This window comes from Mirounga leonina, unplaced genomic scaffold, assembly GCF_011800145.1.
Source record: "Mirounga leonina isolate KUSES-001 unplaced genomic scaffold, KU_Mleo_1.0 Mir_127, whole genome shotgun sequence".
NCBI classification, from domain to species: domain Eukaryota; kingdom Metazoa; phylum Chordata; class Mammalia; order Carnivora; family Phocidae; genus Mirounga; species Mirounga leonina.
In genome coordinates, this window is record NW_023270316.1 from 43656969 (window position 1) to 43801147 (window position 144179).

Sequence of the window (144179 nt, forward strand, 5' to 3'; positions counted from 1 at the left end):
TATACAAACTCTGCTTTTCTCTTTGTGTAACAAAATCAAGTTCTGCATTCCAAAATGAGCACTTGTCAGGTCAGGCAGAATAATTGGTGTTGTTCCCCATTTTTGATCTTTGTTACCAGAGTGAATCCAGAAATAGTTGGTTTAACACTGTACCATATATACCACAGGGCTCTTTCCATGAGTCATCATGATTTGGGAATAATTTGCACGGAAAACACAAAAAGTAGTATGTAGAGGGTAACCGATTTATCATTTAGCGTATTGTCACACAAAATGACTAGATTGAATGTGGAGTGGGGAAGAAATCTAGCCCAACACTAAGCCAACGCATAATAGCGAGGCCTAGTTTTTGTGTGTGGAATGGGTTCATTTCTTTAAGAGTCAATATGCTCCCTCTCCATCCGGGAAGGAATTTGTAAGATCTTTAAAATAAGTTTCTTCAAGAACTGTACTGGAAAACCCAAGAAATTGTCACACTCCCAAGTCAGGTTGACTATGGTATTAATGTTTATAGAAAAATACTTGAGAGTGACACAATAAAACCTAGAGCAGTGAAAACATAGACATGGTACCTAATTAGTTGAATAAATCAGAAATAGGTGATGGATAAATTAGGTAATAAGTGAATTCATGATTGGGAATGTGAATGGATAATGTGGTCTATTTAGTAACTCACCTAGTAAGGAGGTGGCAGCATCTCAAAATGACTTTTCTGAGCAAGCAAGAGATGCCTGAATAAAAGGGAAGAATTACTTCACTCTTCCCTAAGTCATCCATGTTGTTTAACCAAACTGAGTTAGTTTTAACACTCATTCAGCATTAAAAATAAAAAATGGAGAGAGTCCAGTTTAAATGGAAGCAGAACACAAAAGAGAAGCAGCTTAAACTATGAGTGGCCAACTCCTCTGAGTGCTTTTTACAAGGCAACCCAGTTAATTGCCTTCAGTGAAAACAGTGCAGGGGACTTAATGTTATATACCTTGGCTGGACCATAACTTTCTGCTGATGTACCTTCCATTTGCAATTGCTTTTATTTTTAAGGGGTAAGAGATGGAGTGGAACTCCATCTCAAGACAATATGTGAACAGATAAAATGAGCACAAAAGCAGCCCCATGCCCAGGCAAAGGTTTGGTACTTTTAGAAAGATTTTTGACAACCACATTACTGCCTATTTGGGCAGAGCTTGAGCCTTCTAGTTGCTTTTGCCTACAGTGGAGCTTGCTTCCTATTGGTTTATGCAAAGCTAAAACTAGTTCTTAGAAGGAGGATTCTTAATTAATATTGGCTATATGCTTTACCTTACTTAAAGAGGATAAGATAATAATATTTAAAATTGTTCTTTGTATGCCAGTCTCATGATCCAGAAAATAATTATGTCTTAATTTCTTATATATACTAAATTCTTCGCCAAGACATGCTTGATTTAACTTCTGATTCCTCCTTCTCAGGGTGAAAACAATCACGGTAACAGGATTTTAGGATATACACAAACTAACAGATGTTTTTTTACCTCATCTCTCAAGCAAGGTGTCATAAACACGACTCTTTAAAATATTCTAGCACAGATTTGATAAAATTATTGTTATTTATAAGTAAATTAGTTGTGCCCCTTATAAGATCCCTCAATTTGCTTACATTTTAAACTACAGTCTCACTATACTGATTCTTTATAATTTAGAGAGGACTGAACCTCAGATTTTTGTAAACATTTTCTATGCCAAGACAAACCCCTCACATAGGATTTCTTATTGAACAAACTACAGGTTCACAGATTTTTTTCAGGAGCAAGTATTTACTGGACCAAGAAGCTAAGATTTTGATGCCTTGTAACATGGGAGAAGAACTGTCCTAGTATCAGGCAATACAGAAAGAGGAAAATGTTTGGCCTAAGTTCTCAGTCATCGGTCCAAAGTCAAATACTAGTGAATGAAACAATAAAGTCAGGATGTTTTCTTTCCCAAACTGACCATGCACTAAGTGAAACATTCATGAAAATAAGAAAATGTTGCACTCGAAAACAATATATTTGTATATCTACATGTGTACCTGTATTCACGGGAAAAAAAGAACCTCCATACACATTTATAAGAACTAATTTTCAAGTTCATTTATCTTTAAAATACAATCTTTGTAAAACTCCATCAGTACATTCTCTATTTACACACATACTGTACAATGCATGCACTGACAATACTAAAACCAAGTAAGAAACAAAACGAAAGTTACGCATTGCTTTCCAAAAGTCGTACATTTTTTCCGTTCTTAAGGACAAAACATACCTTTGACAGGTCCCATATAAACATCACCACAACTTAAAGACAAGTAAACCTGGAAATGGCTTTATACTGCTTCTGCAAGCCAAACCCAATTTGCTAATGAGTTTTGTGTAGCCAAAGCAACATTTCTGTGTTTTTGTGGTTCAGCTGGGTTTGTTATTATTGAATTGAATGTTTTTGGTGGAGCTGGAGAAGGTCCCTGTTCTTTCATGTTTGCTGAGGGCAACACCATTCCATTCTCAAAAACCAGGCCCCATTACCTGTCTGAATTGGAAGATACTTGATTTTGTTACTGCTGTTTTGTATTAAGGTAATCAGACCTATAAGGCACAGCCTTTCAAACGCAGAACAGAAAATAGGTGAGCAGAGGAGTCAAGGATGTTTCAGTTGAAGAACATGGCACAATAATGACTAGAGTTCTGATGTGTAGAATTGCTAAATCAAAAAATGTAAGTTAAAGTCAGATTACAGAATATTTTAAAGCATAACTACATCATTGGGATTAATGCCCAGTATCAGTAGAAATTTATCAACCAATCTTATACAACTTGATTAAAGTCTTGCTTTAGAAAATTAGTTCTTAACTAGTTAGGACATAGGATTAATTGAAACGGAGAGTGGAAAGGTAAGGAGAGTATGTAACACTGTTATTAATAAAAAGATATGAATATGAAAAATAGTTCTAAGGATATTTTGGCCAAGAAAGAAGAAAATTTAAAAAAAGGAAAAGTTCTGGGATGCCCGGGTGTCTGCCTTCTGCTCACATCATGATCCCAGGGTCCTGCTGAGCGGAGAGCCTGCTTCTCCCTCTCCCTCTGCCTGCTGCTCCCCCTGCTTGTGCTCTGTCAAATATATAAATAAAATCTTTAAAAAAATAAAATAAACTTAAAAAAAAGGAAAAAAGTCGATAAGATATAGAACATATATGACTAGGAGAATGTTCTTAATTGTAATAGAGCAGGTAGGACTAGAGATCATTATTATAAAATATGAATTTTGGTTTTTTTTTTCTGATGCTTTTCATTATCACAGAACACACCACTTGCAATGTGTGCGAAGAGGAAATGAGGGGTGGAGGGAGAGAGGTCAAAATGGGAAAGGCTGCGTGGTCATTTCACTTCTTCTCTTTCTTCTTGTCCTTCTCATTCATAGCCAGGATCATCATGAGCTTTCTGAAGAGAGTAATGAAATCTAAGAAGAGGTCAACGCAGTGCCAGATATAATCCTTATCTCCATTTTCAGCCTTTTCAATAATGAGTTGAGTATCAAAAAGGACAAAGCCACACATGACCACCAGCCCCACATACAGGTTTGCCTGGAAAAGCCAAATGGATCCAAAGAAAAGTTTCCCCAGGGAAGACAAGAACATCAGGCTCATGGCTGACATCAAGACACATCCCAGAAAGAGGTAGCTCCGGCGCCTGGCATACAGGGCGCTCAGGGTGAAGCAGGTGAAGATCATTGCTGTGCCCATGAAGGCTGTGCAAAGAATGCTGGGGTTGATGGCAATGCACAGCTCCAGAGCAGGGCCTAGGCCAACTCCTGTAAGGAAAGCAAATCCAGCAAGAAGTCCCAGTCTTTTTTGCTCAGTTTCATGGCTATGAGGTGTTGTCATCAGCCAAATCATCAACCCCAGGGAGCCCAAGGCAGAGAGCAGGCCAGCCTGAAGGAAATGAGTGACCACGTGGACACAGGCCCCCGCGGCCGCCACAAACATACAGAGGGCAAAATTGGCATAGACCTTCTTCAGGTGCTGCTGTGTCAAGGGGGTTATGTGGGAAAATTTTAAGAGTGCATCGAAGTTGATCTTCCGATCAAATATGTTCATGATGCCAGAGTCTGTGGGACACAGCCTCCGCTCGGCCTCCCAGGAGCCTACACAGCTCTCCTAACACCGGATGTGCTTCTCTGAATTTTGTTTTAAATGTGTTAAGTATGATCTCACTATTTAATATCTGAGAAGAAATGCTTAATATGCAGGTGGAAATAAAAAATTCATTATTTATATAATCCTAAAAAGTTATGTAAAAATTGAGTAAGTTAACATGTCTATTTTTACACCACAGAGTCATAGCCATGGATGTTCAAAAAAAGAGAGAAAGAAATCAATGAAATTCTTAAAAATAAAAACATGAAATTGTAGGTTTGATGAAAATACCTCCATGCAAAAAAAAGTATGGCTATTTCTCTATTTCACTGACCCCATATTTCCCACCCTGAGTTTAACAACATAACATACCCTGGAAAATATTTTTATGATACGCTGGAAAAATGTATAAACCATCAAAAATCATTATGAAAGTAGTTCTTAAACAATCTGATCATATGAATTTGAATAGTTCATACTTATCTTTACCACCAAAGCATATTGACCCAAGATGTGGCCTAATGCTATGGTTTCTAGTTTTTCACCCAAAAATTCCTCAGAGATTTTTGAGAGGGTATGGTTCTGAGAAACACATGCAACATGTTCATATCCAGCTTCCATGTTGTCTGTAAATTTCCTGAAGTTTATTCATGGACCCAAGTTTTACAATCTCTAACTTAAGGTAAGCTTCCCAATATGCAAACCCTCTTTTCCCTTTCCATTGAAATTTGAATTGCTAAGCATCACCAACCTCCTGCTCATTTTTCTGCAAACTCAACTCTACACATTAAATTTTCAAAACTTTTAAGAAGTTTAAAATTTTGAATTATGAGGGAAATTCAAAACAAATTTCCCTCTCACTGTAACATCCCAAACTAGGCCGTTTATTGTTTACAAGTAGCTAAATAACCTTTAAAAAAAGAAACTGAGTGCCCTGATCTCCAAAAATTACTACTTTTCAATTATTTTTTAAAAACAAAATTTTCAGGGCGCCTGGGTGGCTCAGTCGTTAAGCATCTGCCTTCGGTCCCACATCGGGCTCCCTGCTCGGCGGGAAGCCTGCTTCTCCCTCTCCCATTACCCCGCTTGTGTTCCTGCTCTCACTGTCTCTCTCTCTGTCAAATAAATAAATAAAATCTTTAAAAAAAAAATAAAAAATAAAAAAAAATAAATAAAAACAAAATTTTCATAACTTTGATACAATATTCAAACACCATTTAACATTTCTTGGAGACTGCCAGTGACGTCAGGGAGGTCAGTGAAACGGGGGCGTAGAAATTGATATGGCCCACCCCCCTCCCCGACCCCAAACATCAATTTGAACAACTCTCTGTGCAAGAATGCAGGAAAACAGTTTCACAAGGGCCAAGGGTTACAGGTAGGGATTACAGCACCTGGTGAAGCACAGAACTAAGAAAAGAGGCTGTGGAGAGGATAGGAAAGACCGATTCACACTGCCCCCTTCACCCCTCCCCCAAGCCCGGGCAGCCCAGCGCTGAGACAGAGACACTTCTCCCGTGGGAGAAGACTAGTGTGAACACCTGACTGCAACACGGAACCCGTCTGCCTCAGTGGGCCCTCGAGGCTTCCGTGCACTCAGGCCCCTGGCTCCGGAGTCCAGCACCTGCCGCACCAGCCACCCCCAAGCGGCGCCTTTGCAGCTCCCTGCAGGCTCCCATGAGCCTTGAGCGCCTGTCTACCCCAGAGGCTCCCAAGGCTCCAGGAGGCTTCCACGGGAGGGCTCAGGAGGTTCCCTGAACGGGCCGCAGACTTACCCGTACTTGGAAGCGCCAGCAACTTCAGACGCAGCCAGTGTCACCAAGCTCCTGGCTAGCTCCGGTGACCCTGGGCCCCCAGCACATCCCCCTGCCAGCTCGCTCCTCCAGCCCCACGAGCCTCCTGGCACACCTGGCAGCCACCTCTACCAGAGGTTGCTGGCCGGAAGCTGTGGGTCCTGGCCCGCCCCCTCCGCCCGCCCCCTACTGCCCCAGCCCCCAGGCGGCCCACCACCTGTCCTCAGGCAGCGCAGGAGGCGCCGAGCTGTTTCTGAGGCCTCCAGCTCTCAGCAGCCTCCGTCAGACGGAGGCCCCAGGCTCACCCCAGTGCCTGCAGGCCGCTGAGACCCTCGTGCACTAATGGTGGTAAAGTAAACTGGTGCAGCCACTATATAAAACAGTACGGAGGTTCCTCAAAAAATTAAAAATAACTACCATATGGTCTGGAATTCCATTTTTGGGTATTTTTCCAAAGCCAATGAAGTCGCTGTATGGAAAGGTACCTGCACCCTCCCACCTTGTTCACTTCAGCATAATTTACAAAAGCCAAGACAGGGAAAGAGCCTAAGTGTCCATGAGGGATGAATGAATAAAGACGTGATATATACATACAATGGAATATTATTCAGCAATAAAAAAAAATGAAATGTGCCGTTTGCAACAATGTGGATGAAACTTGATGGGATTATGCTAAGTGAAAATTAGGTCAGACAGAAAAAGACAAATACTGAATGTTTTCACTCATATGTGGAATCTAAAAAAAAGCTGAACTCAAAGAAATAAAGAGTAGAATGACGACTGTCAGGGGCGCTGGGTCATGGGGGAGATACTGGTCAAAGGGTACAAACTTCCACTTACTAGATGAATAAGTTGTGGGGATCTAATGTACAGCATGGTGACTGTAATTACCAATCTGTATTATGTACTTGAAAGTTGTTGAGAGGAACAACTTGACAGTAAAAGTTATCATGACAAAAAATGGTAATTATGTGAGGGAATGCAAGTACTAACTAAGCGATTATGGTAATCATTTCACAATATATACATGTATCGAGTCATCACTTTGTGCACTTTATTTTTTTTGAGAGGGTGGGGGAGGAGGAAGCGGGAGAGAGAGAATCTTAAGCAGACACCCCGCTGAGCGCAGAGCCCCATGTGGGACGAGATCTCATGACCCTGAGATCATGTCGTCGTGAGCCGAAATCGAGTCAGACCCTTAACCCTCCAAGCCACACAAGTGCCCCTACTTTGTATACTTTACACTTACATGTTATTTGTCAATAATATCTTCATGATGGTGGGGAAATAATTTTAAAAAAATAAGGGCACGTACTGAATGGAGCACTGGGTATTATACACAAACAATGAATCGTGGAACATTACAACAAAAACTAATGATGTAATGTATGGTGATTAACATAACATAATAAAAAATTAATTAATTAATTAAGAAAAGCATGGCCCTCATTAATGTTTGCAACGTATTTGCGTTTTTTTAACTAATTTGCCTTTATAACAGCAATGTATACAAGAGACTGCTTCCTCACAGGTATAACAGCTGTGTGTATCAGTAAGCTTTTACACAGCATAACCTGATAAACACTTCTTGGGGATATCTGCATATGTTTTAATAACAAATACTTGAAACTGAATTATTTTTTACATCTGCTAGCGAAGAGTGTTACAATTGGCTAACAAGTGATAAGGTATCAAATTTATTTTCCTTCTTTCATTACATTGCTAAATCTTTCTACTTGTATTTCAAAATATTAATCTTTCATGTCTAGAATCTGTTGGAATTTTTGGTGTACTTTAATTGAAATAGTTGTACTCAATCTTTACCTGCATATTCAGCCTTCCATTGTAACTGCCTGTTTTGAAATTCAAAATGATGCTGTTAAAATAAATAGGAATTTGATTTTCTATTTTTCCTTTTTTTCAAAATTGTCAATTAATTTAAAAAATTAACCATAAATTTAATAATCAGCCTTATGTTGATTGTACTATGAATTATCATCTTCTGTTTTCTAAAGTTGAAGCATTTCTGCCTAGGCTTGGTTTCCAAAACAGGACCACCTCAACCACATGATTCTATTTTCCTCTCTTAACTTTCTTCTATTTTTATATACAGGAAATTTATGCTTAAGACAAAAACGATTAACAAAAAATTTGTTTTAATTATCTACACTAGAGAGTGATTACATCTTATTCGATTGCGTTCATGCTTGAGGATGAAAGGATCGAGTATTAAGCTCAGTCTTTTCCTGAAATGCTGCTCTGGGAGTAATTATCCCACCTGTTTAGGAAGTGAACTGAGGTAACTTTGATTGTTTTGGTCTTTTATTTCTGTTCCAGTTTTGCCCCACCCAATTCAATATAGCTTTAAGTTGTACTCTTATTTCTAATGGAGCCATTGTTCCTTAATACCCTAGAATCTGTCTGATTTCATTTCCCTGCACATACAAAACTGCAATTCTTTAATTTTACCTTATTTCTTCACTTATACCTGTATCTATATTTTAACTCAAAACTATACTAATGGACTTTCTGAGTAAGGTCATCATTGCACACTATTTATCCTATCTTTTTTCTATAATAAGTTCAAATACAAGTAGGACCAATAGTAGTGATTTTAAGATTGCTTCTATGTGAAATTGTTTAAATGTTATGGATAAAAAGCTTGTACCTGCCTTTCCACATGCTCCTGCGATAGATTTTCCATACTCTAATTACTAAATAATGAGACTTCAGTTTCCCCAGAATTCCCAAATTAGTCCAGAATGCTCTAGAGAACTCTCTGTGCAGGAGATCACCACATCGTTTGTCTCTGGACTTGGGTCAGATCATAGTGAATGGTGTAGAAAAGGACCTTGCTGCCTTAAACAGAGCAGCTGACTGATACTTGTGGCTGATTGTTTTAAAAGCCTAGAAACATCAAGAAAAAGATAAACAGAAACATGTCCCTTAGAAATTCTCACTTGCTTGTATCTTTCTAGCATACCTTCACAGTAAATTTAAATTGTGTAAAATTAAAAATAAAGCAAACTGTTGACCATGCTAATTTCGTATGAAGATCAAATGTTAAAACAATATTCTTTTTAGGGGCGCCTGGGTGGCCTCATTTGGTTAACTGGCTGCCTTTGGCTCAGGTCATGATCTCAGGGTCCTGGGATTGAGCCCCATATCAGGCTCTCTGCTCAGTGGGAGTTTACTTCTTCCTCTCCCTCTGCTGCTCCCCCTGCTTGTGCTCTCTCATTCGAGCTCCCTCTCTCAAATAAATGAATAAAATCTTAAAAAAAATTCTTTTTAAATTTTAGGTAAAAGGAATGAAAGAGGAATAATAAAACTCTAAAGCTATATTGTCTAACATGGTAGATACATTTCACATGTGAATATCTCAATATAAAATTTTAATTAATTAAAATCAAATAAATTTTAAAAATCACTTTGGCCGCACTAGCCATATTTCAAGTGTTCAACAGACACATGTATTTCCATTTTCACATAAATTTATATTGGGCAGTGCTGTTAAAGGATAAAGAATTACGTTCTAATTTAAAGTTTACTTTATATTGGAAAAAAATTCCATATATATTTACTTTATATATGGAAAAATTCTATGCGCCTTTAAATGCATAGAAACACCTTGGTTAGGGCGCCTGGGTGGCTCAGTTGGTTAGGCGACTGCCTTCAGCTCAGGTCATGATCCCAGGGTCCTGGGATCGAGTCCTGCATCGGGCTCCCTGCTCTGCGGGGAGCCTGCTTCTCCCTCTCCCACTCCCCCTGCTTGTGTTCCCTCTCTCGCTGTGTCTCTCTCTGTCAAATAAATAAATAAAATCTTTAAAAAATAAAAAAATAAAAAAATAAAAAGAAACACCTTGGTTATATATTTGCTCCCAAACTTGGAAACCTGCATGAATGCCTTTGAACAATCAAGGACAGAGATAATGATCAGATACATCAAGATAAACCTGTTACAAAACCTGGCTAATTTTGCACTAATAAATTTCCACTTTTATGTAATATTTGATTTAACGATGATAAATTACTTCTCCCACAGTACCTCTGCAAAAATCCCTATCTGCAAAACTGTAAGTTGCAAATTTCCTCTTTCCTTTTTGAAAACATGGAGGAAAAATAACAAATGATATGTCAAAACCAAATGTCATATCCACAAACTAAACTTTTTTTTCATAACTACTAAGAAAAGTATAATTACTTTGTTCTGCTACAGTTCTCTATAGAAAAACGTAGGAGAGAAAGACATTTCCTTCTCCAGACCCCACACCCACCCCAGGGTTCTTCTAGCTCATTTAGGAATTAAAGTGTTCTGAGACACATGAAGAAGGAAAAAAAAAGTTTCATTACATGCACACAGGGGCCCAATAATGAAATTGAGACCCAAAGAAATGACCAAAGCAGGCAGTTTTTATACATTTTTAGACAAAGAGACAATAAATTTGTGGTGAATTGGCAGGATAAAGAAAACAAGTGTTTGGGAGCTTTAATTAGTAAGGAATTCTAAGCAGAACAGAGGCTGTAGTAATGGATTAAAAAAAAATTGGTTTGTTTCTACAGCTTTCTCCACTTTATTTTTAAAGATTTTATTTATTTGAGAGAGAATGAGATAGAAAGAGAACATGAGAGGGGGGAGGGTCAGAGGGAGAAGCAGACTCCCCGCTGAGCAGGGAGCCCCAGCGGGACTCGATCCTGGGACTCCAGGATCATGACCTGAGCCGAAGGCAGTTTGCTTAACCAACTGAGCCACCCAGGTGCCCCAGCTTTCTCCCCTTTAAAGTCCCTATCTCTACTGATAAGGATGTCTTTTTACTTTTTAGTACAGGGAAGGTATTTTTCATATGGGGGATTTTTTTCCTGCTTTTAGGGGAATAGAGGAAGGTCTGAGTGTCCTTGTACCAGTTGTTTCCCAAGTAGATTCAATTCACAATAATTAATATGCCATTGTGGTACTTTTGGGGGCAGCCTGCCCTGGGTCCCTACAAATAGAAAGACAGAAAGAAATTTCACTTTTTAGTTTTATATTTAGAAATGTAAATCCACATTAAATTGCAAGTAAATTACTTTAAAACCTAGCTATCTTTGAGACCATAAATTACAGTTTACTTTTTAAACCTACAGAAAAGAATTTGTAAACTGCAACAAATAGAGTAGAACATGGTACCGATAAGCAGCAGTTAATATAAACCTTAAAAAAGAGAGCATTTAGACTGAACTATTTAACTATCATTCTCCACAATAAAGCAAGAAAATAATCCGTGTCCTCAATACCACTACACGCATGCATGTGTGCACACACATATTTAATAAACTATTATAATTTCAAATTATTAAATGGGGTATGGGACTGAGCTTTGTCCTTAAACCAGATTTTCATGAAAAATTAATAAGTAGTTGTTAAAATACATAAATTTGCATTTCTTCTTAAACATAATTTTCCTTTCTGTTGGTAGTGAAATTTTTCAGAAATTATGGGTTGGTTTCTTCTCTCTTCTTGTGTTGTTTTGTTAGGTTTTTTTTTTGCCTTCTTCTACTTTTAAATACCTAAGATCATATTACATTATAATATCTAGGAATAAAACTAAAACTTAGAAATAATAGAAAGTATAGCACATTTATGCAAATAGAATTACCTCACTAGTATTTTGAAAATATACCATTACTTTTTAATAACATATTATAAATTTACATTTTCTAAATTAATGTGATTAATATTATTTTAAGTAATAGAATGAAATCTAGCATTTCTAGCAATTTTAATAATTATATATACAAATAATAACGAGTATACATGATGGAGGGAATGAAGTACAGGACCAGACATGATTTTCATCAAATATAATTGTTGCATGCCAAATTGTGGTAACAAATTTGTGAGAGTCACATAGTGCCAACTACTATGAAAGAATATAATGTAATGTCATTTGCTTTGTAAATTAATCAATTTCATCATTCTTAAAGTTATTTTCCAGACAACAGCATCCCTTCCACTTAAAAATTTAGTTACTCAATAGGTCTTTCTTCCATTTGTGAATATAACTATTTGCAATCCTTTAGATATCCACATGTGTCCCATTCTTAGCAATGTTTCTAATTTAATGTATTTAAATCTATATTTTAATGAATAGCCTTATTATTTTTATTTTCAAATTAAGTAACTATAATTAGTGTTAATCTTTTTAACTCAGAAAAGTAGATTAGCTATTTGTAGCTCACAAAACAAACGATGATCACAAGTAAAAGTACAAAAGTCCCTTTTTATTCTGGATATGATGCAATAAAATGCATATTCATCCATATATAAATAACATCAGTGGTTTCTATTTCTATAGACAACTTACACTCCAATTATCTACTGAAGTGCTATTTATCCTCATTGGGTGAATGAGTATTTAGATTTGGTTTTGGATACTCAATACAATTTGAACTCTTGGCAAATTTAAGCAATATTTTTGAAAATATGAATTATATGTGCATATTGAATTGTACTATTGATTGAATAATCTTGAGTTTTCCTTTTTTTAAAGATTTTATTTATTTATTTGAGAGAGAGGAGTGAGCAAGAGAAAGAGAGAAACTGAGAGAGAAGGAGCAGGAGGAGGGGCAAAGGGAGAGGGCAAAGCAGACTCCCGGCTGAGCAGGGAGCCAGATGTGAGGCTCCATCCCAGGACTCCAGGATCATGACCTGAGCTGAAGGCAGACGCTTAACCAACTGAGCCACTCAGGTGCCCCTTGAGTTTTCTAAAATATTATAATTTTCAAAAGTCATAAAGTGTCAGTTGTCTCCTTTAAGACACCTATCACATATTTACTATTTCTAGTAGTATTTTAACTAAAATATTATAGGTGTCAAATTTGAAATTCTTACAGTTAGGTGTTTAGGAAGCAAAATAATGTAGTTTTTCCTTTACATGAAAAATGTTCCTTGTAAGATACTTAACTAACTAAATAAAACATGCTATTTTCTACATATGTTTTGTCCTTATATTCACTCAATTTAGTAATAAGATAAGTAATTACTGAGGATGCATGACCCTATAAAATGATAAAAATAATCCATCTTTTAAATTTGTGAAATTTGTCTTTATTTTTGGTTTACAAAAGAACTATAAAATATGCCTTTTTTGCATTATATGAGTTAATTGGAGAAATATACATTATATTGCTGGATAAATACTCAAATCATTCCAAAAACCTAGAATACAGCAATGTTAATGCTTAATCTAATAAAGGTATGTATCAGATAAACACAGAAGTCTGATTTATTCTTAAATCAAAAAGTTTAGTAGGCCAATAAGGCTGACATTAATTGAGGGCATATTGTGTGCAGTGTCCAGTACTTCTTTATGTTTTAACTCACAGTGAGTCTTCTCTTACTTTATAGAAAAAGATACTGAGGCTTAGAAAGGTTTAGCAACATATCCAAATTCACACTGCAAATAAGTGGCGGGGCAGGGGATAGAATTCATTAAGTCTAACACAAGGGACCACACTTGTCATTACTATAATACTGCTTTTTAAAAGAGCTTTTAGCATCTTTGTAGTTGTTTTACAATCAACACAAATTAATCCATCAGTTCTCTTGGACAGAAGCCAGTTTGGGACAAGGAATCAGGCAAAATGGGCAAATGTGACATAAGAGGTAGAAAAGGGGGGCAAATTTCAAGTGGAAAGGACATGGGAATTGGAATTTCAGAGTACAGATTATATGTATATCCTATTTTTTCTAAGGAGAGTCATAAATTTCAGAACTCAAAATTTAGTTTCATTACATTAGGAGAGAACAGAGTTCTCATGATTGGTCCTCACCATTCTCTTTTCTCCAAAATGTGACCTATCTTATCACTAAAGTGGTTGCTTGTGTTGTAACCATTATTTTCTGGTTTCTGTTCTGGGAACATGGTAGGAGTGTACTTCCCTGTTCCTTTGAAGTTACAGGACATGAGATCAGAAACAACACATACAACTTTGTTTGTTACAGCAGCCGAACTCAGCCTATCCTGAGTGATATACTCTCAAAGTGCCATAGGATGTCTGAGAAATGAATGTCTATCTTATGCAGAAATTTGGTTGTAAAATTTTAAGGAGGATTTTATTATTAATAAATCTAAAATGAATTTCATAACAATTACAAGAGGCAGTTTTTCCAAAAATTGACTTTAAAAGTGGGTTGTAAAATAACAAGAACAGTAAAAACTTATTTCTAATTAACTTCATATTTCTACAGCTGAAAATGTCTGTAGATATAAATCTTGATAGATCTCCTAATCAGAAGGTATATCCCAAAACAAATTTAGGAGGGAGAAAAGATGTTATCCTCCATTAGTAATGATACTTATATTATAGATCTCCTCTTAATTCTAAGTAATTCTAGAGTGACCATCTCCCATTGTTAGTTAAAACAGTCTCTTTTTAAAAAAAAAATATCTATGTGTTTCCCCATTTGACTGATGTTAACTAGGCAGAAAAGACAAAGAGGAGAAGGGGATGAATCTTCTATGACGATTAAATGAATGGGTGAGAGTGGGAACCAGGTTTCTTATTATTGGAGTGGTAGACAGCAAGGAGAGGAAGCTATATTGATCCAGTTGGAAATGAATTATACTTGAAGACGTCAGTAAGAACTTTTGTTTAACTTAACATAAATATAGATGACTACATACAGAAATAGGAAGGAAGTCACTACTTCCTTCCAAATAATACAATATGGAAGGGATGGGTGAGTGTAACTTTACAGTGGAGAACCTGGTAGGTGATCAAGGTCAACATCAATCATCATAAATCATGTTAATAGAATGATATAATGTGATGGAAATGGCACATTATGCCTGTGTTCTTCCTCCAAAAAACCTGTAAACACCTGAGAAATCCCAGTAGATGGATATCCTGCAAGGTATCTCAAGATCATCAAAACTCTCAAGGTCATCAAAAACGAAGAAAGTCTGAAAAACTGTCAGACCTATGAGGACCCTAATGGAACATGATGACTAAATATAATGTAGTATCCCGGATGGGATTCTGCAATAGAAAAAGGAAAAAATGGATATAAAGCAAGAGAATCTCAATAAAGTATAGATTTTAGTTAATGATAATTTATCAAAATTGGTTCATTAATTATAATAAAGGTATCATATTAATGTAAGATGTTAATAATAGGAGCGATGGGGCACTGGGTATATGAGAACATTCAACAAAATATGCTTAATTTTTCTAGAAAGCTAAAACTCTTCTTAGAAATAAAGTGTATTCATACTTAAAAGGGAAACCTTGTGCTCTAATGAAACCATGAAACCATCTAACCCAGGATAAGAGATTGATTGTTAGCATTTTATATTTTAACTGGTCTTGCATTTTTGTTTCATAAGAAGCAAAATTATGACCATATTGACTACCTACAGTTGAAACTATTTTTGATTCTCTACTTCTGATACATACAAGCTTTCCCTGACTAATCTGAGAACTACACTGCTATATAGAGTAATGGTCATATGATGAAATAAACCCCATGTGCCAAAAAAACTGATTGTTAAAAATTAACTTTCGGAAAACTATCCCTTTTCTGGGAGTTGTTGACTATCCATACCCTAAGTATCACTTGGCAAACTCATATTTTCTCATTTATATGGCAAGGTGAAATTCCTTTATGTAATCAAAAAATTTCACTGCACTTTGAAGACCACATTGTATTTTTAATCTCTTAAAAATTTTCTAGAATAAATGCAGTCATATTTTCAGTTTGAATTTTAAATTATTCTTTGTGAAGGATGCATGAACCTCTTTTTGAAGTGTTAATGATAATCTGATAAGTAAATGTAATGGGCTCCACCAATTTCCTAGGAATTGAATTTTAAAATGTCAACCAATTAAAAAATGGGAGTGTGAATAATCCTGTTTAAAGAAATTCTCTTACAGTGTAAGTACCCTAACTCTTTGTGTCATCCTATTAAAATAATTCACCTTGTTATTAAAACAGAAAGAGCCTGATCCTATAGCAAGTAAACTATCTCAATTACCATGTGCATATTGGATCAACTTTCAAGGCCTCAGGATCTCATGTCATATTGCAGGATGAGTTAATTCATTTCACTTAAGTAAATATTTTATTCAAAAAATCCAGGTTATTTCTTGGAAAATTGTGTCTAACATTTTATTTGTTTTCTCCTTTGATTTCTATCTCTCACCTGAATAAATGTCTCAGTTTCACTATTTTATTTTTACAGTATTACTATGATTAGTCATTATTCCGTTGAATGAAACAAATATATTAAAGGATAGCCTAGAATAAGTCCATAGTCTCCACCTGGAGGTTTTGTTGTATAAGCCTTTGAATTTGCTTTTCCTATTTTTAAATAGTCTTAATACACAAGATTCTTCATTTTGTAAATACCCACAATTTTATCCTTACTGTATTCTGTTTAATCTTGTATGCATATTATTCCTTTTGGCTCCATTAATTTTTTAAATTAAAAAACACCAAATTTAGTATTGAATATTCTATAAGAAGAATGCTTTTACAGTCCTGTCCTCCTTCTTCACTCTTTTGCTTCTCAGGATCCTCCCTGCCTCTTGTTTGCTTCCTTTCTGCCGAAATGCTCATTATAGGGGCAGGAATGGGAGTAATAAATTATAGAAATACAAAGGATATAAAAAAGTGGTTTTTTAAATTCCTTAATTCCTCTTTTCAAAAAACTAAATGGCAGAATAGAAATGTGTTAGAAAGATAAGCCAAAACCCTAAAAGCAATCAGAAGACATTTTTAGCTTCTTTTTTTTTTTAAGATTTTATTTATTTATTTGACAGAGAGGGACACAGCGAGAGAGGGAACACAAGCAGGGGGAGTGGGAGAAGGAGAAGCAGGCTTCCAGCCGAGCGGGGAGCCCGATGTGGGGCTCGATCCCAGGACCCTGGGACCATGACCTGAGCCAAAGGCAGACGCTTAACGACTGAGCCACCCAGGCACCCCTTAGCTTCTTGATATTAAGAAAAGAAAAAGGATAAATGAACATAAAGGAAAGCAACTTGTGAATTATATGTCTATAACATTCAATAGATTATATAAAAATATAAAAATTAAGGTATTAGCCTCATATATGTTTAGTTCCCGTCAGGAACAAAATGTCAAAGAATTGTAACCGGGCAAAAGAGATTGCTGCATCCTTTAGGTGGCATCTGGGGATTGTTCAGTGCATCGTGCATCCTCTGGGCATTTTCTAATTCTGTAGGGGTATTTTTTTTTTAAAGATTTTATTTATTTGACAGAGAGAGACACAACGAGAGAGGGAACAGAAGCAGGGGCAGTGGGAGAGGGAGAAGCAGGCTTCCCTCTGAGCAAGGAGCCTGATGCGGGGACTTGGGGCTCGATCCCAGGATCCTGGGATCATGACCTGAGCCGAAGGCAGACACTTAACGACTGAGCCACCCAGGTGCCCCTATTTCTGATTGATTTGGATCGACTAGTCCATTCTATAACTCTGTAAGAATAGAAATTAATTTATGGAAAACTGATTGTCATGCAAAGGTTTTCACCAATGGCAATGCAAATTAATTTTGCCCAGTAGAGAAGATAAACCTTTGAAGGCCAAATTCTCTTGGAATTGCTTTTAACCCTTTACTATAATACTTCATTAAAAAATGCAGTCAGTAAAATATTTTGACACATGTTCACTTAACATGTGTATGAGTCACGTCTTTACATGTTTGGTAAGATGAAATTCCTAACTGAAAGAGATTGACAATAAAGGATACTATTCTCCCTTAAACAGAAGAAGAGAAGATGAAGTAGAATTTGTGATCTCTTATCGTATATGACTATTTGGCATTCAAATTCCCTATATCACCGTCAAACCTTCTAGAGCAATGTTTTTGATTTTGTATATGCTCTGCGAAACTCGTCTTCAAAAATATGGAAGCCCAAACACTGCTCTGCCTGGAGCTGGTGAGGATCCCTCTGAGCCACTTCTCAGTGGGGACTCCCTGAGGGACTTCTTATGTAGCTTAAAGGAAAAGCCACAATAGACACTGTGCTTCAGCCCAGGGCAGGTGAGGAGGAAAGTTAAAATCTTAGCAAGTTCTGAAGCGATTGAAAAGTGAGAGCATATATACAACTGGAGAATGAGAGGGTCGCTGCTATCAGACCCATCTAAGAATTTTCTTCAAAGATGCTATCATCTCAATTGCAATATTTATCATATGATAAAATAAATACCTCTTTTTAATATTTCTCCCTCACATTTTAAACACATACTCAACTGGGAGACAACATCAAATTTGTTTCCAGAGGATCAATGTTGTTCAAACTATTAGAGCATAATGTTTATTTTATCTTCAAAAACTTTTTGAGAATTGTTTAAAACCTTAAACTCTCTTGACAGTAATATAATACTTTAGAGCTGTGCTTTCATTTAGAAAGTGTGGCAAAAAATGCAATTTGTCACTTCAATCAAGACATTTCTTTCACTGTGATGTGTAAATATTTCTGAATAGGCATCACTGAAAGCCTTTGCAAATAAAGCTGTCTTGTGTTTTTGGTGACATATTTAAAGCTTTGAATATGATCAAAAAGACTACAAAACTGACTCAAATAAAATACACATAAAACTTTAAAAGAATCCTGAATCAGAAGGCATGATCTAAAATAAGGAAACTAGTAATAAGTATAAGCTAATGGAAAACATAAAGTATCCAAAAGTCAGATTAATTGTCTGTATAGATTGCATTGAGAAGTAGAGTGGAAATATGCTAATACAGATATTGGCATTTAAAATAAAGAGTCATTTTCTTAATATCTGAAACGTTTTATCTAAATAGGTGAAGTAATGGAAACTTACAGTAGATTCAGAGTCCAAGACAGAATATAAGTAACCTTTAGCATAATGGGCTTACACACATCTCTTTCCGTAAGTATCAATGGCATTTTTTTCTTTATCTATAAATTTTCATTTGATTCTGCCTCTTTTTCTGATATATGCTGTTAATACTTGCAAAAGAACTTACCTACGCAGGTTTTAGACAACTTCAGTTTAACTCTATCACATCTTCAGAATGATAACATGCCCACTTACAAGTAGACAGCACTTTTTTTTTGGAAAGGCACATTCTTATTTTTCACTAACAGAAAAAAAAAAAATGTTGCATTTTCTCCATCATGCACAAGGGCAATATTACCACAGCAAAGGAAATGGCTCCTAATGTTCACATAATTTCTCTCTATCCAGGTGCAAGAGTATCCCATTCTCCTCAGAGTTTCTGATTGGCTTAAACAAAGTGGAAAAAAATCAAGGTGATGCATTACTTGGACAGAAAATTTCATATATATTGTGAGGACAGAGAAATAGAGTCAGGCCACATTTTGAGTAACATAAAGAGAAATGTCACCTCCTAATTCTACACAATTTCGTTTATTTCTGAGGAATAAATTCTCATTTTAACTTTTTGGAGGCTCCCATTTAAAAAGTATCTGGCTATTAATTCCTCAAATAACCTCTTCCACCGTCCCTTTAAAATGTTTATAATGAATAGGTAAGGTTTAAACCATGCAGTAACACAGATAATTAAAGTAAAAGTCAACTGGAGCCATTTCCCGGTTTATAGTCCTCCAGTGACTTCCCACTATACATGAATAGAACTCAGCTTCAAATATGGACGACAGTGTTGATTAAAATCTGCTCCCCATTCCAACCTTGATTCTCATCTCGTGAAACTCTCTCCTTCATCCACTAGTTCATAAGCTCTTTCTAATCCCCTAGCCCTTGGCAATCCCTTCCTCTGCCTGAGGAACTGATTTCCTATTCCTTTACAATATTTGGCTTTTTTTTTTTTTTCACTTTGAGTCTCAGAATAATAGCTTCTTAAGAACCATTCTATAACCGCTCTGGTTTTTTTATTTATTTATTTTAAAGATTTCATTTATTTATTTGACAGAGAGAGAGTTAGCGAGAGCAGGAACACAAGCAGGGGGAGTGGGAGAGGGAGAAGCAGGCTTCCTGCGGAGCAGGGAGCCCAATGTGGGGCTCGATCCCAGGGCCCTGGGATCATGACCTGAGCCGAAGGCAGACGCCTAACGGCTGAGCCACCCAGGCGCCCAACCGCTCTGTTTTAATTAGGTATGCCTGGTATGCATTCTGTTTCTCTATTTGGAGATATGTATCTTGATTTGCTATGGCTGTTAAAAGCTTGTGTGTTGTTTCAAAGGCTGCAGTCACATCGTGACAAATACGGCCATACAATGAGTGTTCTTAGGCCACAATGTTACCTAGCACAGCATTGTTTTTGAAATCACATTTACGGGTAATATTTCAAAGTTGGGAAATTTCACATAATAATCTTGATTTCTGACTTTACTTAAACGCCAGAAAATCTCACACCAGTGGTCTGGCTCTTCTCATAAACTAACTCCATAGAATTGAGTAGCAGCTGTATCGATGAAGAAGCAAGTGCTTTCCAATCCATGAAAGAGTCTCCACTCTTTTCTTCTATCTCTGAAATTGTTGACTTTACTCCTCTGTGGCCTCTTTATCTACAAGGACTCGTACTTTTTTTTTTTTTTTAAAGATTTTCTTTATTTATCTGAGAGAGAGAGAATGAGAGACAGAGAGCATGAGAGGGAGGAGGGTCAGAGGGAGAAGCAGACTCCCTGCCGAGCAGGGAGCCCGATGCGGGACTCGATCCCGGGACTCCAGGATCATGACCTGAGCCGAAGGCAGTCGCTTAACCAACTGAGCCACCCAGGCGCCCAGGACTCGTACTTTTTACCTTTGGTTTCTTCAAGTATTATTTGTGTCACTACAGATCCTCCAAGGCAGAAAAGGTGTGTATTTCACCATCGTAATGCTACATTTTATTCAGTGACTTGCATACAGTGGTTTGCTTGCACTCTATAAATATGTATTCGGTGAGCAAATGAATGGTGGAATTAATATTCCGCCAGAATCTAAGAATAATTTGCACCAAATTCTAAGATGGTAGTACATGAATGAAAAACTCATGATTGAAATGTGCTATGCTGATAAAAACTAATCAAACTTGCCCTTCCAAAGTTATCAAGGATGATTACTGATCCCTTCCCCAGCTATCATCTTCCTCTTCCCTTGTCTATATACGGCTTTTTTTTTTTTAAACAAACAAAACATTGCCTACCCATTCCTTTACTTTAAAATCTGTTTATTTTTTTGAAACAAATGGAATTCCTTCATGCTACTTTCATCTTCACTGCCAGAATTATTTCTCTTCCTATATCCTGAGCCTAAAATTCACAAAAACAAATGGACAAGAAAGGAAAATAACCACACTGTTAGGAGGGTAGAGTACACAAGACTTTTATTTTCTTACATCCTCAATCTCTTTAAATTGTTAGAAAGTTAGAACAACAACAACAAAAAGATTGAGTTCAGTATTAGGCAAAGCCTGTGAAGGGAGAAAGAGAAAGAGAATTTGGTAGAAATATTCCACTTAAATTATTCTACATGGTAGTACTGAATATGAAGTTGCCTACACAAAAATTGGTACCAACAATCAACCTACAAGGGCTGCCTCTTGATAAAACCAATTTGGAACTTCTTAAGCGTTTTTCTTCATTCAAGGATGATAAGATAGAAAAAATAAAATATTTTATCCATGCAACAAATATTTGGTTAACATCTACGGTGTACCATGCACTGTCATATGCATTTAGGAAGCAAAGGTGAAAAGGGAATACAGGTTCTTTGCTCTTATGAATCTTAAACGGTAATAAGTGCTTTATGAAAAATGTTCTCATAACAAGAGATGTGAAAAGTTATCCTTAAGCCTTATTTCAGCAAGAGCATGAGTGTGGACATGATTATGAACATGATTAAAGTAGATGACCCAGAAAAAATATTACTGATGTATTTTGTATTTTCAATATGGTACTGGAAGACACAGATGTCTCTAACGATAATAGCAAAAACTAATAAGGAGGTGAAAAGGCAGTACATAATTCTGTGAAAACAGAAATAAGAGGCAAAAGCATAATAAAATAATCATAATAAGGTAACTAATTGGAAAGTAATTTAAAGATAGTAAGTAACACATTTGGAATTATAGATACAATGGAGCATCAACCTGGAAAATGAAATAAAATTGAAGAGACTGGAGTTGTGCATACCAATTAAGGTGTCATTTGTGTTATCTGAGTTAGGATTAATGAAGGTATAGAAGATAGCGATGGGAAATCAGAGGAGGACATCAATTCATAAGTCAAGAAGAAAATGGGTAGGACAGGTGAAAAGGTATTGAGACACAATGAATTTAAGATTTCTTGTTTAGAGATGAGTTGACTAGAGATGCCGTGAACTAAGATGGAGCTCAGCACAGAGGAGGGTGGTAGGCAGAGAATTATTGGCATTCCTCCCATAAGATGTACATTTGGAGGTCAATTTTCTAGCTATCTGGCTGAAAAATAAAGTATTAGAGCTCAGGAGAGAAATACAAGTTATAGATTAAAATTTTAATTATTCTTTATAAAGTAAGATTGGAAAATTGGGGGAACACATGCTGAGAAGCACTAAAATGAGAATCTCTGCTTCTAAAATGTTGTTTTCCGTAACAGACTATATTTCCATTTTTTTGCATATGTTAAGTCACTATCACCTTAACTTTAGGTATCTCCCCAGTCTTACTACCCATCAGTCACTGCTTCCCTGCTTTCAATTTTTAATAAGAAACTTCTCATATTTCTACAATGCCCTCGGTTTTGTGGCTCCTTGTCTGCCTTTATGCTTTTCTTTCAGCTTCAAATGATTTATCTCTACTATATCCCTGTGAACTATGATTGAACCTTTAAATTTTAACCCCGATATCATTCCTGCAGTAATATTTTCCTGAACTCCTGGGTTAGATAAGGCCTGCTTATTGGTGTTTCAATACTACCTGTGATCAGTTTTCTTTTAGCACCTACCATGATATATTTATAGTACATAAATATAAGAACTATGTCTTATTCCTTGTTTTGTCATCAATAATTACTATGGTCCCTGGTACAGATAAGGTACTCAAATGTTTCTTAAACTTTACTTCAGAGAAAATATGAAAAGGAAATCCTAAGAATGACAATGCTTAATATCCATGGATACATTTTAGCGGATTACTAATTGGTTCATGTTCATTAGAGAGAATTTGAAGTATACAGATAAGCACAAAGAAGAAAGTGCAACTCATCTGTTACTCCCCCTCCCAGAGAAGATGATTGCTAATAATTCCATGTATGCAGGCATTTTGTCCTCTGCACACTTATGTACATATACATGTTGCTAAATTAAGATAATACTGTACCTTTTGCTTTAAAAATGCTTCTCTCATGTTGTAATACATCATAAATATTTCTTCTACAAAATAAATTGCAACTAATATATTGCATTACACTATGATATGATGCCATATTTTATTTAACCAATCACTGGCTTGGGAACATTAGATTTGTTTAATTTTTATTATTAAGAATTCTGGAGAAGAAGCCTCAAAATTAAATTTCATTATATAACTGTGATAATTTAATAATAATAAAATGATTGACAAGTAATTTGTCCAATTAGAATGCATATTTTATTTTTTTTAAGATTTTTAAATTTCTTTGACAGAGAGCACAAGCAGGGGGAACATCAGGCAGAGGGAGAGGGAGAAGCAGGCTTCCCACTGAGCAGGGAGCCCGATGTGGGGCTCGATCCCAGGACGCTGGGATCATGACTTGAGCCGAAGGCAGACACTCAACTGACTGAGCCGCCCAGGCTCGCCTAGAATGCATATTTTAAAGCTTAATGTATCTTTAAAATTACTCATCTGAAGAGAGGTACCAATTTAGACTCTGAAGCACTGCATGAAACTTGTATCTAAGTATTCCTATTCTCTACAAATATGGATACCATAGATTTTGTTTTATTTATTTTTTCTCACCTGATAGGCAAAATATGACATCTAATAGCATCAGTTTAATAATAATGTTGGTTACTAGAACAATGGAATATTTTTAAATATTATATTTTATTTGGGAAATTTGTACACTTTTTTACCATTTTCAACTAGAGTTTATAAATGTATACTTTTATAGGATAACTACATGAAGTAACTTATATTGACTTATTATTTGAAGTATACTGAACTTCTCTCAGCTTATTATTTTACTTAGAAGTACATCTTTTGATGATTCAAAATGTCAAAGCCTCTTAGAAGCCCTACAATAGAAAATCTCATGTATCTTGAGTTAAATATATTTTTTCTAAGTTTATTTTGCTATTGGACTCTTAATTTTTTATATTAACACATATAGTATTTGACAGAACTTGCATTATATAAGAAATACCTTGTGATATAATTTTTAATACATGGAGAAATTTTATGTGTAAAAAAAATCAGAAATTTTAAGAATACTCATAAAAATAATTGTCAGAAATATAGAAAAAGTAGAAGAAAGTAGTCTCTGGAAATAAACAGGGGAGATAATTTCCAGCAAAATGTGTGGTCAGAGAATTAAACACTGTAGAGTGGTAATATAGGATGAAAATGGAACGAGGTCACCCAATTGGGCACAGAGAGAGTTCTCATTTTATATTCATTAACAACAAATTATAAATACCTCTGAAGGTCTTGCTCTCATTAAAATGTCTACTAATAAAATAAATGTAGTAGAGATTTCAAATCCACATATATCATTTTTTATTTCCATTCAAAATATGTATCAAAATATATTTGAAAAGTTTCCCTGAAGATATCTTGATGACCGTGGTAAATACTTCACAGTGTGAATAATATCATATCTCTCCTGAAAAGGATGTTTTTCTATCATCTACTCCTGACAGGCTTTTTTTTTCCCCCTTAATTCTTTGGGTAGTTCCTCAGGGTAATATATTGCTATATATGTAGAATGCAACTCAACTGAAGTTTGAATAAATCATAGATTTCCAAAGCTGTATCTTTTAAATGAAAATTCAACTGAACAGCACAAAGCTAATCAAGAATTTTCCTAAAGTATTTTGCACTTTAGAAGGTTATTGTTGCTTTCTTACTTGAGAGAGAGATTGGATTAATCATATTAGCATAAAAAGTTCAAAATGTAGGTTTAAAAAAATGCACATTTTAAAACATATTTCTTTAGATATCTATATTGAATAATAATCAGATATTATAGCACCACAGGAAAACTTTCTTGGTGTCTTTGAAAAATGAAAGTTGGACTTGGAGACAAGAAGCAATAGGAAACACAGTCTTGCATATTTGAGTATTGTAGGGCAGGTGAATACAAGGCAATAGTCAGGTTTTTCATATTTCAAGATCTTTTTAATCATGGCTACTAATACACCTAGATATAAATGTTTCAGTGCATTTTATTTTTTTTTTTAAGATTTTATTTGTTTGAGAGAGAGAGAACAAGCAGGGAGAGGGACAGAGAGAGAGGGAGAAGCAGGCTCCCCGCTGAACAGGGAGCCCAGCACAAGGCTTGATTCCAGGACCCCAGGATCATGACCTGAGCTGAAGGCAGATGCTCAACCAACTGAGGCATCCAGGCACCCCAGTTTCAGTGCATTTTAAAAACAAAGGACATTTAGAACTTTCTGCATGATCTTAAATCAGTGGAATAATACCAGTGTTGATCTGTTTTGTCATCTGGTTGATTTTCTAAGAACAACATTCCCCTTAATACTAGAGTAATTTAAATGTTATATTACACCACAGTATATAAGTAACCAAACCAGTAGATACACGGTGGTTAGCATGTGGGTGTTCATGTGTATGTGTGCTTATGTGAGTGTGTGTGAGAGAGACAGAAACAGAGAAAAGAGAGAGAGAGAGAGAGAGAGATACAAATGCTACTAAAAAGGAAGACCTTGATATGCCTATGGCAAACTTTATTATTTAGAATATAATAAAAACTTGTATTTCTCATAATTGCATTTGAAGTCTTCACTTATTTTCAGTAAATTCTAAAATAAAAACCAAGCATTAAAAGTTGAATACAGTTTTGCAATCTTACTCAAGAATCCAACTGACAATAGAAGACAAACATATTGACATTAGTTCCATGTCTCTCTGGTATGTCAAGAACATACCTCATCTTAATTTCTAGAATATTTTCTCTGTGCTCTAGGAGGGCAGGGCACTCTAAAATGTATGATTCCCTGTTACGCTGTTCCATTTTCTTTTTAATTTTAATTTTATCTAATTAAAGAACAAATTAAGCTAAGAAGCCTGGTTGAAAGGCCTGTTAAGAGAAATGGAGCTTCTCAGTTCCAATCCTTTTCACTCCTGATTTCCACTCCTCAGAGGCAGATTCTTTCCATTATTTCAAGTTTTTCCCCCTAGTATATATATTTCCATATATTTAAATGATATGCTTATATTGATATTGCTTAATTTTTTGGTTGTTCATATTATGCCCTGACATTTATGCTAAGCCATGTACAGATACATACTTCTCAATTGTTTGATCTTGTTTCTTTACTCAATTTGAACTAAGTTATTATCATGAGCCGGTTTTTTATAATATGTTCTAATCCCACTTCCTATTTTCTTCTTAGCTTCTATTTAATTATTCACAAATTATTATTCATCATTCCTCTATGAATTCATTATTATTAAGTCATCACAATTATGTGATGAGATTTAATTTTGAGGCTGTTTACCCAGCATTCTTAACAATAATAAAATTAAACAAATCTAATGTCCAAAAACGAGTAACTGGTAAAAGAAATGATGGCATAACATTTTATTAGAATATAATACATTTGTTGAGATTTATTTTCAGAAAAATATCTTTAATATATTTTAACAGGAAAGGAGCATTTTAAGTGAAAGTTATAGTATTAAGTTAACAACATTCTCTGTTCTACTATCAATTAAGAAATAGAAAAACATATTTCATCTGATTTCTATAAATCTTACCCCAGAAGTTGAATGCACACTTAGTTGGACTAGACACCTTGGGAAAGAAGAGAAGATTAAATGAAGTAATTGAGGACACAAGGTAAGCATTTTTAATTTTTAACCGCCCCCCCCCCAACCTGATACTTACAGATATCCAATCACCCTACAGTTAGTGTAGGTGGGAGGTTTTTCTGCTTTTTCTTTGATTTGCATTCATTATATAATAAATTTATTCCTGGGCCATAAGTTTTTTTTCTTCAGTTTCTTCTGGGATATCCTTTTCTTCTATGCAACCTCCTCTTCTGGGTTAGGACCAATCTGCACTTTTTCAGTAAAGATCATTTCAATGTGACAGGGATGGCTCCCGAGTGAGTTAATCCAACCCTGAGCCTGTTAAATTCTGCACCACGTCTTTGGGACTGTTCACCTGGATGTGGTCAATGACCAAAGAATCTACATCTGTTTGTTGAGGTATCAGGTATCAAATTTGTTTTGTTTGTGTTCTATCCCTTCTGTATTGTTCTGTTTTTTAACTTAGCTGTTTCTTTTTTTCTTATTATGTTATGTTAGTCACCATACAGTATATCATTAGTTTTTGATGTAGTGTTCCATGATTCGTTTGCGTATAACACCCGATGCTCCATGCAATACGTGCCCTCCTCAATACCCATCATTGGGCTAACCCATCTCCTCTAAAACTTAGCTGTTTCTAACAGGAAACTTTATTTTTTTATGCTGCTTGGTACTTGCTGCACTATCACCACAAATATTGCATTTTTCTAATATTAGAAAGCTCTTAATGATTATATGTTTGTCACTTTTTTCTTTTATTATTATTTTTCAAAATGTGTTTTAGAACTACTTGAGGCCTCTTGATTTAGCCTTGTTGTCTTCATATTCTTCATGTTTATCTCTGTTCAGCTTTCATCACCAAATATTCAATACCAACTCCACAGTCACCCATTTTTTTACTGATTCTGTTCAGTAGAAAATGCACCACATACTAATTAAGTTTTGTAAATCAATTAATATGAAAAAATACACACACATATAATTTGCAATGATTTTGTTTTCACATCTTCATGTTCTTGATACACGCATTTTCGTAAGTCCTTGTTTTTTACATATTTACAAAACAGGATACATATATTGAATATAGTGTCCTTTCAGGGTTGTTCTACTTTTATTGGGAGTGTATCAACCTCCTTATAATTAATTTTTAAAAAATCTTTCTTGCTAAAAATTTTCCTCATGTCCCTCGATTTGTTAGTTTTCAGGCTCACCTTGATGAGAGGTTGTTTTTCTTTCCTCTGTATCTTCATCTCCTCCACTAGTGGTCTTGTAGAAACTCTACCTGGAGTCTTAAGTTGTCCATGCAGGAACTGTTCCAAAGGGGTGGGTCAGAGTTCCTGCCCCACAGTAAATTGGGATACACTGAGCATTAAAGCAGATGCCGAAAAGGCTGTTTTCTCTCTCCTTTGACCATTGCGGATACGCAGCTTAACAGATATGGTAGTTCCTTATTGTCAGTAATTGCTTGATACACTCTCATTTCACAGGTGAATGAGCCCCACACCAGTCCCTAGTTCTATGAAGTTGAATATATCTCCGGCCCTGCCCATGCATGGACATCTTTTGGTTTCCATTATCCTCACAAATCACAGGTCTGCCTTTCTGTCCTGCAGGCTCCCAACACTAGTTTCTGCCTATTGTTATAGGTTTCTGCCCATTAAAGTTCTATAATTTTCTATTCCTACATGTTAAGACAAGTGATTAAAATTTAAAGCATGGCTCTACCATGCATCTTAATGTAAAGTTACAAGTATTTTTCTCTATTTATGTCATTAATAGGCTCAAATTTTGCATTTTCCTATTTTACCTATAAGTAGCATCTCTCTCCTGAAGTATTGCACATAGATGTACATACAGAAGAAGGAGAATTTTTAAGTGTCCTATATCATATATTTTGTTTTAAAATAACTAGGTTTACACTCAAAAGAAGCGAATGCTCAATGATTACCAGAGGCTAGTACAAGAACGTCCATGTGAGCTTTATTCATGAAAGCTAAAACTTGGAAATACAACCCCCCCCCCCAATAGTCATCAATTTTGAATTCAGTACCTTTGTATGACAGTCTTTTAAAGTTATATCATGCTTGTATTGTGCGTTCTACTTCATATTTACTGCAAAATAATTGAAAAACACTCTTCTTTAGTGAAAGAAACCATTATAGGATCTTCAATCCCTTCTTTGAAGAAATGCTAAAATTTTAAGAAAATTAGAAAAATAAATCTCTCAGTTCTATGATAGTTAGAATTCAATAAAAATGCATTGTGTTTGAATTCTAAAAAGGAGAATTGAAAAAATGATTGTGTTTGTTAGTCATTTGTTTATTCACAAATGTTCTGCCCCTGTGGTCACAACTATAGGAGTAATAACCTATTGGTCCTATTGTCACTAATGAATAAATCTGTATATTTATTACTAGCTTTTATATATATTTATTAGAAAAGAATATTTATCAACCACAAATTTGATAATAGTGGAATAATTTAAAAATCTGCTCAATCACAAATTTGATAATAGTGGAATAATTTAAAAATCTGCTCATATAAACAGTCTCTTTTTGCACAAAGTAACATCTCGTGTATTTGAAGAAGTTTGTGACATATACAAATAGAAATTGTTTTGTCTTTGCTATTTCTTCCCATTTTCTTCCTCTGCACAAACTTGAAAACTAAGAGAACAGCTTTGCTTCCTCAACTACATATGATTTCTACATGAATTATTATAACAAACATATCAAATACGGTGCCATAGCATTGATTATCCTCTTGACTTTCAGATTTGCCTTCTGTATTTGCTGCTTTTATAGAACATTGTATGTAAGGTGCAAAATTACCCTTTGTCATGAACTTTTTATAGAAGTTTGGGACTTAACTGTGCCTGTATTAATCTGGAGTTTGTATACTTAAGTACTGAAAAACAGAAATAATTTTCTCAATTATTTCAGACAATTATTGAAGATGAATTTAATATTTAAATATCACTAGAATCAGCTACATAATCTGTATGCTACTGTCATTCCTGCAAAATAAACGAATTGAAGTTTGCTTGTCTTTTACACTGAAGAAAATAAGATAATAATGTTAAAAAAAACCCAAGCTTTTAATATCTTAAAGGTTCCAGGCAGTCAGAAGAACGCTGAAGAAAGGCTAGCATTGTTTCATGGTCCTTGAAGTGTACTACCAGCACTCCACTCCCCTCACCCCACAGTGGAATAGCTTCTTGTTCAATGTCTTAAATCCTTATAGAAATAAGAGTATAACTCCCATCAGTGAGGTAGATGCAATTTCTCCAAAAGAATTCTAGTGGAAACGCACTGATTCAAATTCATTTCCTCCCACTTAGTTTTTGGAACTTTGGCAGTGCTGATGCTCATTAGAACATATATTCCACTGACTCTGGTAGAGAGTACTGTGGAAGAAATAGCAGATTTTGCAGTCATACCAAGCTACTTGAGTAGTAATTCTCATCAACACCACCACACTCGGTGATATAGGAAAATACCTGTATACTCTGTATCCCACAGTAAATTGCTTTAGAGAAAGAAAGGGAAAATAATTACTTCAGAAAATCTAGTGATACTCAATTTTTGCTAATTCTGATTTGGTGACAGTTGGCTTGCCCCATGTCTTGAAATTTATGTCTGTTTAAGTTTCTCTTTTATTTACAGGGTGAATTTGTAGTGTAAATGAGTTTGCCATGGAAATAATTGTTACTTAAAATGAAACAAAATTAAAATAACCTTTTTACAACACTGTCAACTTTTAAAGACACTCACAGACATGTAATTGGAAAGATACTAAAGATATATTATTAATATGTCATTAACTCAGATTCACTCAGGACTTCTACATAGCCATGCTTTAAAAAAAAATACAGTTCTCTATTTCTAGATAAGGTAATTAATAAAGATTAGGGGTTTGGCTACATATAAGAGAAAACCCAAATAATTGGCTTCAACAAGAGAAAGGCTTACTTAGTTCTCCCATTAATTATGTTTGGAGGTTGGGCAGTCTATAATTTGCTAGGCAACTCCCAAACCGTTAGGGACACAAGCTACTTTCACTTCCCTGCCATGTCACTTGAGGCATGGCCCTTTCCTTTAGAGTCCAAGATGGCTGTCACTCCTCCAAAATCACATCCAATTCTGAGCCATGGAATGAGGGGAAGAAGAGCATGTCTGCTCCCTTTTACAGAGAACTTTCCGAATCCCCACACTGCCTGAGTACTCATAAGTGATGCCATCCAGGTTTTAGGTACACTGAAAATGATAAAGGATGTTGAAGTAGTCTCTTTTTACTTTTTATGGTAGTGGCATAATAGAATCACATTTTTAATAGCTTAGTAGGTCATGTAAACTACTGTTTTGTACCCAAAATACAAGCTTATTACACTCGTAGAATACCCTAACGTTGAGGGCTTATTTTTCTTTTAAATAAAGCTTCTAATACTGAACGTTGGCAATCATAACATTTCTCTCAAAATTTTTTTGCGAAGGGTTCAGAAAGAATGAAAATATTGCTAGTTTGATTCCATCTATTATTCTGTATTTTATTATGTATTTCTGTGGGAGGGAGAAGGATGACGGGAAGGAGTCTATTCTGTGTTGAAGTTGGGAGTGTGCCTGACGGCAGCTCTCTTGCTCTGATTTTCCACCTCCTCGGTGCCTGGCATTTTCCTCCCATTACCCAGCTCCAAGAATCCGTGTCTACCAGAGAATAATCCTCTGCCTCTTCACATGGGGAAATCCTCAGTCTAACTCTGGTATATCAAACCTAAAGCAGATATTAGTGGAAAGGTTATTTTTCCCAGAATTCATTAAAAACAATGTGGAATGGAGAAAACTGATCCAATAAGAAGTGGAGAGATGGTGAAAACTGTGTCTCATTTCCTTATGAAATCCTGAAGAATCAAAAACACTCATAAATGTATTGATTTTTCTCCAAATTCTACCCAGTGTCATCACACAGGAAGAAATATGTATTTTGCTGACCAAAAATACTTTGACCCCACTCCAAAATGACTATTACAGCTTTTCTGTGTTTAGGACCATTTGACTACTTCCTGAGACTGATCTCAATCTTAAGGAAGAGCGCATGGTCTGGGCTATCAGGAGACGTAGCACCAACATGAATACATTCTTTGTGATCCCATAATGTCTTCCACGATTCAAAGAAAAAAAAAAGGTATATGGTTTGATTGCTCAAAAAATAGTATTCCTTATGAGATATTATACATTTAAAAAATGTACTGGTAGTTTGAAGGAAAATATTAAAGCAATATCTTTTAAAAGTAGTGTTATTTGCTTATTTGCTAGAGTTGATAAAGTATTGAATCATGAAGGTCTCAAAGTAGACTTTGAATTACTTTATGTAAGTAAAGCTTGTGATAGAGTTTTCCAGTGCTTCTCTACTGTGCTATTCTAGAATTGAAATTAGTTTTTTAAAAAACTTAATATTTCAGAAATTCTTTGTGAACAATTTGGAATGTTGAGTCAGATAGAGGCTCATGCTTTATTTAGTTTACTTCTTCAACTGCATTTGTAAGCATCCTAGATATGACTGTTCCAAAACTGCATTTAGGAATGCCATTTGCATTCCCTCAGGGTAATTATAAGTATTAAATGAGGGAAATAAAAAGAGAAAGTTCTTTGTAAAGTACTTTATACAAATTAACTTATTGTATAAATTCTTAGTAATATATTTAACACTGTTTTAAGAAAGATAGCAAACTTCTTATAACTCTAATCTTCAAAAGTATGTTTTTTGATCAAAAATTGTGTTTTTTGGTGTTAGGCAGAAAATATCTAATTAAAGACAGTAAAATATACATGAAATGTCAAGTGTTATTTAAATTCCAAATAATACCTAATTTTTGTTCTTTGTACTTCAAGGATCAAAAATGCTCTATCATTAGATACCATAAATGGATTTTATGGATAACTTTATGATGTAATGCATAATCAAATCAATCATAAGTATGTGATTTAATAAAAAAGGAAGTTCCAAGAGTAGATAGATGTATTACATATATGTACACATATCTTAAAATTTCCTATTTGATCAACTTAATTTAAGATCATTTCATTTAAATGTACTAATGATATTTCATTGTAATGTAAGAAATTTTAAAATGAACAAAATGTATAAGCCTGGGAAATGAATATTATAGAATTTCTCAAGGTGTGGGGTTGGCATTTTTTGTTTTGACATCATATTCATTCCCACTTCTGCAGTAATAGTACTTGAATATCCCTACAGAACAGTCTTTTGCTATGCAGAATGTTGCTGACCCAACTCACAGAGGTGAGAGTATAACTCAGAGCTAGCTTGTCACAGCATAGCTACAGTGACTGGATCATAGATGGACATATGACCCCATCTGTGGTACATTGGCACTTTTATATTCAATAAATTAGAAAACAGAAAAAACAATATTGGGGAAATTCAAGTACCAAATTCCAGCTGTGATGCATCAGGAAGGCCTGGACAAGAGTAAATGGCAATGCATAGGTAAAGGATAGTACAGGTGGGCTCACATAGCCTTATAGATTGAACAGACAATCTAAAGTTGTATCTAATGAAGTCATACAAAAATATAGCACATTTTTGCTTTTGCCATTTTTCCTTTAGTAACTCATGTTCCTTTAATTAGAAGCAATATATAGAAATATGTAAAATAGAGATACTTGTAGAGTCTGTAAGTTTCCTGGATACCTGCACAGTCAGTTTTGTTCATATACATTTGCTACAATTGTGTCATTGAATCAAGCATCAACAACAATTTGCTATCTCAACTGGAGCTTTGACTCAATGACTCAAGGTTTCTTGTAGGGAATTGAACAAAGCAGACTTTGATTTTACTGTGACAATTAAATATTTGTGGAATGATAAAAGTTCCTCATTTTAATTATAAGATGTGTACTTATTAGCATAAAGCAAAAGGCTTCACTGTGAAGCTTTTTTGAATGCTCTGTACTGATCTCATCCCAGGCTAAAAAAAGTAGATACTGGTCAACCTGCTTTAATAATAGAAAACAAACATCATTTCTTTGGATTACACTTCTCAAATGAACTGATTTTATGAAACCTTTCATTAGCTTCATCAAGACATGTTGTAATCAAACCACAGTCCCAGAGATCAAGGGAGAATGTCAGCTTTAAGTGGAACATGTGTACCACAAGCAATTTTTAACAAATACTTCATAGTGCAAATGCTTAATATCCACATACATTTTCTGTAAAAGGGCATCTTTGTGTCTAATTATAACTTAATTTATTTCTCTTTTAAACACATTATAATCAAAAGATCAATGCTGCTTTTTGAATAATCCAGGACACTTTGGTTATTTTTACAGCATGAGTTTTATGATGGATCCAACTTGTTAGGAGATTGAGAAAATTTTAAATATAAACTTTAAAATATTATACCTTTTGAGTGATTTTTAACAACTTTGTATGATCAAATTAGGACACAGTTATGCTATTTACCCTGAAGGATGTATTTTTTCCACAATCATTTTGCTTTTATTGACTTTTACTCACTCACTTATTGAAGTCAACTTGTTAAATGTTCATACAGTCCTTAATATGTGAACTGCTAAAGGAGACAAAAAGGCTGAACCAGACATGTTCGTCCTAATTTTCTTCTAATGCTGAGTGAAGGAAATATGTTACTCATGAGATATAAACAGCATGTTGTAGGTAAGCAAAAAAAAAAAAAAAAGAGAGAGAGAGAGATTAATTCTTTCTGGTAATATTAGGGAAGATTACATAGAGAAGTGGAAGAGGGATCACTTCTTGACATTGAAAGATTTCAAGTCTTGTCCATCTCTAAATATATTCAGTGAGAAATATTTGGTGCTATCTTCAAAAATGGTAAAAGTTATTTTTCGTGAATAATAAACTTGCATCTAGAAGTTAATTTCTAGGAAAGTTTGGTATTTATAAGATTGCCTCACTGAATATATCATTAAAAAAATATCTACCATTAAAGATTTGGTTATAGAATGACTGCTATAGCCAGATGATAGCACATTATTCATCTATCAAAAGGAATTCAGGAAACCTATCTATACTGGTATAAAATGGTATCCAGCATATACTAATTAGAAAGAAGCAAATTGTCAAAGATTATGGTTATCCTTACATGAATAAGCATATACATAACCACAAGAGGAATTTATACCCACTCTTTTTTTTTTTTTTTAAGATTTTTATTTATTTATTTGACAGAGATCGAGAGCACAAGTAGGCAGAGAGGCAGGCAGAGGGAGAGGGAGAAGCAGACTCTCCACTGAGCAGGGGGCCTGATGCGGGGCTCGATCCCAGGACCCCAGGATCATGACCTGAGCCGAAGGCAGACGCTTAACCGACTGAGCCACCCAGGCGCCCCAATTTATACCCACTCTTAATAATTGCATTTTTAGTGGTGTAATCTGGCAGAGTATCACTTTATATAACATATATTTTAGCAGTCATTGAATTTTTGAAGGTATATGTACCACTTCTGAGATCAGAAACTTATAAAGATAGTCACTGATTTCCCTAAGCCCCTCAATAGCCTTTCTAGCTACCACCTGATTTCTCTTTTCCTTCTGAGTGAAACTGAAAGAATATTTTTCACTCTTCTTTGGTTCTTCATCTCCATTCCTTCCTCAAACGAGGCTCTCCCTTTTTACTTTATCTCACCATAATTTTTCAAGAAAAAAAAAAGAGTCAGAAAGCAAAGAGAAAAGAAGGGAAAAGAAAAGAAAAATATATCATCTTTTTGGTGTAAATTAAAATGAATTCTTTTTTCAGGCTTTATGCGAGAGTATTCTTTTCCCTTGAACCAGTACATTCTATCATTTTCTTTTTACCTCTCCTGTCTTCTTACGGACTCCTTTTTTGTTGTTTATCTGCTCTTCGGCAATAGAAAAAACATTCATTGCTTACTGAACAGTCAATCCCACTCTTTACACCTGTTAATTAAATTTCAACTTTGTCAAAATATTCACCCCTCCCCATCATTTCTCAAGAGAGATTTACCACATCTTTGACAGGGAAGTAGACATTGAGTGGACTGAGCCAGAGTGGTTCCATTTTTGGCTAACAAGAGGCTTAAGGGTGGCCATGTGTTGTGGTCATAGTCAATGGCATTTTAAAACCTATCTGAGGTCACAAATATGAATGTCTTTCTTTCCCTGATTTTGCCTTATTTTAATATGATACCTACAAGTGCTGTAGTACTTTGTAATCATCCATAGTAGAGACACTCTGAGGGCAAAGACAAAAATGAGGATGGTGGAGCACAGACATAAAAGAAAACCCAAGCCCTTAATGGCAGTGTTGAAATGTTACAACAATCTAGAGAACTGCTATCAAGTTGTTATTTGAGGAAGTCTGTTTTCTTGTTGTTAAGCCAATTTGAGGCTTCCAGATACAGCTCAAAGCATCCTAAACAAGAGAATGGCTACCTGTTCTAGAATGCCACATTCATTATGGGTCATTCTCAGACTATTAATCGTCTGAATGGCCACACACAAAGCCATGGCCTTGGGAATCATAATTTCTAGATCCCTAGCTGAGACTTCTCTGCTACACACATACTGATAAATCACATTGCCTACTATCTTCATGTTGGTGGCTCATGTGCACTTTATAGTCAACCTGTTCTCAGTGAAATTAATCTTCTACTCTGTAACCTCCACCCCAAGTCAGAAACTTAGGTATCATCTTAAATTTCTCTTTCCCCCTCAAGTATTTATCCTTTTAATCAGCAAATAATGTTGATTCTACCTCATTAGTATATTTTATCTCTCTAGGGGCATGATCATATAGTGGTTAAGAAGAGGGATTCTAGAGTCAGACTAACCAGGTTTAAATTCCATCTTGACCACTTCCTCAGTATGTACTAATTGTGACATTCAGTGAATCACTTACTTTCTGAGATCTCTCATCTGTAAAATGGGGACAGACACAATTACACATATCATATGGGGTTGTTATTTAAATTAAAAGGGTTGATAAGTATACAACAGTGTACAGAAAAGTACTCAGTAAGTATCAGCCGTGATAATTTATTTACTTCTTGATGTTATCCTCCTCACTTCACTCCAACTGCTCCTACTTAGTTCAGGCCCTCACTCACCATTTCTCATCTGAAAACAGAACTATACCTTCCTCATCTCCTTTCTCATCTATATTCAACCCATTCTCATGTTCTAAGAGGTCTCATCTAGTTCTTTCTTCTGTCGGTGACCTTTCTCAGAAAAATCTGCTCACATAACCACTGGCATGGAATCTTACCATGATTCCTGTTGCCAATGGCATAAAATCTTAGCTCTGTAGCTCAGCAGGCAATGCCCTGCCATTCCTCCACAGTATCTTCCTTACTTTTACTTTCCCAGAAACACTAGCTCTCTCAAACCCCAAGGCATTTGCAGGCACCATTTCTGATGACTAGAAAGTATTTCTCTCTTTTCCTTACTTTTGTTACACATTAGTCTTTCAGGACCATCCAAGTTTCCACTTCCTCCAAACATTCTTTATACCTTCAGGGCTCACTAGATAGACACTTATGCCCTGTGTATGCTTGTATCTCAACCATATCCTTTTCCTGTATTGCAAACAGTTGTCTGTGTGTATTGACTGTTGTTTTTTTTTCTTGTTTTTCTTAGGATATAGGCTATGTGAAGCCAGATATTGTGCCTTTTATCTCTGTATCCATAGGACCTACTATATTGATGGTCACATGACAATTATTCAATAAATGTGCTAACACAAGAAATTAATGAGTTATGCCTAACCCTTCATATCTAGCTATCTGAAAGTCTATTAGCCTAAAATCTACCAACTCATCTAAAATACCACCACATTTCCCCAAGGTAATCTCTCTCTCCTTTGAAACCACTGACTCTATGTAACTAAGTAAGCAATTAATTTAATGTATCAGTGGAAAACTCTTATTTATTATATGAACTTCTCCATTAAATTCATTCAAGAAATACTTCTTGAATAGCTATTATGTGCCAGACTCTGTCGTAGGAAGTCAGAACACTTCAATGAACAAAAATGATAAAAATTTCTTCTTGAAGCTGCTTACCTTCTAGCATGTGTTGACAGAAAATCTTTTACTATCTGTTAGTTCCAATTTTCCTCTTGTCTTCCCAAGAATATTATAATCTCCATAATACCCATGACTTTTTCCTCACACTTCATAGTTTTCAAAATGCTGATATTGTCTCTTGAATTTAAATGTTCTCTTTCTCAACCTTTCTCCTTCTTCTCTTTTTGTTTCCTGCCTTTTTCTCACTTTCTCTCCTTTTTGCTCAAAAGTAGACATGCATTTAATTATATATCATTAAACTGTATAGTTTCTCTCAAATTTCACATATATTTCAACTATTCCATTCTGCCTTTCAGGCATTCGAGAATTTTGTATTTTAATACTGAGAAGCTGGGACTAAGCACTGATAATGAGCATATAAAATTTCATCACAGTAGTCTGTTTTCTTGAATCATGTGCTGCTTTCTCCTGAAATGTGATCCGAAGAGGTTCCTTTGAGACTAATACTGATGACTCCTAGATCACATATGCTGCTTAGGTGTGGTTGGTAAAGTAGACAAATGTGCTTACCTGAGTTTTTCCTTTTGAGTCAAAAATAAAAATGAAGTACTCACTGCCTATCTCATCATGGATGCATACTTAAACCACAAAATTCATGTACAGGATCAAGATGGCACTTCCTCATTTTGTTGGGGAGTGTGACAGTCAGAAACAAGTTCTTCAACTTGTTGGCTTTAACTTTAAATAATCCTTTAATGTGAAGACTACCATGATCCCTCCATTTTACAGTTTTGTTTCTAACTGCATCTTACTCTTAAGTGTATGCTTGCGTGTGTGTGTGTGTTTGTATGTGTATATGTGTATGTGCTGTATGACACTCATTTCTCCTTAAATGAATCCCTTAGGAAAACCTATAATTCTTATTCTCTAACTTCGTAACGCCCAGATTAAAATCAGATAGGAAGGATCACAATATGGGAATGTTTTAAGGAACTCCTTAATGGTTATATGACTAACACTGAACCACTCTTCTTATTTAATAAGTTACATTTATCCAGATAATCCCAAGAAGAAACTAGAATTTTAATTAATATATAAAGTTACTTGGAAGTTACTGGACATAAGGTTACTAGATTCTATTTTTGACATGAACCTACTTGGGAATATTTTACTTTGGCTCCTAAATAAAGCACAGTTAAGGACAATCGTGATAATAAAAATTATGCCAGATTTCCCTAGGAAGTGTTGCATGAATTCACATAGGATCAGAAGCTCAAGTATCAAAACAAAATAAGGATAGTAGGCCTAGTCCCTCCAAAAGGATCTTATTTAAAAAAACCCTTTATTAAATAATAAAGGTAAGCGTCAACATTATATTTAAGTAATTAATTTTCTCTTATCACATAACCTCACTGAATAATCAGTAAAATATAGGATGAGAATAGCCAAATCATTTTTGAAGAATTATTCAAATACACTTGAAGTAACATACTGTAGAACATATATATAAAGAGGGATCATAAGCTTCTAATTTGCCCATGTAATTAAAATCATTTAAATATTTTATCATCGTTGGAATAAATATCATTAATGACAGAAGCCAAAAAATGAAGTACTTTGTGATGTATTTTTTGTTGATTTTTAAACCAACCTTCCTTAGTCTAATATCTTGGAATGTTTATTGACTTTTATTTAAAAAATCAGCAAATATTTATGGAGTAACATCAGGTACCATGATAGGCTCAGGGGAATCAGTAATGACTAAAACAGACAGTCTCCTCCTCACTTGTAGACTTTACATCCTATAGAAAAAGAAAGATAGTGAACAAATACATATGGTATTTCTGAGTGTTGTAGAGAAAAATGATGATTAAGAGAAAGGATTTTCATATTAAAAATATACTCTCTTTGTTCTATGATTATATGTCCAATTTTTATAGCAAGCGTCCATTTTTAGATCATTGAACACCTTCCAAGTTACTTGAAGGCAATGGAGTTGAGAGAAAGAAAACTAATGACTACCAGGGCTCCATGAGCATGCTGGAAAACACAATGAGGTTAAAAGACATACATGGTCAGAGATGCCTTGCAGCAGAAGTGGGAGGCCAGATGGACTGTGAATAAAAATAGAATATAAATAAGAGTATATCATGAATGTACACCTGAGTCAACATGCTTAGTGTGTGCAAGGTACAAGCCTGAGTGGAAGAGGGCATATCTTGAGATAATTAGGTAGGCTAGAGAAGATTTTACTGACTTACAGAAACTTTGGATTATATAATACTAAATTCAAAAATTTTGATCTATTAATTGTTGATTTATACTGTTATAAATTGAAGATTGTGTTATCTCCCCTTAAAAAGCTAAAGCTGGAGCTACAATTGGAGATTTCTAGACAAATCTTTTTTTTTTTTTTTTTTTAATATTAAAGAGGGGGCAGGAGAGGGGAGAGAGTCAGAGGGAAAAGCAGGCGCCCCGCTGAGCAGGGAGCCCGATGCGGGACTCGATCCCCGGACTCCAGGATCATGACCTGAGCCGAAGGCAGTTGCTTAAACAACTGAGCCACCCAGGCACCCCGATTTCTAGACAAATCTTAATGTGTCCTGGATCATGACATTAATTTTATTTAACTGGGAGAGACAGGATGCTCTGTAAAACAAATATGGGAGAATGACCTAGTTTATATTTTGGATTTTTTCACTGCAATAATTCAGCATAAATTATTGGGCTTCTTTCTGCTTTACTATACGTGGCTTAATAGGAATTTATATCAAAGCTCAGGTGCTATACTATCCTAAAGAAACAACCTGTGAAGCTCAATATAAATGAAAATGCTTTTATTACTTTAAAAAAAGCCTTAGAAAATTTTGCTTAACTCATCTCTCCAGGACATAGTCAAATGCTTTATCTAGTTTATTCTAAATTCTTTCCTACATTAATTGATGTTCTGGTATAGGCTGTTATGCGTCTATATGAAGAGATGTCATTTGAGAAATAATGTGACTTCTTTGAATGAAGATTGGAGCACTGGGTATTATACGAAAACAATGAATCATGGATCACTACATCAAAAACTAATAATGTATGGTGACCAACATATCATAATAAAATAAAATTAAATAAAAGAAATAAAACACCTCATCTTCTAAAAGAAAAAGAAAATTTAAACACTAAATATAGAAAAACAGTGAAGCTGATTACACCATAGAGTTGAACTTACATGCCCTTCAAAGAGAGAAGAATTGACCCCATTGTTCAGCAGCTTATAAACAGTCCCAATGAACAAAAATTGCATTGTGTTGAGTCTTCATTTGTAAATGACAAATTTTCAGATTTTAAGTTTTGGCCCTGATGTATACTCCAGTTGAAGTCATTTTAATCAAATAATTGTGGTTCTGGAAAACAGAACACAATTTGTAAAGTGAGAGGGAACACTATGAAATTTCCCACATTTAAAGCCTCTATTAAATCCATGTCTAGACTAAACAAGAGAACTTGTTACTAAGGTAATGAGCGACATAGTACTGCTTCCTACACTTGTAACACTTATTTATTATTTAATAAAGCTGAAGTCATTATTTAAAGCTCACTGGCATAATTGATAGATTCTAAAACTTTCTTTCTTTTGAAATATATCAGTATAGATATGGGTGGTATACTGATTTAATAAATTACTATGATCAACCAAAAATCCTGTATCACAACTTATTTATTTACATCATAAATGGAAGCACTTGAGCATTTCCTTATGAATAGCAATTTATTCACTTACATCTCAAAAAAATCAACAAGTGCCACACTATACAGGGAATGACAGTGGAAAAATATGCCATCAAAGGAGAACTAATTATAATGGGGGAAACTTCAAATTGCCCACATCTCTGTAATCATTGGTGCTAAGAAATAACCAACACTCCTAGAAATATAATCAGCAGTGATAGAAATACAGAAATGTAAGAGAAAAAGAAAGAAAGAAATATAATCATCAATGACAAAAATATAAAAACATTGTCACCAGTAGTTCAGAACAATCATGTAACTCTTTAATAGAATGTTGATACAGTTTATATGTATTTTAAGTCCATAAAGGGATTCGGAAAGCTGGCTATCTAATTCACATATAGCTGTTAATCCAGAATAGTCATGATTATTATAAAAATCCCATGATTCTAAGTACTGGGATTGGAAGTGAGGTTTGTAAATCCTCATAAAAGTTGAATATTATCTTAGGCAAATCCTTTCACTTGATAAATCTTTCTCTCTCTTTTTTAGTATGGAGAAAGACCACAGCCATTGCATTTCTGTGTGACACCTGAGTATCTGTGTCTCACAACTCTCTTAGGCCCTGCAAGTGGCTCTTTTCTGAGTTCTGGCCAGTTTTTGAAGTAACAGCTGGAAATTATCTAATTTAATCCATTCAGCTGCTCTCAACTTCTACAATAAACATCGTTAGTTCTTCATTACAACCATGTGTAGAAATATCTGAACTAAAGAAGATAATTATCCTACTTGTCCCAAGAAGGTATCAGTTAATCCTGATTATATAAGCATAATAGTTTGTTCAATTTACATTTCCTTCTGCCTACAGATCACGAGGGTGTCTGTCTAGTGATGAACTAACACTTATGTGAGCATTTTATAGAATTCTATAATCCCATAAAGATTCTAGGCTGACCGTATAATTTATCGATCCAACTATATCTCTTTTGATAATGAGAATGAACTTTATTAATAATTACATGAAGACATTAGGCACATCCTATAGATAAAACCCCCACATTTCAAATTCCTAGTTATCAAAAAGTACAAGATTTATGGAAAGGAATTAAGAACTTAAGAAACGGAATATCTTAACTCCTCATGTCCTTATCAGCACAGAGGTGAGAAAAACCGTATCCTCAAAGTTTGATGGGCCTAATGTTTTTGGGTGTGTGAGCTTTCAAGTGCCTGAGAATTTGGAAGAAATCATCAAAAGCTCCTTTCAACTCTATTCTTCATGGTTGAGGGGCCTTTTAAATCTAGAGTAAGACTTTCCTCTTGGAACTAAACAAATTTTCTTTCCCGGGAATAACAAGACAAATGTTCCTGTTTCCTCTAAGGAGGAGGTAAAGAACTGGTAAGGAGAGGATATCAGACTCCATTTTTATGTACCTGAGAGCTCAGCATTAATAAAATAAGCATAAAGGCATCATTGTAATAGCATTTTTTGTGGGGGGAAAGAAAAGCATAGAACAGGGTGGGAGGTATACCAATAATTTGATGATCAGCGACAATGACCAAACAATCCTGTGTTGCTTTTGCTTTCTCTTACTCTCCCTTTCATCCCAACTGCTATTTAAAATATTCTACACTTTCCTCAAAACCTACCCACTCCTGTCCCCCATTATTATTTCTCAGAGAAAATAAAAGAAAGAAAAATCCCTCAGACTTCTACTCATTTGAGAAAATTCATTTGGGATGGCATTATATTTGGGATAGCATTATATGAAGACTAGTAAAATACAATCAATATCATCCTCATTATTAGAATCTGAGTGCTGCTATGGATCTCTGCATTTATCTCATGATTGTGAACTTTCTTCTTTTGTAATTTTTAAAAATTTTTTCTCATTGATATCATGAGCAGAAAATTTTTAAAAATATGAATTCTCAACAGTTTAATAAAAGTAAGAAAAGTTTTTAAAACTTACAAACACGGTGTCTCCACATATCATTTGTATCTTCGTGAAAGATAATGCAATACTTCGATAGAACAATAACAAAATTTACAGATGATATACAGTACTGATTTATTTTACTATTGCATGACCCTTCTGGATGATTCCATTCTGTGTCTATTTCCTTATTATTCTGGTCATTTATTTAGCATGGGATAATAATTGATGAGTGATGCTGAAATAATTTCTAGAATAAAAAATTGCAAAATATTTCAAAATTCTTTGTTTAAAAATTCTTACTTGTTTTTGGAAAACTTCCAATAAATTAAAAAAGTTGGAAAAGATCAATCTTTATAAGTTGTTAGAATTGTTCAATAAAAAAAACTTCAACATTACATTGGGTCCAGTGAACCTCGATGATACAACAAGAATTAAAGATGAAAGTCTGAGGTTACCCTGCTTGCAAAAGAAACATACCAACTGAAAATATAACTGAATATTAAAGACATAGTAATAATACTTATAGTAGAGGAATGAAGCCATAAACAACTCTATACTTATAGCTGTTATATGAAATATAACTGGAGCTTCTTCTTGCATTTCCCAGATTACTGTATCACATACCTTATTTTTATTTTTACCTTTCTACTTCACTTCTCTACTATATATGTACATTATACAGTGGTTGTTGCATTTTCTATTTCATTCACATAATGGGAAATACCAGTGTAGCAATTCTATAGAACTAAAAAGAATACACATCAACTTAAACTCTAGTCTTGAGGCTTATTCAGTAACTGGATGTGATTTTAGGTTGTCTTCATTGGAAACAAGATTAAATACTCTTAATTGTTTGTGAGAGGGAAAGAAGAAGCAGAGGTTAATACTGGGAATAAGTTTCTCATGAAGAAATGTCCTGATGTGAGAGAAGCCACAACCTTGATTAACCATAGATTCGACTGTTAAGCCCAACAAGGTTAAGAAAACAAACAGCAAGAGAATGGCAGTGAAGAAGAACACTTCTACCCAACTTCTGAATGTTATATTCCACAAGACAAGATGGAAGGATGAGGGGGATTGAAAGGGAATAAATATTCCAGTTAGAACACATCTGAAAGGCCTACAGAGCTTAGAACATTCAAGGACTTTAAAGAATATTTTTAAATGACTGGAGTCAAGTCTGAGGAGAGGTGACAACACGTTGAGACTGAGGAAGTTTAAGGATGGGCTTTATGAGCCATAACAAGGAACTTAAACTTGGAAGATAATAGAAATAATATACTTGAAAGATGTTTAGAAAATCAAAGTTAGGGGGCGCCTGGGTGGCTCAGTCGTTAAGCGTCTGCCTTCGGCTCAGGTCATGATCCCAGGGTCCTGGGATCGAGCCCCACATCGGGCTCCCTGCTCGGCAGGAAGCCTGCTTCTTCTTCTCCCACTCCCCCTGCCTGTGTTCCCTCTCTCGCTGTGTCTCTCTCTGTCAAATAAATAAATAAAATCTTAAAAAAAAAAAAAAAAGAAAATCAAAGTTAGTTTACTTGGTGACTGACCAAATACGAGAAATTTATTGAAAAAAAGGAAATTAACAAGAATAATTTCTAGGTTTCTGGGTTGGCTGATTGGATGGAGAGCAGTACCATCAACTGTGAAAGAAAACTAAAGAAAGATTTGGGGACAAAGAGGATAAGTTCTCTTTTAGACATATTCAAATGTGCTTCCATTCGAAAACATTCAACTAAAGATGCTAATAGTTGGATATACATATTTAGAAATCAGGAGAGAAATATAAACTCCATGTATTCATTTGGGAATACATTAATTAGTACATAATACATTAATACTATTAGTACTATTAGTACTAACACTATTAGTACTATAATACATTAATAGTAATTAATAATAAGTAATTACTATAATCAGTATAATTATTACTATAATTAGTTTGAGTGTTGTTCACACTCAAAAACCTATGCCCCAAAGTCACAAAATTCTAACTCATGTATGCGAATAATTGCCTTAGTAATTAATATCGTGGGGGCTATGTAACATCACACAGGATTTATACGTGACTGGAGAAGAGAAGAAGGGAAAAACTAAAACAAAAATGAAAATCCCTGAAGTCATAAGAACGTAGAGGAGAGTAAGAACAAAATCTGGAAAAGAATGGTAAGAAAAAATCAAGATAGTATGGCTTTGGAGAAGGCAAGGGAAGAGTGTTTATTGGAAGAAGAAGTGATTAGTTATGTTTTTAAAAAGTGAGGAAGGAAAGCAAAATAAAGGGCAGAATAGTGTTCACTGGATTTGATGAGAAGGAGCTCACTGGGGAAATTAGTAAGGGCAATTTTAATGGTGCGGTGGTGTTGGAACGTATCATAGCTGGATCTGAGGAAGGGCAGGTAGTAGTAAATGCAGGCAATTTTCAAGAAGTTGGACCATGCTGAAAGCCAAATGACAGTGTAATAGCCTGGAGTAGGGCTATTTTTGTGGGATTTCAAGTTTATACAGTAGGTCATGTGGACATATTAGGCAGTAGGCTTTAGAAGAGGCTGTGCATGTGAAAGACCCCAAACTTAACACCTTTACAGTAACTCAGCCTGTGGTAATAGATGAGGCCAAGGATAGAGGAGGGATTTATTAGGTTCCAGAGATTAAATCTACTTACCAGAATCAGCAGAAAGGAAGAATTTCTTCATCTGGATTGCCTAGAAAGCTCATCATGAGGCTAAGGCTTATATGCTATTATTTTAGAGACTTAAGGACTAAAGTCTCAGGGAAGGAAAGGGAGAAAAAAGGGAAGTCTATCAGTCAAACCAATGAAGTCTCTATGACTGGACTGACCACTGCTTGCCATCAAGTATGACTGCTCACTCATTCTCAAAGGTCCAACCTAGTACATCTCAGGGAGTCCTAAGACAACAAGGGCAGTGATCCCATTGGTGAACCGCTCATTCCACAGAATGAACTCCAGGCTGTACATGAAAGATGCCCCTGGTGTCTTAAGCCTCATCATTAATAAGAAGTGCTGGGGCATGACATAAGAAATGCACTTTCTATACAACTATAATTAGCTTGAGTGTTGTTCACACTCAAAAACCTATGCCCCAAAGTCACAAAATTCTAACTCATGTATGCGAATAATTGCCTTAGTAATTAATATCGTGGGGGCTATGTAAAACTTTTTAAAAACATAACTAATCACTTCTTCTTCCAAGAAACTCAGGAATAGCTGCCCTCATGGAAGTGGATCGAGTTCAAACAGTTGATTAGCTCAATGTGCACTTGGTGTGGAAAAAATGGGAAAAAGTCCTGGAGACAAGTCAGATTTAGAGGATCTGATGTGATGCATTAAAGGAGTCTGATACACAGTGGTTAAAATTATAGAAGTGATTAAGCATAATCAATAGAACATTTAAGGTAAGTAATCCAGGACAGAAATGAAAGAATATAGTCTAGATTCTGTTGTTCACACTCAAAAACCTACGCCACAAAGTCACAAAATTCTAACTTGTGTATGCGAATAATTACCTTCATCTAGCCCAGGAGACATCTGGGCCTGCATTAGCATCCATGTGCATGAGATCATATTAGGGGTTGAGAAGAAGAGAACAGTCACCAGCACAGGTATCTTCTTCATATAATATCCTAATGTTTGGCAGAGTGCCTGGAATACAGTTGGTCTCCAATAAGTGATTCTGAAAGAATAAAGGCAAACAGCAGAAAAAATGTATAATTCACTTTTATATTTACTTAAAACTGGAATAATAAAATCTTCCATCTCCTTTTCCCACAACACAAGTTTATCCTATAGGCTGAATCTATTGTTGATTGATATAATCATTCATAGGCAGTGATAGAGAAATATGTCTATTTACTACAACATCTGTCTATATTTGTAAAAATTTTAAATTTCTTTCATTCTTTCAAATGTGTGCTTTAGAAAAATGCTCTTGTTTTGTGGGAGAACATCTTCCAAAACCATAAAAATACTTTCCACTCAGAAAAGCAAAGCTGTTTATGGCATTTTCCATTTGAAAATAAAATAAACCATTGGCTAATAGTATGACAATTGGTATTGTTTTGTCACTGAATATCTATCTAATTCATGATTCAACAGATCAGACATACAGTTTTAGGTCATATTTTAAGATTCTTGAATATATCATCCATTAATCTTTAATTCTCCATATTATGTAGTTATGCTTTATTCTTTGCCTTTCTCCCTTTAATAATCTGTAAAGCCAAATGGACTCTATCTTATCAGTCTTCTCAAGGAAACAAATGTGACTTAGGTGATATATCCCTTTTTATTGCTTTTTTTTTTTCTATTACATGTACTTATTCTCTTAAGTTTATCACACCTACATATATTTACCTAGATTTCTCTTCTTTCCATTTCCTTTGAGTTTCTAGATCATCAGTAAAACAAACAAGCAAACAAACTACACCAAACCTCATGTTTAACACAAATACAAGTGTATTTCTTGCATACATCACAGCTTGATATGTATAACCAGCATTCTTCTCTATGGAACAATTGAGGCACCTGGTTCTTTTCTTCTGTCATATTCTAGGTCTTCTAGCACTCTTTAATGGCTGTCACATTTAGATAGCAGATAAGGAAGAAGAAAAAAAACTAGAAAGAGTTGGAAGCAAGCATACTTACTCACAACTACATTGTCTTGGACACAAGACATATCACATTCCAATGGCAAGAGCTAGTTATATGCCCCATTTAGATGAAATACGTGGGGAAATGTGATCTAGCTGTGTGTCCAGGAAAAGGCAAGGACATCAATGGTGGGTGAATCCCAGCAATATTTGTCAGTCTGGTTTTGTGGTCATCAGATAGCCCATTGCTCTCTTCACATATAGAACATACGAATTCTATCCTCAAGGGAAAAAAAAATCCGCAGTCTCATCACTGAATCCAACTCAATATCTGTACTCTCTGGAAGATGGGTAGTCTTCCTCATCAGATTCATAGCATTCATGTTCTCAAGACCTATGAAGAAAAATTATCTAACTCTTTAATGGTATAGTAGGATCACGATAACTGTAATAGACATTTCTGCTTGGTAGAGGAAAGATTAGAGACACACCATTTAGCATGTTTGGAATCCTGATGGGCAGGTGGTATAAGAATTCACTGTCATGGACATGAAAGAAGTTCCTTGATTAAACTGTGGTTCTTTCTGGAAAATATTCTTGAGAAAATTTTGGTCATCTATATGGCCCCTTGTTCTACTATCTGGGAAAGTTTTCTTTAGGCATTATTCTCAGTGGCAATATCTGAAGTGGGTTTTGTTGAATGTGATGTCATTGGGACTGTACAGTCCTCACAGTTTCTTATGCAAGTTTGGAGGCCCACCATATGAGTTTAGGCTTGCACCATAAAGGCTTTTCTCCCAAATACATAGCTTTTTTGCCAACACAATTTTCTCAAATTCTTAATAGACTTCTGACCTATTCAATTACAATCATTTCTCTGGGAATCCCCCCCCCGCATTTCTAAACTTTAAGCAGTAAGAACTATGTACAGAGGTATATACATTGGGCTGCTATAAAGACCACATAAGCCATTTCCCCACTTCAGAGACATTGTGCCTCCAAATGATGGCATGACAGATGAATGCAAATTCAGGAGATGGAGAAAGGCAAACAAAGCCCTGATGAATTGTTTTATCCACTGGACCAAGCCTTGCCTGAAGCCATAATAAACCATGAGACATTATTGTTATATAAGTCCTTGATTGCTTGCTATTTCAAGTGGATTTCTTGCATTTGTAAAACAAAAACAAGAAAACAAAAAAAGATCCCAACTAATGCAAGATAAAAGTTGTATTTCATCTGTATAGCTTCCATTTTGTAGAGAAATTTAGGAATAATTATTATTTGAGTAGGGTGGCTTTGATAGAAAATAACAAAAACAGAATGTATTGGTTGATGATGCATTCAATTTCCTTCCTTTTTCTACTTTCTAGTTTAGACTGATTATAAGAATTAGTAGTTTATGTGGAGTAAGAATTGGCCAAAGGGAAATGAGACACAGAGAAATGTTCCACAGCAGAAGGAGAGCAGTGGAAACTGTCAAAAATTATGAACAAATATTAATGACAGTATAATTTATCATTAAAGAAACTAATAAACTAAATCAAGCAAGTGAATATTTTTCCCATAAGGGGATCTATTTGCATTTATACTTACTGAATGTTTGCTTGATATGTTTTGGAAAAATACTGTAAAATAAGATTTAGAGTAAGAAGAACAAAATTTTATAATCATTTTGCATGCCAAATATCAAACACCAGAAATAGTTCTCTTTACAAGTGAGCCTACAGATGGTGACTACACTTATGGTGGTGAGCACTGAGTAAAATATAGAATTGTTCAATCACTGTGTTGCATACCTAAAACTAATGTAACATTCTATGTCAACTATATTTCAATGAAGAAAAGATGTAATAAGCATGCTACACAAATGTGTTTTACCTTTCACAGGATTTACTCACATTTAAAAAATTTCACATAACATAAAAATTAATGGAATTTCAATAGCTAAGTTTTGTGTGTCTACCTGAACATTTAGAAGATAATTGCCAATTATCATTAATTATATCACTAAACTTTTATGATAAAAAAATTGAAGTAATTTACTCTGAAAGGTACTTTCCTCAAAAAAGATACAAAATTTGAGATAGTTGAAAATTATAAGAACATGTATCAAACAACAAAATTATTGAAGAAATAATCAAGTTATCACATTCTTTTCTGTCAAAACAAAGACAAAACAACCTGAAATCTTTTATTAACTTTGAAAAAATACTGTATAGCCTATTTATTTATTTATTCATACATTTTTTAAAATCAAAGGAAGATTAGCATACAGTGTTATATTAGCTTCAGGTGTACAATATAGTGATTCAACAAGTCTATACATTACTCAGTGCTCATAATGATAAGTGAACTCTTTAATCCCCTTCACTTATTTCACTCAACCCCTACTCACCTTCCCTTTGGCAACTACTAGTTTGTTCTCTATATTTAAGAGTCTTGTTTTTTGGGGGCGCCTGGGTGGCTCAGTTGGTTAAGCAACTGCCTTCGGCTCAGGTCATGATCCTGGAGTCCCAGGATGGAGTCCCGCATCGGGCTCCCTGCTCGGCAGGGAGTCTGCTTCTCCCTCTGACCCTCCCCCCTCTCATGTGCTCTCTCTCATTCTCTCGCTCTCAAATAAATAAATAAAATCTTTAAAAAAAAAAAAAGCTGTAATTCTGATTTGATTTGTCAGATTTAAAAAAAAAAAGTCTTGTTTTTTTGTCTCTTTTTGTTTGTTTTGTTTCTTAAAATCCACATTGAGTGAAATCATATGGTATTTGCCTTTCTCTGTCTGACTTATTTTACTTAGCATTATACCCTCTAAGTTCATCCATGTTGGTGCAAATTGTAAGATCTCATTCTTTTTTGATCCAGTAATTTCACTACTGGGTATTTACCCAAAGAAAATGAAAACACTAATTCAAATAGATATACACACCCCTATGTTTATTGCAGCATTATTTACAATAGCCATGATATGGAAGCAACCCAAGTGTCCATTGATAGATGAAAGGATAAAGAAAAATAGTATAAATATATAGTGTGTATATATATATATGGAATATTATATATGGAATATGGAATATTACTCAGTCATAAAAAAGAATGAGATCTTGCCATTTGTAACATATACAGCCCATTTAAATCAACTGTAAAATTGACTGTGGTGATCTGCAAAGCTGGATTGCAGTCTGTAAACAGAAAGCAAAAGTTTTAGCTTAGAAATCATGGACTTAATGGAAAATAAGAATAATATCAAATATGACTTTTTGCAAGAGAAATTCACTTGTCTATACTCTAAAATGTGTAGGTATTTGAGCCCTTCCCATCTTCAATTTACAAGTGCCAAAGGAGATTCTTATTATGTAGCTGTGATAGCTAAGGATAATATCAAACAAGCAAAAAGGAGTGTGAGAATGTTTCAAGTTAGGCTAACATTTGGGAATACCACCAGCTGCTCTCTTTTACAATGAAGGAAAAAAATAGCTCAAAGGCAAAACTGTAAATAAAGTAATTTCAATCTTATTTTACAGGTTGGAAAATATTCACAATGAAGTCCTTTAATGAGTTTGCCCTTTTTCAAGCTGCCTCACAGTATAACTAAAATTAGGTAACACCCTAAGGGGAAATTTGAATAATACTGTTATTTATGTCCTATTAAAAGGTATTACCATATTTTACCATAGAGGCTTTGCAGTATTTTAACATAATGCCCACAAACTCAATTTTATGAATTAGTGAATAGAAGAACAGGCATTAAGCAAAACAAGAAAGATTTGAATTTTTATTCATTTTAACTGTTATGAATTTTAATTAATGCTTTGTTGACTGAATATTTATACATATTTATATTCATTTGTAATTATATATATCACACATATATGTATATGTATGTCTATACCTATATGTATACGTTTATTTATAGATAGATGGGTGGAGAGAGAGAAAGACCTAACATATGACCACAAATACAAGTGATGCTGTTCAATAGTTAGGGATAATTCATTTGTTAGTTAAAATTCCAAACCACGATATAAGTCTAGCTAATGGCAGAAATTCATAATAAACCAACATTTCTTCTAGGTTCTTTCTATAAATTACAATGTCTTTAAGAAATGTGAATTAATGTGTAGGTGTTTATTTAACAAACTATAAAAGTTGTATTTTATTTCTTTGTTTTCTGAGAAAATTTCTCAGGAAAATTAACTTACCGAGGGCTAAAAATATTTTCTCTCAATTTATAAATCATGATGAGTATTTGACCTATTATTATGACTTTGTGGGTGGATCATTAGACATAAGTGAAAGAAAAAAACAATTTAAAAGGAGCCAAGAAAGTAGATGCTAAGTTTCATTCAGTACTAACTCCACTTTACCATTACTTTTCAAAAGCAATCTAAATGTCAAATTTCTGACGCCAAAATTGGTAGCAAGTAAATCACATAGCACTAAACTGCAAAGTGGCATGCAAAATTTAGAACAGTAGGTTGTATATAATTAGGAAAGAGTTTGTGCTTCTAAATATAAAAGTCCTACATTCAACATGAGGAAATAAAACTCTTAGGAAGAAGGCAGTCTGGTTGCACTCTTTAAAGACTCTTAATACAAACATAAGGGCAACAGATAAAACATGAATGCTCACTTAGGAGAAGCAGGCTTTTCACAGGCAAATGTGTAAGACCATTAGTGGAACTAATCAGAGAATGCTGTTATGTTTTGCCTTTCTTTATCCTTAAATATTTTGCCTATATTCCTTCCAATGGAATCGTAAAGGTTTAAGGCAGAGTCATGTCAAACATAAAAGACTTGCATTTTTAAATCCCTTGAATATTCCATTCATTTGCTAAACAAATAATTCTGAATATTAATAGTCAGGTAGTATTTTAAGTTCTTGGGATACAGAAGTGGAGAAGGAAAAGTCCCTGCCTTCATAGCACTTAATAGTGAAGGAGGCAGATGGCAAACAAATATAAATATAGATATATAATAAAATGTCAATACTCTCATGAAAAATAAAGCAGAGACATCAGATAAAAAGTGATGAGGGTGGGGGATAATTTACAAAGGACAGTCATTCTACCTCTTTCAGAAGTGGTCTCATTTCGGGGCGCCTGGGTGGCTCAGTTGGTTAAGCGACTGCCTTCGGCTCAGGTCATGATCCTGGAGTCCCGGAATCGAGTCCCACATCAGGCTCCCTGCTCGGCAGGGAGTCTGCTTCTCCCTCTGACCCTCCCCCATCTCATGCTCTCTGTCTCTCATTCTCTCTCTCTCAAATAAATAAATAAAATCTTTAAAAAAAAAAAAGTGGTCTCATTTGAGCAGAGACTTGAATTAAATAAGGGAACGAGCCATGCAAAGATATAACGGAGAAAAATGTTATGCAGATAGACCTGCAAGTTCAAAGGCCCTGACGAGGAAATGAACTGGGTTATGTTGACCCCATATCCCTACCCAGGAGGTAGGTAGGAGGCAGATGAGGTGACACCTGTTAGAAGACTATTCCCAATTCTTTGCAAGAGATGAAGCATTAAGGCTGTAGCAGCCGCAATGGTATTAGATTGAGGCTATAATTTGAATGTTGAGGCACCAGCAAAGGTTGAGCAGGTTGCTGTGGGTTAACAGGAAAAGAGAAAAATCAAGGATTCTGTCAGTATGTTGGCTTGAGCTACAGGTAAATGATGGCGCTCTTACTGGTATTGGGAAAATTGGGTGGGGGCAGTAAAATCAAGAGTTAGTTATTGGATGTATGCAACCAAGATGCCTACCAGGATATTCATTATCAATATCACAGTGACATTAAGAAAGAGATAGGCTATAGGAGTCCAAACTTGAGGAATAGTATGTGGTAAAGAGAGGTGGCAGAAGCATGGGCTATTCATTTGGAAGTCATCACCATATAGAGTTTATTTAAAGCCAGGGGGATACAGAATATCATGTAGGGAGAGGGTACCCATAGCCATAGGAGAGGAATACCATTCAGGAAGAGGAAAGGGAACCAGCCACAGTTACTGAGATGGTGTGGCCAGTGAGGTGGGAGGGAATCTGAAAGAAGGGGTGAGTGATCTGAGTGAAGGAAAAAGAGCAATAAAGGAGAATAAAGTACCAACCATATTCAATCATAGTACTATTCTCTGCCTTCATTACAGTTGTACAGGTGGTTAAGGCTGGAATATTTTCTGACACTTAGCAGAACAGGTTATGTTGCCTGGCAGAGGAGCCAGATTCTATCATACATAATTTGAGAGGTGTTAACAGGAATTATAAACAGAGTTCTCCTCTTTGCCCTTCCTCCAGGGAATGGAATGCCCAACAGTAGACATTTGTTAGTGCATAATTAATTGGATTGAAACATTTCTGTTACCTGGGAAGAGTCACATAAATTAGTAGACAGCTTAGTAAGGACTAGTCGAAGCAGTCCCATGTCATCTGTTGGTCTTTGGGGGAACATGAGAGGTTTGTGCTTGTAAATGAAAGACAGGAGGTGAATCACTTAGTGCCGATAAAGCAATATTATACTGACACTGTGTATCCTGGGGGAGAAGGTGTGCATCCTGGAGGAGAAGGTGTACCTGGGAAGAAATAACAACTGACAGAGAGAGAGAATGGGAAGAAAAGGTCCTAACTGTGTTTAGTTTGGGGGCATCCCAACCAGGCTCTCCTGCCTTCTCCTATCAGCCATTTTTCCTTTGCATTCACATCTATTCTTGCCACTTCAAATGTCATCTATATGCTAATGATGTGTGCCCCTATATTTCAAGCCCAACTTTTTTCCCTTACCTTGACTATTTCTGTTTACTGACTATCCAGAGATCCCTCGCTGTCAGCATGTCAGAGAGCAGAGTCCGCATCTCCCTGCCTCTGTCCTGCTTCTTTCACTACTTCCAGGGGGCACCAGCTTCGACCCAGCTTCTGAAACTCAAGCCCAAAAGTTACCTATGACCTCTGCTTTCCTACTTGTTTATCCTCATACACTCATAACTTATATTCCCTGTACTTCCTATGTATATTCTGTCCTGTTATCTCTGTCTTTCCTACCCCATCTCTTACCTGACAGCATTATCCTATTTGGTCTCCCTGCTCTAAATATCATCCACTCGCACAGCGCATTAACTTTAGATTTTTAAACTGAATTATACAACCCTGCATGTCTGATCTCTATTTCCCACGCCACCTTTACTTTGCACTGCTATGTCACATATAAACTGAAATGAAACTGTAGAGACTTTTTCGTGTGCTTGGAGACCATGAGAAAGCAAAGAGAAATAAATTTACTAACCACACTACAACACAAAGTACATGCTGATGTGATGGAATACTAAACTCAGAAGTGTCTACTTTTAGAAATTATTATAATTATTATGATTTTACTATGAGCTAACTTAAGAAATGGCATGTATTCTAAAAATTAAAGTACAGAGGCTATGACAATTTATCTGAATTTACTCTCATGCATTATGACCAGATTATGATAAACTATGATCTCACATTTTTATTGAAAGCTTGTAGAAAACAAAATGCATTATCAGAAATTAAATTTAATTGACTGTAAGAAAGAATATGTTGCCTGAAACTGCATCTTGATACCTTTATCCTTTATTTATGGAAATCTTCCTAATTCCTCAAAACCTAGCCCAAAAGTCATCTTATTTTTTTTTTGAAAGATTTGTTTATTTATTTGACAGAGAGAGACACAGCGAGAGAAGGAACACAAGCGGGGGGAGTGCGAGAGGGAGAAGCAGGCTCTCTGCTGAGCAGGGAGCCCGATGCGGGACTCAATCCCAGGACCCTGGGATCATGACCTGAGCCGAAGGCAGACGCTTAATGACTGAGCCACTCAGGCAGCCCCCAAAAGTCATCTTCTTAATGATGATTGTTTTCAACCCAATCAGATATAATTACTCCATCTTACTGTATTTTACTTCCAACTCTGACTTGTGTTAAAATAGTAGTTGTTGACAATATACTGCAACAAATTATATCTTCCTTGAAGGCAGGTAATATGGATTAAACATGTTTGTTTTCACTGAAGTAAAACTATCCTTCATTCAATGAAGATCTGGGTTTTTATAATAGTATCTTAAAATAATTACTATGTTTTCTTCTTTTAGTTAAAATGTATGAATCAACAAACAAAAATGTAACTCAATATATACCACAAAGCTACTTCCCTGATAATTCAGAATATGGTTTCCCATAAAGAAATAAATAACTGTGACACAAATGTTCAGCGTCCCTCATTGTATACTTATTCTTTAGGTAGATTAAAGCTTATATTTATAAATATTTATATTTATAGCCATTTTAAGGATATATATGTGTGTGTATATATGCAGAAGTGGGTATATATACATATATACACACACACATCAAATATATATCAGACATATATATGCATGGTCCAAGATACACACATATATAAATGACACTTTATGAGACATTCTTCACAGAAATAGATCTAAAAGGGAATTTAAAATGTTACTAGAGCCACATTTAATAAACTGATTAAGAAACTGATTATAAATATACTGAGAGTGAGATGCAGAACATATTTTTTACTCCAGATAGAACATAATTTGCAATGGACTTTAACAGAGCAACTTTTCTGGAGTTCACACACAATACTTTGGTGTCATGGCAACAAATCATTTAGTTTAATACCTTTCATCCCACATCATATTTTGAGAACAAATTAAGGATGTCAGTGATCCTGGTTTACTTTGCACTATACACTGCCTCAATCATTTCAATTGAGTTGAACTGGATGCTAAAGAAGGCTGGAAGTATTTTTTCTAAGGATAACTTTTTTTTTGGTCTACATAGCATTAGTTAGTTAGAATGTTGCCTAGAGAGGTCAGAGGGTCTAGATTAGCTCCCACATTCTATTCTTCTGGTTTCACAAAATGCTTTTCAGGAAAGAGTGGATTACAATATACAATCTCTGGGTCCTCTCTGGAAACCTGTCCCGCTGAACACTGACATGCCTAATTTATTTTGCTATGCATCTGTCATGGTCCTGAACAAAAGGACCTGATCCCAATGTAAAGAATTATTAAAATATGATTATATGCCCCAAATCAACAAATTTAGAAAGAAACAAAAAATATCATTACTTGAGTGGAGGTTTTGAAAATTGTTGTTTTTTTTTTAATGAGTTTGAAATACAAAATAAGAGAAATTGATTCTACTTAATGCTATTTAGGTCACACAGGAATTTGGGCTACTTCTTTTAATGATCTTCAGTGTTTCTCTAAATGTAGGGACTGAACACAACTTGCTTAAAGCATGGTTTCTCAGCCTTGGCAATATTAACATTTTGGGTCAAATGTGGGAGGTTCTGTGTGTTGTGGAATGTTTAACAGCACCCCGGGCTTTAGCCCACCAGATGTCAGCAGCACCCACTCCCCAAACTGTGACATCAAAACAGACATTGTTATAGGTCTGCTTGAGCGTAAAACAACCTTCTTTTAGAAACTACTGGTTTAAATAATATTGAAAATGTTTTGCATAATTAGCTCAAAGCAATTTTATGCTATTGGTCAAAATAGAAGTTATTTACATTGACTTTCAAAATGTGAACCTTAGAAAAATATCTAGATATTGAAGAGGAATGTTTGGATTAAAACAAAGAGACAGTATCATACCTGACAATAGCTACAAACTCTGTTATAAATATCTTTAAGACCTTAGTAACATTTTAACAACATGGTGAATTTTAACATGTGAAAATAATGAAAAAGTATTAGGTATATTTATGACAAATTATATCTATCTATCTGCGTTTCTATTTCCACAATCTATTAAGCACTGCCTCTGTTATGGTTCAATTAGCTTATCAATTTTCACATTTATAGTCCATGCTATTTATTATATCCTGAATATTTTTATAGCTTATTAATTTGAATATATCTAGTCCTCATAAATTCATTGGAGAGACAAGTATATGTAAACATAATAATCATTTATATACATATATTATACATACATATATGTTTTTTGTGTGATATGATGTGTGTATACTCTATGTGTCTGATATGTATACATATTACATATACATAATATTTATGTACATATAACACATATAAATTTTATATAACATGTATTATGTATACATATTTATGATCATATCATTCTATTTCTTCTGACTTCTTGAATTTGAGCTTAAATACACAATTGTCAGCAAAGTGGAAGGAATATTTACATATTTGAAAATTTATAAGCTTGAAAATATAAATATGAGGCTATAGGGCCAATCTAAAGAGAGTCTTCCTACATGTAGGGGATTAAAAAGAGGTGTAAACAAACATCCTATATGCTAAATTAATCATGTCCAAATTTACCAGTAGCAATTGTTTTGCAAGATAAATACTTAATTTACCCCAATGTCAGTCGTTCTATCTTTTTACACTGCCTGAGTACAGCATTGTTCTAAGGAGATGCAAAGATTTAGAGGCATTCCCAGTCAGGTATGGATCAGAAATATACACCACTAATAAAACAAAGATGGATTGATGGCAACTAGGCTAGACACACAGACATGTATAGAATAGAGGAAGAAAGCAAGTAACAGCATTCTGAGTTGCATCTTGAAGAGTATAAGTTTTCTAAGTTTACAAGGGGCAAGGCATGGAAACGTGAAATTGCACAGCTTAATGAGAACCCACAAATAGCCCAAGTGCAAAGCATCTGATCAACAAAAGTTGAGAGATAAGGCTAGAAAGACAGGCAGGACCAGACTAAAGAGAGCCTTTTTTTTTTAAGAGTTCATTTATTTAGAGAGAAAGAGTTGGGTGAGGGTGGGCAGAGAGAGAGAGGGAGAGAGAATTTCAAGCAGATTCCCCACTGAATGCAGAGCCCGATTCGGGGGCTTGATCTCACAACCCTGAGATCACCACCTGAGTCAACATCGAATCCGAGGCTTACCAACTGAGCCATCCAGGCACCCCTGGAGAGAGTCTTTTATCCCAGTTAGCCCTCTTAGCCCTGAGGTACCACTGAGGGATTCTAAACAGTGGGGTCACATGGTTTGGTTTGGTTTGGTTTGAAGAAAAATAAATTACAATAAAATATGACAGCATGCAGACACTTGGTAGGTTCACATGGAAAAGAATGCAGAAAAAAAGAAGATGCTAAACAAGAGCACGGATGCCCAAAGTCTACCAATACCTAAAGACACAGAAAAGAAAAAAAGGAAGAGAAGAAAGTTTTCTTTGAATGAACATTCACACCAAGCTGTACTCTTTCCAACAACTCCTTGAGAATAGACTGTTTTAATGTTAAGTGGAATATATTGTTGTCATTGTAGTCACAGACTTTGTAAGTATATACAAATGTCATGATACATAGGTGTTGCTCAAAAATTATTGCTCAAAAATTATGAGCATGAGCAATATACAATCTGCGATTAGAGGCAAAACTGTAGATACAAAATCATTCTTTATATAATATTTCCTTATACTGAAAATATATTTTCTGTCATCAAAAATCCAACAAATTGTGGATATTTGAGTGTTGAATGATAATGTATATATACAACTTGGGTGATGATTTATATATATATATAAATATAAATACTATATGCACACACACACACATACACACACAACTTATAAGGACATGAGTATCTGCTATAAATTAAAAAAGAAAAATTAGAGGGGAAAATTAATTTTCTAGAAGATAACTGATAAGGTGCATGAATTATTTCTAGAACCATACATGTTTGAATATTCACTTAACAAACTGCTGTATCTTACTCATTACTGGCGTTTCAGGGTTGTTTATAGGCTAACAATCTAAAAACAAATTTTATGTGTACCTGTCTGTGTGTTTACGCATGTGCTAAGAACTTTCCTGATTTGCTCACATTCAATTATGTGAGTTTGTAAAAACTTTAGTCTCTTTTTTGGAAAACATTTTAAACTTCTAGACATGTATATTCAATTGGAAATAAATATTCCTACTTCAAAAAATCATGTTATTTTAACTGAAGAATATCTCTATTGATTTCTATAGTAAAATAAACTCTTCTTGTATTTCAATGAAAAATATGTATTTTTTATAATGAAAAAAATCATTGTAATTTTTTAAAGGTATTACTTAATATCATTCCAATCAATGTAGTAGTCTGTTCTAAGTCACTCATGTAGTATCAGCAAGATTGATGTGATTAGACATAGAAGATCTCTAATATTTATTAAGCAAATAAATATATTAGAACAAACAAAAGGAAAAAGAGAAAAATGATGGCATCAACTCTCCTTTGTCTTTGATACCTTAATTGACTTTAAATTAAAAATTTGACAGTCATTCCTTCAAAAAGAAAACTGAGTTGGATATGCAACTTTGATTTTGCTTTTAAATTACACATTAACAAATCTTTGGGGCACCTGGGTGGCTTGGTTGATTGGACGTCTGACTCTTGATTTCGGTTCAGGGTCGTGGGATCGGGCTCCAAGTTGGGCTCCACACTGGGCACGGAACCTGCTTAAGAATCTCGCCCTCAGGGGGCGGAGCAAGATGGCGGAGGAGTAGGAGACCTGGATTTCGTCTCCTCTCAGGAATTCAGCTGGATAGGGATCAAACCATTCTGAACACCTACAATCTCAACAGGAGATCGAAGAAAAGAAGAGCAACAACTCTCTGAACAGAAAAGCGACCACTTTCTGGAAGGTAGGACGTGCGGAGAAGTGAATCCGAGGCGATATTCGGGAGGATAGATGGCGGGGGAGGGGCCTCCGTCGGCGGCTTCTGGCAAGTGATAGAACCACGGAGCACAAAATCAGAACTTTTAGAAGTCTGCTCCTCCGAGGGACGTCACTCTGGTGGCTAAACGAGGGGTGGAACCCTCCGGGACAGTGTGGTCTCAGGACCCTCGGGGTCACAGAAAGACCGGGGGTGCCTGAGCGCGGCAGAGCTCCCAGGTATCGGAGCAGGGAAGCCGGCTGCAGAGGCGGAGCCCAGGCGCGGGCTCTCAGCTCGGGGTCGCCATAAACCGTGATCCGTGGCCCAGTCGGGCCCCTGCTCCTCCAGCAGGGACCCAACAAGCGGCAGATCCGGGGAGACTCACCTTCCTCCCCCGGGAGGAGCCGCGCGGGAGTGCACCGCAGGGATCTGCTGGGTTTGGAGACTCCACCCGGGGTCGGGTGCCAGAGATAGAAACCTGCGGTCACAGGCCAGGTGAGTGAAGAGTGCGGCCGGAGACCGGGGAGACAGGGGTGACTGACTGCTTTTCTCTGGGGGCTCACTGAGGAGCGGGCCCCGAGTTCTCGGCTCCTCTGGGGCGGAGATTGGGAGGCCGCCATTTTCACTCTCTGCCTCCAAAGCTGTAGGGAAAGCTCGCAGGGAACAAAAGCCCCGGAGAGCAAACCCGAGCAGATTACTTAGCCGGGAGGGGGCAAGGGCGGGGCAATTCCGCCTCCAGCAGAGACCTTTGGAAACCACGGCAACAGGCCCCTCCCCAGAAGATCAGCGAGAACAGCCAGCCAAGACCAAGTTTACCGATCAATGAGAACGGCAGAACTCCAGCGCTAGGGGAATACTGCACATAGAATTCATGGCTTTTTTACCATGATTCTTTAGTCTTTCAAAGTTAATTTTTTTTTAACTGTCTTTTTTTCTTTTTTTTTCTTTTTGAATTATTCTTTTTCCCTTTTTCAACCAACATCTTATCAATCCCTTTTTTTTTAAAAAAAATTTTATTTTTCATTTTTAGAGTCATATTCTATCCCTTCATAGTAGTTACCCGTATTTTTGGCTTATATAGATAAGTTGTTCTCTCCTTAAAATTTTGAGATAGTTTCTTCTAACAGATTAAAATATACCCTAAATCTCTAGTATATGGTGTTTTCTATTCCCCTGCCTGATCACATCCTCTCCCTTTTTTTTTTTCTTTTTTTAAATCCTCTTCTTTCTTTTTTCAAACAACTTCTTATCAATTCCTTTTATAAAATTTTTTATAATTTCCATCTTTACAGTCATATTTCATCCCTTCATCATATCAACCCTTATTTTTGTACATATATAAGTTTTTCTTTCTTTAAAATTTTGGGAGGCACTTTCTTCTAAAAGACCAAAATACACCGCAAATCTAGTGTGTGGCACTGATCTATATACCAGCCTGATCATATTTGATCACATTCTGTTTTTTGTTGTTGTTGTTGTTTTGTTTTGTTTGTTTTTGTTTTTATCTTTATCTTTTTCTTTTTCTTTTTTTCTTTTTCTTTTTTCTCTCTTTCCCTTTCTTTTCCCACTGCTTCAGGTCTTTTCTGATTTGTTTAGAGTATATTTTCTGGGGACGTTGTTACTCTGCTAGCATTTTATTCTCTCATTAATCTATTCTCCTCTGCACAAAATGACAAGACGGAAAAAATCACCTCAACAAAAAGAACAAGAGGTAGTACCGACTGCCAGGGACCTACTCAATACGGACATTAGTACGATGTTAGATCTAGAGTTCAGAATCATCACTTTAAAGATACTAGCTGGGCTTGAAAAAAATATGGAAGTTATTAGAGAAACCCTTTCTGGAGAAGTAAAAGAACTAAAATCCAACCAAGTCGAAATCAAAAAGGCTATTAATGAGGTGCAATCAAAAATGGGGGTGCTAACTGCTAGAATAAATGAGGCAGAAGAGAGAATCAGTAATATAGAAGATGAAATGATGGAAAATAAAGAAGCTGAGAAAAAGAGAGATAAACAACTACTGGATCACGAGCGCAGAATTCGAAGGATAAGCGATACCATTAGACAAAACGACATTAGAATAATTGGGATCCCAGAAGAAGAAGAAAGAGAGAGAGGGGCAGAAGGTATAACGGAGCGAATTATAGCAGAGAACTTCCCTAATTTGGGGAAGGAAAGAGGCATGACAATCCAGGAAGCACAGAGAACCCCTCTCAAAATCAATAAAAATAGGTCAACACCCCGACATCTAATAGTAAAACTTACGAGTCTCATAGACAAAGAGAAAATCCTGAAAGCAGCTCGGGAGAAGAGATATGTAACCTACAATGGTAGCAACATTAGATTGGCAACAGACCTATTCAGAGACCTGGCAGGCCAGAAGGGACTGGCAGGAGATATTCAGAGCACTAAATGAGAAAAATATGCAGCCAAGAATACTATATCCAGCTAGGATGTCATTGAAAATTGAAGGAGAGATAAAAAGCTTCCAGGACAAACAAAAACTAAAAGAATTTGCAAACACAAAACCAGCCCTACAAGAAATATTGAAAGGGGTCCTCTAAGCAAAGAGAGAGCCTAAAACCAACATAGACCAGAAAGGAACACAGACAATATACGGTAACAGTCACCTTACAGGCAATACAATGGCACTAAATTCCTATCTTTCAATAGTTACCCTGAATGTAAATGTGCTACATGCCCCAATCAAAAGACAGACTATCAGACTGGATTAAAAAACAAGATCCATCGATATGCTGTCTGCAAGAGACTCCTTCTAGAACCAAAGACACCCCCAGATTGAAAGTGAGGGGGTGGAAAACCATTTACCATGCTAATGGACACCAAAAGAAAGCTGGGGTGGCAATCCTTATATCAGACAAATTAGATTTTAAACCAAAGACTGTAATAAGAGATGAGGAAGGACATTATATCCTACTTAAAGGATCTATCCAACAAGAAGATCTAACAATTGTAAATATCCATGCCCCTAGCATGGGAGCAGCCAATTATATAAGGCAATTAATAACAAAAGCAAAGAAACACATCGACAACAATACAATAATAGTGGGGGACTTTAACACCCCCCTCACTGAAATGGACAGATCGTCTAAGCAAAAGATCAACAAGGAAATAAAGACTTTAAATGACACACTGGACCAAATGGACTTCACAGACCTATTCAGAACATTCCACCCCAAAGCAATGGAATACACATTCTTCTCTAGTGCCCATGGAACATTCTCCAGAATAGATCACATCCTAGGTCATAAATCAGGTCTCAACCGGTACCAAAAGATTGGGATCATTCCCTGCCTATTTTCAGACCACAATGCTTTGAAACTAGAACTCAATCACAAGAGGAAAGTCGGAAAGAACTCAAATACATGGAGGCTAAAGAGCATCCTACTGAAGAATGAATGGGTCAACTAGGAAATTAAAGAAGAATTTAAATAATACATGGAAACCAATGAAAATGAAAACACAACTATTCAAAATCTTTGGGATGCAGCAAAGGCAGTCCTAAGAGGAAAGTATATAGCAATACAAGCCTTTCTCAAGAAACAAGAAAGGTCTCAAGTACACAACCTAACCCTATACCTAAAGGAGCTGGAGAAAGAACAGCAAATAAAGCCTAAACCCAGCAGGAGAAGAGAAATAATAAAGATCAGAGCAGAAATCAATGAAATAGAAACTAAAAGAACAGTAGAACAGATCAACAAAACTAGGAGCTGGTTCTTTGAAAGAATTAACAAGATTGATAAACCCCTGGCCAGACTCATCAAAAAGAAAAGAGAAATGACCCAAATCAACAAAATCATGAATGAAAGAGGAGAGATCACAACCAAAACCAAAGAAATACAAACAATTATAAGAACATATTATGAGCAACTCTATGCCAGCAAATTAGATAATCTGGAAGAAATGGAGGCATTCCTAGAGATGTATCAACTACCAAAACTGAACCAGGAGGAAATAGAAAACCTGAACAGACCTATAACCACTAAGGAAATTGAAGCAGTCATCAAAAATCTCCCAAAAAACAAAAGCCCAGGGCCAGATGGCTTCCCAGGGGAATTCTACCAAACATTTCAAGAAGAATTAATACCTATTCTTCTGAAACTGTTCCAAAAAATAGAAATGGAAGGAAAACTTCCAAACTCATTTTATGAGGCCAGCATTACCTTGATCCCAAAACCAGACAAAGACCCCATCAAAAAGGAGAATTATAGACCAATATCCCTGATGAACATGGATGCAAAAATTCTCACCAAAATACTAGCCAATAGGATCCAACAGTCCATTAAAAGGATTATTCACCATGACCAAGTGGGATTTACCCCTGGGCTGCAAGGTTGGTTCAACATCCACAAATCAATCAATGTGATACAATACATTAACAAAAGAAAGAACAAGAATCATATGATCCTCTCAATAGATGCAGAAAAAGCATTTGACAAAGTACAGCATCCGTTCTTGATCAAAACTCTTCAGAGTATAGGGATCGAGGGTACATACCTCAATATCATAAAAGCCATCTATGAAAAACCTACAGCGAATATCATTCTCAATGGGGAAGAACTGAGAGCTTTCCCCCTAAGGTCAGGAATATGGCAGGGATATCCACTATCACCACTGCTATTCAACATAGTACTAGAAGTCCTAGCCACAGCAATCAGACAACAAAAAGAAATAAAAGGCATCCAAATTGGCAAAGAAGAAGTCAAACTCTCACTCTTTGCAGATGATATGATACTTTATGTGGAAAACCCCAAAGACTCCACCCCAAAACTGCTAGAACTCATACAGGAATTCAGTAAAGTGGCAGGATATAAAATCAATGCACAGAAGTCAGTGGCATTCCTATACACCAACAACAAGACTTTGTTGTTGAGAAATTAAGGAGTCGATCCCATTTACAATTGCACCCAAAACCATAAGATACCTAGGAATAAATCTAACCAAAGAGACAAAGGATCTGTACTCAGAAAACTATAAAACACTTATGAAAGAAATTGAGGAAGACACAAAGAAATGGAAAAACGTTCCATGCTCATGGATTGGAAGAACAAATATTGTGAAGATGTCAATGCTACCTAGAGCAATCTACACATTCAATGCAATTCCCATCAAAATACCATCCACTTTTTTCAAAGAAATGGAACAAATAATCCTAAAATTTGTATGGAACCAGAAAAGACCCCGCATAGCCAGAGGAATGTTGAAAAAGAAAAGCAAAGCCGGCGGCATCACAATTCCGGACTTCCAGCTCTATTACAAAGCTGTCATCATCAAGACAGCATGGTACTGGCACAAAAACAGACACATAGATCAATGGAACAGAACAGAGAGCCCAGAAATGGACCCTCAACTCTATGGTCAATTCATCTTTGACAAAGCAGGAAAGAATGTCCAATGGAACAAAGACAGTCTCTTCAACAAATGGTGTTGGGAAAATTGGATAGCCACATGCAGAAGAATGAAACTGGACCATTTCCTTACACCACAAACAAAAATAGACTCCAAATGGTTGAAAGACCTCAATGTGAGACAGGAGTCCATCAAAATCCTAAAGGAGAACACAGGCAGCAACCTCTTTGACCTCAGCCAAAGCAACTTCTTCCTAGAAACATCGCCAAAGGCAAGGGAAGCAAGAGCAAAAATGAACTATTGGGACTTCATCAAGATAAAAAGCTTTTGCAAAGCAAAGGAAACAGTCAACAAAACCAAAAGACAACTGACAGAATGGGAGAAGATATTTGCAAATGACATATCAGATAAAGGGCTAGTATCCAAAATCTATAAAGAACTCATCAAACTCAACACCCAAAGAACAAAGAATCCAATCAAGAAATGGGCAGAAGACATGAACAGACATTTTTCCAAAGAAGACATCCAAATGGCCAACAGACACATGAAAAAGTGCTCAATATCGCTCGGCATCAGGGAAATCCAAATCAAAACCTCAATGAGATACCACCTCACACCAGTCAGAATGGCTAAAATTAACAAGTCAGGAAACGACAGATGTTGGAGAGGATGCGGAGAAAGGGGAACCCTCCTACACTGTTGGTGGGAATGCAAGCTGGTGCAACCACTCTGGAAAACAGTATGGAGGTTCCTCAAAAAGTTGAAAATAGAGCTACCATATGATCCAGCAATTGCACTACTGGGTATTTACCCCAAAGATACAAAAGTAGGGATCTGAAGGGGTACGTGCACCCCGATGTTTATAGCAGCAATGTCCACAATAGCCAAACTGTGGAAAGAGCCAAGATGTCCATCGACAGATGACTGGATAAAGAAGAGGTGGTATATATATACAATGGAATATTATGCAGCCATCAAAAGGAATGAGATCTTGCCATTTGCAACGACGTGGATGGAACTGGAGGGTATTATGTTGAGTGAAATAAGTCAAACAGAGAAAGACATGTATCATATGATCTCACTGATAGGAGGAATTCTTTTTTTTTTTTTTTTTAAAGATTTTATTTGACAGAGAGAGAGAGAGACAGCGAGAGAGGGAACACAAGCAGGGGGAGTGGGAGAGTGAGAAACAGGCTTTCCCGCAGAGCAGGGAGCCCAATGTGGGGCTCGATCCCAGGACCCTGGGATCATGACCCGAGCCGAAGGCAGACGCTTAACGACTGAACCACCCAGGTGCCCTGATAGGAGGAATTCTTAATCTCAGGAAACAAACTGAGGGTTGCTGGAGTGGAGGGTAGGGTGGGAGGGATGGGGTGACTGGGTGATAGACACTGGGGAGGGTATGTGCTCTGGTAAGTGCTGTGAATTGTGCAAGACTGTTGAATCTCAGATCTGTACCTCTGAAACAAATAATGCAATATATGTTAAGAAAAAAAAGAAGAAGAAGAAGAAGGTAGCGGGAGGGGAAGAATGAAGCGGGGGAAATCGGAGGGGTAGACGAACCATGAGAGACAATGGACTCTGAAAAACAAACAGGGTTCTAGAGGGGAGGGGGGTGGGAGGATGGGTTAGCCTGGTGGTGGGTATTGAGGAGGGCACATTCTGCATGGAGCACTGGGTGTTATGCACAAACAATGAATCATGGAACACTTCATCTAAAACTAATGATGTAATGTATGGGGATTAACATAAGAATTAAAAAAAAATACTAAAAAAGATAAAAGAAAAAAAAAAAGAATCTCGCCCTCCCTCTCCCTCTGCTCCTCCTCTTGCTTGCTTGAGCTCTGTCTAAAATAAATAAATAAATAATTATTTAAAATATAAATTACACATTAATAGATCTTTATTAAAGTCCTTTACATCTACTAATGTCTGGTCATAAAAATCTAAGCACACTATTAAACACACACAAACACACACACAAAAGTGGACTGTTTGGATACAGAATAATAATGAAATGGCCTATAACATCAGCCTTCATTTACAAAAGAACTTATAGAATTTCTACTGTGCCTGGAAAACAGAGTTATGAAGATGAATAAAGCAGCAGGTAGGCCCTCTAGGACCTCACGGACTAATCAAACTAACAGATACAGCAATATCTTCAAAACAGTATATGTTGTATTATATTAGCGATTGCTTCACCTAAGAGTCAGATGTTCGTGGCACTTGTTCTGAGAGCCTTGAAGGCTGAAGTCAAAGCAGAGTGTGAACTCAAATGCATGTTGTTCAGGGAAATGGTGCTCAGTTCAGAGTACCTGGGTGGTCTGGTACCCCCAACAATGGACCTATTGGTGATACAGAGAGCATGAGATTGAAAAGAAAACTGGAGCCACATTTACAGTTGCCCTGCTCTGTAGTTGCAGACTTATTCTCTAAGCAGTAGGGAACCAGTGAGGCCTTTAAATAAAAGAAATGTATCATCAAACATAAATAACATTAACTTCCCCATGACAAAAGATGCTAGTAGAAAAAGACCAAGAGCAAAGTAAGAAGACAAGGCAGCACTGATTTGTTTGATTATCCACTCCCTCTGTAAGGTTCCTATTTAAAATAAGCATCACAATATTATTTTCTTTACTCTTTGCCTGAGACTGTCCCATCATAATTAATTGTCCATAACCCAATAAACATTTTCTCAGAATCAGGGAAATCAAGATTCCCATCTTACTCCAATAAAGGAGCCTATTTATATTTCATTTCTACTTAAGTGAATATATTCGTCTTCTTTTAGAACTGATTATATTTAATTGTGTTTATTTCCTTTATGAATAACACCTTTTTTTACCTTTGCTTGTTCTTCTTAAACACTCAAGGTACTTTAAGATAAACTCACCTCAGAGTAAAGAAAAGTGATATAAAAAAAGAAGAAAGTGTTATATAAAAGATGTTTTAGACTACTTCCTTTTCTATGGGGAGGTTTAATGTTATCTAGCCAGTTACTATGTTTGATGCAGGGATGCTTCGCCCTTTATGCTATTATCATCCTATCTAGCAATAAATGTTTGATAGCTGTTGTCAAACAAGACAGTTTTTTAGAATGATAGGCTAAAATCATGGGAAAATACTGTTTTGAGGGCCAAAATTGAAAATAGTCACCTCCTTCCAAAGTGAGAATATATCTAACCATTTTCCCTATTTCTTAACAAAGTCAACATATATAAAACTTAGTTGTTCTCATTTGTCTTCATATAAGCATTTGCATACCCTTGCCTTTTTCCAGAGCAGGTACTGAAGTCAACTGCATCATCTCATAAAAACTCGAGGAATTTATTTAAGATTTAATCAATGATTAAAATCTTCCTGTTTTCTCTTTCCACTCTATATATTGACTTAAAACTTTAGTAAAACTCCAAAATGTCCACCATGCTCAACACCATCCGTTTGGGGTGAGGTTATGGATGTAGGTGGATTTGAATTGTGAATGGGGTGATAGTTACCACCTTAACACATCTACCTCTGGCGACATTGATTCAAGCCTTGATGAAGGAGGTCATTATTTTTGTATAAACTTTACACAAGGAACTTATGTTACTGTGTAGTGATTAATATATTGATAATAAAATATTAGCCATTAGATGGGTTATTCTGTATGCAGTATAGATGTTTATTTAGGTATTTCCCCCCAAAACATATGGATGTGAAAGCTTCCTGATTACTCAGTGAATACTGATATTTCACTTAGGGACATTCATTAATTATATTTGAGCATGATTATTCTCACAGCAATTATATAAGAATATCTTCATGTAAAACTCTGAGGCAAACTTTACTTACCATTTTATTAATTTAAAGCTTTTGGTAGAATGTTCCATTCTATCATACAATCTTATATTTTGTATTGTGTTTACAAGGCACTTTTAAATTATTTGAACTGAAATTTTCAAAAGAACATATTGATTATTCTGAGATTTAAAATGTTAATATTAATATTATGTGCATATTCAATGCTCTTATGGTACAGTTGCCCAAACCTTAATATCCCAAATGGGACAAAAACAATAATGTTAAAAAATTAGACACTAAGGAACCTCAATAGGAAAATATCCTTTTTTTTTCTTAAGATTTTATTTATTTGACAGAGAGAGACACAGCGAGAGAGGGAACACAAGCAGGGAGAGCGGGAGAGGGAGAAGCAGGCTTCCCGCTAAGCAGGGAGCCCGATGTGGGGCTCGATCCCAAGACCCTGAGATCATGACCTGAGCTGAAGGCAGACGCTTAACGACTGAGCCACCCAGGCGCCCAGGAAAATATCCTTATAATTGTTCAGAATTATCCAGAGAAAATAAAATTCTTCATATGAATAAAATATGTATGTTGTTACTAGACATCATTTCCCACTGTTTTTCTTTAGATTATTGTCATCCTACTAATGATATGTCTCTCCCCTTCTCTTTTTCTCCTGGATCCTCCCCTTAAGTGGGGTAGGAAAGGTATAATCTTGTGAGTGAGCAATGTCCATATTCCCTTAACAAAGAAATCTCAGCAACTAGGTCACTCAGAATATTTAGCACTTCACTCAATACCATTATAAGCAGCAGATAAAGAGCATCTAATGATGAGAATACACTAAAAAGTTTCCTTGAAAATTTAAGTGACAATCACAGTGAGCAACCATAATATCTTAATGTACCGGGAAAACTGAAATGGGTTTGTTTTTAAGTCTCAGAACTACTGATTTTGTTGAGAGGACAGAAAAGGATATGTGTAGCTGACCCAGTGTGGAAAGGGTAACTCAGTATTAAAATTTTTCAATAGGATACTTGGTATAATTACTTTATATTCCTTGGACACTAGAGGATTATCATAGCAATATAAATGGCTCTATTAACTAAAGAGCTAAAAATACATCCTATGTAATACTAATAAATTTCAAGCTGGAAAAATTCATAAATTGATTACAACTATATGTAATTTTCCTATTATACTAATACATAATTATTATGCTTATCTATAAAAATCTTTAAGCATAATGAGTGATTCACTTAGGTATATTTACATACATACAGATATTATTATAGGAAATAGCCATATTGTAAAATCTGTTGCAATGATTATGTATAAAATGGAATCTGATATTTGACTTATATGACCAATGAATCAGGAGGCCATCATAATACCTCTTTAATAAAGCAAATAAAAATACAGAAAATCTGTGGATTTTATCATAAAGTTGTATGATAAAGACATGTTCTTCATTTAAGCAAAGAAAAGTATAGCCTAATTCTGAACAATTATAAGGAGAGAAGGTAAAATGATCCCAAATTTTAATGGCATTGGATTATATGTCTTTCACAATACTTGGTTCTAAGTTAAGTAATGATTACATAAGCATAACTTGTCAGGAACTACAGAAACACAACTAACAAAAATATGGGGATGGAAGTTGAAAAAGAATTAGAAGTAGTATGTTCAAATTTACACATTAAAAAAATTAGTAAATAAAGGTATTTAAAGGTGCTTACAGTTATGGTGGTATCTACCAGAAACAGTTATGAATACTAAAGGCTAAGTATGCTTACCTCTAAGACATGGTAAGAGATATGAGGGAGGAATGGAGCAAATTACTTTTGCTTATTTTTTATCTAACTGCTCTGTTAATATTTAGTTGCTATAACATAATGATTAAGGGTATCAATCTACAACCAGACTGCTTTGGTTCAAATCTTAGTTTCACTGCTTACAACATCTATTTATGCATCTTAAATACCTATTTATCTTAGTGTCCTCTTCTGTAAATTTAAAAATTAAAAGTGGTTCTATTGGAGGGTTCTTATCAGGGCTTAATGAGCTAATATTTAAAAAGCATTTGCTGGGGTACCTGGCTAGCTCAGTTGGTAGAGCATGTGACTCTTGATCACAGGTTGTAAGTTCAGAATAATTAAGATTATTTATAAAATACTGGCAGTTCTAATTTATAAGCAAGTTCATTTGTAAGTCACAGAATATAAAGGTCAGAAAAGACTTTAGAGCCCATCAACTTCCCACTCCATTTTTTTGTATAAACCCTTCTGGAACATCCTTATCACTGACAGATGGTCATTCATCCTTTGGTTAAAAATGTCAAGTGATCACAAGCTTAGTAATTTAAAGGCAGCCCATTTTGCATCTGGACAGCTGGAGTCTTTATTAAATTTTACTTCTATTAAACTGTTTCCCTATAGTCACACATACTTGCTACAAGTATTTATTTAATGCCAGATATGTCAAATACATTGAAATCACAGAACTAACCGTCCAATGGAAAAGACAAGAATCACCAAATAATAGCACAAATATATTATTATAAATTGAGAAAATGCAGAGAAGGGGAAAAAAAGTTACTGTTAATGTTTAGCTGGGACTCACACAAAAAACAGGCTTAAAAAAGTACTATTGCATGAACTAAGAAGAGGGGATTTAAATGGAGGTTGGGGGGACTGGAGTGGAGGATGCCCAGAGGAGAAGTGGAGAGGAAAGAGTGTTTCACTACAGAGATCAGAGTAAGGACAACTGGATGTGTGGGTTCTGAGGCAGACAGCTGCATTCAAGAAACCAAAAGAGGGACAAAGTATGTGACCCAAACTACACAAGAGGGAAAATGCTGCAGGGGGAAACTGGAGAGGTAGAAGAGGTCAGGCAGTTAGGGCGCTAAGGGTCCTTCTAAATTTGCTACTATCTCCACCCTAAAGTGACACCCGGTACATTTTCACATTACAATATACATGACAGTAGTTAACTCTGTTTCTCACATCTCAGCTGAACAAGCGTTTCCAATTCCATCCACCATTTTTCACACTGTCCAGAAATGTCACTCTTCCAACTGGCTTCCTCTGCTGTCAAAGCTATACATTTGGGTTTGTTATAAGTTTAACAATGTATTGCTAAAACTAATCACAATATTATACTTGTCATCTTTGTTAAATAATGAGCTGAGCTACTATTGATATTTGCTGTGATCATATGATCCATGTCCAAATCAGGTCATATTTGAAGGTCAAAGTGGGAACTATCATGAAGTGGGAAAGTTACACGAAGACAGTAAATGTAAACCAGTCCTCTTAAGGGCAAACCAGGGTTTATAGTTACCCGAATTACTGCTTCTCTTCCATTGTACACAGTCTACTTCCCTTTGACCTGGAGGATTGCCTGATAAAAACAGGACGCCCAATTAAATTTGAAGGTCAGACAGAGAATAAATACATTTTCAGTATAAGTATGTCCCATGCAACATTTGAGATCCACTTGTACTAAAGCTTATTATCTCTCTGACCTTCAAATTTAGCTGCAGGTCCTGTATTTTCGCTGAATTTGGAAAGACTTCTCCACATCTATAGCACTCTTAGTGGCCTAACGAACATTTCCATCAACTGTGGTTCCAAATGATGACTACTTGGCACCTGGCATGGCACAGAGACCATTATTACATTCAAGTCTTCCGTAAATCATAAGATTTTCATAATGCTTGTATAGAGGACAGAAAATTACAAACAACTTATTGAGCACCTTCAATATTTCAAGCACTCTGTCATACTCTGGAAATTAAAAAATAAGTAAGACACAATTCCAACTCTCAGGATGCCACCAGAGGAAACAAGGACAAACATCTAAAATGCAAGGTGACAAGTGATATATTAAAAGTGGATAGAAAACTTGATAGGAACATAATCAGGGAGTTGTTAAATATCAGGGAAAGTTATGAAGACTGGGAATTTGATATTGAGTAGAGGTTCACCTGGGAGAAAAACTGGGAGAAGACAGCCCAAAGAGAGCTCCTAGCTTGTGCAAAATCACTATTTGAAAGTGTTTTGGAAACATGGTACAGTGCAGTGAGCATGAGAAGATACAGCTACAGGCCAGATTAGGACAGTGGGCTACAGCAAAGGGCCTTGCTGAAGAGCATACACTGACAATTCTCATTTATTGAATGTATATCACTTGCCAGGGACAGTGGAAATAAAAGTTAAAACTAGAAAGGTAATTTGGAAGTTATTTGAACCTGGATCTATGACAGAAGAGCAAAGACGATCGTGAAGTACTCAGCTTAGGCAGTGGGCTAGATCGTGATGCCATTTCCCAAGAGGAAAAAAAATCAGAGGAAGAGTCAGTAGGAGGTGAGAGAAGAGGAGGCAAAGTGGAGCTTGGGCATGTTAAATCTAAACAGTGTTTCCCTTTTTATTTTCAATAGGGTGATGGCAAAATCACTTTTACTTGATGACTAATGAAGTTATGAAGTCAGAACAGCATTTCTGTGGATGTTTGGCTATTTTTAGCTTCTTCATTGCCAAAGTGAAGGGTTGTACAATGAACAGGTACATGAGTGGCAATGATGCGAGTTTCTCTTGACTATAACTCTAGACCAGTGTAGCCCAGGTCTCATTTCTCAGGGTCAAGTTCTCACTATTCTGAGACGGAGCTGCCCTCATAGGAAGGTTGATGGCATCCCAGATTGCGAAACAGAAGTGAATTGATAAGAAAGTTATTTCCTGATTGAATCACATAATTATACAGTTAGCCCTGAGTTCTGTTTTTAGAGACCGAAGTTAAAATTTACTTCCTCGGAATGGAGGTGATTGTATGTTAGGCATCTAAGAAAAGAGTGAACAGCATTAATCAGTAATGCATTTACTTTTATAAACCAAAGTTATTTTCTGAGAACCTCAGGAAGTTTCCTTGAAGTCTATTCACTCCAATTACTCTTTGGATCTTTTAGTGAGTTTTTACAAATGAAATTTATATTAGTACAATACCTTTCTAATATTTGGGGTTTCAATTTTTTACTTCTTTTTCTCTCTGCTTCTTTTATTTAAATGACATTTAAAGAGCTAAGGAAACATTTATATATTCCCCCGGTGCTTTGCCCCTGGTAAGCACTCAATAAATGGTTTTGACTGACTACCCAATGTGTATTATAATAGTGGGAAGTTCTTTTTTGCTAAAGAGAAAAATTAACCTATTCCATTCCTTTTTTGCATATAAACTAAGGTTGCCTCTTATCCTTAATTCTGCTATGAAATAGTTCTGCTTTGAAAATGGCAGATATGCAATTTCTAGAAATATAAAATAGAAAGTATTATTTTTAAGTAGCTAGAATAAAATAAACCACAAACATTCATTAAAATAATAAAATAATTAGTATTTTTATCAGTGAAGACTCACATGTATAACTGATTTTCCAAAACATAGCAAAATCATTTTGCCCAGTCATCTAATTATGTATTTATTTTGCTTTCCACTTAGTAAACTTTAATTTTTCTATAATTTATAATTATTTTGAGTCTATTTGTAACATTGACATTTTTCATAATATTGGGAGGTTTAAACCCTATTGAGGCATTCTTTCTACAGTGAAAACATAACCAAATATCATATCAAGATTGTAAGCTATTTGCCATGTGATTGATTTCAGCAGAATATTTTGCTTTACATCACATATGCTTTACTGCTTCCAATTCCCTCTTTACTTTTTAGCACAGATCATACAAGGAATGGACCACATTCCCCCGATATTCCAATAATACTAAGATACAGGGCATATCCAACTCACATTCCAAAATTCTGGCAATCTTAGGCCGCATACCAAGTCAATGAATATGTATTAAGTATTCACTTTGCAATTAGAAGAAGATATGCAGTTCTTGGGGGCAGACATCTGTTACTTTTACCAACTTTAAATTTCCTTTATAGTAGGTATGGAGCCTCACATTGGTTTGTGAGCATATACAAAGGGCTTTGTGTCAGCCAGCTACCTCTGATTGTAACAAAACATCCCAATTCTAAGTGGCTTAGAATGAGCATTTACTCGTATGGGTCTGTGAATAGGCAAAGGGGAGCCTTGCTCCTGGCCAGAGCTCAGTGGGTCCAGGGCTGCTCCACATGGTTTTCATCTTCCTCAATCATATCTGAAGACGGCATTATAAAATGAAATTTTTTTAAAAGAATTCATTTATTTGACAGAGAGAGAGACAGTGAGAGAGGGAACACAAGCAGGGGGAGTAAGAGAGGGAGAAGCAGGCCCCCTACAGAGCAGGGAACCCCATGCGGGGCTCGATCCCAGGGCTCGATCCCAGGACGCTGGGATCATAACCTGAGCCGAAGGCAGATACTTAACAACTGAGCCACCCAGGCACCCCTGAAATTTTTTTTAGCAATGAAACAGCTTTCCCTTTCCCAGACTGCTTTCTGCATGCAGAAAGTTGGGGGCCCAGAAATATTTTTGTTTTATTTTTGTTTTATTTACTATTTAAAGCAGGATTAGTATCTTTTAGTTCAGATTTATGGCATTTTGTAAGATATTTCTTCCAAATACCTTGTGGGTGTTCTATGTATCAGATTCCACAAGTCTTGGGGGTAAATGTCTTTCTCTCCAGACTTAATTATTTGGTTTTGGGGCATATCTGGCCCACACATTTTCTAGGAGACCTACTGCCTGGCTAAAAGTGTCCACTAGAGACCATTTAATCACTTCTAGAGAATTTAACAAAAGGGTGTTGGGGTCATATCTTTGACTTGGTTTTTACCCTGAGTGTATATCTTACTGTATGCATCCTTGTTTTAAAATTTGCTAGCAGAAGAGTCTAGAGTTGAGAAAAAGTTCTAGCTTCCAAGCCAACAGTTCTGCTTGCAAACTGGACAATTCTTTCCTTAACGTATGTGTTGCAGAATAGTATTACATGTAGCTACGATGATTTTGATATCTACCTGGCTACCATCCTTCTCCAGTGGACAAGTTCTTAAGGTCCATTTACTATATTACATGTTACTGCAAGCAACAACCCTGCCAAATATTTCAACATTTCATATGGTCATCAACTCATCCTGATTTGCCCATGACTTTCCCAGTTTTAGCACTGAATGTCTCATATTCCAAGAAACCTCTCAGTTCCAGACAAACTGTGATAGTTACTGTACTATTATGTAACATGTGACACAGGCTTGCAAATTTTAAAGCATCCTATAACAATGTCCTTATATCTTTTAACAGATTGCTCACCTACCACTTCCCAATTCTAAATATGTATATAATGACAGCACCCCACTTATCAGTAACAATTTCTATATCAGTAGAACAATACATCTCTAAACTCAGTAACTTAAAATTACAAAAATTTATTATTGTTCCCATGCCTGGGTGGTTGACTGATTGGAACAGGGCTCATTTGGGGGCAGCTCAGTTCCACATGGCTCTTATCCTCTTCAGACCAGTGAGAAAATCTTGCTAAATTCCTTTTATGGCAATGGCTGAGACATAAGAACAAGCCCAACCATACAAGCACAAGTGCAAACTTCTGATTTCTTGATATCTGCTAATACTTCATTGGCCAAAATAAATCAAGTGGCCAAGCCCAAGGTCAACAAGCAGGGAAATACACTGCACCATTAATGGGAGGGAAGGTGTGGAAGAGTAGCAACCAGGTTATATTACATTTAAGCATTAATTTTTACTATAAGTTACACTATGTTTCGGTAGTCAGGTATACCTCATTTAGGTGTGAGGTTTAAGTTCTCTTGAATAAATAACTTCATACTATCTAATGAGGTCAACCCACCCAATCTTCAAGATTTTGTTTACATTGTCAGAGTGCTATCAGGAAGTAAAGGGCAAATAAGAATATTATGAATTTACCAACCATCTTAGAAGGAGAGACCCAGCTAGAAGCAAGAGAAAGTGCGGATGGAGTTATAATCATGGTGATCAAGAATGCCAGGAGCATTTAAAGAGGAGAGAGCTAACAGAAGAACCAATCGACAGTCACCCACCCTGTGCAACAACTGACTTTTCTTTTGCTATTTTTACTATCAAATACAATCTTTCTGCTAAGTTGATTGCATCCTGAATTTTTTGGTGCTTCTTTTCCTATTTTTCCAATAGAACAGTCACTGTCCTATTAAGTCTTTTAAAAAATTAATATAGCTATTTCCTATCATAAAAGTAGTTTGGGTTACTACAGAAAATACAAATAATTAGAGGTTAAAAAAAAGAAATCCAGAATCCTATAGCCCAGATACCGTCACCTAAACATGATACAGCATCTTTTTACACTCATTTTTCTATGTATATTTTCCATGGATGTAATAAAAATAGTACGCAAAAATAGTTCTACATAAATTATATCTTCATTTTACAGCTTGCAAGCATGTTCATCTGCATACCTTCCATTTCAAATCCTTGTATCAAACAGGCTTTCTTTTACTGCTGTTTTCCTGAATTGAAATAGGATATGCTTTTCCTGTATGCTAGGTTCTTAAAAGGGAAGGGGCTCATAAAAAACAAAACTGTAATATAGACTTGTATACAAACTAAATGCAAAACATAATACAAAAATGCAAAACCCTTTGGATTGTTACCAGGGCTTCTTTCCTGGCTTTGACCTGCCTGAAGCACTTAGAATGTCGGGACTCTTTTGCAAAATGCAATGCACCAGTGATGATCCTCAGTTCCTCCAGCCCACACTTCAGCCACAACCACGAAGATTTCCTGCCAAACATTTGTTGTTACAATCAAGAATGGATTCAGGCCTTGTTAGTCCAAGGACCCTTATTCAGGCTGCTCTGGAATGGTCCATGATTATCGTGCCAGAAGGTACATCTGCCTAGCTTTCAGGTGGAATTTCAGAATCCACTCAAAGATTTATTTGGGTGATCAAGCACAGTCTGTGCCTTTTTAAAAGAGCATTTTCCTCAGCCTTGCAGTGAGAAAAACTTCCTCCTGGAGTCTGTTAATATAAGCATGTCAATATAAACATGCTGATTTCAAATCCTAGTCTACAGCATGTAAGAGAGATTTTGCCTTAACCAGTGTCTTACATATGCTAGCTAGTTGTTGGAAGAATTTGTTGTGGGGCGCCTGGGTGGCTCAGCCATTAAGCGTCTGCCTTCGGCTCAGGTCATGATCTCAGGGTCCTGGGATCAAGCCCCGCTGAGCTCCCTGCTCCGCAGGAAGCCTGCTTCTCCCTCTCCCACTCCCCCTGCTTGTGTTCCCTCTCTCGCTGTGTCTCTCTCTGTCAAATAAATAAATAAAATCTTTAAAAAAGAAAAGATTTTGTTGTAGGGAGGCTAATCAAGAGATATTTTAAGAAAAAAAATTAGCAACTTAATTATTTTTGTTTATGCATTTGGGTTTCATTTAGTTTTGATTTTCCTTAAAATTCAAACATAATAACTCTTGTACACACATTACAAAATTGATAAAAGGTCCAGATGGAAAGCAGGAATTCCTGGTTTTTCCAGTCCACAAACCACTCCCTACTGGCAACAACTTTCAGTTCTTCAAGTTATTTCTTCAAGTATTTATTCTGAAATTTAAAAATAATATACCATGCTGCTTTCCCTTAATTTATTCATTTCATAAATTATTTGTTCATATTTTGTGATGCTGGATGACCATTTAGCCTTCCCAAAATTATCACACTCTGTACTCAAATTAACAAATAATATTTACATTATTATAATGGTGACACAAATATTATTCAGAGCTAAGTAGTAGTCTACAATTATTCTTTTTTTTTTTTTTACGTTTTCTTATTTTTCCTTCATTTACAATTTTTGGGGGTCTTTTTCTTTTACTTACATGGCTGACAGTTACAATTGAGAGCCTCAGTGAAGCATGCCTCTCTTTGTCCATGCCCTTTGCTATGTAACTTTGCTATTCATTGTTCATTCCATTAACAAACGGTCTGTTTCCCTTCCTCCTGAATCTGGGCTGGAATTTGACTTGTTTTGACCAATGAAATGAGAATGAAATGATATTATTCTAGTTCCTAGATTAGGTCTCAAAGGACCTCCCTGGAGTTTCTGCTTTTGCTCTCTGGGAACCATGAGACAACATGATGTAAAGAAGCCAGGTGGAAAACCACAAGGAGAGAGAGGCCAAGGCTGCATAACCTTTAAAGACTTTACAGACAAATGCAAATGCTTAAGACCCTGCACAACCAGCAGAAGAATTGCCCTAGAATCCTGAGAGTCAATAATCCCTTGTTGTTTCATGTAAATTGCGTATCCCACAGAAAAAAATGGGATAAATACAAAGAACAACATGGAGTGACTTTACAGTGTTCAAAAGAAAGTAAAAAAAAAAAAAAAAGAAATAGAATGAGATGTATCAGTCTTTAGTACTTACATTACTTAAATACATGCATTCGAAATAATACCCATTTTGTACAGTTACTATAGATACAGACAATACATAGCAAACATATCAAAATGGTGTCTTACAGTGAAGACATCTTCCATGTGACAAGAATGAAGAAGACATTCTTACGGTGAAGAAATGAAGTGTGGCATAGGGATAAAAAGAAATAAGAAAATTAGGAGTGGGATCTTGCAAAGACCAATGAGGACAATGGCCATAAATGAGGAGTGTGATGAGTTCAGCCCTCTGCCTCTGAGATACCCTCTCCCCCCAAAAAACCTACCACACACACCACTTACCTTACTCAGATTCATTAAATCAAAACTTTGTTAGTGGTGCCCAGCCATTGCTATTATTTTAGAGCTCCCCAGGCAATGGTAATATGATAGGCAATAATGGTTGATAGCTATTAATCTGGCATCATGAGGTTCTCTTCTAAATTTTAATTAATTAATTAATTTACTTACTCTCTGTGTTTTTGTTTGTTTGTTTTCCTGGACTTTTCCTCCTGGAATCTTCCACCTCCAATCTGTTTTCATCTGTAGGTTTATAGCCCATCCGGAAACTCTTTGCTACTCTCTTCAGTCAGTTACACTGTTTCTTGTATCTTAGCTTTTTACCTCAACCTGTTTACTAACTTCTTTTTATGAAGTATATTCTTCAGTATCCTAACAACAAAGTGTGCACTGGAGATAAGTTTTATAAGTCTTTTCATGCTTATAAATGCCTTACTCTGCCTTTATACTCACTTCATAGTCTTGCTAGAAATAAATTTATGAATTGAAAATTAGTCTGTGCTATTTTGCCTCTCATTTTTTTCCTTTTATAATATAATTGAATTTTATTTATTTATTTTTTCTTCCCTACATCTACCCCTATCAACCCAACCCAGGAGCTCTTAGAGTTTAGCATTTGGCTTTTAAATAGGTCATGTAGATTTACATGTTTTAATCCCCACATACAGGATAACTTTAAATTATCTTTTGTAATTGATATCTAGACTAAGACACTATTGTCAAAGAGTATACTCTGTATGATTTGAATCATTTAAAGTTTATTGAGACATGATTTGTGGACTAACACATGATTAATATTTATAATTATGTCATGTATGCTTAATGAATATTTTATAGTTGTTGGGTGAAATATTTTATATGTGCCATTAGGTTAAAATTGTTAAAATGTTTCTTAGATCTTCTACATACTTAACAAATTTTTTGGCCTATTTCACTAATTACTAAGAGAGATGAGTTTAAAAAGAGGTAAAACCGTCCTAAAATTCCTATGGAACCACAGAAGTCCCCGAATAGCTTAAGCAACGCTGAATAAGAAGAGCAAGACTGGAGGTATCACACCTCCTTATTTCAAACTATACTACAAATCTATAGTAATCAAAATATTATGGTGTTAGCCTAAAAACAGACCTACAGAACAATGGAACAGAATAGCCCAGAAATAAACCCACTCAAATACATGAACTAATTTCCAACAAAGGCACCAAGAATACACAATGAAGAAAGGATAGTCTCTCTAATAAATGGTGCTAGGGAAATGGGATATCCATATGCAAATTAATGAAACTGAACCTCTATCTTATATCACATGCAAAAATCAACTTAAAATGAATAAAATACTTAAAACATAAGATGAAAAACCATAAAAGTCTTAGGAGAAAACATTGGGAATAAATTCCTTGACATTGGTCTTGGCAATGATTTTTTTGGATCTGACACCAAAAGGACTGGCAAAAAAAAAAAAAAAAAGTAAAAATAAACCAGTTAGACTACATCAAACTAAAAATCTTTTGCACAGCTTTGGAAACCATCAACAAAATGAAAAGGCAACCTACAGAATGGGAAAAATATTTGTAAATCATGTATCTCATAAGGAGTAAATATCCAAAATGCATAAGAAACTCATAACTCAATAGCAAAAAAAAAAAAAAAAAAATCCTAAGTAACTCAATTAAAAAATTATCAAAGTAGACAATTTTCTAAAAAAGACATGCAAATGGCTTATAGGTATATGAAAAGATGTCAACATCACTGATCATTGGGAAATGCAATTCAAAACCACAATGAGATATCACCTCATATCTGTTAGAATTGCTATTATCAAAAAGACAAGAGATAATTTTAATTGTTAGTGAGAATGTAGAGAAAAGGGAACTCTTGTCTACTGTTGGTGTGAAAGGAAATGTAAATTGGTACAGCCATGGGGCACCTGGGTGGCTCAGTCAGTTAAGTGTCTGCCTTCAGCTCAGGTCATGATCCCAGGGTCCTGGGATTGAGCCCTGTGTTGGGCTCTCTGCTCAGCAGGAAACTGCTTCTCCCTCTCCCTCTGCCTGCTGCTCCCCCCGCCTATGCTCTCTGTGTCAAATTAAAAAAACATTGTTTAATAAATAAATAAATAAATAAATAAATAAATAAATAAATAAGTACAGCCACTATGGAAAACAGTAAGGAGATTTCTCAAAAAAAAAAAATTGACCACCAATTAAAAATTGATTACCATATGTTCCCCAATTCCACTACTGGGTATTTTTTTAAAGGAAACGAAGTCACTATATTGAAAAGATAACTACACCTCCATGTTCACCGCAGCATTATTTACAACAGCCAAGACACTGAAACAACCTAAGTGTTGATCAATGGATAAATAAATATTATTCAGCCAATAAAAAGGATATCTTACCATATGCAATGACATGAATTAATCTGGAGGGCGTTATGTAAGTAAAATAAACCAGAAAGAGAAAGGCAAATACTGTATGGCATCCCTTACATGGGGAAACCTATTTTTTTTTAAAAGTTGAACTCAAAGAAACAGAATATAGAACATTTGGTAACTGGGGGTTGGAGGCTGGGAGAAAAGGGGAGATGTTGGCCAAAAGGTACAAACTTTTTTAAGTTTTAAAAAGAATAAGTTCTGGAGACCTAATGCACAATGTGGTAACTACAGTTAATAATAATGTACATTTGAAATTTTCTAAGAGAGTAAATCTTAAGTGTTCTCACCACACACACACAAAATGATAACTATGTAATGTGATGAATATATTAATTAGCTTGATTGGGGTAATCATTTCATAAAGTAGAAAGTATATGAAATCACCACATTGTACACTTTATAAAATATTACAATTGTATTTGTCAATTATACCTCAATAAAGCTGGAAAAAATAGTTCTTGGTACACAACAGGCACTGAACAATTTTTGTTGAATAAATGAATCCCTAACTGATATAGATGACAATAAATAAGTAAACAAATAAACAAATAAAATCAACCACTGTGATTATGGATTTATTTCAATTGCCTTACATAATTTAAGAAGATTATTGAGACAAATTAAAATAGCACAATTTCCTGGTGAATTGAATCTTTTTATCATTTTGAAGTAACTTTTATTTCTAATAATGCTTTTTGCAACAAAGTATATTTTGAATGTCATCAATGTACTTAAAATTGCTTTCTTTTGGGAGCGCCTGGGTGGCTCAGTTGGTTAAGCAACTGCCTTCGGCTCAGGTCATGATCCTGGAGTCCCTGGATCGAGTCCCGCATCGGGCTCCCTGCTCAGCAGGGAGTCTGCTTCTCCCTCTGACCCTCCCCCCTCTCATGTGCTCTCTCCCTCTCATTCTCTATGTCTCAAATAAATAAATAAAATCTTTAAAAAAAAAACTGCTTTCTTTTGGTTGGTATTTACATGCCTATCTGAATGTAAATGTTACATTAATCCTTTTTATATTACTCTATTTCAGATTTATCACAAACAACTTATGACTGGATTTTATTTTTTATCAAATAATTATCATCTTTGAATTCAAACATACTTGTACATTAACATATGATTACTGCAATATTTACATTTAATTCTATCATCTTATTTTATGCTTTTTATTTGTCCTGTTTTTGCCTTCTGTAGAATTAAATGATTATTCTGTTACCATTCCACTTTGTCTTTTGTACCAATACGAGAGTTAACATATTTTGCTTCTTTCATTGGTTACCATAGTGGAAAGGAAGGAGTTAAACAGCTAACCTCTAATTCATTCCTTTCCAGATTACAGGAAGGATGTACCCAGGGGAAAGAAAACAAGGCAGGTGACCTGGCCTAATTTCCTGATAAACATGACTACTGGTATTCTCGGTAAACAGATTAATGATATTTTCTAGGAGGTAAATCTTTATGGAATGTTTTAAAGAGGAATTTGAGGCTAAAGGATTACTTATAGTAATAAGCCTTTTAGAATCCATAAATTTGGGCGCCTGGGTGGCTCAGTTGGTTGAGCGACTGCCTTCGGCTCAGGTCATGATCCTGGAGTCCCGGGATCGAGTCCCGCATCGGGCTCCCTGCTCGGCAGGGAGTCTGCTTCTCCCCCTGACCCTCCTCCCTCTCATGCTCTCTGTCTCTCATTCTCTCTGTCTCAAATAAATAAATAAAAAATCTTAAAAAAAAAAAAAAAAAGAATCCATAAATTTATGAAGCATTTTTCTCTAAGAATACATCATGTAAACTGGAAGTATGAAATGGACATGAATGAACCCTCCCAGTTGTGTGAGGTGATAATTTATGTACTTCACTTAGAAATGACTTCCAGTCTGGACCAGAGACTGGATATCCCTTAAGAGAAGGAAAGACTTGAGTAGCTACCTCAATGCCCATACCTCTCCCTGCTCTGCAGATCCTCTTTATCACCTCTATTCATGTTTTTTATGTTATGTTAATCACCATACATTACATCATTAGTTTTTGATGTAGTGTTCTATGATTCATTGTTTGCGTATAACACCCAGTGCTCCATGCAGTACGTGCCCTCTTTAATACCCATTACCAGGCTAACCCAACCCCCACCCCCCTCCCCTCTAGAACTCTCACTTTGTTTCTCAGAGTCTATTCTTGAAATTAATAGTAAAACTTGATAAGGGTTAGGAGTTTGATTTGAAAATCAGGTCTTCTGTATTGGTTCATCTGGATTGCAACATGCGTTCTCTACTTACCAAATGTAACTTGAATCAAAACTTTTGCTCTCTTACTTGATAAATTAATTACTTTAAATTACCGGAATAGTTTATTCTCTGTCAGTTTATGTACTATTTCTGTATTTGTTTTAATTCTCTATTTTATAATCCAAAACATTTTCTTGTTTTGGGTCTTTTTTCTTATTTGTTTGCTGGTTTTAGACAATTAATGCTCATTTGTTCTCCCTTCTGCAAATATTTACCCCACTGTTTTGGCTCTTCATTCTTTCCTATCCTCAAATCTTCCATTTTGGATCACTTTGCTTTACACTAACATATATCCTTTATAATTTACTTTAGTGTACTTCTCTGGGTGGTGAATTGTATGTTTATATTTCTTTGAAAATGTGTATTTTGAAGATTTTATTTATTTATTTGAAAGAAAGAGCACAAGCAGGGGGAAGGGCAGAGGCAGAGGGAGAAGCAGGCTCCCCATTGAGCAGGGAGCCTGACTCAGGGCTCGATCCCAGGACCCTGGGATCATGATCTGAGGTGAAGGCAGATGTTTAACCAGCTGAGCCACCCATGTGCTTGAAAATGTGTATTTTGAAAGTGATTTTGAAATATATATTCATTGGGCATAATATTCCAGGTTAGATTTTTTTTTTTTTAATCAAAGTTTTCTGGGGCACCTGGGTGGCTCAGTCAGTTAAGCGTCTGACTCTTGGTTTCAGCTCAGGTCATCATCTCAGGGTCCTGGGATTGAGCCCCATGTCGGGCTCCATGCTCAGTGCGGAGTCTGCTTGACCCTCTCTCTCAACCTCTGCTCCTACCCACCCTCTCTCTCAAATAAATAAAAAAATCTTTAAAAAAATCAAAGTTTTCTCATTCTATTGTAAATATATATTACAGAAGATATAAGTAATAGATTACTATAATTTTTATAGTATCCTCAATGCCTATTTTCTATTTTGTATTTTCCATATCTTCTCTATATTCTTTAATAATTCTGATTAATAAGCTTCATTTAGTTGTGTTTAATCTATAGTTTTTAATTTTAATTTTTGTGTTTTTCACTTTCAGAGTTTCTATTTGATTCTTTTCCAAATCAGCATTTTACTTTTTATAGTTTCTTGCTCTCTGTAATTATTTTCAAGATTTTCCCCCATGTCTTTTAAAGTTGGTTATTTTATAACCTGTGTCTGATAATTTCAATATCTCAAGTTTTTGTGCTGTTTTTTGTTTTGTTTTGTTTTTCACTGATTTTTATTTATTGTGTCTTATTGTGTGTCTAGTTATTTTAGGCTATAACTTGAACACTGTGTGAAAATTAATTTATGGGGTAATTTGAGGTCTGGGTTAGCAGATCTTTTTCCCAGGAAAAAATTTCATTAGCTTCATCTGGAATCCTAAGGGCACTATATTTCCAGGAAATATTTAGTCCAATTATACATGTGAAGTTCACTGGATCATTCAGGAGCCAGAACACTAAACTGAATTATTGATGAAGTCCTAATAATTCCAGTTAGTTTTGCCATGAAATTATAGCCAATCAGTTCTCAGCTTAAGATGGGGAAGGGTATCAGACTCTGTCTTGTGCATAAACCTGGTTTTTGGCTCTTATGTCTTTGTCCCTTAAAGTGCCAAAAACACAGCTCAGTTTCATAGCTGTTTGGTCTATATAAACAAATGTCCACAGGGTAAAGGTGACTTGTAGTGCTACGTTTAAATATCCGGATTTTTATCCTTTCCTAAAAATTTGGACAGATTAAAAGTGTTATTGTTAGCATTTCAGTTGCTTTTCTAAAATTTTTTTCTTTTAATAATGGCTACATAGCTTATAGAATTTTTATTTAAAGAGAAATGGAAAACATTGATGTGATGTAACTTTTGTTTTTTTCTCTCATTTCTCTTGATAGTTCTTTTCTGATGATACTATATTGCTGCTGTTTTATTTGAAATAAAATATAAGAATATGCTAATGGCAGGGGTGCCTGGATGGCAAATTGGTTAAGCGTCCGACTCTTGATTTCAGCTCAGGTCATGATCTCAGGGTCTTGAGATGAAGCCTGGTATCAAGCTTGGTGCTCAGCAGGGAGTCTGCTTGAGAGTCTCTCTCTCCCTCCCCCTCTACCCCTCCCTCCCTCTCTCTCTCTTAAATAAATACATAAATCTTTAAAAAAATATATGCTAATGTCAAGAAATGGTGACAAAATTCCCCATTTATAAGTCATTTACACATAGAAAAGCCAAGTGATCCCAAATAATCACTATTAATTCAGTACTAAAAATTATCAAAGTAAACAAATTCATACCTTGAATACTAATAAATGTATCTCAAACTAAATAGAAAATTATTCCTGAACTTTTTTATATAGCAAACTTTATATTTGTAAAAAAAAAGTTATTAATAACTGCAAGTATATAATCCCATCCTTAAAATAAGTAGTTGTTTTTCTTGAAAACAAAAAGTAATATGAAAGATTGAGAATAAGGTAACTTCACCATTTTATCGAGTGGATTTACAATAGCTTATCCAGGTGGCTTTGAGTTCTCTTTCTCCTCTCCTCCCCAACGACCCTCTTATCTCTTGAGTTTCAGACAGTCAAAAGTACATGGTTGGCTGAGGCTGATAGTTAAGGGGGTTTCATAATATATAACTCTACTTCCACTTTTTAACATTCTAATTTACTGGTTAGGCAAATGTTGAATTTGTGAAATAAACCATCCAATTAAATTGGCATCTTTTTCTTTGTTCTTTTTTCAACTGTCCTCTCTCTCTCTCTGCCCCTCCTCCCCTGCTCCTGCCTGTGAGCATGCTCTCGCTCTCTCTCAAATGCCTTAGTGCCTATGCAAAGTACTTATGCAAAACTATCAGCTTAAAGGGAATCAACAGTAAACTGTCAAATTGCTACATTGGTAACCGCAAGCAAGTTGGCAAGCAGCTTGGCAATGAAGAAACAGAAAACTCTACGGACATACATACCTCCCCTTTTGCTGCTGACATGGTAGACGTGTTGCCTGTAGCCCATTGGTCCTGTGTAGTCAATTGGATGACAACAGATTGCTATCAGAGAGTCCTCATTCCTGTGTTCTGAGAAGTATCTGGCAAGGCCTACCCCTTTCTCGCAGGTGCTGTGCTCCACTGCAGGTGACAGAATCTTCCTTGAGAGAATCCAGCTTCTGGAAGAAAAAAGAAAGCCAACTTCAGCTGTTGAGCCATAGCACAGAATCGACAAGAGCTTTGTCACAACTTTTAAATATTCATGAATTTCCAGGAGTTGGAGGCAATGGGGAGACTAAGCTGGCCAGGAGAGGAATGCTGTCCCTGTGTTAATGTGATAAGAAATGGTATGAAAAACTTATGGTATTAAGCATTTCAGCTGTATCATATTAGCACTGTATCATAGACCTCGCTTTTCTCCAGCACAATACAGAAATCATTATTATGTTAAGACTTTCTTCCTAAGAAATAATTGGGAAAAAAGCTAATGGGATAGGAAATCTAAAATACATTGAGATTTCAACACTTTTCTTTAAAAAAAAGGGGGAATCTTTAAAACTCTTCCTCAAATCAAAATATATTTGAAAACATTTGGTTTACAGTGTCTTCCAGAAATGTCATAAACTAATTTTGTTAGAAAATTTGTATTACTACTTATTCTTATTTTATCTACTGGCAGAAATGTGGGTATATGTGCTCGTGGATGTGTTTGGGGGAGTCTGTGTGTGTGTGTGTGTGTGTGTGTGTGTGTGACTGCATATGTGTTAAGGTTTGTGTGGGATGTGAGTATAAGGTATGTGAATGTGCTCTTACAAGAATAGGCAGTAACCATAAAATTAGAGCTGGAAAGGGTCCATGAAATCATGTGAGATGTTGACCTTCAAATTTTCCAAACGACTTGTGAAGAAATACACATCAGATATATACTATAGAATTCCTATTCTGTTCTTTATAAAAATGGTCAAATTTTAATATAAAAATTCATGAGTAAATCAACATTCAATATCTGTAAGCAAAATTATCTAAAATGTTTCATCCATAAAATGGTCCAGCTATCTTATTTGAATATAGAGAATAAAAAGAGCTATTTTTTTCTATTTACTAATTTCATTTTGAAAAGTGGGAGAGGTAGGAAAAAGGAAGAAAGGAAGGAAGGAATGAAAAGAAAGTGTCAAAAGTTAAAAATTGCTGAAGTAAAACCAATGAATTACTGAAGTAGTAATTGGTAAACATTCCTTGTGCATACGCCAAAAAGACAGTTTGTGAGCCCAGAGCCCTCAGACCAAAAGACGGAATGAAGCTCAGGGGCGTATTTTTATAAAGCAGCTTATACAATGAGAAAGCAGTGGCGGTTTACTCTTCACAGTGACTGGTTATAGTATTAGAATTCTCTTAAATGATAGGGAATTGATTAGTGGTCCCCTCATATCAATTTTGGAAAAGAGTTCAAGTTTCCTGATGATTTCCAGAGGCACAAGCAAGAAATGACCCAGGTCACGTTAGTCTTGGAAAAGAAGCTAACCTAAGTTTTGTTTGTATGACTAAATTGGTTTTGTCTGCTCAGGGAATTTTCAAGGCTGGTCTCCATTTGCTTTTTATTTTAACAAAATAAAGGAAAGAAAGAAACAAGGTGGGAGAAAGAGAAAGAGAAGAAAACAGAGTGAAAGTTTTGATCCTGATATGTACATAATTAGCCTATAAACATCTGGGCTTCCCTAGGCTAACTACTGAAAGTTCCCCTCCCTAACCACTCTCACACATTCTCAGGCTGCCTTCTGTGATTTTTTTCCCCCAAAAGTTTAGGGATTAGTTTCAGGTTAAGAACAAAGAAAAAGATGCCAAGCACTAAATTCAAGAAGAACCTGTTTTAGACACTGTCAGAACTGAAGTCAGAATAACAGGAAAGGATTTCAAGGATTCTCAGTCCAATGGCTTCATTATACAAATGGGTAAACCAAGTAAGCCCTGGGACACTGTTTCAGTCAGTTGAAGCTGCTATGATGAAATATCATATAGGGGTGCCTGGGTGGCTCAGTCGGTTAAGTATCTGCCTTCGGCTCAGGTCATGTTCCCCAGGGTCCTGGGGTCCTGGGATAGCAGCCCTGCTCATCCAGGAGTCTGCTCTTCCTCTCTCTCTCTCTGCCCCTCCTCCCCTGCTCCTGCATGTGAGCATGCTCTCGCTCTCTCTCAAATAAATAAATAAAATCTTAAAAAAATATATATCATATAGACTAGGTGGCTTAAACAACAAAAACTTATTTCTCATGGTTCTGGAGGATGGAAGTCAGAGATTAAGGTACCAACATGGTCAGTTCCCCTCACACAGACTTTCCTTGGTGTCACAAACTGAGAGAGATCCCGTGTCTCCTCCTCTTTTTATAAGGGCACTGATCCCATCATGAGGGCCCCACTCTCAAGGCCTAATCCAACCTATTTACCTCCCAAGTCTCAGCCCCCACACACACTTCCAAATAACGTCAACATATGAATTTGGGGACGACACAAACCTTTAGTCTGTAGCAGACACTGAGACTTGCCTGAGGACCCTGCCTCAGATATTCTACAAATTGGTCTAATATAATTTCCACTGCAAGATGACCCAATACCTGTTATTCAAAGAGGTTAAAAAGAAGGGAAAGAAACAAGTTACCAGGGGATTCACTCAAATCTAATCTTTTGCAGGCATATGATTCAACTTCATCCTATCCACCTCTTTGAAGGCACTGAGCCATCCACTTTCCCATCTTCAGTTTATCTCTCCCTCTATTCTATAAACTTTTCTTCTTTTAATTCCCATCATCCCACTCAACTACATCCCTAGTGCAATTCTTTGCACAGTCAAAGGCTACAAAATAGTCTACATTCGTATCTCCACTACCGTATTCTCTACTGCTCCTCAACATAGGCATACTGCGGTCTGGGTTCTATCCTTCTCATTCTTCAAAAGCAGAACTGAGTAAAATCACACGTGAGGGGATTGCAAATGTTATTTAAACTTCTATTATCCAATGCTCATAGTGACAGATTTTATGTATGTTGCTCAATTTACCCATCCAAAACAAATTGAGGATTATTTACATTTCAGAGAGGAGAAAACTGATACTGAAATATTAAGTAACTTGTCCATTATTGTTCAGTTTGTCTAACTATACAGATCATTGCTGCCTATCATCTTTGTCTTATAATTTCTTTGTAACCCTCTTACCTCTAAGTTACATTTAAAAAATATTTTTCCATAAATTCCCCAAGATTTAATTGATTCCTCATTCTAATACATCGAACTTGCTCTTACTAACTACTAAATCTAATGGCTTCTTTTTCAATCTTGATTTCATTTTCTAATTAATTTCCATTTGATTAATTTTTGGCTTTGGGCATTATCAGCTCTCAATCTATTCTGGTACAGAGGGGCATTTAAGAGTGTGAGCTGCAGTCAGAACAGAGATTCAACTTCATCGCTAACACTTACTAGATATGTGTGGCATTACCATATTTAACTGTTTTCTGCTTCATTCAACTCATTTTAAAAATTAAGAACATAACATAGTATTTCAAAGACTGTGGGGGGTGTGTGGCATGAAATAAAGTGTGTAAAGGGCTCAGTACAGTCTAACACCTAAGGACTCTATTAAGAGTACCCTTTATTCCCTACTGAAATGATTACCTCTTTTGTTAGCCCTACCAATCTGATTTCCCTTTCTCAGACTCTTATGGCAGCCTCTTGATTATTATAATCCAGATTTCTGCCTTTGACTCTCATTTCCCTCACCATTATCCCAAGATGCTTTTATCCAGTCTATGGTTCACCTGCCACTTCTAAGCTGATTTTTTAAAAATATAATTACATCTCTAAGTCTCACCTCTCCCCAGAAACTGGCCTGCATGTCTAAGTACTCTTGCTTGTCATTCTTTCTCAAATAAGGAATATGAAACCTAACAAGTTTAACAGATTATTTGTCACCTTTTCCCATAAAATATGCTCCCACTTATCAAGGAAAGAAATCATAGTCATCCAGAAATTTTCTCAATTCTTTACCAATTATTATCCAAATGTATTAATATGGAGGGCACACTTCTCATATCTTGATTTTCCCCTCTATTAACATATCCCCACCACTCTACTTCATGGCCTCCAAATGTCACACTCCCCGGGCAACTTGCTCTTCCCAAAATGTTTTGCTTTAGTATTCCTGAGCATCTTTGACCATGCTGTTTGCTCTACTTCTTTTCCTGTCTAGTAAATTCCTTTTGTTTTATTTTTAATTTTTAAATGCCATTGATTCCCTAAGACTTAATGGGGATTTCTTTTATGTGCTTCCATTAAAACTTTACAAGTGCTCTTCATGTGATATTATAATCATTTGATCCTTCTGCTTCCAGCAGTCTGAATATTATTCACTTTTATATACAACTAGATCTTGAAGATCTCTGATACCAATTCATTGAATGTTAGTTTATCACCTAGTAATAATTTTTTCCCTTTGGGGAAAAACTAACTCATTCTTACATAAAATTTCTTATAGTTTCCAGAAAAAATTTTAGCAAAAAGTTGAGATTCAGTTTATAAAAGTACATGTGTTATACTTACCACATAATGTTTACACCGCATAGTACTTGATACAAACAAAAGAATATGTCACATATAAATAAATTCTGAATAAAAATGATAAATTAACCCACCACCCAACTTAACTAGATCAAACCCCAAGATTTTTCAATCTTTGTTCCTTTTTTATGCCATCCCCTGCCTTGCTCTCAGATATAGCGACTAGTCTGGATTGTACATTCATAATTCCCTTGTTTTAAAAAAAAAGTGCAGTTCTTTTACATATGTAAGTATCCTTAAACAGTGTTAAATTGTTTCCTAAGATAGGAGGGATCAATTGATCTACCACCAACAGACCAGCAGTATATGAATATTCCTACTGATTCTCATGTTTACCCATACTTGCTTTGGTCAGACTTCTTAATTTTGACCAATTTAGCAAGTATAAACATACCATCTCAGTGAAGTTTTAATTTTAATTTCTCTGATTACTAATAAAGCTAATTCTATTTCTTTATTGGCCTTTTGATTAAAATAGGATCTTATATTTTCTACCTGTTGCTTCTTGCTACCCAGTGTGAGTTTTCAATACAGGACTATGAACTTAGTGCAGTATGATGGGATTAGTTTGGCTAAATAACTCCAAAGTCTATGTGAATTTAAGGATCAGTTGTCTTTTAACTAGTGGAATACAAGGAAAAAGTAGTCAATTCATAAAACAAAGCTATTCTATATTTCACTGTTATCCAATATCTAAGTTATAAAGGGTGTTATAGAAACTCTGAGTCAGAATTTTTAAGTAATGAAATTTAGCGATTCTAATCCAACACATTTTTTAAATAAATTATAAAACTGAGACACAGAAGAATGTCAATAATCTGGTTAAGATCATAGAAATGATTAGAGAGAATTAAAGTCCATATCTTGTTCCTGTTAATTCAGGATTCTATGCTATCCTACAGGATTCTACACCAGCCGAAAGTGGGACTAGTTTATAGCAGACTCAGAGAAAGAAGATTAGAAATCTATGAGCAGGTAGAGAAAATTTCAATATGTTATTAATATTTTAGATCTGTTTTAGCTATTGTTATATATTAATTGCTGACTGATAAGAATAGAAAGACTTCCTCCTGTCCTGTGTTGTTTTGGAATAATGCAAATAATTTCTCTGAAGGAATGTAGTACTAAGAGATATGGAAATAAATATTACAAAAACAAAACTTTGAACTACCATTAAAAATGCTTTGATACAAAAAAGTAAAAGCTTGTAATTACACTAATTTTTGCAATAAAAAGCTATTTTATGTAACTGTTCATTTCATAATCTCATAGACCCTATAAGAAAAAAGGATTTCTTCTTTGAGTTGACTAAAATAGTATTGAAGGAGTATGTGGAATAGAAGGAATATGTAATATGCAATATCCTTATGTGGAATAAGAAGGTGAAAAGCCAATTGAGTCTTCTAAAGTCACAACTAAATTCATTATAATGTTGTTAATCAGGGCCTAGTTCACTATATGCTGATATAAGGTTACTTCTGCATTGCCTCAATGCGGTTGTTGCTTATTCCATGAAACTTAAGAAATTTGTAGTAGGCATCTTCATCTATAATTATAACAGATCATAATATCCACAATTAAAAATTTATCAGAACTGTAATTCAATGAAAGATAAAAGACAAATATGTAACAATGTAAGATAACTGTAAATAGAATTCACTTCTTCTACCTTGCCATTAGTGAGATATTTAGAGGCATGACCTTCACCTTTCTGAGCCCAGTTTTCCCTATATATAAAGTGAGAGGTTTATAACATGAATCGGGCCCTAAAGCATCTAAATGTGTATAAATCTAATAGATAATTCTAACTTTGCAAAATGTACAAGACAACCATGTCTGAGCTTACCTATATTTATTCTATTTGTATTGTTAAAGGGCTTTATTAAATTATTTTTTTTTTGCGGGGGGGGAGTTGTTTGTTTGTTTTCCGGGCTGGACTTTTTTTTTTTTTTTTGGTATTATATCGTTGTCAATGATTTCAATATTTTTCTGATAGAGTAATAAAATAATTAATTAGAATGAGTTACAATTTAATCCAAATCAAAAGAAAGACACCAATCTCTAAGCATAAAAAATCAGGACCTTCAATATTCTAAATTCTTTATTTCATTGTTGCACATACTTTTTCTAGCAGGCCCATACAAATTTGTAACCTTATCTACACATAAATTCCCTTGACAATAAAATGTCTTTCTTTCCCCTTTTCACACTTTAGAATGAGTTTAACACACCAGGGAGCACTTTTATCCATTCCCACAAGAAATTCAGCATCTTCTTTAAGACTTTATGATCCTCATATTATTTGCTGTTGAGCAGGCAATAACAAGAAGATATTCTGAAATCTAACGTGTGCTCAGTTTTTTGTTTTCCTTGACTAGACTAAAGGTATGGATAGGAAAATCAAATCTCAGCATTTATAGCTCTTGCAGAGTCTATGTAAATTATAATAAAGAAAAACTGAAATTCATCTGCTGTTTACTTAGGACACTAGGCAGAGTTTGCGCAGGCTTAGAGTTACTAAAATATTGTTTTCTTTGTAGACTGAGAAAAAAAAGAATTTCAATAGCCCCAGGATATGGGTAGACTGTCCTGAATGCTTTGTCCTCCTTCTTGACCAGTAACCTTACAAAGTAACAGATATACATTGACATTTAAGGATCTGAAGAGAATGAGCAATTAAGGTACACCTCTTTAAAATATCAGGTAGGTCAGACAGACATTGGAACAGTCTCAGTGATTGCTGTTTGTTGTAAATATCATACATATTTATATGTTAATTATATCTGATACTTATATACAAAATTTAAATATATATAATACCTATTGAGAATACGCTCAATAGCTGTAGTCACCTATGGAGGTATATTAGGTAAGAGTAAATCTATGATTTTTTAAGAAGCCATTTCTTTATTAATTTTTAAAGCAATGGATATTTGGAATAAATGATTCCAAAATAAGTCAATAAGTATATAATTTGGAGCAAGAATGGAGGTCATAAAATGACATCAGGTATTATCAGATATTAACAATAGTGAGGCTGTTAAGAGTACAGGGTCTGGAGCCAGTTTGTCTGGATTTAAATTTCAGTTCCATTATTTACAAGTTATTGGACCGTGGACAAGCTACTTAAAATTTGTTGAAATTATTCTAAGGTTTTAAATCTGATTCTCTTCTCCTTCCTAAGCACAAGGAAGGACTATATTTCCTCTATCTCTTACAAATGAGCAAGAGATGTGATGAGTTCTGGCCAATGGCCTATGAGTGGAAAAGATACATGCATAGTAGGGCAGAGATCAGCATGAGTTCTCCATGTTTTCTCCTTCCCAATATAGTGTCCCTCAAAGTTAAGAAATGGGATGGAGGGGTCATAAGCAATGGAAATTCCATCAACTTGGTCCTGAGTAATAATACATGGAGACCAACAGTGGACATATAATATAAGCAAGAAATAAATCTTGGTTTTGTGAAGCTGCTGAGAGCTTGGGATTAATTTGTTACTGCAGCATGACCTTGCCTAATTTGGCTAATATATTCATTGTGTCTCAGTTTCCTTATCTGTAACTGGAATAATAACAGCATCTAATTATTTCTATGATTGTCAGCAAGACTTTATTGAAGCATAAGATCAATACAGGGTTTTTTTTGTTTTTTTTTTTTTTACACAATATTTTATTTATTTATTTGAGAGAGACTGAAAGAGAGCACAAGTTGGGGGGTGAGAAAGGGGAGAGGGAGAAGGAGAAGCAGACTCACCACTGCGCATGGAGCCCAATGTGAGGCTCATCCACAGGACCCTGAGATCACGACCTGAGCTAAAGGCAGACACTTAACTGACTGAGCCACCCAAGCACCCCAATCAATACAGTTTTTTAATTCCTATCAATAGTAGTAGTTTATATACACCCTCAATAGATTTTAAATTATAGAACATGCTACCTGTCATAAAGTCCAGATTTAGCCAGCAGTGAGTTCACATTTCTGCAGTGCTTATCATCTCAAATTAAAAATCAAAGTCTCAAATTCTGCTGTAATAGAAAATAGCTCTACTATGATATATAATACTTTTGTCATGTGAAATATCTGTATGTTGACTGACATATCCCAGTTACTGACTTACTAATGATACGTTTGATTTTTAGAAACAAGACATTTTTTCTCTTATGCAGTGGAAATATAAGCCAGATAAATGGGAGAAGTAGGGGAGGATAGAAAGAGACAATAGTGAAGACTAATAGACACTGCAAAGGATTACAGCAGGATTCTTCTGTAATGCTCTGATGATAGCCTTATCTATCAAGATTTGGGGTTGAAGACTACTTGAACCCTAAGAGTGAAAAAAGAACTTTTTTTTTTTGCTTCAGAAATTTAAGCTCTTTATAGACACATTTTTAGTTAATCTGCACATCAGAGAAAAGTGTTATTTTCTGTACTTTGCAGATAAGAAAAATAGACCATAGACCACAGGAGGAATAAAAGAGAGGCACTCCTTACCCAAAGGCATTTACTCTACTGGGGCAGCAGCTCTTAAGTTTTCATTTTCATTCAGTTGGTCATTTACTGCTCTCCCTCATGTTTTAAACTACAGCCAAAAATGAAAAGAACAGTGTATCAAAGCAAAGAAAAAAAGGAAACATTTTCCCTGGAGGAGCAAAGTATCTTTACATTACTCATTTTGTTGAACTCTAGGGAAGAATTTATTGACCAAGGAAAGGAACAAATGGATTAGCAGATCTCATGGGACCAACCGTCTCTGGATGCTAGGAGGTCCCATCCAGCAGAGACAAAAATGAGAATATGACACTTCCTATATTGAATTTTGAAGGAAAGAATTTCATATTCCTTCAATAAACAGAGTTAGCCACATTACACTTTAACTCTGGTAAAGGAATATTAATTACACTGTGTATGCTCACATTAGAGTACTACATAATACATATTATAGTCAAAGTACATTAATGTTAATACACATTATTATATTCATTAAAATTAAATAAATAGTGCTTGCAAGTACTGCATAAACAGGCAGAGTCTCCTGTGTTTAGAAATTTGTTATCTGTGCTGCTAGTGAAACTTAAAGACATTTTAAAATATCTAATAAATAATTAAAATCTAAGAGATTAGTGTTTTTAGCCATTTAAAAATTATTAGTTGAACATTAACTATTTGCCCAGTCTGTGTGAACCATGATATATACGGAGCTGGTTATTTAATCGGGGAAATACAAGTCAAGACAGAGCAAATAATTAAGAAATTTACCAAACATTTGAAAGAAAAAAGTGGCACCATGACCCCTATTGTATAATAAAATCTATAAAGCAATAAGAAAAACTACCAATTCCCCCCAAAATGAAAAACATAAAAGAAATTTTCTATTTGCTCAAATTATTACCATTCCAATAAAAACAATAATAAATTCTATTTGGAACTATCATATTAGAAATAAATGAAAAATATGTATGTTATCTAGTAGTGATATCACTGTAGACAAATGAGTACCCTCATACCCTACTAGTGCTATCATAAACTACCAAAAAATTCTTAAGATATATTTACTGAAACATACCAGAAAACCTTAAATTTTACATCCCATTTAAAACACATATCCAGGGATGCCTGGGTGGCTCAGTCAGTTAGGCATCTGCCTTCGGCTCAGGTCTTGATCCCAGGGTCCTGGGATTGAGTCCCACAACAGGCTCCAGGAGCCTGCTTCTCCCTCTGCCCGCAGCTCTCCCTGCTTGTGTTCTCTCTCTCTCCGACAAATAAATAAATAAAATATTAAAAAAAAAATAAAACACATATCCAATATTTAGTAACATACTAAATAATCATAAATGTTGGCGAAGTTGTGGATAAAGGATGCTTCATTGAAAAGATATTTATATGAAATATTGAAATAAGTAAAATGTGTATATCCACATGGCAAACCTACATGAGTAAATTCTATTCTGTCCAAAAGTGATATAGAAGAATGTGTGGAGACATGCAAAATGGTCATAACTTATTCCAACAATCTAATTACAATAAAACTCATAGGAATCAAAATTGACGTGGATGAAGGCACCAAAAAGTAGAATGAAAAAGGTCCCATGCACTGGACTGTGAGGAATAAGCATGTTTTGAAAAAAGTGAAGCAGACAATATAGGACTTTCTATTGAAGAATAAGGTATAGAAACAGTGATAATTATGTGGCGTGGGCAATAAAAAGAACCATGATCTAATTTGAGTGAAAATGAAGGATGGGAAGGAGAAGGAAAGGAGTTAATGGAACTACAATTTTTACAGTTAGCAATGATTGAACCTTACTCTGTGCCAGGGACCGTGACATGCTCTAAATGAATCCTCTCATTTAAATATGTACCACTAGTAAGTAAGTGCTCTCAATCCTGTGTTATCGGACGACGTACAGGGGGGTCAGGGAGTGTAGGTTCTGAAGGCCCACTGCCTCATTTCCAATCTCAGCTCCTCCACTACTGTGTGATCTAGGGCAAGTTACCGACCCTCTTTATACCTCCTATTAAAATAGTGACCTTTAACAATCCCTAGCTTATAGGATTGGCATGAAGATTAGATACTTTAATACTGGTAATGTTCCTGTGACAGTGCCTGGCAAATGGCAAGTGTGGAAAATTTTCAACCATTTTTATCAAATGGAAAAATTGAGTCTTTACAATTCTAAGTAAAACTCAACGGTACTCCACCGGTAACTGGGAGAACTGGGAATTGAAGCCAGGTCCGTCTGACCGCAAAGCCTAGGCTCAAAGGCACAATGCGGTCCCCCTGTCCCTACCTACAGGCTATAGTGAAATGCCCTTCTATACCCTGGCCATAAGGTAAAACGCCCTCTTGCCGATCACACAATCAGAGCAGAAGCATGAAACTGCTCACTAATGAAAGTAGAATGGTTCCCAGACATCAGGCTTCTCGTCATACCCTGAGTAAGGTATCTATGTTTTGTTTTGTTTTGTTTTTTAAAGCATGTGTTCATCAGCAGAGAGACCAGCCAGCTTTGGAAACAATAAAGGGAGCATCCCAGAGGAAGTATGCATCGAACCACTGAGCCGTGACCCGGAACTGAAGCCAAATGGCTGTGGTATCCCATTTCCATCAGCCTGCCATGAATAAACATTTGATTCATGTTATAGTTTGATTCTCCTAGTTCTTTTGTTCCCCACTTAGATCTGTCTTCAGAAAAGAATGCACTGACCATGCCACAGAAGTATGGAAGTCTTTGTAACAGTTATATTTTCATTGCACATCGAGTTTCTATACCAATCTTGTAAATATGGCTCACTTAAGTTTGCCTTCTATTGCATTATCTAAACCACAGTATTTTAGAGTAAAAGAGGGTATTATTGATGCTCTGAGACAATAGGCTAAAACAGACTTAGGAAATTGGGACATATAGTCAGGCTGGGTCATATGAGTTAAGCCTGAGATTTTAAAATACTGTCTGTCCTCCTTCCCCAAATTAGATTTTTCAGCCTGTGAAACTATATAGCCTAGTAATATATAGTGCCTGAATTAAGATAATGTTTGGAAGGTTTTTACTACGGCTCTGTGGGGGTGCCTTGTTGGCTCAGTCAGTAGAGCATGCAACTCTTGATCTCGGGGTTGTAAGTTCAAGTGCCATGTAGAGATGACTTAAAAATAAAAGAAAAACTCTTTAAACATGGCTGTGTGATCTTGGATAATGTACATAAAGCTTTAAGCTGTAATGTCCCCATTTTTAAATTGGAAACAATAATTCCTATTGATAGGGCTATTGTGAAAATTTATATACAGCACACACATACACACACATACATATAAATAAGTGTGTGTCTATATATGTGAATATGCATGTGTATATATATATATATATATATATACAGTTGGCCCTTGAACAACATGGGATTGAACTGCATAGGTCCACTTATATGCAGATGTTTTCAATAAATATAGTACGGTACAGTGTAAATGTATTTTCTCTTCCTTATGATTTTCTTAATGACATTTTATTTTCTCTATCTTACTTTATTGTAAGAATACAGTATATAATACATATACAAAATATGTGTTAATTGATTTTTTATGCTTATTGGTAAGGTCATTAGTAGTTAAGTTATATGTGCATTTTCGACTACGTGGAGGGTCAGCCCCTGAACCCCTGTGTTGATCCAGGGTCAACTGTCTATCTTAGTCCAGTGAATGCTCAAAAACCGGTGGCTGTTATTATATCCTTCCTACTCCAATTCAACTCTCTGGGGCCTCTTGTGAGGTAGGCTGCTGACTTTTCTCAGGCAACGATGCTCTGTACTGCTGGGTGATTTCTTTAAACTTCTGTATCTGCTATGTTTCACCACAGTCAGTTCTGTATGTATTGATAGGGTGAAAACAAAACTGGGCACCTCAGTTCTGCCTTCCCTCAACAAATGGCAAGAGTAGTTATTGGTTTCATAATATTTACAAACTACCCTTCAGTAATTAGTGTTTATAAGCATGGATATTTCTGTTCTGTGTTAGAAGCACTGTCACATGTTACATTATTTGACCCAGAAACAGGCCACTTTGAATAAGAAGGAGCAAGTATCGTCAGGGAGGAACTTAGGTGTCACCTGGGAGAAAGGCATTTTCAACCATAGATGACTTCAGGTGACAGGAACAGTTTTGGACGTGTGGAATTTAGGGGCATTGGGAAGCCTAAATATAGAAAGAGATGACTACAATTATAATGGAAGGGCTCCCCAGTGAGTGACTAGAAGGAAACAGAATCTTTGGAGAAACGTATAGTTAAACGGTGAGAAGAGGAAATCCAACAAAGTCAATATAGGTCAGAGGTATTAGATACAAAACATACTTAAGTGTAGCGTCACAGAGTTGGGAAAAGTGGACTATGAACACGTAAAGTCAAGGAAAGTGGGCTCTAAATAACCAAAAGCAACGACAGTAAAAAGAGTCTAGTACCTTCTATGTTGTTTCTGCCACCCTTCAGCGTCTGATGACGTCTAAGGAATAGGTTGTCTTCTTGCCAAAATCTATTGGAGGGAAAAATATAAAGGTGACTCAAGAGAGCTAACATTTTTTGATTAACAGTAAGTGGAAGTGAAAATCTGTCCTTTTACCAAAAAAAAAAAGAAAAAAAAGAAAAAGAAAAAAAAAGTCACTGCTGCTTTGACTACTATTAAGAGGTTAACTGTAGGCTGCAGTGTCACACCTCACAGAGCCAGACTGGCGGTGATCCAGACTCCAAGGATCTGTCCATGTCCAGCCTAGAAGAGCTTCTTTTACATAAACACGGATATGTGGAGATGGCACCTGGAATCAATCTTGATCCAGAAATACCACAAAAATGCTAAAATATTCACGCTCGCAGCTAGCAAGGCTATCTCAGGTTTCTTGGCTTTATGACTAGTAAAGGTTGTGTGTCAAATGCCTTTTATGATCGTTACTTAATCATTTAACAAGCTCTGACAGGACTCTAATAGATTTGGGTGCTTTTTTTTTTAATGTATTGGAATATGGAAGTGGCAATATTTTTTTTGTTTCAAGAAAACACGTCATATATTTCCTCATTTAGAATAAAAAAATTGCTTCTATAGAGAATATATGTCATGCTTATGGCACATTCGAGGCATTTTAAATCCTTTTCATTGAGAGAAAAATACCATGGAAAAAGTTTGTTTCCCATACAAATCGATCTTTTTTTTTCTTTTTATGCTTTTTTTTCTTTCTAGCTTTCTTTTCTCCTTTGTGAGTGTTAAATAGCACAAAATCTAAATTCTGGGTAAGATCAAATATTAATCTAGTAATAGTCACCTTATCTACATTTGTCTTATTTTAAATCCTAAAGGCACATACAAATATTTAAAATAAAGTTAGTAATACAATTTTGTCATTAAAAGCTAATTATTATTAGTGATGCCTCACTAAAATCTAGTTAATGAATTTATTTATCCATAAAGGGGAGAAAAAAATAGATTTATTAATATTGTATTTTAAATAAAGTTGATACCAACTTGATCAGATTTAAATATCTATAATTTAGATTTAGATAGCCTTTAGGATATTTATGATTTCATTATCAAGAAGCATATTACTTTCACCAAATAAATGTCTTATTGGCATATAACTCCAAACCATTAATGAAAATTCATTTATAAAATCGACTTCCTTTTCTTGATAATCTAAATAAAGAAGAAAATATGCTATTTCATAAATATGACATTTACATTTCCATCAGTAATTGTTCATTTTTTCTACAAGTTTGGTATTTTTCAATGATTCTGTTGCTATCACATTCTATGCATTGTTTATAATGCGTACATATTCAATATTCAATATGTGTGCTTATTTCAGTGAATATATAGGAGAAAGATTCACCAACATTACAGTAAACTACCTCAAATTTTTCTTGTTCAGTCCTAGCTTGGCCACTTCCCAGCTGTGTAACCTCAGGCAACCTACTTACCCTCTGAAATTCTCAGATTCTTTATCTTTAAAATGGGGTCATCATTAACTTTCAGGGTGTTTGTGAAGATCAGAACTAATGCTCACCGGGCACCTGGCAAAAGTTACGTGCTCAGTAATTGGTAGATGTTAGCAGTAAATGAGATTAAGGTCAGCACTCTCTCGCCTCTTCCTAAAAAGATATCCAGAAAGAAGAAGTTAGTGATCAGAGTTCTACCCCGTGAAAATGTTGACTTTTTACGTCACTGAAAGAGCCTTTTGTTGACCCTGCAATACTAGCTCAGTGCTTTCATATACCATACACACTGAGATCAGAACGGTCACGCAGGCTTTAACAATCCTACCTTAGATTCAAAGAAGCAGATAAAAAGAGATGTTATAAAGCCAGGCAAAAGATCTGTCGATCTGTGTAAAAACACGACCTGCGCACAAATTTTCATGAAGCTTTTCCAAATGTAACACTTCAGCTTGTGAGTGAAGAATTGGTATCTGAAGAACACAGGGCATGGATGGGATCAGTGCCCTACAATAAAACGTAAAATGATTTCTCTCCTTCAGTGGAGTTGTTTTGCCCCTGACCTAATTTCTATGCTAATTTACAGGGCTTGTGATTACTTTATCCTCTCACAGCCCATACCTCTCCCTTCTTTCAAGTCTCCCAGGGTCCGGTTCCAGGAAGTAAGGCATACATGTCATCAATAAACTGCCTTCAGTTAACTGTTCATTATTCAGTGACTGCTGATCCACTTTATGGATTTTCCACGCCTTTCATTTTGTCTCCTCCTCAATCCTACTACCTTTCTTTTGATGATTTCACTGCTCATTATCACCTCTACCAGAAGTGAGAAGAAAGAATGTGAAATTTAAATGAGTTGGAAATGACTTTTAAAATTTATTTTGAGGATCAGGAGCGAAAGTTGAAAATGTGAGCTAAAATTAGGCCTGGGGTTTTCTGATGACTTTGCCCAGCTATACTTATCCCTGTTAAAGTGAGGCTAATTAAGTTCTGAAACTAAAGAACTGTTCTACCCTACCTAACTGTTCTACCCTACTCTACCCTTCCTATTGGAATATGTGGGGAAAGAGGAGAAATGTAAGATCCATTTATTTACACACAGTTTTCTAAAACAAAGAGAATGTACTAGTTAGTATCAACTAAAGTCACATAAATTGCACAGTTGACTGTTAACTGTTTTAGAATACAAGTCTGTATTATAGTAAATTATCTTAATTGCGTCCTTTTGTACAAGTAGTTTAAATAATATATTTATTTACTAAAGCAATTATACAGCTTTTTTAGCAAAAGAACCAATATGCTAATTTTCTATTAGCCTCACAATTAATCTCTGAGTTGTGTAGGGAAAATGCAATATAGGCTTATTTTTTTTTTAAGCCTGATATACTTGAACAACAATTTATCTAAATTATCACACCCCACACCCCACCTTTCCTTCAGTTTTGCTTCCAGGGGCTTTAGTTACCCACGGGCAACTGTGGTTTAGAAGCAGATGATCCCTCCTTCTGATGTGTGATCGGAAGGCCAATAATAGCTTAACGCTAGTCACAGTGCCCGCGTTATTCCCTCACCTCATCTTATTATGTGACTATTTTATCATCTCATATCATCACAAGAAGGGTGAGTATATAATACAGTAAGATGTTTTGAGAGAGAGAGAAAGGCCACATTCACATAACTTTTATTACAGTATATTGTTAAAATTGTTCTACTTTACTGTTAGTGATTGTTCATCTTGTACTGTACCTCACTTATAATTTTTATTTTTATTTTATTTTATTTTTTAAGATTTTATTTATTTGAGAGAGAGAGAATGAGAGAGAGCAAGCACATGAGAGGGGGGAGGGTCAGAGGGAGAAGCAGACTCCCTGCTGAGCAGGAAGCCCGATGTGGGACTTGATCCCAGGACTCCAGGATCATGACCTGAGCCGAAGGCAGTCGCTTAACCAACTGAGCCACCCAGGCGCCCTGTACCTCACTTATAAATTAAGCTTTATCACAGGTCTGTATGTAAAGGAGAAACAGCGTTGGGTACCATGTGGGCTTTCAGGCATCCCCTGGAGGTCTTGGAACATCTGCCCTGCAAATAAGGGGGAGCCCCTGCAATACTGTTTCTTAAATATATTTGTAAATTGGAAAAATAAAATAATATAAAGTAACTAACTGGCAGTTACGGCAATGTTTAAGACCAAGGCTTTTGGAAGTCATAGATGATAAGAGAAAATAACTGCTCTTTTTCTAAGTTATCCTCTAAATTCAGAGCTGATCCCGAGGCCAAAGTCTGCTATTCCAAGAAATAGGAGAATTTTTAAGATTTGAATTAGTTATGCACCACTTCTCTTGCTCTCAACTAATATATAAAATGACGGTTAACTAGGCAATCCATAAAATTACTTAGAACTTTTCAGGACTTTCAAGTACACACAATATATCTACACACATAATATATTCTAAGTCTGCAAGTCGTAAGAAGAGTGAAGCTGGCCAAACACAGAGGAGTTTGTGTTTCTGTATGTATATCTGTTTAGAACATAGTAATTAACTAAAGAAGTTTTTACTTCAAAAAGTTATCATATAGCAAATCTATGCCTCCAATGTTTTTCCTACTGTAAATGAGTGATAAACATTTGTTGGCTTGAAATACATTTAAATGTGTATACACCCTAGATCCATCCATTCAGGTGAGAAGGGTGTACCAGAGTAGAAAGAACATGCACTTTGGAGGCCATGGATAGGGGCCACAGATACTGATAGGCATGTAACTTACAGCTGTAAAATTGAAATAATAATACCTACATTATAAAACTGTTATGAAGAGTAAGCAAATACACATGTAAAGCACCCAGTAGCATGTTCAAAACATTACTGACACGCAATAAATGGTCGATTTTATTATTTTTCAAATATTGTACTGGTTTTATAAATGTGATCATTTCTCAGTCTTGATTGTTGGATCAGACAAAGAATGTGTGTGTGTGTGTGTGTGCATACACACATACATTCCATATATATATATTATGTAATGTGTATAAATATGTAATTTATATTTACAAAAGAATGTATTTTTAAAAATATGTTATATATAAAAACATATTTAATTACATATTTATAATTATTTTATGTTATACTATATATTATATTCCTATATTTTATAGGATTTACACTTACATATATATAATATATACATCATAAATATACACACATACATCTAAGTCATCTAAAGGATCGCTAATTTCATATATTAAGAAGCAAAAATGGAGTAATCTTAAAATAAGGTCATATTCTAAATTTATACTTATTTACAATCATCAATTAATTAAAACATTTATAGAACTATGATTCAAAATAGGTTTAAATATCTGTGTACATATTAACTATATGAAACTTGTGGATACCATACTGTTACTAAAACACTTCAAATGGCTCAATTATAAAAGTTACCTGGAAAACACAGCACTTCAAATATTTTTAAAGTTTTAGAGTATGTTTGATAAATGGACAAAGTTTGAAGATAGTATCCTGACATACATTTACAAACATGCTCACACTTTATAAAGAGGTAAGACTACAAGGAGAGAAGTCTTGCAGTAAATGAAAATTATTACTAACCTGCAGTGAGATCATGCAATAAATAATTATCAAAGTCACCTGTGTATCATTATTCAGTGTCTGATAATGACAGATATTAGGTAAGCCATTTAATGCATATAAGTCCATGTAGTATGTAGGGGTGTATTTATAGGAAATTTGAAATAGAGAGGTGTGATTACTTACCTAAAGTCACACAGCAACCTAGCAGCAACTCAGAGAATGGAATCCAAATTTCCTGGCTCTGCTCAGTGTACCATCTATTGTATAAAATTGTTTTCCTTGTCTAAAGAAAAAATAGGTTTGGGAGGCATATAATCTAACTATTCTTCCAGATCAATTTTTACAAAACACCTGGGAAGCAGGCCCAGAGCAATTGAGACATCTGAGAAGTTCGTAAGTATTATTTTCAAGGGAGGAATAGCACAGAAGCTCTCCAGATCATCTTTAGAAGAAATATATGACGCCAGATGGTAGGTCACAGGACTGGCATCATAAGGAACAGGAGTTTGGGAATGTTTCACTGTACCCAGGATGAAGGTACAGGAGAAGAAAGAAGGGTATTGGCCTTTTTTTTTTTTTTTTCCCTGAGGCCCAATTACAGTGTAACCCTGCATGAAACCTCTGCTTAGATCTTCAAAAAGGAAAGATAATAACAAGTAGCTCAGTTAACAGTTTGGATTGTGACATGAAGGTTTTACCTCAAATTGTGCCAAGGTCTTCCAGTTTTGATGACAAACTTCCATCCAGGGACTTTGCAATCACAAAGCAATGGGAGTTATTATTGTCATTCTAAACATTATCTCCAGAAGGTTTAACTTCTGTGTTTCAACTTCCATTATATTTCATATGGTCATGCTTTATAGAAACATTCTAGAAAAGTTATTGTTAAACCTATGTATTATAGAATACACAGATTTAATTTCTTGCCTGCTTAATGAAGGGGAGGAGAAGCACTAACCTTTTCCATAGAGATCAGCTGGATGATATGGTCAGAAGACCAAAACTCTGCTGGGATGTAGTATGGGGACACCTGAAAATGGTGCATCTGTGCCAAAAGTATCCACGGCAAAGTAGAGAAAGAAAGAGCTTAGGAGTCCACGGAAAATTAAAGACAGTCAACAAAATAATTACAAAGAGGCAATGTCACTTCAACTGGATTGTCTTCATAAACGACAGCTCCTATGTAGTGTCATTGTAAACAAAGGACAAATTAAGGAAAGAGATTCCTATATTTTCACCAAAATATAAGGTGAGTGATTTTAACCTTTAGGAGAGGGCATGAACTATAAGGGGGATATACAGTCTATCACGGTTGCTGTCTGTATAGATGTAAAATTAATTCAGACTGTGGGTCCAGCCTCCATGTATTCTCACTGCCAATGTATGGCCTGCTTCTGGCCGTGTCCCCCAAACTTCCAGAAGATGTGGGTATTGAGTGCCGCGAAGACATAAACACATTTCTGAAGCAGCTTGATACTGATTTTTGGAGTCAGCCATGTTTCAGCTAGAGATCCCTCAGTAAATATTTACCAGTTATGGTAAAAGTTCATCTGGAGGGCAGAATTAGCAGCTGAAGAAGAGACCTATCCTACTTCCCTGACTGTGCTTTGTTTATCAGTTGTATAATGGCTTCACACCCACGTGTACATGTTCCTCTGTGTGTCCACCTCTTCACCAGCACTCCAGTTTCATTCTAAAGAGCCTAAAGGGGCGAATTTTATCAATCAGATCCATATCATATGCCAGAAATGTATTACAGAGAATTTTGTTTGTGGACTCCATGTATGGTCCCATTTGTGCAATAAGCACACCAGATGTTTTGATGTAGTGTGTTGTCAATATTTAGGACTCCATGTCTCTAGAATTAGCAGAGATGGAGAGAAAATAAGAAGGAGCAAAACAATTAGTTCAGCCAACCAATTCAGATTAGATTCTAGTTAGTATAAGGTAGAATAGGAAAATTAAAGTGGTTCCTATGGAAAGCACAGGATGTCAGATCTTTCTCGGACCCCAAAGGAAGATTTTTCTATTCTGGGCTCAGTCACTAAATATTGAGTGGGGAGGATTTTATGTTCAGGGCAGTGCAGAGGCTATCTGGAAACCCAGTGATGAAGAGAAATGTCTACTCAGGGAAATGCCAATGGTCTTTTCCATTATTTATATGGCACCCTGCAGATAAAAAGTGTTTCACAGACTTAATTCACTGGAGTCTCTCACCAGCCCTGATTTTATAAAGGAAGAAACAGGTCACATGGCTCTTCAGAGTGAGAATCAGAGGAAATATCCAAGCATTTTTGCACCACACCCCTCCAGGATTCCTTTCTAAAGGGCCACTTTCCCAGTAAGCATTCCAAGGGAAAGAAAAAAGCAATAATTTGAAATGAAAAGTAACCAATTTTTGCCTCCCTTCGAGAAGTATGTTAAAATTGCCAGCGGGCAGAACTGCTTGTGTTAGTTACCACACAATTGTTTCCACTTTCCCCCTGGGCTCTTTCCTTCCTTGGCCAGAAGCCACAACCGTCTCTAAAGTAAGACCACAAGGCAGACACCCAGAGACCCTTGCGCCTCCAACTAGGAAACTAGCAGAAGCTCTGCCACCACCACCAACGAAGATTCAAAATGAGAGCATGTCAAAACCCTCCCCGAATTCATCTATTTGCTTTTCCGGTTCAAACCACCTTAAAAAGAGTTTGAAATTCCTTCCCTCCTCAGAGAAGCGCGGCTTTTCTTTCTCTGTGCACACAGGGCTGGATGCAAGTCTCTCCGAAGAACTGGTGGCAAAGCAAGCGTTTTGGGGATCGCTCCTGTGGCTGCTCTGTAGCGCCGACTTCTTCTCTCTATATATTCAGATATACATGCGGGCTTATTTATTTACTCTAATTCTCCCTCTCGCGCTCGCAGCCCGTGGACTTGGGTTCTGACTGGTGCGGCGAGGAGGGAGGCTGGTGGGCACGCACTCCGGTGCCCGACCGGGGGGCGCCTGGTCGCAGTCTTCAGAGGCAAGTCCCCCGTTCCGGCTCCTCCGGCGGGGTCGGGACTTAGCTGCGCCCGGGGAAGGAAACCATGACGGTGCCCTTCTGCCCCGCGCCTTTCTGCCCCCTTTAGCTCCCGTCCTTAATTGACGAGCCAGTGACTATTGGCTGCAGTTCCCCAGCGATTTGCATGAACAGAGAGGGAGTGTCTTCCGCCGCCCTCCCGCCAGGAGCGCGCTGACTGCAGCCTCCCCGGGAATGCGCGGCCGAGGGAATGCGCGCAGCTCGCGGGCCCTAGCAGTGAGCTGGCGCCCGGCGACCTGGCTCCTGCGCCTGGATATGGGGCGTCTAAGTCGTCCCAGGAGCAGCACCAGCCACAGAAACCTGCCGGTAAGGGTTGGGGTCCGGGAGCCCTGCAGCCCCGACAAGTTGCTGTGCTGTGAGGCAGTTCCTACTCCTGATGGTTTTTCAAACCTTTTCCCTTAATCCAAACTTTACGGGAAGGTTGGGGGGAGGGAAAGGGAGTTTAGGATAAGGTGTCTCCCTTTTACCAAGGAATAGGCAAGTCCTTGGGTCGGGAGAGTAAGTTTCTGAAATAGAAATTGTAGGCAGATGGGGGGGGGGGGCTCGTTCCGCTTGAGATACTGGGGTGAGGAGATTTCCTGCTGTCGGCACCTGCTAGGACTGGCCACTGTAATTGACAAATTGTTTTTTTTGCGTAAACATTTTCCGCGTTTACTTCTTTTTCCTTAGGGGAGGAGGATTAGGAAGGGCTTGATAGGAGGTGGAGATCCAGATTCTTTTGATTTGACACTAGATGAGAGCTAAAATGAAAATCACTTCTCTGACCTAAAGTGTTTATTTAATGGGGCGGGGGTGCTTCCAAAGGGAAAGTGTCACTATGTTTTCCATATTATTGTTATTATTATTGGTGGTGGTGGTGGTGTTCTCATAATAAGGGATGTGACACATTTCGCGTTCCAGAGACCTTAGTGGTAGAAACATTTCAATGGGAAATAAATTGATGAATTGCCCATCATCGCTCAGTACTCTCCTCTACCCACCTCCTCCCTCTCCATGACCTACCCGGTGGTTTCCCTTTGGCGTTGCGCAGTCTTAGTTGAGTGCTCTCCACTCTGGCGTGTGTTTCCAGGGACGCTTTATGGCTTGGGATTCCGATTATTAACTGAATAAGGGTGCTGATGAGGAGCGGGAGAAAGGAGGGGGAAGGGTAGAAAGTGAACAGAAAAAATAAGTTTTGGCGACAGTGTTGCAAAGATCTCTGCAGCAAGTTTCCTCTTCATCCCTCTCTCACTAGAGGGTTTGCCTTTGGTAATGGGGATGGGGGTAAATATGACCTTGTGGCCCTGGTTTCTGACTCCAATCTCCGTGGTCCCGCGTGTGTGTAACGAGCCTTCTCCCCTCCCCCCACTTTCAGCATCTGTTTCTGTTTTTCCTCTTCGTGGGACCCTTCACCTGCCTCGCGAGTTACAGCCGGGCCACGGAGCTTCTGTACAGCCTGAACGAGGGACTGCCCGCGGGGGTGCTCATCGGCAGCCTGGCCGAGGACCTGCGGCTGGTGCCCCGCGCCGCCGGGAGGCAGGACCAGTTGTCGCAGCTGCCGGAGCGCCCCGTCGCGGAGCGGACCCCCCCTCTCTCCTTCAGCCTGGCCTCCCGGGGACTGAGTGGCCAGTACGTGACCCTGGACAACCGTTCCGGGGAGCTGCACACTTCTGCCCAGGAGATCGACCGGGAGGCCCTGTGTCTTGAAGGAGGTGGAGGAGCGTGGGGTGGCAGCATTTCCATCTCCTCCTCCCCTTCCTCTGACTCTTGTCTTTTGCTTTTGGATGTACTGGTCCTGCCTCAGGAATACTTTAGGTTTGTGAAGGTGAAAATCGCTATCCGGGACATCAATGACAATGCCCCGCAGTTCCCCGTTTCCCAAATCTCGGTTTGGGTCCCAGAAAATGCACCTATAAACACCCGGCTGGCCATAGAGCATGCTGCCATGGACCCAGATATAGGCACGAACGGGGTGCAGACCTACCGCTTACTGGACTACCATCGCATGTTCACCCTGGACGTGGAGGAGAATGAGAATGGGGAGCGCACTCCCTACCTAATTGTCATGGGACTGTTGGATAGGGAGACCCAGGACCAGTACGTGAGCATCATCATAGCGGAGGATGGCGGGTCTCCACCACTGTTGGGCAGCGCCACCCTCACCATCGGCATAACTGACATTAATGACAATTGCCCTCTCTTCACGGACTCACAAATCAATGTCACTGTGTTCGGGAATGCTACAGTGGGCACCCCGGTTGCAGCTGTCCAGGCCCTGGATAGAGACTTGGGAACCAATGCTCAGATCACTTACGCCTACAGCCAGAAAGTTCCACAAGCATCCAAGGATTTATTCCATCTGGATGAAACCACCGGAGTCATTAAACTTTTCAGTAAGATTGGGGGCAGTGTTCTGCAAACGCACAAGCTCACCATCCTTGCTAACGGGCCAGGCTGCATCCCTGCTGTGACCACGGCCCTGGTGACCATTATCAAAGTCATTTTCAGACCACCTGAAATTGTTCCTCGTTATATAGCAAATGAGGTAGATGGTGTTGTTTACCTGAGAGAACTGGAGCCTATTAACACTCCGATTGCATTCTTCACCATAAGAGATCCAGAAGGTAAATACAAGGTGAACTGCTACCTGGACGGTGAAGGACCATTTAGGCTATCACCCTACAAACCGTACAATAATGAATATTTGCTGGAAACCACAAAACCGATGGACTATGAGCTACAGCAGTTCTATGAAATAGCTGTGGTGGCCTGGAACTCTGAGGGATTTCATGTCAAAAAAATTATTAAAGTGCAACTTTTAGATGACAATGACAATGCTCCTATTTTCCTGCAGCCCTTGCTGGAACTAACTATTGAAGAAAACAACGCACCCCATGCCTTTTTGACTAAGCTGTATGCGACGGATGCTGACAGTGAAGAGAGAGGCCAAGTTTCCTATTTCCTGGGACCTGATGCCCCCTCATATTTTTCCTTAGACAGTGTGACAGGAATTCTGACAGTTTCCACTCAGCTGGACCGAGAAGAGAAAGAAAAGTACAGGTACACAGTCAGAGCTGTTGACTCTGGGAAGCCGCCCAGAGAATCAGTTGCCACTGTGGTTCTCACCGTGCTGGATAAAAATGACAATAGCCCTAGGTTTATCAACAAGGACTTCAGCTTTTTTGTGCCAGAAAACTTCCCAGGATATGGTGAAATCGGGGTAATTAGTGTCACAGATGCCGATGCTGGACGAAATGGATGGGTTGCCCTCTCGGTGGTGAACCAGAGTGATATTTTTGTCATAGACACAGGAAAGGGCATGTTGAGAGCTAAAGTCTCTTTGGACAGAGAGCAGCAAAGCTCCTATACGTTGTGGGTCGAAGCTGTTGATGGGGGTGAGCCTGCCCTCTCTTCGACTGCAAAAATCACAATTCTCCTTCTAGATATCAATGACAACCCTCCTCTGGTTCTATTTCCTCAGTCCAACATGTCCTACCTGTTGGTCCTGCCTTCTACTCTCCCCGGCTCCCCAGTTACAGAGGTCTATGCTGTTGACAAAGACACAGGCATGAACGCTGTCATAGCCTACAGCATCATAGGAAGAAGAGGTCCGAGGCCTGAGTCCTTTAGGATTGACCCTAAAACCGGCAACATTACTTTGGAAGAGGCATTGCTGCAGACAGACTATGGGCTCCATCGTTTACTGGTGAAAGTGAGTGACCATGGTTATCCCGAACCTCTCCATTCCACGGTCATGGTGAACCTGTTTGTCAATGACACGGTCAGTAACGAGAGCTACATTGAGAGTCTTTTAAGAAAGGAGCCAGAAATTAATATAGAGGAGAAAGAACCACAGATCTCAATAGAACCAACTCATAGGAAAGTCGAGGCTGCGTCCTGTGTGCCCACCCTAGTGACTCTGTCTGTCATAAGCTTGGGTTCTGTCACACTGGTAACAGGGATGGGCATATACATCTGTTTAAGGAGAGGGAAAAAGCATCACAGGGAAGACGAAAATTTGGAAGTACAAATTCCACTCAAAGGAAAAACTGGCTTGCATATGAGAGAGAGGAAACCAATGGCTATTTCTAATATTTGACATTTCATCATGGAATAAGAGATGTTTTGGCTGACTTTGGGTAGTCTTCATCACCTTAAACAAGAGTGTGTAGATGACAGTTCCAATGAAGGACGACTAATTTATAACTTGTACTATATTGTAAGTAAGCTGTTTACAGGTTTTTAAATTCAAAATCAGAGGTTATAAAATGTGTACAGCATTTTCTAATGAAAATTAGTACTAACAGCTATACAACTGTTGTGAAAAAAAAAAAAAAAAAGCTTGGACATGGTTTGCAGCTTTCAAAGAACCTGGGAATAAGGTAAGAAAATGGTACATTGCATTTTTTTTTTTTTGGTCTAAAAAGTCCTTTAACCACAAGAGGGCATCAGCTGCCCCTTTGCAGGGAACTGTTTTGAGGTATTGTACAGGACAGTTGTTGTACAGGAAATTAATGAAAGAGTATATTTTAAATATATTGTTTTTAACATTTAAGAGATATGAAATTGAAATAAACTGAATTTCACCGCACTTCAGTGTATGATAAGAAAGAAAAGAAATGCATTTGTAAACAGAGTGTTTATTACCTCACAAGTACATCATGTATAGTTTGAAAGAGAAGAGCATTACAAAGAAGCGCAATTTGTTTTTAGCAAGGGTGAAAACGTGGCCATGTGTTAAAGAGTTGACCTGCTGAAGAGTATTTTGCTTTCTGTGTACTCAGATTGCTCTGTTCCCTGTGCCACTGTGCTTGCTAGTATTACAGGGGAAATGTGTATATTCTCCCTTACAGACATTGCAACTGGAAATTGTGTCCAAGGAAAACAGCCAGGAGCAGAGACCTGTTTCAATCCTTAGTTGCTTCGTAGGCGTTCACAACATTTTGGTGCTTTGAAAACTCGTCAGTAGTATTTCATACTTGGGTTATGTATTAGGTTTCTATGTGTTTGAACTCATTTATCACATGAGAAAATAAAAATCATATTAAAACGGAATTATTCTAGAAGCTAGTGTACACTACCAGTCGCTTTAGTTGGGCCCTTTATATAAAAGTTATACTTATCTTTCTGTTGTTGTTTGGGTTTGTTCGCTACCATTTCTGGCTTCCTTTCTTTGGCTTTGGACTAGGTCCAAGAGTTTATTTGTAAGCCCAGCAGCAGATTTCTTTGATAACTTAGCTTTTACTGACTCCTTTGCCATGAAGCAAGCTGGTTCCTTAGTGATTGATCTCTTTCACTTCATTGTGTTGAGCTGGGAATTTTATTTGATATGAGAGCTATAGCAAAATATCTGTGTAAACAAGGAATGTGTTAGCTTAAGCCGGATCATTCTACTTTTTTGGCCTCATGTGTCTGTACTATACCAAACGTGTTTATATGTCTGCAAATTAAAGGTATATATTTTCATAACTTCTTTCTCATTTTTACCATTTATATTTGAACATGGGCTTGGTCTTTCACTGAAGTGCCTGTTATTGGCATTTGTTTGCTTTTAAAGGTAAATGTGGGTAAAGTGTAAATATTCTGTTTGCTAAAGTTTATATTAAACTAATTCATTACTCAATTAAACATTGGGTAAATCATTGAATATGTGTATAAATAGAGACACATACATATGATAGAGAGTATGCCTAGATGTTTGACAGGCATTCATATGAAAATTTATACCCATGCATGTGCACATGCATATTAATTTTTGGCTTAGTATCAACTATAAACATTCATTTTACTACATATTTCTGACAAATCCCTTGTTAGCTGTGTTACAATAGCTTTCAATACATTTTAAAAATACATTGCAAAAAAAAATTGAATGCAAACACCCAGGACCTTTTGAATTTGTATTAACTCATTTTTCTTGTTTTCTTCGGTCTGACCATTTCAATAAATAAAATAAGTGTAGGAGGCAGTACTGTTTGTTACAAAAAGGAAATATATTTTTATTGGAGATTCCTTTTGTATGAGAGGCACCTGAGCTTAGAAACTAAGATCATTTAACCCCCAAAACTTTTCATTCATAATTGATGTATAGCAGTGGAGGAAACCATCCTCTACCAATCATTTTCATATCTTCTTTCCCTTTTTTAAAGGAAGGAACTACATATGAAATAAGTAGCACCATTAATTAAAAAAAAAAAAACCCTCCTAAGTGCAGTGATTTCACCCTAAGTATAAGTAACAAAATATTCTATTTATTTCTAAATTTGAAGAAAGTTCATGTGTTTGGGGTGCACAAGAAATGCCTATAACATTAATAAAAAGACGTATTTCTGAATAACTTCTTGTGCCAGGATTTCCTTTACAAAAACATCTCAGTCACATTAAAAGCATTTATAACAAGGAAAGTTAAAGTAAATTAAGCTCAAAGATAAAAGCCCCTTTTTACTAACACCTTGTGCTAGAACAGTTGCCAAAATGTATGCTAATCATGTCAATGTTGTTAGTTGAGCTGGCACAAAAATAAATGTTCCATTCATTAAAAACCCTAATATCCATTTAACAGTTTGAGAACCAGTGAATCCTCTTTGCCCAATTTAATGAAGAAGAGATTGCTCTGATCTTTGCACTGCCAAAGCCATTCTTATATTACAGAGAAAATTGTTCATTAATTTGGATTGGGAAATTTAAAAGCAACATAGCAATTTCAGCTATGGGGAAAAAACAATTTGTTAGTTGAGTCTTCAGAGTAGATTCCCTGACCCTATTAAAAAAAAAAAAAAAAGTTGTCTTGGCAGTTATGCTTCTATCAATGGTGGTTAAAAAGGAAAAAAAAAATAGATCCTTCTTTTAAAACAGTTTTAGTGGTACGAGTATAATGAAAATAATAGCCAAATCCTTTGTGTTTTGGGTGTTCTGCATGTGTTTTATGAAAACAATGGGCATAATCTTGCTATGAAAAACATCACTGAAGCTAATATTAGGGATGGTATGAAGTTGACTTGATTCCAGTAGGTTACCTCATAAGGATTCCAATTTGTGCTCCCAGAAAATGTCTCCATTAACAACTGTAAAAGGAGGAACTATGCAATCGTCTCCTGAGTCAGTGGAGACTCAGGTTCCAATCTCGCTGGAGAAGTGAAGATTCTGTGGGGTCCTGATCTTTGATAGACATGGAGAATGTAAGGAAAGACAGTACTGAACATAGGGTGCTTTTCAACTCAACATTGGGCAGTCTCAACTCACAGAGGCCAGAGACATAGATATCTGAGCATTTTCTTCCAAGTTAGATTTTCTCACTTCAAGAAAGCAGTCAATTGCTGCAAAATACCATTTTGCTGACTTGTGCAATCTCTGCCTAGCTATGTGCCTTCACAGTGTGAATTATAAATAAATCTTTATTGGGCACCTGGGTGGCTCAGTTGGTTAGGCGACTGCCTTCGGCTCAGGTCATGATCCTGGAGTCTCGGGATCAAGTCCCGCATCGGACTCCCTGCTCAGCGGGAAGTCTGCTTCTCCCTCTGATCCTCCCCCCTCTCATGTTCTCTCTCTCTATCTCATTTTCTCTCTCTAAATAAATAAAATCTTTAAAAATAATAATAATAAATCTTTATTAAAAGGTAGAGAAATGACAGTCATGCAAATAGACTTGAAGCAGGAAAAAAAAATTTTTTAAATTGGTAATTTCTCAGAGAAAAGACCTCCTGTAATGTCTTTCCTAGTTGTCGCTACATCTGATAAGAAAAGATCATATGGGGCGCCTGGGTGGCTCAGTCGTTAAGTGTCTGCCTTCGGCTCAGGTCATGATCCCAGGGTCCTGGGATCGAGTCCCACATCAGGCTCCCTGCTCGGCGGGAAGCCTGCTTCTCCCTCTCCCACTCCCCCTGCTTGTGTTCCTGCTCTCGCTATCTCTCTCTGTCAAATAAATAAATAAAAAATCTTTAAAAAAAAAAAAAAAAGAAAGAAAAGATCATATGTATTTTTTGGATCGATATATGCATACATGCATACAGTCTATAATAATTTTCTAAATGTCAGTCATTGTACAGAATTGTTTTTAAAATGATAGCATTTTTTTTTCTCTGATAAACCCCTAAATTGGGAATGCATTCCTTTATGGGTATAGAACAAAATTGGATGAAATTTAAGCCTTAACCCACTGATGTCAAGAAGTAAGAATACTGGGATGATTTTAAAAAAAAAATCAGTCATTCATTCCATTCATATTTATTTTAGTACTCTTAATTACCAGGGATTTAACTGAGAACAAGACAGAGTCTTTGATCCTCAGTGACTTTAGATTATGGTGCGGAAGGCCAATAAGAAAACCCATCAATCTCAAAACATTGTGTGGGTTAAATACCTACTCCAGGATGTCAAGTGAACAGGACTTAACCCAATTTTAGAAAGTATTGGAGAAAGCTTCCCAAAGAGGCCAATTTCTAATTTGGGCCCTCTCAAAGGAGGTGATGTCTAATTGAAAAATTTAGCCAGGGGAAGTTGGCAGAGGAGAGAGAAGGGCATTCAAGGAAGAGGGAATAATGTACAAGCACAAAGGCCAAAGTGAGCATGTCATGATTGAAGAATCATAATATTTGTGGCTGAAGGGATGAAGAGAATGAATAACCAGCTTGGAGCTGTAGGTGTACTGCAAATAATGAAGGGGCTCATTGTCATACTTGGAGGTGGCAATTTTATCCCAGAGAATTTGTGTTTTAAAAAGATCATTTTGGGAGCACCTGGATGGCTCAGTCGTTTAGCATCTGCCTTCGGCTCAGGTCATGATCCCAGGGTCCTGGGATCGAGCCCTGCATCGGACTCCCTGCCCAGCGGGAAGCCTGCTTCTCCCTCTCCCACTCCCCCTGCTTGTGTTCCCTCTCTAGCTGTCTCTCTCTCTGTCAAATAAATAAATAAAATCTTAAAAAAAAAAAAGATCATTTTGGCCATGTATGAAGCTTCTGTTGAAGAAGATTCTAGAGACTCATGACAAGGTAATAGTGATAATTCAAGGGAAAAGTTGGGCCTTAAACCAGGGAATATGAATGAGATATATTACAGTATGGAATACAGCAGGTAAATAATTTATAGCTGATAAAGCTATACACTAAAGCTATAAACTTATGATATCATTAGAAATTAAAAATCCACATGTGAGAGACCAGAAAATTCACAATTTTCATAATTGGCTTTCAAGCCTATTTTACAAATTTGAAAAGGATAGGGAACTCATTTACTAAACATTCAATGAGCAATGAAAACACTGGAGCCATAACCCCCTTTCTAATGTTGGGTTTTATGACACAGATGGAATTATAACCTAATTTACCCAGTTTATTTCATATTTATGACTGTCAATTCTATTCAATTTAACAAACATTACTCTGTGCCCATGTGGTAGCCGTTCCAACATGAAGTTGCCCTCATGAAGAATATTTTATCCATTTGCAATATTTTGCTTGTAGTTGCACTAAACATCTCCACAGGGAGAAGAGTCATACTAAAAATTTAAGAAAAAGGGCAACAAAATGTCAAATGGACAATATAAGATGCAAATATAATTTCAAGTGTTGTGTGCATATCAAGAAACTGATTTGTCTGTTGCAGGCAATTCTGAACAAGATCCAGGAACTAGGGGCAGGTGAAATGGGTAGTTATAGTCAAGAAGTACATAGGTCTTGAGGTTTAACATCACTTTTGGATGAAAGAAGTCATTTAACATATCTTTTTTTTTTTTTTTAAAGATTTTATTTTATTTATTTGAGAGAGAGAATGAGAGAGAGAGAGAGCATGAGAGGGGGAGGGTCAGAGGGAGAAGCAGACTCCCTGCCGAGCAGGGAGCCGGATGCGGGACTCGATCCCGGGACTCCGGGATCATGACCTGAGCTGAAGGCAGTCGCTTAACCAACTGAGCCACCCAGGCGCCCACATATGTTTTTTTTTATTTTTTTATTTTTTTTAAATATTTTATTTATTTATTTGAGAGAGAGAGTGAGAGAGAGGGCACAAGACGGGGGAGCAGAAGAGGGAGAAGCAGGCTCCCCGCCGAGCAGGGAGCCCAATGCGGGACTCGATCCCGGGACTCCAGGATCATGACCTGAGCCGAAGGCAGTCGCCCAACCAACTGAGCCACCCAGGCGCCCTCATTTAACACATCTTATGCCTCAGTTCATCTTGTGTAAATGAATAATTTACTAGTATGTAGCCCTCACTGGTGGAAGCTTCAAACCCAGGCTAAATAAACATAGAACAGATGTAAAAACAGTATTGTATGCAGTCCTTGCTTCAAGAAAAGTCATTGGTCCTCTCTTCCAAAAAACTGCCCCTCCTAAGACTCATCTGCATGGAAATGATGAACTTGCTCTATCTCCTCATGAAATTTTGAAAATCAAATAAATTAATTCAGTCAAAATATTTCAAAGGAAGTGTTCTACAAGAAGTAGCTATTAGTATTGCTTTTGGAATTAGTGTGCCATGAAATTGTCTTAGTAGTTTTTTCATTCATTCTTCCATCAAATTCATTAAATCAACATCTTTATTACACAACAAAAATCCATAAAATTAATACTGTTTTAGATTGAAGGCCCATATGCTCAAAGCAATCTACTTATCCATTTCTTAAGCCCTTTGACTTTTTCCCCCCTTTTTTCTTACAGTTAATTCGTATGTCCTTTTTCATTTGGAAATCTCATGAGGGCTAGGACTTTGATTTAAAGTGTCAGACCACGGAACTTTAGAGATAATGTAGTCCAACCCTCTCATTTTTCAGATAGAATAAAGATAGAACAGCTAGAAAAAAATTGACAATTTAGGAGATTAGAAGAAAAAACAGGAATCATGAATGAAAAAAATATTCAAAAATCCTACTAAAAATCAACTTTTCCTTCAAATATTTCCCTTAAAACATATATTTTAATTTTACCTTCATCAGAAAGTTAACCAAAGAGTTATAAAGACAATAGCAAAAATTAAAATTAAAAAAAAAAAACCTCTGAGATGAAATCTCAGCTAAATGAGGTAATCAAAACTATTCATTTGAATTACTGAGATTCGTGCTCGCTTCGGCAGCACATATACTAAAATTGAATTACTGAGATTCATTTATCTTCCCTGCATGCACTGGAAGAAGAAAACACACACAATTTTAAAGATAAAGTTACTCCTCATAAAGAGAAAAATATAGAAAATTATATAATTATGTATTTTTTATTTTTATAATTTTTTAAAGATTTTATTTATTTGAGAGAGAGAGAGAGTGAGAGAGAGAGAGCATGAGTGGGGGGCGGGGGAGGGAGAAGCAGGCGCCCCGCTGAGCAGGGAGTCTGATGCTGGGTTCAGATCCCAGGACTCTGGGATCATGAAGTGAGCTGAAGGCAGACACTTAACAGACTGAGCCACCCAGGTGCCCCTACAATTATGTATTTGACAAATACAATAACTGTAAGAAAATAGTAAGAAAACATAAAACTTTAAGAGATTAGAGAATAGGGGAGAATAATCAAGGACAATTTTATGAACTCTACAGAAATACAGAAAGAATAACCTTGATTTAAAATATGGGAATGAATATTTACTTATGCAAAATTCATGTATATATTATAGAAAATCCAAGTGTGGATACAGGGATATGACTGATCTGGAAATGAATTGGGGCACCTGGGTGACTCAGTTGATTAAGCATCAGACTCTTGATTTTGGCTCAGGTCATGATCTTAGGGATATGAGATCAAGCCCCACATTGGGCTGTGCACTGGGCATGGAGCCTGCTTGGAATTCTCTCTCTCCTTTTCCCTCTGCCCCTCCCCTCCCCTGCCCCCTGCTCACTCTCTCTAAAAAAGAAAAAGAAAAAAAAGTAAGAAAATGAAGATGACCAGGCTTACATATATAGTAAGGTAAATGAAGGTAAACCCAGAATGATTGAATATTAGAAACTCACTAAATCACAAACTTTACAACCTCAAAGGAACTTTGGATTATTGTCCTTTTCCTTATAGATTTGGGTACAATATCCTGAATCTTCAACAAAGATAAAAACTATTATCATTAACTATTTATTTACTAAACACATTTACTAAACATATTAGCCAATGCTTATTACAAGCAAAACATTGTGCTAGGCACAAGGGTAAGTCTTCTTCCGTCCTCAAAAAGATTACTCCCCAGTTTGGGAAAAACTAATGTAAACCACACAAATATAGAAGTGAACATGTTGCTTCTCCCATCTACTCATCCCCTGTGCCTCTTACCTGCGTACCTCTACCAGAGAGACAAAGATAATGATAGCAGGTCAGAGTGCTTCCCAGAGATATGCAGTATTATCTATAGCTATTAAGGAGAATATCAAAATTTTTGGAGGAATATCATCTTTGCAGTGTATATGAATTAATAAATAGAAATTGTTTTCTGTGGGTAGAATGGGCAAATTTTTTTTAAATGTTTTATTTATTTATTTATGAGAGTGAGAGAGAGAGAGAGAGGCAGAGGCAGAGGGAGAAGCAGGCTCCCCACCCAGCAGGGAGCCCGATGCGGGACTCGATCCCAGGACCCTGGGATCATGACCTGAACCGAAGGCAGACGCCTAACCATCTGAGCCACCCAGGCGCCCCAGAATGGGCAAATTTAAAGACTTCTATATATTTCTTTTACTCATTTTGAAAATCGGAATTCCTTATAACTCTCAAAGGAAATTTTCACTTAAAAAATTAAAGAAATAAATGAGATAGGCACTGTAAATCAGTTACTCCCTTCAGAAAGATCATAAATTTTAGGTTTCAGAATAATTAAAATGTAACTATGATATTCCACTGACTCTCCATATGTACAAGCAACCTGCGACGATGTTTCACAAATATCACTGATTTCTATTTTGTAAATACATTTGAAATCATTTCAAATTCATAATTTTGTGTTAATAAGCTTTCTTAAGGTGCTTTCTTGGCAATGTGAAGTTTTGATTTAATGGGAGTGTAAAATGTACTTTGGGAATTGTTATGTAAACCTTTCAAATAATACTATGTAACAGTATTTTTCAAAGTTATGAGATCTGGTGAAATGTATGATGAGAGGACATTTAAATGTTAATATATAAAAATTACTGCACATACATTCTGAATTCTCCATTTTATTAATGAAGAAAAAATACTCCAGAGAAGGTAACTCTAGAAAATTCATGGGAAAAAAACATTGTATTTTTAAAGATGGGCAGAGGAAGAAAAATTTCAGTGAATAATAATTTTAAAATTCTAAAAAAAATTAAATTACTCAAAAGTTTTTTTCTTTTGAAAAGCATCATCCACCCTCCTCCTCACCACACCCCGCCTGCCTTATTAACTTGGGAAACCAGTTTCTTTCATATTTTTTTAGTTAAATTATAAGATCCTAAACGTTTTCAGAGTCCAAATGAATGTGGGCAATGCTAACCATAAAACAGTTGCTAAAAAACACTATTGCTTTGAGACAGCTTTCAATTTATGATCCTTTCATTTTTCGACAGTAAAAAACTCCATTTTATTTACAGAATTTTTTTGTAAATAGCAGTTAACATTCACTGCAAGGAGAGGAATTTCAATAACAGGTATTTCACTTATCTTTGAAATATTTACAGTGAATCATCTAAGCATTCAAATTTAGCAAAGCCAATGATCCTGCCTATGTCTGATTTCTCCATCTAGTCCACAAAAGACTTTTTATCCTACAAAAAGCACTACAGAACATACCATTTTCCCCATCTCATTTACGAGTGTGGTTAGCAATTTAAAGTACAGATTTCTGGGAAGAATAACTGGTATAAGTTGCCTTGTAAGATTCTTTGAAATAAGAGATTTAATACAACTTAAGTGGATCAAATTAATTTCTTTTTTGTGCTTTATGCCTGACTCAGGACACACAGTTTGAAGTGCCATGTCATACCAACATTCTCAATCAAACCATTAGGTGGGGATTGTCAATTAGCCCAACTGGAGATAATTTCTAAAAGACCTTGGTGGTGAAGGTACATATTGAAAAAGACAGGTAAAATACCTATGAAAACTTATAAAATATCTGTCTCATTGAACCAGGAGGAATCTTCAGACATCAATGTTTTCTTCCCCTTTGAGCTTCCTTGATCGTAATCAACCATTCTGTCGGTGTTTCATAAGGGAAGCTCACTATTCTCAGAATTCCTCTATTAGTCTATCTGTAAGGGGAATAGTACCCCCAAAGGTACCATGCCTTCGTGCATGGAATCTATGGATATGTTATGTAACACGGTAAAAGGGGGCTTGCAAATGTATTTGACATTATGGACCTTAAAACAGGGAGATAGCCAGACCTAAGGAAATAGAAAGATTCCTAAGTCACAGTCAACAAGAAAACAGGGAGGGCTTCAGTCCTATAACCATATGGAACTGAATTCACAAACAACCTGAATGAGCTTGGAAGTGGATTCATCCACAGAGTTTCCAGAAAGCCATATAACCCTGCTGACACCTTGATTTCTGTATTGCAAAGCACCAAGCAGAGGACTGATTGAGCCACTCTGTACTCAGACTTCTGACTAGAGGAATGGGAGTTAATAAATGGATGTTACTCTGAGCTGATAATTTTGTGGTAATTTGTTAAAGCAGTAATAGAAACTACTACAGTCTCCTGAAAAATACATGACAGATCCATTAAAGGCAGAGTTTAGTTGATTGATTATAACAAAATCTGGTTTTGTTTTTGGAAACTTTTATAATAGATGTTTAAATTTTCCTTTACAAGAGTGTTGAGTACATACCTAATTATACTTTCCTAAGTAAAGAAAAAACAAACAAACAAATTTTAGAATAATCAGTATAAATATACATGGAAAATAAAATCATGTATTGCAAACCTATTGTGTTCCAGTCAGCAAAACCCTGCCAGTTAGACTCTATGTTCATTTTACTTTTACTAAGTCACAGAAATAAACAGAAAACCAGAGGTGTTTTTATTTCCATAAAGGATTTTCTCAGTTGAACAGAGCTGGAATGAACAGTGCTGAATTGTTGAATTCATCTCAGACCCAGTTTGGGATGAGATGAACTGAATGGCTGATATTTGTAATTGAGATATACTGTGGGTGGATGTGTGATGATTGCATATGTAAAAGGTTGCTCTGATTTAAAAAAAGATGCATGTTAAAATGTATCTTTCTTTTGTTATTGCAGACAAAAGAGCCTTTCTAATGGATGAGTCTCTCTAATCGATGGATCATTTGAAGTGACTTGTCATCTTTAATTCTTTGAAAACAAGCACTTTGGGAGTTTATTTTAAAAAAACCACATTCTTATTCTACTTTTCTACCAACTTCACTTCCTATTCAAAAGCTGCTTAACTCTATACAATAAATTCACAGTAGAAGATGTAGTTCATTAGAATCATTGATTTAGTGTGCACTGACTTTTATTGGGCATTTATTATTGGCATAACCAATACATAATAGTCCAATAGGATTATATTATAGAATACATTTTGTACTGGTAGAGTGATATCATTTTGCAAGTGCAGTCAAATATTTTGGATTCCTATCAGGACTCCTGTGACTGAAAAGTTAAAATGCAAAGTCACATTATTCCTCATTTGGCAAAATGACAGGTCCCTTTCTTAAATGTATACATTTCTCTTTCATTTTGTATGTCAGCCATTTTTGATGATTGTAGGGTTTTTGTTCTAAACTCTAATCTAAGAAAAAAACTGGGGACACTGGTTCAAGTGTGTTTGAAATTCAAACATTAAAAATTTTAAAAATAAAAACGTATTCCAAGAATAGAATTTTCATATAGTTAAGAAAAAAAGAATTGGGGTGGAGAGACAAGGGATCTTATGTGATCAGTTAGAACACATTTTTGTAAGAAACTGGGGTGATCACTCAGAGCTAAATAGCTCATTTCTAAAAGTTGCTGATTCTAAGTTATACTTCCACAAAAGGAATAGGTCTTTCCTACCATCCTCTGTCTAACCACCCACTAGGTTGTGGAACAATTTGTAGTCGGGTTATTCATTTATGAAACACATTTAGAACAGGCAGAAGCTCCAGAGCTGGAGTTCCACATGTAGATGAAAAGCCTGGCCTTTTCTTCTCTTCTGGAGGCTTGGCCATTGGGTAAACATGAGCCACGTCCTGATGATGGTATTTCCCGAAGACCCTGAAGGAGATCAGCACCTGCAGATGTAGGCCCCAGCAGTTCCTGCTCAGGCTTGGGTTGGGAAGGGGAGGTTTTCAAACTTAGAAAACCTATGATGTTGCCGTCTCTTCCCTGAAAGCTTTTTACACGGCCCTTTCACCGAACACTGACATGCCCCCACTGTCCTGAATGGGGTTTGACATAACCACTGCCCAGGAAAGGGCTAGTGGCTAGCTCCAGGGCTCTTCCAGCCCTGCTAAGGTGAGATGTGTTGGTGAGAACCTTGCCACTCCATGTGTGCAGCATAGATCAGCAGTAGCAACAGCTGGTTGCTCCTAGGACATTAAGAACCTAGGCCTACCCGGGATCTATTATACCAGAATCTATATTTAATAAGATCCCCAGTTGATTTGCATGTACATTAAAGGTTGATAAAGATGTGTTTGGATCATTGGCTCTCGAGCTTGTCTGCATGCTGAAATAATGCAGGGAGTTAAACAAACAAACAAAAAAATACAACCTGATACCTAGGTCCCACCCACCAACTTTCTGATTGAATGGGTTTGGGGTGTAGGATGGGAATCAAGATTTTTTAAAAAGCTCTCCAGGTGACCTGAAGTGAAACAAAGTTTGAGAATAACCAGGTGTGAGTCCCATTATTCCTGTAATTTGCTGTTTTTACTTGATACTCTACTCATTCAGCCAATTCGGGATTTATTTCATCACTGGCATCCTCTCCAAACCTGCTATTAAAAAAGATGCATTTTCCGGGCACCTGGGTGGCTCAGTTGGTTAAGCGACTGCCTTCGGCTCAGGGCATGATCCTGGAGTCCCGGGATTGAGTCCCACATGGGGCTCCCTGCTCAGCAGGGAGTCTGCTTCTCCCTCTGATCCTCCACCCTCTCATGCTCTCTCTCATTCTCTCTCACACAAATAAATAAAAATCTTAAAAAGAAAAAAAGACACATTTTCCAACACTCCCTAAAGACCGAACCTATAAATTAGCACGAATCAGGTCTTTTTTTTGTCATAGAATGCCATCGTCATCATCATCAAAAGCAGGCAAAGTAGCTAGAATGCTAACTAGTATGTCTGTTCATACCTTCTGGAAAGTTTGCTCTAGGACAGTTACTGGAATATAAGCCTGAGGTGCACAGCAACTTTGTTGTAGTTCTAGAACCTAAATAATGTCTTTTCCCCGGAAGAGACTTATGCAAATATTTGTGGAATGAATGAAAGCAAGAATGGCAGGTGCTCCTTACACATAAATTGGAATAATTATGCACTTCAGAAGAAAACTATCGTATCTTGACTTTAAAAGGCAATTTAGAGCTAAGCCTGGAAGTGCCATTCTAAGGAGGGTCTGCCCCATCATTGTACAGACCTTATGTTCTGGCTCATGCAAAAGTGAGGGAGTGGGTAACAGAAGTATCATGTATGGCCACTGGGGCAAAAAAAATGTAATTATTCAGGAGGCTGTCTTTTCCAGGATCTGGAAACCCCATTTCAACTACCAATAGGAGAGGTATTCAGTAAGGAAGAAGAATAGGAGAAAAATATGGAACATCTATTTTAGGCATGAAAATCTGAGGGAGACAAAAACAGAATTACTATCGATTTTAATTGTTAGGAATGAAAGAAGTGCTGAACAAGCTCACTATTCATCCTCTCATTTTATATGACTGGGAAGAAATAGAAAAATACTGTCTAGCTCCAGAAAGTAAATAAGGACCAGCAACATTTAACAAGGTTAAAAAAAAAAATAGGCATTTACTAATCCTGGATCTTCCAACTACCAGTATTAAAACCTTAAGGACATTTCCTAAGTATCTACGAGCCCCATGTTCCCCAAGTGTACCCACCTTATTTAAAGTATGACGCATCAAGGGCATAGAAATTTCCAAGGCCAATTTTTATATCCTCAGGGCCCAGCACTAAATATTTGGTGAAATGGACAAATAACTTAAAAAGGTGGTGGGATGGGCACCTGGGTGGCTCAGTCGTTAAGCGTCTGCCTTCGGCTCAGGTCATGACCTCAGGGTCCTGGGATCGAGTCCCGCATCAGGCTCCCTGCTCAGCGAGGAGCCTGTTTCTCCCTCTTCCACTCTCCCTGCTTGTGTTCCCTCTCTCGCTGTGTCTCTCTCTGTCAAATAAATAAATAAAATCTTAAAAAAAAAAAAGGTGATAGGTTTTATTCTGAGTTTCAGTTGCTTTGAATGGGGGGTGGGAGGGAAACCCATGAAGATGTGAAAATTGATTCATAAATTAATTTACTAAAAACTCTCATTAAGCATCTAGGATGTGGCATGTACAGACATACTTTCTGAATGTGCTATCAGAACTCTTCTTTGGAGCTCAGAGTTTAGTTAAGGACACTTGAAAATAAAACTGCAATTTAATGAGATAAATATCTTAATAGGGGATGCATAAAGCCAGGAGAATCAATTGAAGCATTTGGTCTACAGTATTTTGTATGCAGCTGGTTTCAGTTTCAAAATTATTAATAATCTCAAGGCTGAGTACATTTCAGCGAGAGTCCACGTACATTGTTACAGCAGAATGAGCAGGGAAGGCAAGCTGAAAGATTTGGGGGGTTTGGCTATAGAGGCATCATCTGCTCCTTAGTTTACAAGACTTTTCTTTCTTTTTCCAGCCTCCTGCTTCCTAATTACATCCAAATGGTTCTCTCATTTGTTTTCCTGGCCCTGCCACTTGAGACATGGTGCCAGTAATATATGCCATCTTCATTTGGCTCCTTTCTCTCTGATCTGCACTGCTAACCTATTGTTTTTGTAAAAATGTTGGATTTGTCAATTCCTTCTTAAACCTGTCATACTGCTTGAGGTGGATATACTGACATATTTATGATTAAAAATTAAGTCACCAGGGGCGCCTGGGTGGCTCAGTTGGTTAAGCATCTGCCTTCGGCTCAGGTCATGATCCCAGGGTCCTGGGATTGAGCCCCACATCGGGCTCCCTGCTCGGCCGGAGCCTGCTTCTCCCTCTCCCTCTGCTCCCCCCCACAACCGCTTGTTATCTCTCTCTCTCTCTCTCTTTCTCTGTGTGTCAAATAAAGAAATAAAATCTTTAAAAAAAAAATTAAGTCACCAGATAGTAAAAGTGCTAAGACAACCATCTCTTTCACCCTTTACTAACCAAACCATAAATGGACACATTAAGATAACTACAGACAGATCCTGCTTTGTGAAAATACCCACAAAGAAATTCTCTTCTAATAGAATCATATTATCATATTGACAATTACAAAGCTACATAATTTCAAGGAGTTTGTGCTGCTGGAAAATTTAAACAAGCAGATTGCCGATGCAAGTCAAAACTGGGAATTATCTTCTGGAAGGCTATTGGCTAATATGTATACATTCTAAATTGTGCATTTTTTTCCCTTTGCACTTTCACTTCTAAAAAGATAACCAAAGAAAACAGCTTCAAACTTGTGTGTGCAAGCATACTTTTTGCAGAGTTTAATAGTCATGGAAAAGCCCTATATTTACATGAATCTATAATTGGTTAGATTATGACATAAACATAGTAAAGACAATAATAGTCCGAATTGTCACAAATGCCATAGCAATTCTTTGTCTCCCTGTATTATCTCTGAAATTACTCGAGTCATCTTGTTTTTCCCACATATGAATTTATGATACTCCTGACAAAGACTCCCCATTCATCTAGGACACGATTCCTTAACCTGGTACATGTATAACTGAAATATGGGTAGACAATAGAAAATAAAGTGGGACAGGCCAGTAGGGGACACATTATCAAGCAATTTGCATTCATTCACAGGACAGTAGTCATAAAATGAATACATACTTTGTGATCCAGGAATATGGGAATGAGTTTCACTTAGCACTGCTGGTAGCTATTTTGATTTCTCTGTGGTAAAAGCCTGTGTGAGGATCAGGCTAACAGAGAAGCGAAAAGAGGGAGAGGGAGGGGAGGAAGGAAAGGGAGAGAAAGACAGGAGAGGGAAACAGAACAGAGAACTGATGGCATGTTTTAAATGCTCCCATCCATCTGTGCTTGAAACCAGCCACTCTGGAGACTTTCCATTGTGTGAACAATAAACCCACTCTGCTGATTTTAGTCCTCCAAACTATTTTGAATTGTCACCCTGGTAATTATATTTTTTAAAGCCTTGACTAATACTTTATTGGGACAACTGGTTGTAGTTCTTTAAACACATCAGGATATCTGTGTTTCTGCATTTTGCACATGCTGGTCCCTCTGCTTAGATGCCTTTCCTCTCTTACCCATCTGAAAAACATCTGCAATCCATCAAGTCTTAGCTCAAGTGCCATTTCTTCTGAAAAGCCTGCTCTCAAGGGCTTATTTTCTTCTGCTTTCAGGGCATTTCACACAGACCAATACCATAGCAACGCACTGAAAGTCTTGTGGATTATAACTATGCTTCTGCATTATTTTCTTATCACCAAAATATAAGTTTCTCAATGGAAAGAGATTTATAAAGAAAAAGAGAAAATATTGGAAATTTTTTCCAAGTCAGATCAGAGGTCTATCATTCAGTATTTGTTTTTTAAGCGCAATCTAGTTTCTCACAATGGGTGAGATTTTACTCTTTCACTGTTTTGGGGTTTTTTTAGATTTTTGCTTGAGTAAATTTACATTACTTAGGAGGAATAGTCTGTCTCTAACATGTTCAGTGTCTTTATGTTTGCTCAGAAATTCATGAGGCAAAACTGTTCTCATTAGCTTCCCCTTTTCCCAGAAATTTCTGGGTCATCTAAATTATTAATAACTTCAGATGCTGCGGCATCTGCTATCAATGTAGGCCATGGAAATATAGGATATTAAGTAGAAAATAAATTGTAAATACCCATGGAATAATGAATATGAGAAGATAACTGATTCACCTTATTTTATCATTGCAAAATATAGGATCCTGAGTCAGAAGCCCTTGATTCAAGATCAACTTTTGCCAGCTATAGTTATGTTTGTGATGTTGACCAAATCAGCTTTCAGAGTATCAGTTTCTTATTCAGAAAATGTAGATAATACTACGAGGCTGAAATAATACTAAAAGAAAAGCAGGCAGGTGAAAATAATTTGTATATTCTAAAATGCTAGATTTGATTTAGCAGCAAAGAAGTCACTGTGGCCTTGACAAGAGGAGTTTCTTTTTTTTTTTTTTTTTAAAGATTTTATTTATTTGACAGAGAGAGAGATAGCAAGAGCAGGAACACAAGCAAGGGGAGTGGGAGAGGGAGAAGCAGGCTTTCTGCGGAGCAGGGAGCCCAATGCGGGGCTCGATTCCAGGACCCTGAGATCATGACCTGAGCGGAAGGCAGACGCTAAATGACTGAGCCACCCAGGTGCCCCGACAAGAGGAGTTTCAATGCATGGTGCGGGTGAAGGCAAAATTGCAGTAGAATTTAGAGTCATCAGAAAGTAGGGGCAGACAATTCCCTTCAAGAAATGTGGCTTTAAGAGAGAGGGGAAATATAGGGCAAAGCTGAAGCAGTATATGGTTGAAGGAGGTTTTCTTTCCTCCTGCGAAAAACATTGGATACAGTGGAATTAATATGAAGGGAGATTCAAAAGGAGACAATAGAGAAGAATCAGTAGCTCAGGTCGAAGATAATTCAGGAGAGCGTTATCGAAAGAAGAGGTGGAGGACAAAGACGGGTGAAATTGTAGAATGGGTGAAATTATAAGTTGGTTGAAGAAACTTAAAGAAGTAATTACCTATTCTCTCTGTGAAGTACAAAGAAGTAGAAAGATGAAATCATCTGTTGAGAATTAAGGGGAGACGGGAGAGTTAGAAATTTGTGGAGAGTGGAGGATATTTGAAATAACTGCTTTTGGAAAAGGAAAAGGAGCTAATCATGGAAAGGACAGCAATGGATGCTTTAAACATGAATTGGCGTGGTTTTGTGATCTTCTAAATCACTCTTCATGTACACAGATCCCAGCATGGAGAAAGGGGACCTATGAATCTCAACCAAGACAGATTTTGCGAGACAGGAGTGATGAAAAGAAAACGGAGCAGAGGAGATGAAGATACTAGAAGATACCAGGGTGGTTGAAGTAGACATAACACTAAAACTTAAGAAATATATAAAACAATTCTGACGAGATTGCTGCAGTGGAGAAAGCAGAGGACCCCAAAGGTTAAGAATACATAATAAGGCGGAGGCACTGAGTTATTTAAATTAAAAGAGTGGGTTAGAAGGTTGTGGTCAGACAAAACAATGTATTTCTTATTTTAGAAGTGGAGCAGTTCTGGCCAAATGCATGGTCCAAAGTGTGCCCAGGGGGGCAGAAGCTTACACTGTTTGGGTAAGGGTGTCACTGGATAGAAGGCAATGAAATACTATAGTAGTGCCTGGATCAACTACCTGGATGATAAAGTAACCCAGAGAGTGTCAGGACTTAAGGAAGTAGGGATGACTATGAGGAATATGCTGTACCTTCAATGAATAAGTGGGAAGACGCTGAACTTTGGGGTTGGCAGTGACCAAGAAAAGTATAGCAGAATATAAACGTATCCTTCTAAAACACTATTTGTGGCATGAAACAAAAAGCTTTTGTTTTTCCCACTGTTCCTTAGCATTTATTAATTTACTCACTGTGCCCAGATGAAAAATCACAGGTCTTATGACTTCTCTGAGGAACCCTAAATTATTTTTTAATTAAAAATTTAAAAAAACCACCTTTTATCAACTCTAAGTATCAAAACACTATTTTAACTCCAAATCCCCTTTCATTCATCTTCTCATTCTCAAGCTTTCTATACCCTTACATTGAACGGTCATTTAAAATCACACAACTGGTTTTATCTAAATTATTTGAAAATTCTCACTTTTGTTATCACAGTTTGAAAAGTGATGTCAATTATATCTCATTAGATCAGTGTCCACTTTAAAATTCCATTATATAAATGCCCTGAATTGTTGTGTTTTTTTAAAAAGATTTATTTATTTATTTTAGAGGGAGAGAAAGAGAAAGAGCATGTAAGTGGAGGGAGGGGCAAAGAGAGAGAGACAAGCAGACTCCCTGAGTGGGGAGCCTGATGTAGTACTCAATCCCAGGACCCCAATATCATGACCTGAGCCAAAATCAAGAGTTGATGCTCAACTGCCTGAGCCACCCAGGCACCCCAATGCCCTGAATTTTGGGGCATGTCCATGAGAGGAGTGTCCACAGGAGATTTGGGTCATGAGAGTTATTCCCAGGGTCAGAGAGTAAAGAGGACGCATGGCATTTCTTGACCCTAGGCCACATGAAGTATGGGGAAATAGAGAAGGGCTTTAGGGAAGTAGCAGCATGTGGAAAAAGCCATATTTCTGCTTAGTTCAGAAATGAAGGAAAAAATTAAAGAAGAGTATGAAGATGTTAACTGAGTGTGATAGAACACTAATCTGAGACATAAATTGTAGAATCTTTTTTCTGCTACCCCTGATCACTGAAATTCAGAGTGTAAGAGCCAGGATCACCACTCATAGCAGTGAGTAGCTGGATTCAAACCAGGGAGAAAAGACTAACATTTTCCGTTTCTAGGAACAAAAGCCTAGGATTCAGATCTGAGGAAGAAAGTCCACATGCACTGGCCATGGGCATTCTTCCCTGAAATCTCTGACCTAGAAAACTCAGGATTTGTAAAGAAAAGAGAAAAATTGAGGGGGGGGGGAAGCTAATGTGTTAGAAGTAATCTGTGTGTGCAGCAGAGGACAGGTGGGTGGGAGAGGGTGGGTGAGTAGTGCTGGAAAGACTGCCTCCATCTCCCAGTCTGGAATCCACCTTCAAGTTTGGAGTCCAAGAGTAGGGATAACCTGTGCTTCTGTATCTGAGGTCAGATGAGGCAGAAACAAAAAACCTGGTGCTGGAGATGAGAAATCTCATTAAGGAAATGTGTAGCATTTGAAGGCTTCTGATGTCTAGCAATCACTCATGCCGTCTGGAATTTGAAAGCTCTCCTTGTCTCCAAATAACATATACAAGGTCCCTGAGAGAAAGCTATTGGGTCTGCCATGAAATGGTTTCCCAGTTCAGCCTGGACCATCCTCACTGGAAATTTTATGAAGATATAGCTCATGTATTAGTGGGTCATTAGCAGCAGAAAGCAAAACGGAAATGGAATAATATACTTTAATTTCATTCAGCTCACCATTCTTATGCCAAAGCATAAGACCTCAGCTCAATTTTATATCCTGAAGAATCTAGAGAGTCCTATGTCCACAATGACCCTCTAGCAACAGGTGTGCCTAGCAGGACTTATAATTTAATTAACCTCATTATGGGAGGGTAAGGAGAAAACCTGAGAAGTACATTTAATCTTAACATGATTGAATTACAAACCCATATTAAACAGAAATAACAAAGTTGACTGAATTTACTTTGAATTGGAAAGATTAAGTTTTTCATTACTGAGTAGAATGAGGTTTAAAATAAAAGTTAAATTGAGTTATAGAAAAATAGTTACATTTTTACACATGTGAACATATAAACAGTAAAATATGTACCTGCTACAAACACAATAGAGTTTGGGTCAGGCAAGTTAAAAAACTATGAGACAGATGGAGTAGGAAACTGGCTCAAAAGAAAGGACAATATGAATTGAAAAGATGACTGAAGAGGCATGCATCTACAATATAGACCACGAAAATATAAAATGGTGGGTTTAAGATGAACAAAATTACTCCTGATAGTCCCATAGAGAATAGGAGGTGGGAATTTGGGAGAAGAAGATACTCGAGACACTTAGGGTTTACTTGTAAATTAAGTTACGCAAAGGATCGAAGTCTGTGAATATTTTTACTCCAGTCCTGAAAGGTACTGATTATGGTTTGGCTGAATTCAAGAGCTTAAGCAAGAGGACCAAGACTCAAGACCATGGGTATTTCTTTTAAAGCTCTATGGAGGATCCCAGAATTGATAGTAAAGGGGGCAGTATCATATCTCATGAATTGTAATAGGCAAAATTTTGTACATGTATCATTTCTAAAATAGAGAAGGATTTTACACTTGGAATTGGCACTGTTTTTACAATGTTGGCACTACATGTTATAATCAATGATACCTAAGTTTCAATAAAATACAAGATGTATTACACAGATTTTCAATGAAGAAACCACAGTTTCCTATCTGATTCCCTCTTGATTGGAATGCAAAAGTGATTAAATCTTGGCTCCTGTACTCAAATCATCTATAATCTAGTATGAAGACAACTAAATAGAATATGTTTGCAAAAGGCTATCTGTGGCATGGAGTGCAGCTCTAAGTCAGAGTTAACTGACTCAGGCACAAGACCTTGACAGCACGGAAATCTTACTTCTAATAAGTGGAATAATACATAGCTCAATCCTAACTTTTTTTTATTATGAGCACTATGTTTTACCTAAAATACTCTAGAATTTAGAGACTTTTTGAAAGTTAGCATAAAATGACAAAATAATGTTATATATTTATAAATTTCATATTACAAATTCTCATATGAATGTGTAATGATATAATGTAATTTAATAATTACTTTTAAATTTTATCACTTGAATTATGATCTTTTTATCATTATTTTAAAAATTCAGAATTTTGACTGTTTTCAAAAGATTGGGTTTCTTTCTTCTTAACAGAAAAAAAAGCACTTAGAATTTGCAGAAACCCTCATCAGGTAATGTTAGGTGACTTTCTAGAATGGTCTTTTAAAAATTTAGGACTTTTGATAACTCGGGTAAATTGTTTTGCATTTAGAGGTTTTTTTCTTCAATTAGAAAAACTAAGCTAATGTTTAATACCTTTAAATTAAAAATTTTAAAAACTCACTGTCCTTCAGTTTTTATATTAATTTTGTAAGTCTTTTATTTGTAGGTCTGGCAATTTTAACAGTTATTTTTGAAAAGTGATTGGTCCCATTTACAAACTTAGAAGAAAGACATTAAATCTTCTTTTTAAATTATGTTATGTTAATCACCATACATTACATCATTAGTTTTTGATGTAGTGTTCCATGATTCATTGTTTGCGTTTAACACCCAGTGCTCCATGCAGTATGTGCCCTCTTTAAATCTTAATACAATATGAGATAGTTTTCTTTTATCATGTTAAAAAAGTAATCTCACACCACCAATCTAATTTCTTTTGAAGAATGAATTTTGAGTATTAGCAAGTATGTTTCAGCACCACATTTTTTCCCCAAATTTTTACTTAAATTCTAGTTAGTTAACATACAGTGTAATGTTGGCTTCAGGAGTAGAATTTAGTGATTCATCACTTACATATAACACTCAGTGCTCATTACAAGTGCCCTCAATACCTAGCACCCATTTAGCCCATCCCCCACCCACCTCCTCTCCAGCAACCCTCAGTTTGTTCTCTATAGTTAATAGTCTCTTACAATTTGCTTCTCTCTTTTTTTCCTCTTCCCTATGTCCATCTGTTTTGTTTCTTAAATTCCACATATGAGTGAAATCATGGTATTTGTCTTTCTCTGACTATTTTGCTTAGCATAATACACTCTAGCTCCATTCACATCATTGCAAATGGCAAGATTTCATTCTTTTTGATGGTCGAGTAATATTCTATACACACACACACACACACACACACACACACACACACACACATATATATATATATATACCATTTCTTTTTTATCCATTCATCAGTTGATGGGCATTTGGGTTCTTTCCACAATTTGGCTATTGTTGATAATGCTGCTATAAACATTGGGGTACATGTGTCCCTTCCATCAGTATTTTTGTATCCTTTGGGTAAATACCTAGTAATACCATTGCTGGGTCATGGGATAGTTCTATTTTTAACTTTTTGAGTAACCTCCATACTGTTTTCCAGAGTGGCTGAACCAGTTTGCATTCTCACCAACAGTGAAAGAGGGTTCCACTTTCTCCACATCCTGATCAACATCTGTTGCTTTCTGTGTTGTTAATTTTAGCCATTCTGACAGGTATGAGGTGGTATCTCATATTTTTTTAAACCACTATTGATACTCATTTCTGATTTTTCTTGAATATGGTGTTGAATTATTTTGAGGCATATTAATTAGGATTCTGCACTTACATTCATAAATGAAATCAAACACAATGGAAATTGATTTCTTCTTCTATTTATTTATTTTTTTGGTTTTTCTTCATTCATTGCATTCTTTAACAACTTTCACAATTCAGGGACAAACTAAAATTGCAAAATGAAACATTTCCATGCGTTTCATCCTTTGGAACAGTTAGGCAGCAATGAGCTTAGAAAGGATTGAGTGGAGGGGCGCCTGGTGGCTCAGTCAGTTAAGTGTCTGACTCTTGATTGTGGCTCAGGTCATGATCTCAGGGTTGTGAGATGGAGCCCCGCATCAGGCTCTGCGCTCAGTGAGGAGTCTGCTTGAGATTCTTTCCTCTGCCTCTGCCCCTGCTCTCTCTCTCTCAAATAAATAAATAAATCTTAAAAAAAAAAAAAAGAATGAACAGATTGAGTGGAAGCATTTCACACTGCCATTTGAGTGGCAGTCTCAGGAATGTTTGGCAAAGTCAGCCATCTAGGAGTCCTGGCAGCCATGTGTCTACCAGAAACGGGTTTGCCTTAGTATCCCACCAGCTAAGTCATGGTCCTATAGCAGCCTGTGTGAGGTACAGCCTGGGCACAAACATGGTAATGGATTTCAAAGTACAGCACCTAGAACCCTTGTTCAATTCCATCCTCTGTAGCAGCAGAATACCAGGTGCGTTCTCATGACAACCATTAATGACCACTTTTAAAAAGTACACCTCGTCTGTAAAATAGATTAAAAATATCTTCTTCCCTAGTTTGTTTTCAGGAACAAACAGTGCATGACTACAGAAAAAAAAAAAAAAAAATGCCTGACACAGAATAAGCGCTATAAAAGGGTCTTAAAATTAAATTAAATTGAAATGTGCAAACCGTTCCTAAGAATACTCCCTAGATACTCTATTTACAAGTGCAATGTCTTCTTCGTTCACATGGAGAACAGAACTCACAGTGTTTTCTGTTTATAAGCTTAAATCTATTTTGAAGGAAGGCAGCGTCTCCAAATCTCTAGAGACCTGGTTGCCACATACGTTTTATCAGTAGGATGTTTTTTGTGGGATAGGCTTTCTGTTGCTCGTGTTTTCTGGAGGAAATCTATGCTTGTTCAGTATTACAGCAATGTGGGAAGTAGGCTGTGTTCTGTGAAAGATTGATGTGATTCTCTAACAAAATTTTTCTATATAACAAAATGTTATATAGAAGACACATATGCACACACACACACACACTCCTCACACACACGAAGATGCCCAGCAGTAGCTTCCATTTGAGCCAGGAAGAGAGGCAGGACAGATTCACATTTCTGGAGTGTCCTGATGCCTCTGTGCCACAAATAGGCCCCAGTTGTGAGTCTCTTGACGGACCTGGAGTTTGCCCTTAGCACCACCACCGTCTGTTCAGGACCTGTCACTCTCTGTGTAACTGAATTAGAATATACTAAAGTAATTGTGCATTTCTTTATATGCCTCTTAAGTAGCATATAGTGCACACTACCTACAATCATTTGAGTTTGTCTTTTCATGAGCATTAGTATTTCTTTCACAAAAGATCACTTGAAATGTGTCTATAATTGCATCAGTTAAATAAATGACATGAAGTCTGGATTAAAATAATGCTCTTTCTTGCCTTTTTATTCATCAAAATAAATCATTTTTCTAATTTTACATGAAATAGAACTGGTGACTTTTTATTAAACTATTATTATACTGATGGTTGATATTTAATAACACCACTTTAGAAATTTGGCTTTGAATTACTTTAATGTCAGTCACCCTCCCTCTTCAAGGTAGCTGGTCATTTACTTTAGTCTTTAATAGGAGCACATGCCACTGGACTTAGGAAAAGAGAAAGGAGGCTGAAGTTTTAAATAATAAATACAATCTAAGGCAAGTGTTTACCTGGCATTTTCAATATAAAAATTTGAGCTTATTGAGGCGCCCGGGGGGCTCAGTCGGTTAAGCGTATGCCTTCGGCTCAGGTCATGGTCCCAGGGCCCTGGGATCGAGCCCCGCATCGGGCTCCCTGCTCGTGGGGAGACTGCTTCTCCCTCTCCTCCCCACTCATGCTCTCTCTCACTATCTCTCTCTCAAATAATACATAAAATCTTTTAAAAAACTGAACTTATTTTCCTAAAAAGAGAAAAATGAAAAATTTTCAAAAAGCCAGTAATTTCTATTCAAAGTAAGAAATCATTTAGTTCTGTCTTCAGTGTGTTATAACCTCACAGTAAAATAACTGGGCTTTTTTCTAATATTTTGATGATTTAGAATATTTATTCTCTGAGACATTTTTTTAAATTCTTCACAATTGGGTTTACCCATAACAGATAGAGAGCAAGAATTTTGGAATATTATCTCCCAGTACTTACATCTTGTGCTCTTCTAGCAGGTACATGGAACTGCACTCAGCAGATCATTTATAACAACCTATCTTCTATCTCTTTAAATAATTTTTGATATTTTGCTCTTTGGACAGTTTCACTTTTATAATAATTTCCGAAATTGGCATTTCAGTTTTATTCCTTCCTATTTGGTATTTCTTAATCCTTAAATTGCTTAAAGAAATTCCAAGTCAATTTCAGAACAAACACATACTAGATTTTTTCCAGCTTTATTGAGATATAATTGACTTATTGTGTAAGCTAAACGTGTACAATGTGACGATTTGATATGTGCACATATTGTGAAATGATTACCACAATAAGATTAGTTAACACATCCATCCTCTCACATAATTACCTTTGTGTGTGTGTGTGTGTGTGTATGTGTGTGGTGTATGTGTGTGGTGGGAATATTTAAGACTTACTTTTACTTATTAATTTTGGAATATATAATACAGTATTGTTAACTATAGTCATCATACTGTACATTAGATTCCCAGAACTAATTCATCTTATAACTGGAATTTTAAACAGTTAGGCCAACATCTCCCTATATCCCCCAACCCATAGCCCCTTTCAACCACCAATCTACAATCTATTTCTACAAGGTGGGCTCTTTTAGATTCCATGTATAAATGGTATTATACAGTATTTGACTTTCTCTGTCTGACATAGTTCACCTTACATAATGCCCTCAAGGTCCATATATGTTGAAGCAAAGACAAGATTTCCATCTTTTTATGACTAACTATTTCATTGTATATTACACGCACACACATACATACACACACCACACTTTCTTTATCCTTTCATCCATTGATGGACACTCAAATTATTTCCATGTTTGACTATTGTGAATAATGCTGCAATAAATATGGTGATGCAGATTCTCTAGTCAAGATAAGTAATCTCATTTCCTATAGATGTATGCCCAGAAGTGGGATTGTTAAGAACAGATGGTAGTTCTATATTTAACTTTTTAAGGAACATCAATATTGTTTTCATGGTGGTAGCACTAATTTACATTCCCACCATCAGTGCACCAGCATTCCTTTTTCATCACCTCCTTGCCAACATTTGTTACCTCTTGTCTTTGACAACAGCCATTCTGACAGATGTGAGGGGATAGCTCACTGTGGTTTGGATTTGTTTTTCTCCCATAGTTAGTGATGTTGAGCATCTTTTCAGGTACCTGTTGGGCATTTGTATGCCTTCTTTGGAAAAATGTCTGTTCAGATCCTCTGCCCATTTTTTAATTGGATTATTTGGGGGTTTTTTGCTATTGAGTTTTAGGAGTTCCTTATCATATTTTGGATATCATATTATATGATATGGATGTCATATCCATATCAACTCCTTGTCATATTTATGGTTTGGCAATACTTTCTCCCACTCACTTGGTTGCCTTTTCATTCTGTTGATAATATCCTTTGTGGTGAGGAAGGCTTTTAGTTCTATGTAGTCCCACTTGTTTATTTTCTACTTTGTTTGTGCTTTTGGTGTCATTTAAAAATTTTTGTTGCTAAGACTGTTAAGGAATTTTTCCCTATTTTTTTTTTCCTAGGAGTTTTATAGTTTTAGGACTTACATATATATCTTTAATTCATTTCAATTTTTGTGAGTGGTATGACAGGGGTTCAGTTTCATTCTTATGTATGTGAATATCCAATTATCTCACCATGCTTTATTGAAGAAACTATCCTGTTCTCACTGAGTATTCTTGGCTCCTTTGTCAAATGTTAGTTGACCAAATATGAGATGATTTCTTTCTGAGTTCTGGATTCTGTTCTATTCATCTATGTGTCTGTTTGCCTTATAATGCCAGTGCCATACTGTTTTGATTACTGTTGCTTTGTAATATATTTTGAAATAGGAAGTGTCATGTGCCCAGCTTTGTTCTTCATTCTCAGGATTGCTTTGGCTATTTGGAATCCTTGTGGTTACATAAAATTTTAGGATCTTTTCTATGTCTATAAACCTTGCCATTAAAATTTTGATAGGGATTGTGTAGAATTTATAGATGACTTTGGGTAGTAGAGAAATTTCAGAAATAGTCATTCTTCCAATCCATGAACATGGAGTATCTTTTATTTTAATTGTGTATTCTTCAATTTCTTTCATCAATGTCTTATTCTTTTTAGTATGAATCTTTTATCTCCTTGGTTCAATTTATTCCTAAGTCTTTTATTGATTTTGATGCTATTGGGAATAGCACTGTTTTATTTTTCTTTCAGATAGTTTGTTGTTGGTATATAGAAATGTAAGTGATTTTTCTATCTTGATTGCATCTTGCAACTTCCCCGAACTCATTTATTAGTTCTGAGAGTTTCTTGGTAGAGTCCTTAGGTGGAATTATATATATATTGATTGAAGATATCTTAGAAACATAATCATTGCTCTACGTTAACAATTCTGATACATGCTTCATTTCCTAACTGAGAGGAGGTGAGATAGCTTGTTCAACACGAATAAGAGAAAGAGCTCCACGAAGTTCTGTAGTTTACAGCACATCTAAATAGATTGGAATTCTTCTCTAGCACAATATGCTGGATGGACAATGCTCTATTTAAGATCAGAAGAGAATCCCTCCTAAAGTGATTATTACATATCTTCCCTAAAGATATGTAATACCTTTAAAGCTCTATTACATATCTTCTTCCATTGTTACCATATTTTACTGTACAATAGATTGCATATTTGCCAGTGTATTTATAAAATACTTTGCCAAAATACAGGAAATATTATTAAATGGATATCTCTTATGTCAACTCTACACAAATAGGGAAGATAAAGTATTTTTGTGAGCAATACTTTATATGTTATATGTATTAAATAATATACATGCCATACATAATTTTTTTATGATCTAACTGGAAATAGGAAGAACTTGAAGAACAAAAAATACAAGACACCTTATGAAAGTCTTGACAGACTTCTGCATTAATGTAGCTTCTGAATATAATCACCTGCATAACCTTCCAACCGAAGTGCCTACACATATATAGAAAAATGATCAAAGTAACTTCAAAAACTAAATGTAAAGGAAAATCTAATGTCAAAATATGGGATGCTTAGCCAATAAACACAAGGCAGATAGAACTGAATTGAAAGCAAATAATGAAGGAATCTGTATCATTGAAAAACCAGTTTGGGGCACCTGAAAGGGAGGCTATCTAAAATTTATTAGAAAGATATTGTATAGTTCTATAATGTTTATCACTGAACTCAAGCAACTAAGGTTTATCCTACTGAAGAAAATGGGCAGCTATTCCTCTATCCCCAAATGCTGACTTCTCTTCCACTATCAAATGAGTTTAGTCAGAGTACCACTCCCTCACAGCCAACATCCCACCATCTTTTTACTTTCTTTCATAAAGAAAAATCCCAAGAAAATCAATATACTCAGTTCTCGTTTCGTCCCTTGCATCATCTGGAGAGCCCCGCTCATTCTATATCTAACATCTTAGCATGACCTGACATTTGTTGGACACATCCTCCTTTTGAAAATTTCTTTCCTGATTCCTACGACAGCATGCTTTCAGATGTATTACTAACTTCCTGATCACTTCTTATTAACCAACACTAACCATTTTTTTTTTCTGATAGGCTGCATGTTAAATTTTGAAGAAAATGAAACTAAGGTTAAACAGCTATCTTAATATTTAACACCACGCTGTTTAGGTGACTCAGTGTCAAACACCATCTCCTTAAACATTACATTCTTCCTCCTTCATTGTACGATATATTCATTAACTATTTCTTTCAACCACATGATGTAGGGACAAGAGACTGAATTTTTAAAAGAAAGCAAATAAGTAAGAAAGATAATGAAGAAACTATCCTGAGATGGATAACAAACATGAGAAAATGAGGTATGAGATGAGCAAAACCCAAAACGTTAAAAAAAGACTGACTGAGAATGAAGAGAAATACTGGGGAAGGAACTGTTGTGCTGACATGAGTTAAAATAAAGAGCAGCGATGAGATGGTATGAGTGCTCCATTTAGAAGGAGCAGAAAATGGGAAAGCCCTAAGGCCTTATGGCCCAAGGCAACTGACCTGAATGTATCTGTGGAAATAAGGTGAGGTGATACGGGAGGAGAATGCCATAAGATTAAAAATGGAATGGAGTGGCTAGACAAACAAGATACACGCAAGTCATGGTAAGACTTTAGTTCTTACTACAAACATGGTGAGAAGCAATAGGAAGTATTTAAGCAAAGGATTAATGAATGTGATGTCATTAACTATGCTAGAACAGAGAACTTACAGAACATTTGGGGTGTTGAAGATGCCAGACATGTGTTTTGAATATGTTGAAATCAGGATGCCTTTTAGACAACTAAGTAGACAAGATAAATATATGGTCAGCTTTGAATCTTAAGGAAGAAGTCATGATTGTATATAAATCTTGGAGTTATGCATCTAAACAATTTTTAGGTCCATGGAAAATAAATGAACTTATTTTTTAAAAATGTACGTACAAAAGAGAAATCTAAGACCAGAACCCTTGGGGTTCACCAATACATCAAGGCCTAAAAGAGAAATAGGAGCTGGCAAAGAAAACCAATATGGATGGTGTGTCCCCTGAAGTG

At 36.3% G+C, this 144179-nt stretch overlaps 2 protein-coding genes and 1 long non-coding RNA gene across 3 annotated transcripts; 1 reads left to right on the plus strand and 2 right to left on the minus strand.

The window, feature by feature from the left end:
* Window positions 1-3283: 3283 nt before the first annotated feature.
* Window positions 3284-4181, minus strand: LOC118009165 (bax inhibitor 1-like). The gene has a single exon (XM_035002952.1). The coding sequence runs from the start codon at window positions 4103-4105 to the stop codon at window positions 3392-3394; it is 714 nt and encodes a 237-aa protein (XP_034858843.1). The 5' UTR covers window positions 4106-4181; the 3' UTR covers window positions 3284-3391.
* Window positions 4182-41109: 36928 nt separating this feature from the next.
* On the minus strand, window positions 41110-88472 carry LOC118009166. Its single transcript, XR_004678826.1, has 3 exons — window positions 88337-88472; window positions 47104-47270; window positions 41110-41319 (listed from the first exon to the last, which is right to left on the minus strand). It is a non-coding gene; the product is annotated as an uncharacterized LOC118009166 (long non-coding RNA).
* Window positions 88473-110244: 21772 nt separating this feature from the next.
* Window positions 110245-115635, plus strand: PCDH20 (protocadherin 20). Its single transcript, XM_035003255.1, has 2 exons — window positions 110245-110376; window positions 111425-115635. Exons 1-2 carry the CDS (start codon window positions 110245-110247, stop codon window positions 114146-114148), a joined length of 2856 nt encoding a protein of 951 aa, XP_034859146.1. The 3' UTR covers window positions 114149-115635.
* Window positions 115636-144179: the final 28544 nt, after the last annotated feature.

What these genes read in the sequence shown, in the direction of transcription:
- LOC118009165 (XM_035002952.1), bottom strand. Translation starts at nt 4,105, where the DNA reads ATGAACATATTTGATCGGAAGATCAACTTCGATGCACTCTTAAAATTT.
- PCDH20 (XM_035003255.1), top strand. Translation starts at nt 110,245, where the DNA reads ATGCGCGGCCGAGGGAATGCGCGCAGCTCGCGGGCCCTAGCAGTGAGC. An exon ending in CCAGCCACAGAAACCTGCCG is followed by an intron (nt 110,377 to 111,424) that starts GTAAGGGTTGGG and finishes CCCCACTTTCAG; the next exon opens with CATCTGTTTCTGTTTTTCCT.